This window comes from Amblyomma mixtum, chromosome 10 (assembly GCF_055824585.1).
Source record: "Amblyomma mixtum isolate Tamu chromosome 10, ASM5582458v1, whole genome shotgun sequence".
Classification (NCBI taxonomy): Eukaryota; Metazoa; Arthropoda; class Arachnida; order Ixodida; family Ixodidae; genus Amblyomma; species Amblyomma mixtum.
The window spans coordinates 157,080,120-157,224,298 of record NC_143021.1 but is presented as its reverse complement, the minus strand read 5'-3'; the positions used below and the strand labels follow the sequence as shown (position 1 = coordinate 157,224,298).

The 144,179-nt window shown below is 47.2% G+C and overlaps 1 protein-coding gene, 1 non-coding gene and 1 pseudogene across 3 annotated transcripts; 2 read left to right on the top strand and 1 right to left on the bottom strand.

Moving 5' to 3' along the window:
* Positions 1 to 15,141: 15,141 nt before the first annotated feature.
* Positions 15,142 to 15,906, bottom strand: LOC149327458 (uncharacterized; annotated as a pseudogene).
* A 15,166-nt stretch (positions 15,907 to 31,072) lies between these two features.
* On the top strand, positions 31,073 to 135,723 carry LOC149327457 (uncharacterized). 2 transcript variants are annotated; one of them, XM_089565078.1, is made up of 14 exons: positions 31,073 to 32,006; positions 37,505 to 37,762; positions 88,151 to 88,249; positions 91,406 to 91,510; positions 94,441 to 94,494; positions 96,065 to 96,168; positions 102,970 to 103,134; positions 106,575 to 106,637; positions 106,737 to 106,831; positions 109,981 to 110,054; positions 114,061 to 114,289; positions 117,845 to 117,932; positions 127,569 to 127,774; positions 135,136 to 135,723. In XM_089565078.1, exons 1-14 carry the CDS (start codon positions 31,938 to 31,940, stop codon positions 135,336 to 135,338), a joined length of 1,812 nt encoding a protein of 603 aa, XP_089421204.1. In that variant the 5' UTR covers positions 31,073 to 31,937; the 3' UTR covers positions 135,339 to 135,723. The 2 variants fall into 2 exon arrangements, with proteins under 2 accessions (XP_089421204.1, XP_089421205.1); XM_089565079.1 differs by lacking the exon at positions 88,151 to 88,249 and having other exon boundaries at positions 31,075 to 32,006.
* A 5,860-nt stretch (positions 135,724 to 141,583) lies between these two features.
* Positions 141,584 to 141,657, top strand: TRNAH-GUG (transfer RNA histidin (anticodon GUG)). The gene has a single exon. It is a non-coding gene; the product is annotated as a tRNA-His (tRNA).
* Positions 141,658 to 144,179: the final 2,522 nt, after the last annotated feature.

Sequence of the window (144,179 nt, the reverse complement as noted above, 5' to 3'; positions counted from 1 at the left end):
CGGCATCAGGAAGTTTAAGATGGAAAAAATCGAGCATGCTCTAAAGAGCAGAGGTAGCCTAAAAACAGTGAAGAGAAAACTAGGCACAGGTAAAAACTAGATATATGCGTTAAGAGACAAAGAGGGCAATGTCAATAACAATATGGATAAGATAGCTAAAGTAGCCGAAGAGTTCTACACAAATCTATATAGTAGCGAAAGTAATCATCAAGTTACTGAGGGAGGCAGTCGAGCACAGCAATGGGACATCCCGCCAGTAACGAAGGAGGAAGTAAAGAAAGCCTTAGGAGCAATGCAAAGAGGGAAAACAGCTGGTGAGGATCAGGTAACAGCAGATTTGTTGAAGGACGGAGGAGAGATTGTGCTACAAAAACTAGCCACACTGTATGCAATGCCTTGTGACCTCAAGAGTACCAGAAGCTTGGAAGAACGCTAATATTATTTTAATTCATAAGAAAGGAGACGTCAGGGACTTGAAGAATTACAGACCGATCAGCTTATTGTCCGCTGCCTACCAGGTATTTACTAAGGTAATCGCTAATAGAGTCAGGACAACTTTGGACTTTAGTCAACCAAATGATCAGGCAGGCTTTCGTAAAGGATACTCGACAATAGACCACATTCACACTACCAATCAGGTGATAGAGAAATGCGCAGAATATAACCAACCCCTATATATAGCATTCATTGATTACGAGAAAGCATTTGACTCAGTGGAAACCTCAGCTGTCATGCAGGCATTGCGGAAGAGTGTGTGGAATCAGGGTGTGGAAGAGTGTTATGTGAAAATATTGGAAGATATTTATAACGATTGCACAGCTACTATAGTTCTCCATAAAGTCAGCAATAAAATTCCAATACGGAAAGGTGCCAGGCAGGGAGACACGATCTCGCCAATGCTATTCACCGCCTATCTACAGGAGGTATTCCAGGGCCTGAAATGAGAACAGTTGCGGATAAGAGTTAATGGAGAATACCTAAGTAATCTGCGATTCGCTAATGACATTGCCTTGCTAAGTCGGTCAGGATATGAATTGCAAAGCATATTCAATGAGTTAGACAGGCAGAGGAGAACGGTGGGGCTAAAAATTAACATGCATAAAATCAAAGCAATGTTTAAAGAGTCTAGCGAAGTAACAGCAGTTCGCAATTGGCGGCGAGGTGCTGGAAGTAGTAAGAGAATATGTCTACTTGGGGCGGGTAGTGACCGCTGATCCGGAACATGAGAGGGAAATAACTAGAAGAATATGAATGGGGCAGATTCTCCCAGGTCATGAATGACAGTTTGCCAATATCCCTCAAGAGAAAAGAATGCAACAGGTGTATCTTACCGGTACTGACCTATGGGGCAGAAACGTGGAGGGTAACAAAGAGGTTTCAGCGTAGGTTAAGGACAACGAATGCAACAGGTGTATCTTACCGGTACTGACCTATGGGGCAGAAACGTGGAGGGTAACAAAGAGGTTTCAGCGTAGGTTAAGGACAACGAATGCAACAGGTGTATCTTACCGGTACTGACCTATGGAGCAGAAACGTGGAGGGTAACAAAGAGGTTTCAGCGTAGGTTAAGGACAACGCAGCGAGGTATGGAAAGAGAAATGATAGGTGTAACGTTAAGAGATCGGAAGCGGGCGCGTGGGTGAGAGAACAAACGTGGTTTAATGACATCCTGGTTGAAATTAAGAGGAAGAAATTGGCTTGGGCAGGGCATGTAATGTGAAGGCAAGATAATCGCTGCCCTTAAGGGTAACGGAGTGGATTCCAAAAGAAGGCAAGCGTAGCAGGGGGTGGCAGAAAGTTAGGGTGGCGGGTGAGATTATTAAGAAGTTTGCGGGGAAACGGTGGTCTTAACTGGCAAAGGACAGGGATAATTGGAGAGGCATGGAAAAGGCCTTTGCCCTGCAGTGGGCGTAGTCAGGCTGAGGTTGATGATGATGATGATGACTGCTTCTGACTCGTGCAGTCTCTACATTCTAGCTCGGGGGGTATAAGTTCATTGTCAAAACTGGCTTGGGGTGTGAGACCTGCTGAGACCCCCCTGACTCTGTCAGTTGGGTCTCCGTCAGGCGCTTTGTCAAGTTTTCCCTTAGGCTCGATTTGCTCCTTACTTTAGCTTCTTTCAAAGCAAGGGAAATGGTATGTTGTTTCAGGCTGATGAAGCACTGTGGACCCTTGGTATCTGTATCGAAACCGACTTATGGTCGGCGCTCACATAACTGAAGTTGGTCGAATTCAGACCGTTCGGTTGCTCAAAGAAGAGCCATTCTGAAATGTTTCTTCTGGCAAAAGAGCGTTCTGACTGCTTCAATACGGCCTAATGTTTGGAGCTGGATAAGAAAGGATAATAGCAAAAATATGAAAATAAAGATCCTGGTGCAATATTTAAATTCTTGTGAGATGCGTGGTGAACTGCTTTTTTGCCCCTTTTAATTTTATCTATTAGGAAATATTTAACTATTAGTTATCTATTAGTTGTCAATTTGATGAATTCATGAAAAAGTAACGGTTTGTTCGTTACCTATTTTTAGTATTTGTAGCCGTGTCAAAATGTACTAATAAATAGGAGGAAATAATTACTAGCGTGAAAGAACATCCACAGAGACCCCGGCAATGACAGGACGAACGCTCGTTCATCCTGTGGTTTTCTCGGTCTGTTCTTTAGTGCCAGCAATTAATTTCTCATATTATATTTACCCATGAGCCCAGCTCGTGTTTTAAGTAGTACTAAATATAAGCCTGCCGAGCTGAAATAAGCGCTGTTCCTCAAGCTTGTTTGACAGTTTTACACTCAGGTGGATAAAATAAAAGTACAACCTGTCGGGGTATTGGTACCTGATTTATGAAAAAATAAATCTTCTTAACGTCAACTTATTGGCCTTTTGTTCTAAAACGGCAACTGCCACAAAATCACTGAGAAATAAATGAGCGTGCTTTCCTCTTCGTAAAAATTCAAAATGGAAATTCAAGTAATTACTTCGCAGCCGCGTTCTGTATCTACATGAACAAAATTAGAGAAAATGAGCACAACCCCCCTCACTTACACCGTCTTCTAAACCGCATAGGAGCAAGAACATGTTGTGATAATTAGTAATTGTTTCGGAACTTTCATACCTTAGCGAGAGAATATAGCGCAGAGTAGGACAGGACACAAGAAGACACGAAAAACACGAGCGCTAACTTCCAACAAATTTTATTTCACACATGCAACATATTTATACACCAAAGACACGTCATCACTTGTGCTAACAGTTACGTTGCCTCTGAAACGAGAGTTGCGCAAGATTTCTCATTATCTGAAAAGAATTGGACAGCGGGCGAATGCAACGGTCGTATTTTCGGCACCAAAGAAACTTGCCTCTTTGTGCATGATTGGGAAAACCAGCAGTAACAGAACACGTGGATGCACGACTCGTCATCAGAAGCCATACATGCCATGCATTGAAGTTGTCGTGTATAAAATACCGTTATCCTGAGGGAGCCAGTACATCGGCCAGACGGGGAGATGCCTCAGTCAGCGATTGATGGAACACGCACGCGACGTCAAGAACAGGAAAGAGAAATCACTTGTTAACCACATTCGTTCATGCAAATCTAAAACATGCAAACCATTTTTTTTTAAACTGCGGTGCTAGCAAAAAATAGGGACAAGACCACGCGATTAATAATTGTACCTTAAAGGATAAATGCTTCGGGCGAGACATGTGTAAGCCCTCCCTCCATCTTTTTATGCGATAAAGAACTCTCGTTTCCGTGGCAACGTTACTGTTAGCACAAGTGATGACGTCTCTTTGGTGTACAAATATGTTGCATGTGTGAAAAAAAATTTGTTGGAAGTTAGCGCTCGTCTTGTTCGTGTCGTCTTGTGTCCTGTCCTACTCTGCACTATATTCTCTCGCTATGATCACGCACCAAAAAGCACAAAAAGCTACGCTTTTCATACCTACTAGGCCATTTTGCAGTTAGCGGGCAATAACGTCTCCAATGCGTGCTATGAAAGAATCTGCATCTGGCCTGGTCTGTTCATAGCTCAGAGATAGCAGCTGCCAACGGAGGACGACCACACAGAAAGAAGACACGAGATTGCTCCTATCTTGTTCATTGGTTGTTGCTATCTTTGCGTGCATGGAAAGCTTCTCAGAGATGTTTCTAGCAGGCCGGAATTACTGCACGCCCTCGTCACATAAAACTCTTGTATTATGCTCTAAGCTTCCGAATAAACTGCCGGCCTTTATTCGCAATCGTTTTGAGACTTGCAGGGCTCCTTTACTAGAGAGACGGGGAAAAACGCTGGCTCCCCAGATTGCTCGGCACTACTCCTCAACTTTTTGACTTCATTTCACAGCAAGCCTGAGGAGGACGCTCACGTCCGCCTCCCAAAGCACCAGGCCGGCGCGAAGCGGAGGAAAAGTATAGAATTAACTGTTAGCTCGAGAAAAACCCGCAATCGTAATTAAAGCTGGTGGTGGTTTCTGTATAGAGATGAAAGACGAGGCTTCGGCCCGCAAAGAGGCGCTTGGCACTCTTTATTGCGCCTTTTACATACACACGCACAGAAAAAAAAATTCAGGGGGCACTTTGGCTCTCTAAAGTGCTGCAAGGCGAAAGCGTTTCCTGGCCACTGTTTGGTTTTATTTACTTTTTTATTTTTCATATCTTTTTTTATTATTTTTGCTGCTTTTCTTTATTTTACTGTTTTTTATTTTTATTTTCACATGTATTTTTATTTTGTTTTTATTTTTGTTTATTTTCTTATTATTATTTTTAATTTTCCTTTTCTTGACTTTACTCCTTTTATTTTATTTATGAAGCCCATGCATTCACTAGATGCGCCTTTATTCATGCTGGAACCTTGAGCCTTTTAAGCAGTGACGCCGAAAGGCGGACGAATCTGCCGACGCGTATGTCGACACGGCTGCCGACGCGTCTGCTAACGACAGTATGAGGCATTAAAGGCTTTCGCCTTAATACAGAAGAGTAGCGCCCTCTGGTAGTTATAATTGTTTGGTTGGTTTGGTTTATGGGGTTCAACGTCCCAAAGCGACCAAGGCTATGAGAGACGCCGTAGTGGAGGGCTCCGTAAATTTCGACCACCTGGGGTTCTTTAACGTGCACTGACATCGCACAGTACACTGGCCTCTAGAATTTCTCCTCCAAAGAAATTCGACCGCCGCGGCCGGGATCGAACCCGCGTCTTTCGGGTCAGCAGCCGAGCACCATAACCACTGAGCCACCGCGGCGGCGGTAGTTATAATTGTGTTAGCACGGTTATTAGCACCACTACAGTTTCCATTCTGTCTTCGACGTATTACGTACAGCACTATTTCAAAGCCGAATCGAATATGAATAACAAAAACTATGTTGCCTTGGTACAAAACCTCATACTACCTGAATATTCTTTCGAATGTTCGCATAATGGAAAACACGGCAGCGATAGTGGCGGCGCTTTGCTACACTGGTGTAATTCCCGGGCTCATAGCACTAAGTGTAAAAAGACGCAATACTAATCTCCACTAGAGGGGCGTAGCAGTGCCATGTCATACGCACAAAAAATTAGGTGCTCTTGCTTATGATTTCATCAATTTAATTCCCCTCCCCTCATCTCGGTACAGATGAGAGATACCCGTTTCACTTCATTGCAGAAAAGTGCTAACACTCTTTAGAATAATCCACAGGCCAAAAGCTAAAGAAAATAGGTTGAAGATGCCCGTGGCTCATCTAAAAGCCATTAAAAAATTAATAAAATAAACACATACGTACAACGGTGGCAGGTCGCATACGAGCACACTATAGCAAACAAATTTTAATATTTACGGTTGAAGAGATTGTTATACAGAGAAGTACTTTTGAAACTAGCAAAAACATTACAACTAAACAAAATGAATTTGAAAGTGCCACACTGGTGGCTCGATGACAAACGGCGAAAGGACACCGATACATACACAAACTACAATATATAGCAAGAAGTTATGGAATGTTATTCACAAAGTACACTTTTAAATTATGTGGTCGGAGGTTATACATACTAAGCTCGTTAGATTCGTAGCTGTTTATAACATGAGGTATATGGAAATTAAGTGCTTGTTTGCACATAATTTGTTGTAGCGCGTGGAGAGAGAGAGAAAAACTTTATTGTCAGCAATACGTTGGTGAAGTTCTTGGGTACTTCAGGCGCTCCAGGGGGCCGGCAGTTTGAGTCTGTCGGCGACCTCCTGCGCTCTTGCCGTGGCCATGGACGGAACGTTCGGGTCCGACCTAGGGCGTGAAAGTGTCCATTTCTCAGTGGATCGGGTTTACACATACTTTTCTAAGGGCTTTAACATTGCGATATTAAGCAAAAGATTACATATTGATGGTGAAGAAAATTCGAGGTAGCATAATAGGCGGTACTCGAGAAAAACATTTACACAAATTATTACTTCATACTGAGTAAACAATTCGGCCGTATGGGCAGTAAAACTGGCACCTGCGATAATCCTCAGAGCTTTCTTTTGAAGAAATACAATTTTCTGCAGATTCGTTTTGGATGTGGTAGCCCAAACTATGTGGCAATAGGTAATGTGGGATTGCAAGTTCGAGCTGTAAGTCAGGCTACTGAAAGAGGGCATCGCAGCAGATCTCCTAAAAATGGCAAAACCCTCCTTCCTGTGTCGCCCACGGTTGGAGGCCATGTATGAGTCTCATGAGCTCCTCCACACAAATGGACCATGCAGCTGGATAGATCCTTGCTTCCCGCAAACACCCGTCTCGATAGCACGAAGTAAGGTGTCGGAGGGGTCTATATTCGAAACACACGTCGTAGAAAACTGCACCGTTTCTTGATAGTAATTATTCGAAGCTATCAGAAAACTGTACAAACTATTCAAATAGAATCAAGTACGTACATCTGAAATTGTACATGTATTAGTTCAGCGAATCGAATAGCAACATATTCAATTCATATCTGACAATTTAAAACATTCACAAATAGCCAAAGCTATCATCATCTGAGTAGGAGTTACAAGACCGATGACTCATTTGAATTGCTCCTTGCGCTAGAAAGCTTCCACTTTCCTTCCGGGTCTTATCTTGGTACTCTAGACATTGCATTCGAATACAACCAGACTGCGTCACGGACCTTTACAAGCCTAGTGTTATCTTATCTGAGAGCATTACATCCGGCAAGGGCCTAAATCTCTCTCGCGGACAAGGCCTTTTTCACATGCCCGCAACAACACCGAAAGATAACGATGTCATCATTGACATAACCATACAACTTTCGCCGAGTGCTTTGACACAGGGCTGGCAATTTGTAACTTTTCTGGCCCAAGTCGGGTGAGGGTGGTGCTCCAAAATAACATTCGGTTCGGTCGACTTGGTTCAAACAGGTAAATATGGTTAAATCTTTCTAAGTGCAAATCGTTGTCCTTCACTCACAAACACACCTTGACGAATCACACTTACAGCATTTCATCAGTCCCTATAACCGTTGCAAAATCTTTTAAATATCTAGGTGTACATCTCACATCAACACTTTCTTGGGTAACCCACATTAGAACCATTTGCTCCGACACTTCACGCACACTTGGCTACCTGAGAAGGAATCTGAAATCTGCATCCCCTAACATAAAACAACTCGCGTATGAAACATTTGTGCGGCCAAAATTAGAGTATGCATCATCCATCTGGCACCCATGGCAATCGTATCTCACCATCGAATTGGAATCGATCCAAAATCGTGCAGCTTGGTTCATCACTTCATGTTACTCAAGAGAAGCCAGTGTCACCGCCCTCAAGCAGTCCCTCCGTCTCTCAACACTGGAATCACGCCGCGTCGTTTCCCGCCTATGCTTACTTCATACATTTTATCATAACACAAGATCACGGCACGCTCTATTAACCGCCCCACTACGAACGTCCTCCCGGCTTAGTCACGGTAACCCGATAGCACGCATCAGTGGCCACACGTCTGCTTACAACAACTCATTTTTCCCCAACGCAATAGCACTATGGAATTCACTGCCTAACGACATCGCTGCATGCACTGATCACAAAACATTCCGCGAGAAAATAAAAATTCACCCGACATAGATCTTGATCACTTCTGCGCTCTTTGTAGCAAGTATTGCTTCATATATCTTTATTGAATGATGTATAACCTGCTGGGAAACCCTGATGTGACTACAACCCCTTTTATGTTTGTTTGTATGTTTGTTCTTTTTATTGTTATGCCTGTTCCCATCATCGCCATTGTAAACCAATATGTGCCCCCCCTTATGTAATGCCTTCGGGCCTTTAAGGGAACAATAAATAAATGAAAACCAGCTACCACCGCCGCCCCGCCAAGAAAAAGAAATAAAGGAAAGATTTTGCGTGTTCTAGGTCACTTTATATTTGTTCTTAAATTGTTTTTTGCGTGACGTCGGCATGAATACTAAATATGCGAAAATATGTTGGCGCGACATGATGCCACTGGGCCCACCTCGTTGTGCAAACCATGGAGGAAATAGAATGAGCAGGAATTCGCAACGACCGGAGTGATAATTCATATGCGCTTTACAATTGTGATTGGCCTCTAAGGTTTTCAGTGTATTTAAAATTTTGACGGCGTTTTCGATTTTATCTTAAGATCTTATCCTCGTGCAGCGTTTGGTAAGTGAAAACAAAAGGCTCCTCACAACACTTGTGGTGAGGAAAACACGTCCATAAGACAGTAATGGTTAGTTTAACGTGCAAATTAGAAGTCGGCGGAACAGAAGAGTGGTGCGAATGTACGATGGACTCAATGCGCTGCCGTCATGGCCGGTATAAACCTCTTTCGGAGCTTTACTAGGCAACCTTGCTGGCCGATTCCTACAATGACACCCTCCTCGAGTATTTCACACAAGAGAAAGTATAAAAGAACTCTATTGTTTTGGGAAGCCTCCCTCTACAAACCGCTACCCTCCTGAAGAACCACCCACCAGACATCTAGGTCCTCGTCGCAAGCCTCTAGCTCGTGGGCTGCCCGCCCACCTTCGCACCCACGGTCACAGTCGATGCACCTAACCGCCGCTCACCCTCACCCTTCAAAAAAATCATCCCTCACCCACCCACCCACCCACCTACTTCCCCACCTTACAAAAGCCCCCCCCCCCCCCCCGTCTCTCCGCAGCAGCATAACGAAAAAATTAGCAGCGGTTTAGCTCGGGTTAAACCGGGCGAGTTGTGTAAGCAGCGTGGGGCCTGCTGGAACGCGGGTGAAACGGTTGCTATGGCAACGGCACTCCATCTGTTTGACCTCGCTGCGGCTAAAGGTCAACCGTGGCCACCACCGGGAGCTACGCGACGGCTCGAAACCTGGCGCAGTATTGATTATGCAATGAAATTGACAGCGAAATCTTATTCAAAGGCGCAATGGGAAAGCCAGCTCCCCTCAGAAATGCCCTTCATCCTCCAGCAGCCACCTACCCACCCAACCTCACTCCCCAAACCACAAGGATGCGACCCCCCACCGCCACCTTCCTCAGACCTCCATCCACCTTGACGCCCCAGAACATTTTTGTTGCGTGTGTGAAGCCTCTGTCTAGAGGAAAAATCGTTCAATAGAGGAAAACCACGATAGTAATCATACAGGGTAAATCCAGCTGCTTTCGAGTTATTGTCGCAGATGATTTTTACTCGTCCTGTAATTTTTTTCTTAAAATTTTTGTGCAGTATAAAAGCAGCGAACTGTAAGAGGAAGCCACGACCTCTCACGCTATCTGTACAGCTTTTTCTCTGGCTGTCCTCACACCTAGTTGCGGAAATAAACCTTCAACCTTCAACCATCAACAAAGCACTCTCTTGCCTGAGCACGATCAATTGTTATTGGTGAAGTGTATGAACATATCTCGTGGGGCTTTCGGCTAGTTCTGGTCATATGTAATGTGACTTTTGTATTAAAAGTGCCAGTATTGGATGTCGTGAGAAACACGCCAAAAATAGTGCTTATGGCGCAATGCACAATGCTGGCGCATGACATGATTATTCGCTATGATAATTCAAACTCCGGATAATTCGAAAAGCCGCTTATATGAGGAGTAATTACTGAGTCAACTATGTATGCGCACTGCCTGATTGTAATAAGGAGTGGAGCTCGTGCACTGATAAAGTTCAGATTAGGTCCGGAATTATGAGGTCTTGCTGCGTGGGGTAAATATATAACATTGCTAAAAGACCGAGTACGGGCATTACCTTCTGCTGCACAGAGCCAGATATGCATATATTATCAATTGTAATGTGGCCCAGAGTCAAGCAAATTAATGGTGCTGTTTCTGAAAGGTCAAAGGTAGCTTCCTAGCGCCAAATGTTAAAGCATCTGATAACAGAAATATGTTGACGTGGAAACTTACACACAGGTCGGAATCGACTCCAAGACAGAATAAATGATAACGAAGGCCACCCGAAGTCAGGTGAAGTGAGGGAATGTCAGAGTTTACTGCAGTAACGCATCCGTTGCCGGCACGGAGCCGGAATGATTGCAGTGCTTGAGCGGCTTTCGTCCTGCACGGGTCTCAGCTCGGTTGACGGTGGCAGCGATGAGGACGACATCGCTCATATGAGGAGAGAGCGGCCGGTGTCGCTAAGAAAGGCGAGCGTAAGCTTACAGGTTTTTCCGCAAACTGTCCGTAATTGACGCTTTTAGGGCTTGCAAGGAAGGAAGATTTTTTATGACCATTATTGTTTAGACTTAGAGACGACAAGGAATAAGCCCACTGGGGCTTCCACAGCACTGGGTTAGTTTCATTCGTGCCAAACGCTTCACCATTTCATTAACGAAATGCCTTCGCTTCCAATGTTTTCTTTGCATTAAGATTATTCAATACAATTTTCTGACTTCACTGCAGTAATTCTTCACTCGCAGTAAAACTTCAGTAGATGTGTACTGGTTTGGGTTTCCAGCACAATTTCTAACGCCCGCAGAGAGGTCCGATTTGACAAACTGTTCTCTAAACAACATTTACGAATAGGCTCGTATGCTTTACTTGTATGCAATTTATCTAAACCACCTGAAGTAATTTTTAATACAAGGAGGACAGGGGTATGGTTAGTTGCATTTTCACGTAGGAATCAAGGGCAGACTAGTTCAGGGTATCGTGTACCCCCTCCACTCATGTATTGCAGAATTAAAATTCAGATATTAATACTTTATGAAAGAACAAGTTCAAATTAGCAATAATTTTTAGATATAGCTTTAGAAAGTGTAAAGTTTTCCTATCATGTTAGCGTAGCCCTCTGTGCTGTTTGCATATTTGCAATTTGTGCCAATGATATGCTTGCAGGTTTTTAGCGATTGCAACCTATTTTCAGCAGCGCGTGCTATTGGCCCAGTATTTACTACACAAGTCTGGAAATGGGGTAACCAGTTGCTAACATCTGTATACTGTTGGAGACGTAGGGGCCCTGAAGACGACTGACTCGTTCAGACCCGCAGGTCCCGGCTCCGAAGGATGGTGTCGAACTCCGATATGGAGGAAACTATACTAAAGGTTTATTTTACATATTTACAGTCGAGGTGGGAGTGCTTCGGTCACAAAATAACATCCCATTGAATACGCTTCGGATTCCCCAGATCCCTGACTGGGGAATAAAATTCGGAGAACGATGACCAATCAGATAAAAGCATTTGTTGGGCGAGTTGGTGTTTTTGATGATCCATAACTACAGCGCAAACGACAGGACAGAGATGAAGAAGGGACACCACACAGCGCTGTGTGGTGTCCCTTCTTCATCTCTGTCCTGTCGTTTGCGCTGTAGTTATGGATCACCAATCAGATGGGCACATGTGGAAACTGGTGGTACCACCCACGGCAGGGGGCGGTGCTGGGCTCTTTCGCAGCTCGTAAGATGGGAGGGGTAAGAGGCTGAGTCATCAAACACTGATGTGCCCCTTTGATCACTGCAGCCAGTCTTCTGTGCGCTGCCTCCACGGGAAAGCAGTCTCCTACAGTCTCCCCGCAGGGAAATGAACGTCCTCGTACTCCCACGCCGGATGACCGTAGCACGAAACCTCAGTCGAGGACACAGACGCCTTTCAATCAACCGCAACCGCTTTATCTTACGCAGCACCACTCCGTCCTGCGACCCGAGTGCAGACTCGGCCACTTGTCGGCGCCGCCTCTGCTTCCGCCGCTGCTGCCGCCGTCGCCAGCCCTCGCCGCATCTTTTCTTTTCAATCAATCAATCAATCAATCAAGAAGTCTTTGTTGAGTAACACAAACAAAATGTATACACAGATATTTGGACCAATAGCCAATGAGGCTAGTCAGCGGTCCAATACAAAATAACATATAGGACAGCAATCACAAACACATTGAAGAAAACTAACTTTGTAGCCTTGCTTCCATTCCCAAAAAATGTTTCTTGCATGTCAGTTTGAAATTCCTAGCTTGCTTTATTTCAATTAGCAACGAGTTCCAAATTTTCGCTCCTGTAAATTCTATTCGTCTTTCTCTGTACGCATTATGGCAAGTAGGAAGATCAAAAATTGCCATTGCTGGCTTGTCTAGTGTTGCGGACGGGAATACTGAATGCACCAAGAGGTAAGGGGTAGTTGGTATTTATAATATTATTAACCACAAGAGCTATTTTGTAGTCGGGTAAGGTTATGAATGACATGATTTGCATTGCGTCAAAAATGTTATTGTTAGAACTATTCGAAGAAGGTAATCCCATGGTTTTCAAGGCACGTTTTTGTAGTCAGCAATGGTGATAAATACGTTTTGTATGTGATTCCCCATGATTCACTGCAATAACTGAGATGACTGTGACATAATGAAAAATACAGTGATCTATGAATAGCAGGTGGAAAGTGCCGCCGTGCCTTTGCCAACGTAAAACAACCGTACGCAACCTTTTTACACACACTGTGCACCTGTTCCTTCCAAGACAAGTGGCAGTCAAACATGACCCCTAAATATTTAAAAGAAGACACACTGTCAATGACGTTGTTGTCAACACATAGAGAAAAATCACTTGATTCAATACACTTTTGTTTTGAACGAAAAATAACATATTTAGCTTTTTCAGTGTTTAAAGTTAGATGATTATTACGGAACCAAGTCGAGATACGTTGGAGTTCATTGTTAATAGGATTTTCTATTAACTCAAGTGAGTTACCAGTAAAGATAAGTGCAGTGTCATCCGCATACATCAAAACTTGAGAACACTGTATTGCATTGGGGAGGTCATTAATAAAGAGTGAAAATAAAAGCGGTCCCAGAACTGAGCCCTGGGGTACACCACACGTAACAGTTTGGTATGCAGACTTGAATTGTTTGAGGACAACTTGCTGCTGTCGTGAAGATAACGTTTAAAGAATTCAAGTGCCCCTCTACGCACACCACATGCTTCCAGTTTCATTAAAATAATGGAGTGTGCGACTGTGTCGAAAGCTTTTTTCATGTCTATAAATACGCTTACAGCAATATTATGGTTATGAAGAGCAGATAGGATAAGCTGTGATAGAGTAACTACAGCCGTGGACGTGGACCTGCTAGAAACAAACCCGTGTTGCTGAGGACAAATAATATGATTAGCATCAAGAAAGGTTTTCAGTTGGAAAGCAATTAATTTTTCAAAAATGGTATTGACAACACTCAGTACAGATATTGGCCTGTAACTAGACGGGTTGTTAGGGTCACCAGTTTTAAATATCGGAACAACTTTTGCAACTTTTAAAGTATCGGGGTATAAGCTATAGAGTGTATCGCGTGATTGAATATTCTGCACAAAGGAACACAAAACAAATCAATGTTGTCCTTGATTACCTTAGCCATTATGCCATCTGGGCCGGCCGCTTTATTCGTGGGCATGTTCGCCACAACACTTGCAACTTCATCGCTAGTAATGTTCGAGAAAGTGAATTCATTATCAATACATCGAGGTATGCCGGATGTCACTGGAGCTAAGGAAGTAGGTTGCGCACTGTTCTGACCGTAGGTTGTGAAGAACTGATTAAACTGGTCTGCAGTCTCTATCGAAAAGTTGTCAGGAACGATCTGTTTTCTTTTAACTGTTCCCGTAACTTCTCCTACAATCTTCCATACTTGCTTAGTGTCATTTCCTTGATGATTAACCAAATTAGTATAATACAATTTCTTTGATTTTCTCATCAGCGCCACGGATTTGATTCTGTAATACTTAAACTGTTTCAAGTAATAAGCATTTGTTCTGCTGTTTTTGAGCTTATTGTAGTATGAATCCTTTCTTTTAATACTGTGAGTATTTCCTCAGTAATCCAAGGACATATCGCATGTTTATAGTTGCGCCGAGAAAACTTCAGCGTTGACTTAGTAATTGCATCGGAAACAGCAGATACGAAGTTAGCTAATTCTGTGTGAACGTCACTGTGACACAGATTTTCGAAATGAATAGATTCGAGCAAACGCCTGACATGCGCGTAGTCCACCCGTGAAAATACATTGGTATGGGTAGGGCAAGTACAATCGATACCCGACCGTGGCAGGAACAGAAAAGTTGAACAGTGATCAGCAATGTTTTGGTTACAAACACCAGCACAGGCATCCATATCACGGTTACATAAGATGTGATCAATAATTGTTGCAGACTGATGTGTAATTCTAGTGGGCACATTGATAACGTTCTCGAGGTTGAACGATTCCAGTAAGAAAATATAATCTGGACAGTCATCCTTTGATAAGTCAATATTGAAATCACCAACTATTGCTAACTGATTATTAAAAGACATCAGAGGAACCAGAATGGACTCCATATCAGATATGAACTGACTTGTGCACGTGTTTGGCAGACGATATACCACGCCTATTACGACGTCTGTCTTAAGGCGAATAAAAAGTGCTTCCGTGGTTTTAGAGCTCAGAGAGGAATCCGAGAACTGTTGATAATCTATGCCGTTTTTAATAAAAAGAGCAACGCCACCCCCTCGTGTGGTGCTACTCTTGGTAAAGATAGTGTTGTGTAACCTGGTATGTACGGTATTTCTCCTTTCTTAAGCCAGGTTTCAGTTACAGCGATAAGATCATACTGGAAAGAATGTTGCGATAAATGTACAGTGAGTTGGTCTAGATTTTTATTTATGCTGCGGACATTGCAATGAAAAATGGAAAGGTTTTCGCTCTCGTGCCACTTAGCACTGATTTCCTCAACGGAAAAGGCCATGTTTCAGACTACCTGAGCAAGATCATCGTCACAGGTTATATGTAGAACATGCGAGGTATCTGTCTTGCGCATCAGGATCTTGCCATCTGATACCCATGTGTGTTTTCACTGTTTTTCCTTTTTGGCTTTCCGTGCTTTACCTAGCAAAATTTTGTTTCCCGGGCACAAATGTTCGTTGATGAACACGGGATTCTCGTGATCGTCAAAGCTCAGAAGTGTAGTGTTCAACCGTTGCTTTTTCGCTGTTTTCAGAATGCTGTCCCTCACTTTCCCGGAAGCAAACTTAACAATGATGTTGGGTTCATCCTTGTTTTTTGAGGGCACACGATGGATAGCTTCAACATCGGATTCATCGAACTTGGTGCTCAAGAGATGACAGATCGATGTCATCACTGAAATCAGATTTTCACTGGGTGCTGGGGGGATGCGTTTGAATTCAAGGTTATTTCTTCTACTGTACTACTGCAGTTCAGTTAATTCGTGCCTGAGAGTTTTCACTTCATTTGTGAGTCGGTTGCTTTCTTTTTTCATTTCCTGGTTTACGTTTCTCACGTCAGACAGGGTCTTTTTGAGCTCAGAGATCTCAGTTCTAAATTCTTCAAACTTTTCATTAATAAAGCCCATTGAAGTTTTGACAGATTCCATTTCAGATTCAATCACATGCTTTAAATCTTGCTTCAGTTCACTTTGTTTCGAGTCAAACTGTGCACTCAAGTCAGTCATAGCCTTTACAAGTTCTTTTATGGTTGAAGGAGGCTTATCACCCATGCTGGACACAAACACGAACGGAGCAATCCAGTAGCCTAAGATCGAAGTTTGTAATTAAAGATACAGGATACACACCTGCAATGAACGAAGAAGGCGGTTAGCCTCTGCCTGGTTGCGAAGGCTGCCTGGATTGCTCCGTGAATGATGTGGGGACCGTCGTGCTGCGGTTATATAGGGGACGCCGTTGATATCGGACAGTAGTGCGCAGGTGCGGCTTGCCAGTAGAGAACGGAGGGAGGGGGACGATCCGTGGACACGTGTTGGTTCCACCAGCGGTGACGGTAGCAGCTTCGGATTCCGCTCCTCAAACGCGCATTTCTGCAGTCGATGAGTCACGTCCGGTACTAATTCTTCCCAGGCCCGTGTTCTTCGATCTTAACAATACCTACAAGTGTCGTCTTCGACGGGTTGGTCGGACGACGTGGTTTGTTTCTTGGCCGTGCGGTGAGGCCTATGGCACTCCTTGTGCGCGGAGTCTGCGTGGGGTGGAGGGAGCCTTTGACCTCACGTTTCGTGACTTCTGGCGGTGCCGTGGTGGCGCACCTATACAGCTACGGTGGGCAGGACCCCGTGCTCTGGTTGTTTTGTGGAGGGATGGTGTGTTTGGTTTTCACGTTTTTGAAAGTGTATGTCATGAGTGAATGACGGAAGCCAACAGTCCCCGAAACCGAGGAGCATAGGGGATGTCTTTTTTTATTATTATTTCTGTATTTTTTCCGCAGTGGGAGAATAATAAAACCAGAAGAAAGAACAACGACATGCCGCCGGTCGGATCCGAACCTACGACCGGTTCGGATCCTACCGGTGGCATGTGGTTGTTTTTCTTCTGCTTTTATTATTCTCCCATTGCCGAAAAACCATAAAATTAATGATAAAAAAGACATCCCATATGCTCATTGGTTTTGGTGACTGTTGGCTTCCATCATTTATGCCATAATGTCATCACGCAGCTGCGGTGGCTCAGTGGTTATGGCACCTGGCTGCTGACCCCAAAACCACGGGTTCGATGCCGGCCGCAACGGTCGAATTTCAAGGGAGGCGAAATTCTAGAGACCAGTAAACTCCGCGATGTCAGTGCACGTTAAAGAGCCCAGGTGGTCGAAATTTCCAGAGCCCATCACTACGGTTTCCTTCATAGCCTGAGTTGCTTTGGGACATTAAACCCCCTTAACCATTAACCATAAACCATTTATGTCATAACGGGCACCTCTTTACATTCCCTTGTCTGCTGAATATGTCATCAGTGGTTACTGTCAGCCACTGGTCTTTTATTGTCTTGAATTCATATCTGTTAATTCTGCTTAATCTGTGTAAGCACGACTTTCCAGTCCATGGCGCTTTCTGTTGTATGACACTATTCTTGCTGTATATTCTTCGGTCTATATAAGAATTGTAATTACAGCTGTGTTCTCCCTGTAGGCGTGAGCTAACCGTTGTCAGGCACCTGGGTCCAGGTCCTGTGTCCAGCTGCTTCTACAGCACCTTTTTGTTCTTCGGCATTTGTTTCTCTAATTAGAAAAGCGAAATAAATTGAATTGAATATTTTTTGTGAGCTAGGGCGGCATAGTGTTTTCTTGTTTCTACGTTCTCCTCAGATCAGATCAAGGTAGTGATTCACATAAGCGACTAGCATGCACGTAATGTGACATAGTGATTACTTTCAAACCTTTTTAATGCCGTGCAAAAAAAAAGAAAAACTGATAATTTATGGGTCTATCCCCTTTGGATGGCCAGAGAAACCGCATTTGAGCCGTGAACATGATCTCTCCCCGCTTACTTTGCAGGCGGGTCCCGCATCATCGAACTTCATCACGAAGCATCATCGTGGCAAGCTGTGGCAAAGTTCCGTTTCTCCCAAGTTTTCAAGACATCTGAGGTTGCACTGAAACTGGGCACCTTTTCGAAAGAACTAAGGTGAACATGTGACTTTCGGCTTTGAGTGAACGGTTACTTGTTGCATGGTGGGCACTACCCTACCCCCCCCCCCCCCTTTTTTTTTCATCAGGAACGCCTCGAGCTCGACTCCGCCTGCGGTTGACCCTCATCGTTTCTTACGGTCTAGAAATGTTCCCGGACGGGTTCTGAGGTAAACTGTTTAATAGAGCGAGAGCGTAGAAGACAGGCTACGCAGTCACGTGATAGTAGCGTAGGAACCGTAGTTCGATGCCCTTAAGTAGTATTCGTGCACGCTAATGACGAGGACTTTGGAGCAGCGGGGATACCCGGCAGTAGGTGTGGGGAAGAAAACGGGGCGCGGGCCAGAGAGACGGCACTACGGCGATTTAGAAACTGCGTACGCTCTCCTGTCGTCATCGCCTAGGGCCGCGTCCTCCCTTGCACCGTGTAGAAGAAAGAAAACAATTTTTGTTTTTCTCTCATCAGATGCGAGCGTAAGTTCCTCTTCAAAATAAACTGTTCCGGCTAAACACATTTACAACTCTAAATACAGCGAAAACTGTCACGATTCCAAAAGGAATCATTAGGTCCTGGACGCCATACTGTATAATAAACAGTGCTGTTGTATTAGAGATAGATACCTGTGACCGCTTTTGTCGTGTAAATGTCTCTTTCGCAGTCAATATACATAGCAATGAACATCTTTTTCTGTAGAAGATGCATACATTGATCGCAAGAAATTTTCATACGGAAGGGAAGATGTTTCCAGGCGGGCCCACCAGAGGTGTTGAGGTATCGATTCATCCGATCCCCAGTTACACAAATGGGGCTTTGAGGTGCACCTTGTGGGCCTGCAACGGGCTGCACATGGGGGCCCGATGTGGGATATGTGCGAGATTTGCAACTCGTCATTGCGCAGGACCCACAAAGAAGGCCAATGGGCTTGCTACATAGGACGAGTAGGGGGCCGCAATGGTCTGCATGCATAAAAAAGATATAGGGGGCTTTGCCCCGTCCCTTGTGGGACCCAGATGGGCAGTGTTGGGCACAGGGGACCCGCAGAGGGGCTGAGGTGGCACAATCCTTTTTGTGGATGGAGCATGATATTGCTGAGCAATGCCGAAATCATGAATAGGTCTACCGAGCCGGAGCACCCGGGTTGGAACCCGACCGCTGCGGCCGCGTTTCGATGGAGGCGAAACCCAAGAGGCACCCGTGTGCTGTGCGATGTCAGTGCACGCTAAAGATCCCCTGGTGGTCGAAATTATTCTGGAGACCTCCACTACGGCACCTCTTTCTCTCTTCCTTCTTTCACTACAATCTTCCTCCCTTCCCTTATGGCGCGGTTCAGGTGTCCGCCGATATATGTGAGACAGATACTGCGCCATTTTATTTCCTCAAAAACCAATTTTATTGTTTACGCTCACTGAACGAGCACCTTAGTCAAAAGAATATTTCCAATGTTTCTACGTCGACTCAATCTTTGTTATTTTCGCATTAAAAATATTTAGTTTTTGCAGTAAGTAGACGTTGTGGCCTCGATGCTGAAAATCTAGATACTGGCAGTGTGGTTCCCATGCCTCTTAAACGGCATATCTCGAAAGAAGCAGCGCTTTTCTTGCATCAAATCAAGAATTCAGCTTAAATAGGACCGCACATCGGTTCGCACACAACGAGACAAATTAACAACAGAGGTACAAATTATTGTCGCGTATTCTTGGCAAGAACTGTGAGTTTCTCTACTCCAACACAGACTAGTGTAGTTTCAAAGCAGATGATATTTACTTCAATTTTCAAAGAAGTCCCAAAAACAAAGCATTTCGCACCCCGTAAGTCCCAATGATTCCATTTGGAGTCGTGCGAAAAAAAAACTCAAAGAGCCGACGAAACATTTATTTTTTGAAGTTTTAACATTAACCTCCTGCACATGCGAGTTTCTGGATATCGATTTTTCCTATTGAACAGTTTTAATTTGGGCCCGAATGGGCTAAGCTGCGACCGTCGGCGAGGTTCGAGGCGATGCTCCGGCTGCTGGCGAGTCGAACATTGGCCGTAAGACGACCCCCGTCCGCATAGGCCCCACCCTGTCGGCCCTGTTTTGAAATAATAAACGCTGTTTGTACACGGAAGCCGTGCGTGTAGGCTGTTCTTACTGCAGGCGCTTTATTCCTATACTGCCATGGTAAGAAGAAAGCACAGGGAAGAGCCAGCAAGCACGTTATGTACGATGTGCTCAGTTAGGAACGGTAACCGAGGTCCCATGAGTTTTTTGTTTTCAATGACATTTGTATATGCGATGGGCGAATATATCGCAACGAAGTAATTGTACTTAGTTTTGGAAGAAACGCTCTGGTTTCTTTTGAAAAAAATATTCGCATATCAGAGTAGATGCAAAACGTCGATATTGCGTTTTCGCAGAATCGCTAGTTTGGATCCCTGCAGAAAGTAAAATAAAATTTTGTGGAACCTATTTTCTGCGTAATTGTATTCGAAAATATTTGTTTGAAGCAAGGCAACATTATTCATGGCTCCTATAATTTTGCAACAAAAAATCGCGAACATTGCTGAAAAAGTAAGGAATTCCAATAAGGGCAGTTTTTAGCACACTATTAGGGCAACAAGGGTTAAGAACCTGAGGCTGAAATTTTTACCCGGTATTAATCCGTTATCTTTACTACAGCCAGAGATTATTTTCGCTTCTAGAACTGGCAGATTATTTTTAATTAGGCGTTGAAATCATCTACAATTGCAAAACTCCAAAAAAAGGCAAACTTTTGGCGGAGAGTAACAAAAAAACCACCTCTCAGATTTTCTATAAAGTTTCCCCGGAAGACCTTCAGTAGCTGGTAATAGTAGATGAAGAAAAAAGTGCTGTCTTATAGTGTTTTAACCTGCGAAATTAGTGGCCTTACACAGACAATATTTCGTTAATTGAGAATCACTGGATATTGTGTGTTAACAATAGCAAGGGTGCCTTATTCTCAAGGGATTAAAGAATGAAGTTGGGCTAGCTGGTGCTTTTGATCCACAGACAGCGACGTATTACTACCGGTAAAATACACACAAAGTAAAGCGAGCAGAAACACACCGGATAGACGTTAGACAAACTGCCGTTTATTGCACACGCATGGGAAGAAATCACTATGCGCATCGGCGCTTGCTCGATACACAATACTTATATTTGATTAACACGACCGCTGGTTATCGCCGAAACACAGAGTTCAAAAAGAAACGTAGATTCACAATAGGTTGAAGCCCGTGCTTTTTGCCAGGTATGCAATTTCTTTACTTGTAAGCGCTATTGAAGGGGTGCTCACGCAGTTCTCACCGGCTTTATTGATACAAAAAGCCTCAAATATTTCCTTATCGACCTAATTGTCGAACCGCTTCAGCACGCGAGTGCTGCGAAAAAGAGGGGTGCACTCTTCCTCCTCTCCCGCCGCGGTGGCTAGTGGTTACGGCGCTCGGCTGCTGACTCGAAAGACGCGGGTTCGATCCCGGCCACGGCGGTTGAATTTCGATGAAGGCGAAATTCCAGAGGCCCGTGTGCTGTGCGATGTTAGCGCACGTTAAAGAACCCCAGGTGGTCGAAATTTCCGGGGGCCTTCACTACGGCGTCCCTCAAAGCCTGAGTTGCTTCGGGACGTTAAACTCCAATAAACCTAAACCTAAACTCTTCCTCCTCTATTTCGCCATCTTTCTTTGTTCTGCACTTGCGGCAATGGGTCGCCAAGTGGCCACCTCCCATCAGAGCTGCGACTGTTGTTCGATGCTTCCGCAATTTTTCATTCAGGCACTGGCCCGTCTGGAATCTGTAGCACTTGCCACAAGACAGTGGTATAAGGTAGACCACTCCAATGATGCAGCTAACAAACCGCGTGCCGTGCTTGGTTTCAAGGCTTGTTTTGCGCTGTTCCCCACGCGGTACACCCCGGACATTTTGAGCGGCGCCGAAAAAAACGACGCGTACGCCGCATTTTCCCGCCACCTTTCTGAGGCGATGGGACAGGCCGTGCATGTAGGGAAACCACAAAGGACGTCCTTGGTGACTATCTCTGCTGAGGTGTGCTGTCTTACGTCCATGCCTTACCTCTTTGACAAGGCTCTGGGCGACGCACGTGAGAGTGCTGTCTGGGAAGCCAGCGCTGATCAGGCGGAGAGCCTGTTGATGAACACTCAAGTTCACCGTGTGTTCGCATGCTTTCTGAACGGCGGCTCTTAAGCAGTTCAAAGCTATGCCTCTCGTAACATTTATTGAATGGGCCGAATTATAGCTTAGGATTATTTTTTTTTTGACCGAAGTAAATGTGTTCAACTGCACGATAGATCATTAAAACTGATATTTAGATCAAGGTACTGCAGTCAACCATCAACCGGCACCTCGCTAGTTAATTTCAGTCCCTTCGCACACTCTTTAAATACGAAGAAAACGCCTTCCGCAATTCCATCGCTTTCATCAGGCACCACTCCTTTCTACAGAACAAGATAATCATCAACATGTCCAAAAATGTTTGCGACAAAGGTCTTGTCAGTGCGCGAAAAAAATTCTTTGTCAATACAGGCTAAAAGCAGGTCACTTAAAACAGGAGCAATGCACGAACCAATGCATATACCTTGCTTCTTTACGAAGGAGTCAACATTAAAATCAACAAGAGTAGACGAAAGATAAAAACCCAGCAATTCCATGAAGTTTTCAACTGACCAACCAGAAGAATTCGGCAAGGCGACTCAGCCATGACCCTCGATGCTCTCCCTAACAGCGATACAGAGCTCTCTAGCTGAGTTATCGAGTAGAACAGTTCATCCACGTCAATAGAAAACCCATAACACATACGTGTGATGCCCTGGTGTGTCGAAAAAAAATCAATAACCTCATTCGAGTTTTGTGCAAGAAATTTATCATTGCGGAGCCTTGGTTTTAGCGTAGCGAGTGAGATAATCAGTGCCGACGATGATACACATGTTTCCCGAAGATAAAGTTCGGAAAGTGCCGAGAAGGTCCGTGCCAACTTGCTCGAAAGGAGCTCTGGGCACATGTACAGGATGTAAAAGTCCAGCTGGCTTGACAGGGGGTGTTTTCCGTCTTTGAAAATTGCGCACGTGAGCACGTAGTTTCGCACTGTCGCCGTACGCGTAGGCCAGTAATATTTTTTTGTTGGATCATAGCAAGTGTGCGGGCGTAGCCGCGGTGACCGGCGGTGGGCTCATCATGACACGCCTGCAATATTTTTTAATGGAGAGAAACAGGTAAGTCAAGCAGGCAGTCGCTTCCGTCTGGAGAAAATTGGGCTTGTACAGCACGTTGTTGCGCTTACAATAGTAGGAGTGCGTTCTTGCGAAGGACTGGGGAACCTCCGTGGCACGTGCTTCCAGCAGGTCGATGAGATATTTCAGCGATTGGTCCTCACGTTGCTCGTTGGAAATAGTTGCTGCACCTACGGCTGCGATGAGAGGAAAGTCGGCTCGTCGTCTTCGCGCGCAACCTCGGCTGGATACATCGACGAGTAATTTGCATCTTTGTACTGGCGGCTTGATTTGTATACGATGGTCATGTCGAACTCCTGAATACGTAAGCTGCAATGTGCAAGGCGGCCAGAGGGATCCTGTAAGTTCGTCACCCAGCAGAGAGAGTGGTGATCATTTATGACTTGAAAATGCCGGCCGTACAGGTAAGGTGGAAATTTCATTACTGCCCATACAACGGCGAGACATTCGCTTTCGGTGCGCGAGACAGAGTGCGGCTAGCGTCGGTAACTCGCGCCTAGACGGTACAGAAACGCCACTACCCAGAAGCTCTAAGAAGTTGCAACAGCACTATAAGGTGGCCGGAGCGGAACGTGATTTTTTTTCACGGAAGCCACCAGCGTGTGCACACGAGCTGCGTGCCAAGCAGCTAATGCTGCAGACGCGACTTCATGGTTTACGAGGTTTAACGTCCCAAATGGGCTTGGGCAGGGCACGTGATGCCAAGGCAAGATAACCGCTGGTCCTTAAAGGTAACAGACTGGACTGCAAGGGAAGTGAAGCGGCAGAAAGTTAGGTGGGCGGAGGAGATTAAGAATTTTGCGGATATACGGAGGCCGCAGCTGGAAAAGGACAGCGTTACTTGGAGATACATGGGAGAGGCCTTTGCCCTGGAATGCGTGGAGTCAGGCGGATGATGATTATGATATTAGTCGAGCTGCAGGACCAGATCTGCCGCTTGAGAGAGCCAACAGCGTCAAACGGCACTGCATTCGCTACAAGAGCTAGAACAGAACATTAAAGTGCCCACTTAATATGGAGATCGTACAGTTACTTTGGAACTAATAGCAAATTCAAATTCCTGAATTTGCTATTCGTTAGCAATCAGGGGCCTTTTTTCTTCCAAGATTTTTGCGCTAATTATTGCGTTTACTGTTTCCGGAGCGAATTATTTGCTTCAAAGCTGTGAATGCAGACAAGAATGCAACAAGTCAAGGTGTTTGGTTTATTGGGGTTTAACGTCCCGAAGCGACTCAGGCTATGAGGGACGTCGTAGTGGAGGACTCCGGAAATTTCGACCACCTGGGGTTCTTCAACGTGCACTGACATCGCACAGTACACGGGACTCTAGAATTTCGCCTCCATCGAAATTCGGCCGCCGCGGCCGGGATCGAACCCCCGTCTTTCGGACCGGCAGCCGAGTGCCACAACCACAAAGGCACCGCGGCAGCCAAAATCATTTTTTAAAAGATAATTAATTAGAAAACAGAAGAAAAAAACAACTACATGCCGCCGGTGAAATCCAACCCCAACACCTCCGAATTTCGCGTCCAGTGCTCTGCCAACTAAGTTACGGCTGTCCAATCTTCTGCTTTCTGGGATATTTATGTGTAGTGTAACTGAACGTTGAGAGTGTTCACCAGCACCCCTTTCACCGATAGCGGTGGACATAGTGTGTCCTGTACTACCACGAGTACCATGTAAAAACGTGATTGAAAGGTGAGGGCAGAAGCTGTGTGCGAATCCTCCTATGCTACCTACGGCACCAAGAGCGCCAGAGTCGATGCCTTCGTTAGCTATTGAGCAGACAAGGAAATGGAAAAGAGGCGCTAGTTATGACATACTGACATATATGTATATATATATATATATATGTATACTGACATATATGACGTACTGATATATGTGTAGTATACTGAAATATAGGACATACTGACATATATGTATGTCATGACGTATGTCATCTATGTCATGATGAGCGCCTCATTTCCTTGTCTGCTCAATAGCTAATAAGGGCATCGATTCTGGCGCTCTTGATGCCGTAGGTAGCATAGGAGGATTCTCACACAGCTTCTGCCCTAACCTTTCGATCACGTTTTTACGTGGTACTCGTGGTAGTACAAGACATACTATGTCCACCGCTATCGGTGAGAGGGGCGCTGGTGAGCGCACATGCCGTTCGGTGGAGCGCACATGCCAGGTTCACTCCGATCATGCATGGCCGTTTACCAATATCCCTCAAGAGAAAAGTATACATGAGCTGTATCTTGCCGGTACTCACCTATGAGGCAGAAACGTGGAGGCTAACAAAGAGGGTTCAGCTTAAGTTAAGGACATATACTTAACGCAGCTAAGGACATATACTTATACGCAGCGAGCTATGGAAAGATAAATGATAGGTGTAACGTTAAGAGATCAGAAGCGGGCGGAGTGGGTGAGGGAACAAACGCCCGTTAATGACATCCCAGTCAAAATCAAGAGGAAGGAATGGGCTTGGGCATGACATGTAATGCGAAGGCAAGGCAACCACTGGTCCTTAAGGGCAACGGAGTGGATTCCAAGAGAAGGCAAGCGTAGCAGGGGGCGGCAGAAAGTTAGGTGGGTGGATGAGATTAAGAATTTTGCGGATATACGGAGGCCGCAGCTGGAAAAGGACAGCGTTAGTTAGAGATACATGGGAGAAGCCTTTGGCCTGGAATGGGTGCAGTCAGGCGGATGATGATTATGATATCAGTCGAGCTGCAGGACCAGATCTATTGCTTGAGAGAGCCAACAGCGTCAAACGACCGTGCATTCGCTACAATAGCGAGAAGAGGACATTACAGTGCACACTTAATGTGGAGATCGTACAGTTACTTTAGAACTAATAGCAAATTCCAATTCCTGAATTTGGTATTAGTTAGCGATCCGGGGCCTTTTTTCTTCCAAGATTTTCGCGCTAATTATTGCGTTTACTGTTTCCGGAGCGAATTATTTGCTTCAAAGCTGTGAATGCAGACAAGAATGCAACAAGTCAAGGTGTTTGGTTTATTGGGGTTTAACGTCCCGAAGCGACTCATGCTATGAGGGACGTCGTAGTGGAGGACTCCGGAAATTTCGACCACCTGGGGTTCTTCAACGTGCACTGACGTCGCACAGTACACGGGACTTCGGTTTCCGGAGCCAATTATTTGATTTCAAAGCTGTGAATGCAGATAGGAATGCAACAAGTCAAGGGTTCATATTAGACTTGTTATTAGTGGCCGCACAGAAACCTGACAGAAACCAGCGCGTAAAAATGGAAATTATGCCACCTCAAATAATAAGGCGCTAGTTGCAATTAGCCCCGGTGCATCGTACTAATGGAAAAACTAAAAGCATCCCCGCTGAAACGATATGGTCGCAGTGGGCAGAATGTTAGGCGCAATTTTTTTCTTTCTTTAAACAATCCCTCAATTTTAACCTTTTTAGCTATAAATTCGCCATTTTTCTGTAAATACAGTTTTTGATCCTGACCTTATAATCTTACGGCACTGTCTCAATTTTGAGACATTAATGTTCAAATCTGTTTTCAGAACTTTTACCGCCGATCCATTCACTCATACATAATCACCGCTTTTGCGCCATCTCCTAGCGGAACACGCAGTTGCATTGTAAGTAATTACTCCCTATTGCCAATGAGTAGTTACTTCATTATTATTATAGCCTTATATTTATGCGCATGCGTCGTTCAGACAAATAACGCTGTCCATCATTCCGGCCGGAAGGGCTATGTTTGAAACAGAAAGGCGCAAATGGTACGAGGACAAAACAGGAACGTGAAGCAACAGGACAAGCGCCAACTGAGGTTTATTGCACCACACCCCGCATTTATACGCAACACCCAGCCGTGTCACATAAGCCAAACACCAGGAAATAACTAAGGAACCAAAATTAATAACCACAATCAGCACACAGATTACAGGCGAACGAGGTGACTGGCAGTAAAACACCTCGGAACAATAGACACCCCTACTGAAAAATCCGGTATGAATTTTAAACCGGAACCGCATACCGGGTTATTGTACAGGATTTGCGATACCGGATTACCGGAATATCCTGTATAAAACAGGACAGTCCTGTATAATACAGGACTCTCCTGTTTTGTACAGGATACTCAGGTAATCCGGTATCGCAAATCCTGTACAATAACCCGGTATGCGGTTCCGGTTTAAAATTCATACCGGCATACAGGACAGTCCTGTATTCTACAGGCTAGGCCCGTATTATACAGGAGGGCCCTGTATCACAGGAGGGCCCTGTATCACAGGAGAAAGGCAGGAATAAAATGCTTCAAATATATTCCACTTGGACTAAATCTGCCCAAAAACTGGGGCCATAAGTGTACATGCCAAATGCTGCAATATACAGAGCCTCAGAAACTGGTAATCTGCGATTATCAGCGACTCGTATTGCAGTCGATGTGCAATTGTGTTATTTGCTCCCAGCTTTTACCAAGTATTGGTAGCTTGGTGAGTATTATAATGCATCAAAAACTCCAAAAGATGTTTATTTTTTTCGCATGTCTTGAACCAGCTCACTGAGGTAATAATTTAACTCTTTGCGACGATCTACCGGCGCTGGGGTCTCTACAGGGTGCTGGCCAATGAAGTAGTCAAAAGCACCTGCTGAAAAGTAAATATGATTGGTAGTACATAATGCCCCCAGCTTATCATTTAATTGGGCACTGACACACAACATAATGCATTGAGAACTGTGACATGCAACTTACAGCCATTATTACTTTATTCATTGCGCAAATGCATAAAATCGCTTCAATTACTTAAATATACTGAGCATTCTTTAGCCAAAACACTACGCACACTAAATATAGTCGAAACGTTGAATCAAGATGCAAGAATATATCTCGTTAGTGTATGTATGCTCTCTGCAAAATTCGATGATATTCATAGGCATATTTATTTAACTATGACATGAACGCCCGCCCTGAACTTGAAAATTTGTATCTTTCAACCACACAAGAACACTGCCTGGTACATAAGAGAAAAATATATATTTACAGATACCAGCAGTCTAGGGCAAACATCGCGTCCCATGAATTTTAGAACCGCACCTTGTCCATATTTTAGCACCGTGATAAATTATTAGACTTCAACGATTGCTTCGATGCGCAGACACAACGTACAGTACCTTAGAATCTCGCACAGTCCGTATGTCGACGTCGTTGCGGCGAACAGCACGCTCCCACGTAATCCTACGTGAGTCTTTTGGGAACGAAAACACAAGCACTTTTGGCCCGTTGTCATAGTTTCCTCTACAGTTGGGCACGCAGCAGCGACCCATTGCTTCAACAGCAGGTCACGACACGCAAAGATTTAGGTATCACGATGACAAGCAATTTCCTAGCCAGCACTCACGAACGCAACAGCAATAAAACGCAGCAGCGCACGCTGACATGTCCGGCTGCACGACTACGGAAGGGTGCAGAAGTGGTTGAGGGAAGAAAGGAGACGTCTCAGTGTCGGAGGAATGCGGAGGGGTCAGCGGTCAAAGTGGCTGACGTCAGAGCGGGGGGAAAGGAAAGCGCGCAGGCCTTGAGAATTCTCAGACCCAGGAAAAGCACAGAAGGCAGTGATGAGAGAAAAAAAAAGCTTTAAAAAAAAATTGCGAAGAGACGGGTTACTCGTGTAAGGTTTCTACCGGTGGTTTTTGTTTTTATTTTGTTTTCTCGAGCGCTGTATCTTCTAGCTAGCACGAAGCGTCGCCCTTAAGGGAACACCCAAGCTGCCAGCTCCGTTGAATTAACCTTTTCTTCGTCGATAGAAATGTTCTGGGCGATTTGTGATTAGTATGTCTTCCTGATGGAGTGAAGGGTGGGGCCGCCCGCGATGGCGCTTGGACAAGTTGCGTTATCAATGGACTATCACTTGATGAAGAAGAATTGCAAAGAATTCCTGCACGAAAACCAAGAATTTTATTTCTTCACCGATGCGTCGCTACGGACTGCCGCTAGCGAACATTAAGAAAGCTGCTGCAATCAACGCGACAGTAACAAACCTTTTGGAGCCTCTGGCGCAGTCACCGGAGGCTCGCCATGTTTATCAGCCAGTCGTGAAGTTCTGCACTGTGAAACCCAGAGTAATCTGCGCAGGACTTACGAAGACTGCTGGCGGATGTATACTAGCCGTTTGCCCGCACACAGCAGCCCTGGCTTTGTCAGGGTGCTGCACGGGAAGCCAATATGGCGGTTGCGCTCCATTCACCTTCATGCAGCCCCCGCCTTTCATACACAAACTGCATGTTTTGCCACGCTTAGCCCTTTTCTTTTCCTAACCCTTTCAACAAAACCGTGTATGTGTTGATTATCGCACTTATGCGCACGCTTATCCCCCCCCCCTTCCCCTTAAAAATATCTGCTGGCGTACAACAGTCAATCTGCAGACCAAGCACCAAAACCGCAGCACATATCGCTCTGAATACAGGCTGGTATGTCCGGTTTGAGCTGCGTACCGGACTAGTCTGTCCGGTTTGAGCTCCGTGCCGGACTGGTCTGTCCGGTTTGAGCTTCGAACCGGGAATGGACTGTCCGGTATGAGCTCCGTACCGGAGCGGTCTGTCCGGTTTGGGATCAATACCGGACCGGTATGAACCGGTATAGCGATCAAACCGGACGGGTCTCGCCGGTATGAGAGTGATACCGGACCGGTATGAAACCGATATGTTCCGGTAAAATCCGGTTTGCCGCGATACCGGATTTTTCAATAGGGACATCACCTAAGAAAACAAAAACAACCTAACGTGAAAGTTACCTCACAAAGTAGAAGCGCACGCGTCAAAAGAAAACACGCCACAAACTTTTGCGTTTAAATTTCTGAACTTCGTGCCTAAACAAAGCAAGACAAGTGACAATGGAAAACTAAAACTAACATGGCCAACAAGAACGTGGAAAAAACGGCGCACATGAAACAGTACTTGAAATAGTACTTGAAACAGTACTCTCTCATGTGCATCGTTTTTTCCACGTTCTTGTTGGCCATGTTAGTTTTAGTTTTCCATTGTCACTTGTCTTGCTTTGTTTAGGCACGAAGTTCAGAAATTTAAACGCAAAAGTTTGTGGCGTGTTTTCTTTTGACGCGTGCGCTTCTACTTTTTGAGGTCACTTTCACGTTAGGTGCTTTTTGTTTTCTTAGGTGATGTGTCTATTGTTCCGAGGTGTTTTACTGCCAGTCACCTCGTCCGCCTGTAATCAGTGTGCTGACAGTGGTTGTTAATTTTGGTTCTTTAGTTCTTTCCTGGTGATTGGTTTATGTGATACAGCTGGGTGTTGCGTATAAATGCGGGGTGTGGTGCAATAAACCTCAGTTGGCGCTTGTCCTGTTGCTTCAGGTTCCTGTTTTGTCCTCGTCCAATTTGCGCCTTTCTGTTTCAAACATGGCTACGAACCAAATAGCCCATACCAAAGTACTTCTTGGAAAGACTATATTGGTTTCACATTGTTCATCCAAGACTGGCGCTACAATACAGGGCTTAATATGCACCTACCTAACTTACGCTACAATACTTTTTGGACGCAACCCATGGAACACCCCACCAACGCAATCAACTATGATATCTACTTTGCGCCATCCACCGCGAAACTGGATTAAATTTCCTTTTGAGAAAAAGAAATGGCGCAGTATCTTTCTCACACATCTTTGTGGACACCTGAACCACGCCTTAAGGGTAGGGAGAAAGGTGGGAGTGAAAGACAAGCAAAATTGAAGCATACCCGCGCTGGAGCATTTCAGCTCCAAAACTGTCAAGGATGCGAGAAAAAGCGACCCAGAGAAATTTAATTCCCAGCATAGCTGGGTGCATGCCCAGTTCGCTGCATCGGCAATGCGTCATCGTCCCCAGCGCGGAAGATCGAGGGAAACAACCACGGCAAATGAGCAGCAACAGTCGTTCACGGCCCCGTCACGCCTGGGGCACGTGCCATGTGCCACGGAAACGCGTCCTTCCTGGCCCGGCCTGCGACGCGGCATCGGGCCGGGGCGGTGCGTCGCTTCCTGCCAGCGCGCCCGCGCCGACAGGTGCGTCCACAGTCGCTCGAACGCGGGCTCTCCGGCGCCGCGTGTGTCGAGCGTGCTGCAGCTTCACTCCCTGCTTACTTCTTTTATTCCGGGCCAGACAGAGTTCCAGCTGCGAATGGCTTCGAAGCGGGAGAGTGGTGGCTGCCCTTTCCTCCGACGCCGCTTTGTTATCGGCCCTAATGATCCCCGCAATCGAGGAGAGCTTGCCGAAGGCAGTCGGCTGAACTACGGACCTGCTTGTGGCCATTCGCCTGACGTCATTGTGACTCTGCGTGTGCTCGCATGTTTCCATCGGCGGTATGCCATCCAGCTCGGAAGAAGCGCCTAGATGAAAATACCAGCCTCGAAAGCAAGCTCGGCTGCCGCGTCTCAGACGCACGTGTCAGTTTGAAACGAGTGCTTCCGAAAGAAGAGAGTGGTCTAGCATTCCACGTGTGATCGTTGTCGCCCATTCCGTCCCGATCAACAACGAAAACCAGGTATCCGACAGAAGACCCTGAGTCGACAGCACAGCAACAGGCGCTCTGCAAAAGCATTCACCCCTGCCTCGCGCTTGTGTGCCGGAAATACCTAGCGTTCTGTTGTTTAGACCTGTTGCGCTAGTGCGCATCGGCTGCTTCGCTTTCGCATCGGTGTACGTCGTTCAGTCCGTCGACCGGGATCTCGTCACCGAGCGTTTGCGTCTCACGCCGCGCAAACAAACGCGTCCGACTGCGCCGAGTGTTGCCGGGCTGCCTGCCCGATGGAGGCCGTTTCTGTTCTGTGGCCTTGACCGTCCGTGCGGACTGATTGGTGCTCTTGTTGAAGGCTTGCCACCTGCACCGGGACGTCCTTCCCACCATGGCATCGCCACAGCAGTGCACAATGGCGTGCGAGCAGCTGCACTGCTTCAGAAGGAACCGTGAACCTGTAAGAAATGTTGTTTTTATTCCGGCGCTTCAGAATCTCGAGTTTCATAATGTGCAGCCGCCGTGGTGCCTCAGTGGTGACGGTGCTCGGCTACCGGCCCGAAAGCCGCAGGTTTGACTCCGGCCGCGGAGGTCGCATTCCGATGGAAGCGAAATGCTTGACGCCCGTGTACTGTGCGATGCCAGTGCAGGTTAAAGAACCGCAGCTGGTCGAAATTACCCTTTTCCTTCCACAAGGGTGCTCCTGATAGCCTGAGTTGCTTTAGGAAGTTAAACCCTATAAACCAAACTTAACCAGTTTCAAAATTCGCATATTATAATGAACAACGGCAACAAAATGTGTGTGCCAGCTCAGGAAATGTATGCGTAGTAACGCAGTGCTGAAGTGGTTGAAGCATTGTCTGGTACTTTCGTAAAGTGCAGCTCACATGGGGTGGTTACGGTCTCGGATGGAAATAGCAAATACCGGAAAAGCGGGGCTGCTTAGAAAAGGCTGCATTCCAAGAAGAGAAGTTGCATTCCGCCCGACAGATGACGCGCACTTTGCTGGAAGCGGATTGCGATCCGTCTACCGACCTGACCGCATTTATTCCCAGCTGGTCGTGCATCTTTAATAAATTAGTAGCAGTATTAGTGCAAGGCAGTATTCAGGCCACACTTTTCAATGGCTACGCTTTCCGATCCTCAACCTGAAACACTTAAAACCACCTTCCTCTCCGCTTACCCCGATTTCCCGACGTGGAAAAATTCTCGGGATTTGCGGGCAAAAATTTATGGGTCCTAATAAGACTAACAGAGGGGCTAGTTCGTTTACTATGTTTGAAATGTGCGCACTACTTAGGGTTTCAATACACAAAGATACAGAAGGACGGACACCACAAGCTCTAACTTACAACTATTTGTTTATCTTTGATGACACAAACGTGCAGGATGTCATAACCACAAGTAATGTCTTGCATTCGAGCGACTTGTCCATTTACTCACCTTTTTAGTGCCGTAATTTCAATTTAAATTTCGGTGAGTGCGATGTGCAGATCGCTTGCACACGTTCCTTCATCTGCAGTCAGAAACGATAGTCAGTAAGTGTTTACCACCACCACCACAAGTTGTTTCTAACCTCTCCCCTCTCGAAAAAATGCGACCAAGGTGGGCGAAAGAGAGAAGGATTAGACAGAGAAATTGTAGAAGCGTTTCTGACGGCAGATGAAGGAGCGCGTGCAAGCAATCCATAAATCGCACTTAAAACCTCCAATGAAATTATCGTACTGTAGAGAGCCGAGGGAGCGGGGAAAGTGAAACTGCTCTCTTCCATATATCACATCATTTGGTATCATGTATAAAATTTGTCATCGAAGAGGGATAAACACTTGTAAGTTGGCGCTTGTGGTGTGCGCCCTTCGGTCCATTCGTGTAATGTATCGTAAGTGGCGCGTTCATTTCAAGCATTACAGGATATGTGGGTCCTTGGCACTACCTTATGAAAAATCCAGGCGCTAACAAACAACGACACAGAGGGGACACAGCGCTTACTCGCAACCACACGAATTTTTATTGAGAAGCTCCTATATATACAGCAAAAACCAAAACATACCCAGAGTAACCGCACGCCACATGGCGACCGATGTGCAGGAAAAGGTAACACACGGTTTTCAACCGCTCTTTCAAAAAATTTGTCTCTCCACTAGACAAGCCACCCGAAGGGTCTCTAACACATGTATGCCACATGTATGTATGTATGCCACATGTATGCATGTATAACACATGTATGTTTCTGCGATATGATAGGCTTCCCGCGTTACACGTTCTCGGTGACGAAAAAGAACACACGTTTTGGAAAATATGGGAGAACATTTCTTCTTGCGCTTGCTGCAGGCACAACAATGAAGAACCATATTGTTGAGGCCCATACCGCTATCCTTAAATAATTTCACTGTGTATATTACCCTGCGTACGAAACTGTTCCAGTTGTCGACGATGATTAAGTAGTCAACGTAACGAAAGGCCTTCCGAAACAGGTCAGCTGAATTCAGATCTACGTTCTTGTTAACAAAGCCTAACTTCTATTTTCTTTGGGATCAAATGTGAGGATAGAAGGAACGATACATGGAGGCTGCTTTACTTCCTTTGCTAGAATCCCGCTGCTTTGAAGATGGGATGTCCTGCAACAGCGCAATCTAGAAACGGCGCAGCAATGGTCAGGCAAAATACGACACGAGGCGCGGTTTGTCGTGTCATTGCTTCCGCTTTGAGACCTGAACAGCGTAGCGGGGAGCACTTTGAAAGCTGTTGTTGAGCGCTGATTGGCATGCAGTCGGAATTTTGCAATTTGCTTGCATTGGCTTGTCAAGCGTTCTACCGTCGCACCTTAACGAAATGAGTTTCGCAGCAGGTAGAATCGTTTGGTTCATCGTACCGACTGGCTGTGCTCGTACTAATACGTTGTAATTCTTGGCACGCTCGCTCCTGAACTTGCATTTGCCTTTGTTGTACAGGTGCCGTGATAAGTAAATGGAAGGCAATATTCAAGAACAAATTTGATCCTTGGCCCCCAATTCATTCATCCTTGAATACATATGTGCAGCCTAATTGTGAGTGTGCGAACTGCACTGTGCACCAACAAGCATGGACCATTATGCATTAGATTTAAATATATTAAATTTTTTTTGACAAAGTCACCTTCCGTTTACTTTTGACGGCGAGTGTATTTTCGATTTGTACTAGAGAAAAATAATATTTAGACAAACGTACCCGTCCCAGAATTATAACCTGTAAATGTAAATAGTACGGAATCTAGCAATACTTAGCACTACCGATAGCACTAGGGGGAACTTTGTTGTAGTTGACGTGACATAGCGAAGGATATAGCACAGAAGAGACAGGACACAGGGAGGCAAACGGACTTTGCCTTGTTTCTCACGCGCTGTATATATGTACGCTATAAATAGCACCCTGGAAATGTGTCGACCTTACCAGCGGAAGTATAGGAAGGCACAATAGCACTACCATCCTTATCACATTGTCTAATATTAATAATACTGGATTCTGAGAACAACAGAATCTCTTACTTCCGAAAGTCAAAACTAATTATGGCAAAGAGCCCACATTATTCTCAGCAATCACTGTCTGGATTGCGCTACCCATGATCATCAAATCATGCCGTACCGAAATGAATTTTTAATTATCCTCTGTTACCAGGCCAATAAACTCTATTTTGTACTGATTTTATTGGTTGAGTTATTTTATATAGTATTGTGTTCTCTTTCTCATTGTGTTTCTAAATATCTGTAAAATTCAACATGCTTAACGAAATTTTTGATGTGATTATTAATTCCCAGTATACCTGTTTTCTGCCTATGTAGTTGTTATCTGCCATATTTTTATCTGCTGCCTATATACAATTAGGTTGGTTTGGTTTATGGGGTTTAACGTCCCAAAGCGACTAAGGCTATGAGAGACGCCGTAGTGGAGGGCTCCGGATATTTCGACCACCTGGAGTTCTTTAACGTGCACTGATATCGCACAGCACACGGGCCTCTAGAATTTCTCCTCCAAAGAAATTCAACCGCCGCGCCCGGGATTGAACCCGCGTCTTTCGGGTCAGCAGCCGAGCACCATAACCACTGAGCCACCGCGGCGGCGCGCATATATACAATTAATAAGAGCAGATCCCCTTTAGAGTTCTAATTGGAACTTCCTTCTGTACTAATTAATTGATGCAACCCATACCTGGACTTTTCCTTTATTGAACCTGAACCTGCACTAGAGCACTACGCTATCGCCACACCCGATCAAGCCTCGGTTTAAAGGGCAACATACTACCGCGCTGTGCATTTACGTTGTCTTCTTCAACTTCCATCTGCGGCGTGAGCATATCAGGTCAGGCTAACCTCGATCAGAGTTTAATCTCAGTCCAATATCGTCACCAGACGTGCCGAAGACCCTGGAAAACAAAACCATGAAGAGCCAGGAAAAACACTTGCTTTCACACGTCTACCCGTTTTCAGTTCAATTCAATTTATTTTTCATGTAAACATGAAGAGGGTCGAGGGAAAAAAGCCAGTAAATTGTGGCTTGGCACGCCCCTCGGCCACTACACTGCAGGGCAGCCGGTAACATGCAAATTTTCTACAGCAGTAACATCGCAAAATGCAAATTATGGTTGTCAAAAACGGTTCGCGTATGATTAGAAAAAACAATAAGAAGCAATAAGGAAAAACTTCATAGAAAAACAGGAATTTGGTTATTTAAATCAGGTGAACACTTTATGGAACGAAAGCGATAAAGGGGCAGTGAAAGCATGGTGAAATCTCAAAAGTGGCCCATACATCCTGTATATCTTTGCAGCATGCTCTTGATAGATCAACGTTTGCAGCATGAAACTTATTTAAAAGACGGGGCAGCGTGTTTGCTAGTCTATATGTACCATATATTGTGCGGCATGTTGGAGTATGCCATAGTTCGCTGTGTCTGCTAGGGTAAACTTGTACGTTTAGCGAAAGGTGTGCTGTGTCACGCAAGTAATTCATTCTGTTTCATGTCCTTCTTGTATTCTAATCGTGAGTTTCCAGACCACGCAATATACGTTTCCTCGACACGTGCTCTGCTATGTTAAAACCCTACCACTTTTTTTTTCACGTTCTCTGACCTTTGAACGTCAAAGAGCGGGTTTTCGTGAACTGAAGCCGTACTGCGAGCACAAAATTCTATACATAGATATCACGAGTTGGAAATTGTATAAGGTGGACGGGGGGGCCGGCCTGTTTCTGCAACGATGATTTCAGGTCGATGATTATTTCTTGAGAGTAACTGAGGCAAGCCAAGAAGGGCGTAACCGCTAAAGTAAATATCAGTCGTTTTTTGTGAAGAATAGCCGGGTTCTACCGAATTCAGGTTCGATTCTTCACGTGCAGGTGCAGACTTTGGCCAGCAGGACACGTGTCAAGAAAACACGTTTGCGTGGTCCGGAAACACACGATGAGAAAAGGCGCGTGCGTCAGTGTAAAAGTAGCTTTGATCGGCACGCGCGATATCTTTCTTTTACTTTCGGTGAGAATCACCCTCGCGCCACTTCTGCGAATGAGCTCGAAGTAATTTCAGTTATGAAGTTACCTGCAATCCCTACTTGCGTCTGCCGCCGCGGTGGCTTAGCGGTTATGGTGCTCGGCTGCTGACCCGAAAGACGCGGGTTCGATCCCGGCCGCGGCGGCTGGAATTTCTTTGGAGGAGAAATTCTAGAGGCCCGTGTACTGTGCGATGTCAGTGCACGTTAAAGAACCCCAGGTGGTCGAAATTTCCGGAGCCCTCCACTACGGCGTCTCTCATAGCCTCAGTCGCTTTGGGACGTTAAACCCCATAAACTAAACCAAACCTACTTGCGTCTATGCTACAATTTATGTTTCTCTGGTTCAGTGACATTTTTGTTTACTCACATTAGTAGCAAGTTACGTTTGGTTGTTCAACATATGTAGATATGATATGAAGGTAATTTTGTGCTTTCAGCAAAGCGAGCGAGCCAGCATGGAACTGTTGTTCGTTGATGACGACCTCGAGGACTGCGACCTCAGCTGCTCGCTGTACGAGAGTCCCCTACGGAGCCCGCTGGACGCCTGCGAGACACCAGAAAGTGTGATCAGGTCGCTGCCTCGCTATTCCTCGCCACTGGAGTCACCGTCCTTGAAGACTTCGGCGTCGCTGCCTACATTTCTTCTAACTTCCTACTCTACTGAGCCTCTGGACGTCCCAAACAAAGTTGTGTTCGTAAGTAAGCCTTTACTTCTATATTAAAAAAAAAACAGCTGTGCTTTGCGGTGGCAGTACCGTATACTACTTGCTGGGAAAGGGGTACAAATGCACATACTTATAGGACATCTGAGGATGCAGTTAACAGTGCACATAAATTATTTTAAACCAACTCATTTCATAACCCGGTGTTATGCAACCTCTACTTCCCGGGTGAGTACTTTAGCCAGTGTAAGATGTGAAAAGCCAGAGCGTCTGGGAATGCCCTCAGGCTCCCTCTTTGGGAAGAAGCATAAAGACTTTAGACCAATGGGAAACTTAACCCCTCAGCTCCGATTCGGAGATTCAACTGAGCATCGGCCGAAGCCGCCGCTGGGGGGCAAGGACTCCTGGCTGTCGTCTAGGTGGGAAGGCTACAACCTTCCCGACATCTATCTTGTGGCTGGCGGCTTGTGCCTGCGCAGGTGTATATGAGCTCCCGGTGGGTTATATCAATCAATCACAGCAACTTTATTTCGTAACTCTACAAGGCGAAAAAGCTACTACACTGCAGCTTGACTAAGCTCGATCCACCCATCAGCAGTGGACGCGGCGAAAATACATTCAACAGTAATAAAGCACTACAATAAATAAATCATAAATACATTAGAAATCAAACGCGCATCAAAAAGGACAAAAATAATGTACGCTAATGAAGAATTACTAAAGAGAATGAATGTGATAATAGAAGGGGACGCAGCTATGATTTACACAAGTTCTACGTGAACAGCAACTAAAAAAAATGCAACAAATGGTGTGAAAGGCGACAGCCAATCTCGTACACAGCACGTAGCATATATTGAAAAATACTGAAGCAGTACTAAAGCATACTGAAACACATATAAAAGAAGTAAAACCACATACCTTAGATCTTATATGGGCCAAACCAGCCGATGCATTTAAATTCGTCTGCGTGAAGACTTTAGTTCATTCTCGAATTCAAGCTTTTCCCGTTTGAAAGATCGCTGCTGCGGTTGCGAGAAAGGAGAAGAAAAAGTGCCGCAATTGCATTACAAACACTAAGTTTTTTGTTTCGCCTCTGGAATACAAGAGAAATAATGAAAGCATATTTCCTCCAAAAGAAACCGCTACAAAGTTTAAGCCAGTCTTCTTTATTCCTCGTTGATAAAGATGTTTCGTTTCTTGATAATTAATGACGGTGATTTGGGCTAGAAAGAGGAGAGGTGGTGGTTGGTGGTTTTGACGGGGGTTCACCGTGGGGTCGATCAGTGTATAATGCCAAACATTGAAAGTTGTATGCAAGTGTGCAAGTTTGTAGTTAGGATGTCGTGTGAGTCACCTGAGGTGGGCTTGATGGAAGTCGTGTGCACAATGTACGCCCGCAGGCTCGCAGGGAAGGAACTTTGTAGCGACGCAAAGGGCGTGTACTTAACCAGATGTGGTGCAACCTTGATACCGGTTTCTGTTTCCGGGTGTGTCTTGTATGTGCGAGGGCCCTAGAGACGCTAATTGATACAGTGATCAAAATTCTCAGAATGCTCCGGGATGGAACTGCCATCTAAGTAAAAGTTTGCGACGCCGGTTCTGTGCTGGTGACGCCTCTGTGACTACATTTTTTTGGGGCCATATAGCTGGCGGAACAGTGAGCTCAACGGGTTTTATAGACTACAATGGGTGGTCGCCCCTGTGATATTTGGCCTTTCGTCTGTGGTGAGAAGCGCGCGGGGGTTACCCACGGTTTATGACATACCTACCTTATCAACTTTCGAAACCGGCGTGCAAGCGTTTCACTGACGCCTTTGACTTCAAGGATGGGGATGCGGATTGCTGTGTTGACCTGGTATACTCGTGTCCTTTGGGCTTGCTGTTAAGCCTTCGGACTCTACATCAGACAAAAGTATTTTAGTGTAGCGGATGGGAAAGAATTTTTGGCGATGTAAACCTGTGCGAGTTGACAAGGTAAATTCAACCTTGCACTATGCGCTACCAAAGAAGAGTTTTTCTTCGAAATTAGGCAAATCGAGAAACCGAAACTAAGCCAAATTATACTGTAATGACAAGTACATAAGTATATGTGTCGTTTGAAAAAACATGAAGAACAAAGTTGACCCATGAAGCCTAGAAAATCGGCACGCAAATCCTATTTAAAACAAAAAAGGGGGCCGCACTTTTAAAGAAAAGTCCGTAATACTTACAAATAAAAGTGTAGTAACTCCTTGTGACAATACTTACTAGGTTCTTAGTAACCGCAGATAGCGAACGTTTTGTTAGTAACAGTTCCTAGTTTAGGAAGGTAGCATCCTCAACTAACCGGATCAGAGAAGCTTCTAGTGACCAGCACTAGCCTTCAATTAGAAACAGATACTAACTACCGTCAAAAGATCCTAGTGGCTAGAACGAGGTTAACATAGCTTCAGTTACTAGCCATTTCTACTGCATCCTGTTCCCTGAAAATTTCACCATGTGCTAATAATGTTTTAGGCCTATAAAATTTACAGGACACATTTATTCCTTCTCATTCAAAAAACTTTCACTGCAAGAGCGATGTACTACACAAGCATTAAACGTAAGTTTAGCAGTCACAGTGCATTGCATACATTGTATCACGATGGATAAAGAAGCAGACACCGGAGTTAGGAAGTCACGTTCCGGGCATTTACTGCTCGAAAATGGCCGGATTATTTGACGCCTTCGCACGCTCTCCCATTAGCCGAAATCACGTACATAACCACTGTCGAGGGCGCTGCACTTTTCAGTCCAGAGAAATTATCCAGCAAGAAGAACGTGTTCTTCTTTTGCGGAAAGTATTTTACGATGGGTGTCCATTAAATTTCATCCATAGCAGTAACGCCAGCTATGACATCGGCATCATAAAATTGCAGATACTCGATGTAATAAGGGAGTAATTACTCATTCACATCCACCCGAGCGCCGCCATACGGCTACAAATCTTCACCTTGGGGGATTCCCCTAAACTTTTGACCAGATACTCGATGGTGGCGTACATTTTTTAGCACTCATATGTGTTAGTTGTGGAGACTAACAAAGAGGGTGGGTTAAGCTTAAGGTAAGGACAACGCAGCGAGCTGTGGAAAGAAAAATGATAGGTGTAACGTTAAGAGATCGGAAGAGGGCGGAGTGGGTGAGAGAACAAACGCGGATTAATGGCATCCTAATTGAAATCAAGAGGAAGAAGTGGGTTTGGGCAGGGCATGTAATGCGAAGGCAAGATAACCGCTGGTCCTTAATGGTAACGGAGTGAATTCCAAGAGAATGCAAGCGTAGCAGGGGGCAGCAGAAAGTTAGGTGGGCGGATGAGATTAAGGAGTATGCGGCAATACTGTGGCCGCAACTGGTCAAGGACACGGTTAATTGGAGAGACTTGGAGAGGCCTTTGCCCTGGAGTGGGCGTAGTCAGGTTGATGATGATGGTGATGTGTTAGCATCTGCGAATTAAAAGCAGGGTAGCTCTCCTCAAATACGTTATTCGGGAAAATGTCGTTAGTTGAGACCAGCAGACAAGAAAATAAACCCATAGCGAATTCCTTACCTGCCCATCTAGAAAGGCGGATTGCTGTTTTACCAGGAATGATAGTATTTGCAGAATGCCATGAGCAAGAGTGCCTGTTGAAGTACAGAGCAAAAAAACGCAATGAGCACGACATTTCGCGTCATTGCAGCCCCACGTAACAAATCAAAACTCGATACAAACAAATAAAGAGCCCACAATCACATACATTTTTCTGCATCCCTTTGCATTTCTGCGAGGGTCTCTTCCAGCTCTCCTAGAATTCCTTTTCCAGACCGGTGACGGTAATAAACGTAAAGGTGCCTCTCGCTGTGCGCATTCACAAACTAGAGAAGCTTTGTTTCTAGACGCACAGTCATTACCGTAGCAAGGTTCTGCTGGGGCTAAAAATCGGCAAAATGTTTTAATGAGACTTCAAAGCGCAACCGCTGTTCGAAAAGCAAAGTAGTATCGCTCTTATAGGAATTGGCTCAGTGGTTATTGCGCTCGGCTGCTGACCCGAAAGACGCGGGTTCGATCCCGGCCGCGGCGGTTGAATTTCTATCGAGGCAAAATTTTAGAGGCCCGTGTACTGTGCGATGTCAGTGCACGTTAAAGAACCCCAGGTGGTCGAAATTTTCGGAGCCCTCCACTACGGCGTCTCTCATAGCCTTAGTCGCTTTGGGACGATTAAACCCATAAACCAAAGCAAACCAAACCAGTCTAATAGCACATTCAGAATTCATTGTTAATAACAGTTAACAACTTTTGCTGCATTTCATACTAACTGTTTATATATATCAGTGCTGTTTACATACCAAGGACCTCGGCTGCTGACGGATTAGCGCTGTTAGTCTACATTCTTCGGGAAAAGAGAGTCTTCTTTATTGAGTCTACAACCTTTCAGAAGTTGGAGGAACGACCCTTTAGTTCCCGTCTCATGAGATCGGGATAAGCAGAGATGGCAGATTCATCTCTAACGTCTTCATGGTTAAGCTGAACCCTCGCGGTGTCATAAAAATAAAACTGACTCATCATTATGACTTGGTAAAAATTCGTTCAATGAAGGGCAAAACTTGAGGTGGCCTGTAGTTGTTTGTAGTGGGACAATGGCTTGCTGAACAATTACTGCAAACTGAACGCAACTGGTGCGGAGGCACTGAGTTGTCTAGTCAAGCTTTTATTTAGCTATGATATGCAAGCTCCAAAGTCGCTTTCGAAAAACAAACATGCCGTTGCTTACAGAAGCCTTTTGATTAAACGTGCTCTGCTGCTAACAAGGTTGCGACGGATCTATGTAGATGTAAACTGTCTATATATTATACTTATTTCAGGCACTTACTCACAACGTGGTATTCTCTTTTTGCAGGAAGATTATCCTGAATGTCCTTTCTTGTGCAAACGTATTCCTAGCTTCCTGCACAGCAGGAATTGTGCCAAGCGTCTTTCTCATGTTTCTTATCTCACACTGAAAGCATACCCTCCACACGCCAGAAAAAAAAATCACCCCACAAAGCCTAAAGCTATGAATAATCTACATCGGAGGTCGTTATGAGCTCTCAGCGCACTGAAACCAGGCTAAGTGAACTGAGAGGCTCGTTATGTCATGTATATGAGGAAGCCAACAGACACTGAAACAAACGGCAGTAGGTGATTGTTTTTTTAATGTGTATTGTAGATCGGTGAGAAACCGATAGTTTATTTTACAGCTGAACAGTCATTGATACGAAAGTAAACGAAAAAACAACCATGCGCCTCCGATTGGATCGATACATACATACATACATACATACACACACACACATACATACATACATACATACATACATACATACATACATACATACATACATACATACATACATACATACATACACACACACACATACATACATACATACATACATACATACATACATACATACATACATACATACATACATACATACATACATACATACATACATACATACATACATACATACATACATACATACATACATACATACATAGCCGCCGCGGTGGCTCAGTGGTTATGTCGCTCGGCTGCTGACCCGAAAGACGCGGGTTCGATCCCGGCCGCGGCGGTTGAATTTCTTTGGAGGAGAAATTCTAGAGGCCGGTGTACTGTGCGATGTCAGTGCACGAGCCCTTCACTACGGCGTCTCTCATAACCTTAGTCGCTTTGGGACGTTAAACCCCATAAACCAAACCAAACCATACATACATACATACATACATACATACATACATACATACATACATACATACATACATACCATGGCCTCCTGTATTTTTTCTGTGCCTGCCGAATGCGCCCTCCGCGGCCGTCGGCGCACCTCAGTTGGTTACGCTACTGAATGCCGAGTGGTGGCGCTAGTCACGTTGGGGTCGACTGCATTTGTCGTCTGCTGCTGCACCACGCTGACCACGCTGTCGGTCAGTCGCATGCGCGTATTTGGATCCTTGTCACTGGCAATTCAGTCTCTTTGGCCCGCACGTGCAAAAAAAAAAAAACAAAGCTTGCTGGCGTTCGATGTGACAGTACTGCTCAGACGCTGACTTCGTGCTGCGCCGAGAATCGGCAACGCTCAACGCATGCTGAACCACACATCACATCACATGAACGGTGAGCCAAGATTTTTTTATTGATAGCAATAATGTTATTTGTAGCGTGCATAAAACACTATATCTGTCTGTGGCGTACTGTGTGTATAATTCGAATATTTGTGGACGCATTTTCTGACTGACAGCTCTTAATTATTTTTGTTTTTGCACTCGCGCTCGACAAATTTGTGTGGTTGCACTGAACTTTTTAAGCATACGACTGTAATATCGAAGCGCATTGTTAAACCGCTCACCATTGCCTTGCAGGACCTAATGGCATACTGCTGTGTGCCGCGTTTCCGCTCAGATGGGAAAAGCAAGATTCCAGGCATCTCTTTCCGCGAGATTCCGGCGGACATGGCGCTACGGGAGCAATGGTTGTTTGCTGCAATGCTGTCATAATGTTTCAGAAACTTTCAGGCAGCATTCTAAATTACTGAAATATTTCAGCTATCAATGGCTGCTGCTCAATAAAATGATCTCCTGAAAGGCTAAACAGTGTACAGTGGCATCGTCATACCACAATGGTTACAGCAGCTTAACGTCACAAGAATGAGCAATTGAGCATTACTCCTTGCTACACTGTAATGCGGTAGAATACAAATACTTACAAGACTTTCCTGCACAACACATTGTTTTTCCATACATTCCAGACCGCTTACTCTAAATAAATCCTTAAATGTAACATCAGCTCTCTACCAGTGCTCCTATCGTTTAGATGCAACAAGCTTCCATGACATGGTTATTCTGACAATTAGACTGATTTATTTAAATAGACAGAAATATAATTTGGTAAAAAGGAAGCAGACTTATAATACACTCTACATTTACACAAACACATTGGCATAACTTGAAAAATGCACCACGTGGGCTTACATTTTCACAGATATGATTTATTTAATTACTTTATAAAAAAAACTTGTAACAAATCTAAAAAAAAACAGCACACATGTACCCCGCCGTCGGCACCATCAGCTGTGCGCCAGCTTCGGGCGTGAACCGGACCATTGATGCCATCCGCGCCCGTTGCGCCCGTGGGCGAAACCGACGTCATTGTGTTTCCTTTCCATGCTGGGAATAATTTTTTTTCTTTTTGTGCTTAGACGTAAAAAGAAGTTTGGTTTTTCTGCCCGACGTGCACGCAGTGCTTAGGTACCTAAAATGCTTTTTATATTTGCGAAGTGCAAGTAGATTGCTTAAGCATGTGCTATACATTGTGAACATTCATGCATGCGCCCTTCAGCACACGTTCCTGACAAGAAGCAGCCAGTTTGAAACATGAATTATTCGTGGACGCTGATAAATTGCACAGGAAATGCACAGAAAAATGCGCAATCTGTCTCACGAGCGGCACTCGACCACCAATTCACCGCTGAAACTGCATGCGCAGCACCCCAACGTGAGTGGCGCCCCCACCACGATGAGTGGCGGCGCCGCGCAACTGCAGTGACGGCGCGTCCCCTTTGTTTGTTCCGTGATCCGGCAGGCACAGAATATATAGGAGGCTATGTACATACATACATACATACATACATACATACATACATACATACATACATACATACATACATACATTCATACATTCATACATACATACATACATACATACATACATACATACATACATACATACATACATACATACATACATGCATGCATACATGCATGCATACATGCATGCATACATGCATACATGCATACATACAGAGATACATACATACGCACATACATACATACGCACATACATACGCACATACATACAGTCCTTGTCAAAAGTAACCAGGCTGCATGGTTTTGCTTGTCAGTTGTATATTTAAACTATTATGTCAGCCCTCAAGCTCTAAATCTCTATATGGTAAGAAGAGCCCCAGTTCTCACCTGCCAAGAACTTTTCGACCTTAGGGAAAGTTGTAAAGGCTCTGCTATACAAATGAGAAGCAAACCATGCAGCCTGGTTACTTTTGAAAAAGCTGTACATACATACATACATACATACATACATACATACATACATACATGCATACATACATACATACATACATACATACATACATACATACATACATACATACATACATACATACATACATACATACATACATACATACATACATACATACATACATACATACATACATACATACATACATACATACATACATACATACATACATACATACACACATACATACACACATACATACATACACACACATGCATACATACACATATACATACACACATACACATACATACACACATACATACACATACATACATACACACACACGCGCACACGCACGCACGCACACACACACGCACGCACACGCGCACACACACACACGCACGCACGCACACGCACGCGCACGCACGCGCACGCACGCGCACGCACGCGCACGCACACACGCACACACGCACGCACGCACGCACGTACATACGCACGCACGCATACACACATACGTACATACGTACATACATACGTACATACATGCACGTATATGTATGCATACATGTTACATAGTGTAGTGATATAGCCCTTCCCGAAGAGCCTTGCGGTGGGTCTCCAGCAGCCGTGCTGTCGCAGGCTGCAACGGCGTCATCCTGAAGGCGTATGCTTATAGGTCTGGTTTCCTTATATTAGGCCTTTATGGTTTTCTGTGCCGTTACACGCCGTTTGACTGATCCACTGGCAACAGGCCCATCCCCGCCAGTCGCGTCAGCGCCATTTGCACTCGTGCTGAGGCGGCGGCACGTTGGCTGCTGGTATATCCATGAAAAGGAAGGGTATTGGCGCCTAGGTTATGGCGCATCGTCAATGATGTATACCCTTTTGCTGAACCCCTTAGTATTTGCAAGAAATGGCTGCGGGACTGCAGGATCGGTGCGGTCTTCTTTTTTTCTTTAATTTTCTGGGGACGGGAGCGCGGAGCCTGTAAGACGATATGCCGGGCCTCCAAGGGCTACTGTCAGCCGATTCCACACGCGGGTGTCCTGTGCGTCTCGATACATGCAGGCGAAGAAGAAACTCCGTTTATTTCTATTATCGTCTTGCACCAGGGACTGTACGGCGGTAGCCAATGACGACAACCGCACTGGCACTATGCATTCTCGCCCGCGTTGTCCGTTTGTGTCCGTTTGTGCAAGATTTTCCACGGTAATTTGGCACATCAGAGACGGATAGATACGACAGCAATTTTTCCGTTATGTATGGTATACAGGACTGTGCAAGACGTATACCTCGTGTTTGGATCGTACCGGAGGCATCAATTTGTACACGACCGACCGAAGCTACATGGATATCCATATATCCTAGGGAGTCGGCGGCAGCGGACACGGCAGTTTTGGCAGGTTGCGATCAGCCGTTACAGGTTCTGAGTCGATGTGAGTGTAGGTGCGCATGCTACGCATAATGTCAGCTATACTCTACAGCTCATAACTAAAAATAGAATAAATAATTAAGAACAGAAACAGAGTAGTTATGATTCCTTCGATTACGATGCATAGCTCTATTTAGTTTGTCCGCTAAGCTACATCTCAAAAGTAATTTTTTTTTATGCGGGAAACATTCGCGACATTCAAGTGCTGTTCTGCGCATAAAGTTTTCAATATGCAAATCACATTTATGCAATAATCATAGGACAGTATTCAAAACTGAGCCGACCCCATAAAAGTGCTATCATTTTTTAACGGTTACAATGCGACCACCTTGCCTGGTAGTTACCGCATGGCCATACATGAGGTAGTAAGCAGTTAGTACGCAGTATAAGTGATGGTAAAATAGAGGTACGTCACTGTTGAGGTTGCTAACTCCTCACTAGATTTTTTAAAATGTTCTGATCCTGCCAGTGAGACAACGAACTCATGTGAGCTTACTTTGCCTGCTTGAAAATCATAGCTTAGACTCTTTCGAGCGTCGTTTTATTTGCTCCTTCTTCGGAGCTACTTTAGGATATGAAGTTCGGCGGAAGATCTGTACCTAAAGGCGACGGTAATGAAGGGAACGTTTACCCTGTCACCAATTAAGGAAGGATGCGCCTCCGCTGCAATGAATATTAAAGTGTTTAGTGAAGCTAGTCGTTATTGGTTTTCTAAAGTCACTAATACGTGAGAAATGCAGATACAAACAGGAAGCAACAGGACTAATGGCAGTCTTGTTTTCGGTACTGTCTGCGCCTATTTCTCTACCAATAATGAATTTAAGATATAACGGTGAAAGCAGTTCAAAAGCGTAGCTTTTTGGGCTTGTTGGTGCATGATCATAGCGATATAATAGCGCAGAGTAGGAGAGGACACACGAAGAAGACAGCGCTCGTGTTGTTCGTGTCTTCTTCGTGTGTCCTGTCCTACTCTGCGCTATTATATCGCTATGATAACGATGAAGTAGAATAAATAAAAATGTCATACATTCTAGCTACTTTACTTTTCCGCTGCCGATGTGCGAACACAAGGAGAGAAGGCTGTCAGGACAGCGCTTGCGGTTGAAGCCTGCTATTTGCATTTAATTGCTTGGGTTTCTCTAGTACCGCAGTATACCTGATTGCAGGAAATGAATGTTCTAATTGTCTTCTGTTGAATTCACACCATAATCAATTTTAGCGATTATTTCATGAACAGAGCTTGATTACTACAGTAGAAATGTTGTTTTCGGAAGAAAACTGGGTCAGATCTGCAGTTTCACACGAAAAATAGCCAAATAGAAAGTTTAGATGCTGATACTCACCAAATTATTTAGGTAAAATTTCACTACATGCTGGTGTAGAGCTGCCCTAACTTGCATATAAAGGATATCATATAAAAGCTGGAATAGCACTATGGGGTTCATGCAGATAAAAATTTCCGGTCTGTTTCTTTATTTCCAAGCAGTAAAAAAAAAGGGGGTCATGCCATGCAGGTGTTGCATTGCGCACGAAAAAGAAATGCAGGCAATGCATAGAATTTTTGCAGGCAATGCATAGAACAAGGTCTGCAGAACTTGTTTGTTCAGCACCTAGTTTTAAGGTTTTTGTTTCTTTACAACAGCAAACCATACGTTCCTCCTAGCTGTGTTTAACAGACGATTAAGTGCTGATTTGCATATTCTGATTGTTCCCACTGGTCATAGGGGTGGGGGGCCTTTGTAGGTTTTTTTTAAACAAGTCGCCGACAGATTCCATTTCCTCACTGTACGGTTTTCCCCAGAATCTCTATACAGTCTATCCAGAAGACAGATGACAAATATTCTGACTGAGACGTTTTTGTACCGATGTATTGGCAGCCTTAACTCTCTTTTCTAGACAACAGCGTATTAAAGCGGGTGCAACGGATGTGTGTTCAAGCCGCCGTAGACTTCCTTTTTTAAATTTTAGATGTAAGCCTTACCTGTCAAAGCCCAAATTCATGAAAAAAGAACTTTTGTGCCACGGCCTGTGAATTTCCGCTTAAATTAGCAGCCAGAAACTACTATCATTGCTTTGTGTTCTGTCGTGACGCTGTGTAATTTTGGGGGACATTCTTCAATGGTCTGTCAAAACGGACATTGAATTACGCCCTGTACTATAAGACATTTGCCATCAATGGAAGGGTCTAAGGTTCCATGTGATCTTTTAGCACTCTTTGGACTGTTCAGCTTGTGGAAGAGCCGCATGACAGATCGCCACGCAGAGCCGCCACGTCCATCGAAGCCTCTGTTCAGAGGGCAGTGTGCTATGGTGCGGGCGGTATATGCTGCACAGGATCGACCGCCTGCCTGGCTGCCTTTCTTCGGTGCATGCGTGTCTCCTGGAATTTTGATGGGGTGACAAAGTGAGAGCTGGATGCTGGTGTGATTGTGTAAGACGGGTTGAGTGATGCGACCTGGTTAAGTCGTATATTATACCTGTCAGGGTAAGTGTATTTTCATGCAATAATGAAAAAAAGGGGATCATGGTGGAGTGGCAGCGTCCCCCCAAGCAGCACAGGTAATCGGCCCAATATTGGTAATGGATGGTAATGGACGCCGGCTGCCCGAATTCGATTCCCACTTAGGGCCCATTTTGCTTTTGTTGCGAAAGCAACACGACGCTAGAGGCTGAGTCGTTTCGCGGAGCCGAGGAAAGGCCATACTGCGCATGCGCGAGGAGAAGTGAAGTCACACGGCGCACAGCTGGCGCGCCGTCGCTGCGCGGGTGACTCAGAGGTGCCGCCGCCGCGCTCGCCAGTTGCGCATGCGCAGTAGCGGCGCACAGGTAGCGTGTCGGGGCCGCCGTAACGCCAGCTGTGCGTAGTGACGTCACTTGCTCCTCGCGCATGTGCAGTATGGTCGTGCAAGAGCACGCAGAACGTCGAGACTGTGGGAAATAGAGAACCTGCGCTGCCCAGGTGGCACTGCAGTTATTCCACTACGTGCCCAAAAACTGCTGCCGCCAGTCGCTTGGGCCGCTACAGATGCGAGAGCACATTCTGAACGATTAGAAGCCCACGTTTTTTTTGATAGCACTGTTTGCCTCGCTTCTGTAGACATAACCCAGGTGGCTGACAGGCACCACGTGTGGCTTCGACAGAGCGCAGAAGCTCATGCCACTTCAGCTTGGGTTCCCTATGTGCATATATATATATATTGTAATGACTGACACTGAGACGCGCTGAGCTGAGCGTCCGCTCGAATGCCTGGCCTTTCTTTAATCCCACTTCCTCGTCTTCCTCCGCCCGCTTCTCTCTTCTCTTCGTCTTTATTGTCTCGGCATCACACTCGGCCACGACTGCGGACCTGAAAAGAAGACATAGCACAGTCCTAATCAGTCTTGCAGGCGAACGACCCTTTTCTTCAACCGCGACACGTGCACTGCGAAATTGTTTCTCCTGCGCCCGTCCGAGCCTGCTTGAAACGCCGCAGTACACACACGCCACGTATTGTCACCTAAGCGCTCGGTGATCACGTAGGGCCCATCATATTTCGCGGTTAGCTTACACCCTGAAGATTGTAGACCGCGTCGAACCCAGACCTCGTCTCCCACTCTATAGCGAGGAGCTGGTCGATGTCGGCGGTCATAGTTGCGTTTTTGCGCCTGTTGCGCACGAGACGCTCTTTTCCGTGCTTCCGACCTGATGCGCCGACAAGCTGCCTGTCGCGGTATAGGGGTCCCGATGTTGATCGGTGTTTCTAAGTTCCACGTTCCTGCAAGTTGAGGCTGTTTCCCGTACACAATCTTGTAAGGCATTGTTCCTGCAGAACTTTGTACAGAAGTGTTGAGAGCGTAGGCCGCCGCTCGGAGGTGCTGGTCCCAGTCTGCCTCGCCTTTTTTGTTATTCATGCAGAAGGGAGCGAGTCGCGATTGTATGGTCTGATTCGTCCGCTCGGTGAGACCATTCGCTTGAGGGTGGTACGCCGATGCGAAGTGGTGTTCAACTCCCGCCCGGCGCAAGTAGTCACGGAGTTCGCGACTCCGGAAGGTGGTTGAGCGGTCCGATATTAGTTTTCGTGGAAGCCCGTGCCGCCATTCGAACCGGTCTTGTAAAAATTCAACGACATAGCGTGCAGCGAGGGAGGGTACAGCAGCAACCTCTACAAATTTTGACAGATAATCTACAGCCACTAATATGTACCGGTTGCCCACTGCTGATGTCGGCAGAGGTCCAATGTGGTCGATCCCTACAGTGTCAAATACAGTCTCAGGCAAAGGGATTGGCGTTAGAAGCCCGGGTTGACAGCCTGGAAGACGCTTGTACTGCTGGCAGACCTCGCAGCTGGCAACGTACGCGCGGATGTTGCTGCTCATCTTGGGCCACCAGAAGCGTTCCTGCGCCTTTCGCAACGTGGCTCGCTGACCAATGTGCCCCCCTGTGGGGGAGTCGTGAATAGCGTGGAGCACCTGCCCGCGGAGAGCAGCAGGAAGTACGAGGAGATGCTGTTCTTCCTTGCGGTTGTTGAGCCAATGACGGCGGTATAACGTAGCATCCCGCAGGACAAACTTGGAGTTGCTCCCGGTGTCCCCAAGGGAAGCCATGATAGCCGCCAAGACTTTGTCCTCACTTTGGGCCTTCTTTACATCCTGCTGACAAAACAAGAGCCAACTTTCGCTGTGCCGAGCTCGAGAGTAGCCGTCACCACTGGGGTGTCACGACAAGGCATCTGCAATAAGGTTAAGAGCCCCGGCCCGATGCCGCACATCATATGTGTATTCTTGGAGCGTGATAATCCAGCGAGCGAACTTGTGCTTGAGGTGCTGCTTCGTGAACATCCAGGCGATTGCAGAATTATCCGTTACGATTGTGAATTTCCGCCCGAAAAAGTAGTGGCGAAACTTATCGTCGACACTCCAGACCACCGCCAAACATTCTAACTCGTTGGAGTGGTAATGGCTTTCGGCAGCGGACAGTTTGCGACTAGCGTATGCCACGACGTGCTGAGCACCCTGTGAGTCGCGCTGAAGAAGAACCGCTCCCAGGCCTACCTGGCTGGCATCAGTGTGCACTTCAGTGTGCCAATCTTCACGAAAGTGGCTGAGTACTGGGCACTGAGTCAGTTGAGCTTTGAGCGCTTGAAAGGCTCGTTGCTGCCGTTCACCCCATATAAAGTTCTCGCCCTTCTTTAACAAATTTGTGAGGGGAGCAGCTGTGGTGGCAAAATTATAGCTACGAATTTCCGTAAATAGGAAGCCATGCCAAGGAACGTCTGCAGCTGCTTCACACTGTTAGGCGTGGGGTAATTCGTGACGGCCGTTATTCGCTCTGGGAGCGGGTGAATGCCCTGCGCAGAAATCTTGTAGCCGAGGTAGGAGATCTCCGACAGGCCAAAGTTACATTTCTCGCGGTTTAGCCGGAAGCCGGCTTGGTACAACAGGACAAGAACATTATCCAGATTCCGGAGATGCTCATCCTCGCTGCCGCCGATGACCAAAATGTCGTCGAGGTAGACGACACAGGCGTGGTCTTTGAGAGAACCGAGCACCATGTTCATAGCGCGCTGGAAAGTGCTTGGAGCTGTACGTAGCCCGAAAGGCATGCGATTGAACTCGTACAGTCCGGTAGGGGTGCGAAAAGCAGTCTTGTGTTTATCCTCTTCGGCTACGTTGATCTGCCAGTACCCGGAGCGCAGGTCGAGAGATGAAAAGTATTTCGCGTGTCGGACGGCGTCAATCGTGTCGTCGATACGGGGAAGCGGATAAGAGTCTGGGATCGTGTGCTTGTTGAGCTCTCTGTAGTCGACGCAAGACCTTAGAGTGCCGTTTTTCTTGCGTGCGAGAACAACAGGGGCTGCCCAAGGGCTCGAGGAGGGCCTTACGACCCCAGCAGCCAGCATGTCGCGTACCTGGTCAGCGATGACCGTTCGCTCACGCTCTGCGTAGCGCCGCAGCGGAATAGTTATGGGCGGGTGATTGTCGGTTGGTATACGGTGTACAATCAAATCAGTGCCAGGAAGCTGTGCACTAGTCTCCGCGAAAATGGCCTTGTGTCGGTGCAGCAGGGCACTCAAGGTTTGAGGACCGGAAGGCTCACCTTTAGCATGCTCGTCCGCGGGCGGGCTGGGGACGGCACAGCATGAGCGGAGTTGCACTTCGCCGTTTTCGATTGACAGAGCCACGTCCCCGGACATGAGGTAGTCTGCGCCCAAGATGAGGTCAGCAGGCAAGTCCGCAAACACCGGGACGCCCACCAGAACCTTGCTGCCAGCCTCAGTCCGGATGCAGATATCGACTGCACCAACGGGAACAGCGCTTTCCCCCAAGCCTTGCAGAGGAGACGAGGTCCATTGACTCATCGGGCCCGGTGCATGACGTTGAAGCAATGCCGTTCGTTGAGCGCCGGTGTCAACCAGTGCGGTCAACTCCCCGATGCCGTCAACATGCACCGGCAGGAAGGGAAGAGGGTGATTCTGGAATTGTATGCGTCGGCGGGCAGCATGAGGACAATCCTTGCACATGTGGCCATGTTGTCCGCAAGAAAAGCAACCGCGGCGTTGCTGTGGTGCTGTGGCAGACGTTCCGGCGGCAGCATGGGTCCCACGACGACGGACTGTGTCATGCAAGGAGGCCGCTCGGTAGACAAAGATTGAGTGGCTGTCAGTGTCTAGTGTGGATATAATCGATGCGTGGGTGGCATCATGAAGCCCGTCGACAATGTACTGTTTGGCTGCGGACGCGGGCCACTCGATGTTGCAGGCCTGAAGAAGACGGACCTTATCATAAATGTAAAGGGCAACGTCTTCATCTGGAGCCTGGCGCCGCGCTCTCATCGTCGTGAGTTTGGCGTCGTGCGCACTGGCCAGGGGTGGAAACGCGGCAAGAAGGGCGGAGGTCCAGGCCGACCAAGTGTTGTAGCGGCGGCCATCGTACTGGTGCCAGGCGCGGGCGGCACCACGGAGATGGTCTTCCGCGACGGCGAGCGTGGTGGCTGGAGACCAGGCGAAACGCCGGGCAGCAGCGTCGACCTCTTGAATCCACGCTTCGGCGTCGTCAGAAAATCCACTGAACTCCGGAATTTGTACCGGCGATACTGGATATCCAGAGGACAGCGAAGCACGGCCAAGCGCTGCAGTGAAAGAAGCAGATAACTCCCGGAGGGTGGAGAGGGCTTCGGGAAGAAGGGCCAAGGCCGAATCCGCCGAGGAGGCATGGACGCCGTTCTCGGGCGGAATAGGGGTCCCAGGCGCCGAGGGAGCTGACCGTGTGACTGCCCGGCCGCTTCGAAGGAGGAGCGGCGGGTCGGAGAGGTCCGGGTCAGGCTCGACGTTGATCGACTGCGCCATTGTAATGACTGACACTGAGACGCGCTGAGCTGAGCGTCCGCTCGAATGCCTAGCCTTTCTTTCTTCTTCTTCTTCTTCTTCACCATAAGAAAATGGCACATACCCACGCGGGGGGATTGGCCAAGGTGCGGTGGTGAATGCCAAGGAGGTATGAGTGCGGGAAAAAAGCTAAGTAAAATAGTAGAATGTTTGAAATCAGAAAATATGTATGAATTGTTAGAAATGTTAATAATAAGCAAATTAGATACATCAGGAAACAAACTAAAATACGCTTTTGGACATTCAGTGGAATTTTATATGGATTTAACAGGGTAAGCGCCCAGTTGCAATGATGTAATCATGAAGGTAGCCGCAAATAGTGCTTAACGAAAATCCCGTGGCGCTCGCACCAAACGAGAGCAGAACTGGTAAAGACAAAGGGAGTCCTAACCTCGAAAGAGGGTCTTCCAAATACTGTTTTCTCTGAAAAGCGAACCGCCGGCAAGAGAGGAGATAATGGTCAATTGATTCAACTTCTCCGCATGTGTTACAAAGGTTACTCGTAGCGAACCCGCATCTGCATAAGTACAAGTTGAGGTGGGGGATTCTGCATCGCAGAAGCGTCATGGACACCTCACACCGCCTTGTCTTACATGATCGAACATTCCATGGGAACTTTAAATGTTGAAAGTCCACGGTATTCAGCAACGGATCACCCAAGCTGGCTGAGATATGTTGGAACCGCTGGAAACGGGAGGTCTCCAACATAATAAGGTGCGGTACGGGATATATTACAGGGGCAGTTAGAGCTGACCTTGCCAAAAAATCGGCCACCTCGTTGAAATAGATTCCCGAATGACCAGGTACCCAGACAAAGCGGACCTCCCTTACTGTGCGCGGAACAAAAAAACCTAAGGGAACGCATCAATAGAGAGGAGCCGGAAGTTTGGAGAGCGACTAAAACTGAAAGGCAGTCTGCAAGGATAAGTACCTGTGCTACATGCGTCGGAATTTTAAGAAGAGCCAAACCGAGTGCCAAAAACTCTGCAAAGAATACAGAAGTGTAATCCGGGATACGAACGGAATAGCTGAAAGCCAGATCCTGTGAATATATCCCAATTGCCGCCTTCTCACAGCACCCGGAAGCATCGGTGGAGAGAACAACATGCTCAGGAAAATGCTGTAAGTGCTCAGCCAGAAGACCATTTAGGATATTTGCGGGCATGTGTTTTGCATGGGATGGAAAGATATGGTCGTAACAGAAGACGGGATCAGCCAGCGTGTCAGCAACTCGTTGCAAGGAGGTCAGATCGACCTGAAGCGTGGCCAACAGGTTCTGCGTAAACCGAACTTGCGGGAGCTGATAACGTGGCCAATGAGCAGAGAAAAACAGGTGAAGGTGGGATAGAAAAATGGGAGCATTGACACCGGGGGCCGGGTCAAAGGACCTGAGGAAAGTGCGCACCGTGAGTAGTTGGAAGCGGGAATATAGATCGGGAATACGGGCTTCCAGATAAAGGAGAGCATTGGAAGCCGATCTTGGGAGCCCTAGGCATAGCCGTAGGGCACGCCTTTCCAGTAAGGCTAAAGGCTGCAGCTTATAGTTTGCGCTGCCAGAGAATAAGACGCAGCCGAATTCCAGAATTGGTCTCATATAAGCCTTATAGAGTAACAGTAAGGTGTCGCGACGCATGCCAAAATTTTTATTGCCTATCCGTGTCAGCCGGCCTAGAGCACGTTCGCCTTTAATAACATTATTCTTAATATGCTGGCGCCAGTCCAATCTTGGGTCGTAAATAATACCTAGGTATTTAACCGACTCCACCTGCGGAATTGGGGTGTTACGGTAGACTAGCGAGATGTACAAAGGGGTGTCTGGAGGAAATACCAGCACGCCGCACTTGCTCACATTAAGTGATAAACTAATTTGGTCCAACCAATCTTCAAGAGCAGTCAGGTATGCCTGCAAAGACTGGTAAAGCGCATGAATATCCTTTTCTGAGGCGAAAAAAGCTATATCGTCTGCGTATACAAATACTGTAATGTTGGGATGAATGGGGATGTCTCGAACCAATATGTTAAATAGCAGCGGTGACAGAACAGATCCTTGCGGCACGCCTCTGGATTGGACATAAGTATTAGAACAGAAAGATCCGTCTGTACAGAAGAACATTCTGTCTTTTAGAAATTCACAAATCCAGGCATAAATGTAGTGCGGTGGATGTAGCTGTGCAAGTTTGTTAAGAAGGACCGTGTGTTCCACGCTGTCATAAGCCTTAGCAACATCAAGTGTCACCAAGGCCGAAACTTCCCTCTTGCGCATCGAAAGTCTGATTCGGCTTTCTAGATCCACATGCGCGGTCCAAATGGAACATCCCCGACGAAAGCCAATCTGCGCAGAGCTAAGGCCATTTACGGCTTTAACGTGCTTTGATAGACGACTATGCACTACTCTTTCGATCAACTTGACTAAATTTGAGGTTAAAGCAATTGGCCGTATATTGTCTAATTGGAATCCATTCTCTGCATTCTTCAAATGCAAAATTATTTTCGCAATCTTCCATCTCTGAGGAATCCACGTGTTCTCTAATGACGCGTTGACGATATCTAGAAGATGAGTGGTGAAGTCTTCCGCTAAAATCTTCAACATACCCACAGTAACCCCATCAGATCCAGGGGCAGCAGAATGCATCGAAGAAACAATTGGTAGGAGCTCCGACAGAGCAACCTCAGTATAGTCCGAGCTTAGGGCGAGTGTGAGTAATGGTTCTGTTTTCTGCATCTGAAAACGCAAAGCCAGCCCCTGAGCGATTTGTTCAAGGTTTTTCTTAGCCTCCTGAGGAGACAACACAATTGACTTAGTGCAGTTGGCGGCCAGAGAGTTCTTATTGCGCGCCATAAACCTATACAGAGCCTTCCTATTTTGGGGACTTGAGAGATACGTGTTTAAATTTTGATTATATTCCTCTATGGCTTTTTTGACAGTTCGTTTGAAAGATGCAGAGAAGAACTTATAATTTATCCAATTAGCTGGGCTCTGATTATAGGAAAGGCTTTTCCAGGCAGCTTTGCGACGACGATATGCCTTCTCACACTCCTCCGTCCGCCATGGAGACGGCTGTCTGTCAGGAGCTGAAGTGCACACAGAAAATATAGAATGCTCGGCAGCATCTTGCAGAAAGGAAAAGGACTGCTGAGCTCTTTCTGCTCGACTCGAGCTAACTATAGATGGAAGTGAGGCAGACATTAATTTTTTGTATGAAATGTGATTTGCAAATTTCATTGTCGCCCCACTTTTTCTGAGGGGAGATGTTAGAATGTTAAAAGTTATTGGAAAGTGGCCACTAGATGAACCCGAGTCCTCTGTGGACCATGCAGATACCCCAACCCCACGAGTAACTAATGTTAAATCTATGACTGAACGGTAAGCTCCTCGCATAAAGGTTACAGCTCCGGAATTGCAGCAGCGCACTGCATGCGTGGCCATCCATGACCACAGAAGCTGGCCGCAGGAGTCTGAACTACTACCCCAGGTACTGTGGTGCGAATTAAAATCTCCTGCGATGACTATACTGTTTGCGTTGCTAAGTAAGCTATCCAAACTGTCAGTCCTGTGTACGCCTACAGGGAAGTAGACGTTTGCAATAGTAACTTTTGCGCACTGTGGAAGTGAGATGTCGACTGCCAACAGTTCACAGTCAGGAAGCATAATTTTGTTCGAAATAGAGGCCCGGTGACACATTTTCGTAGAGACCATAGTTACTAACCCGCCGCCCCTGCCGGTAACGCGATCAACTCGGAAAACACGGAAGTTTTTCATTGAAAATGATTTAAGTGGAGAGAGCCACGTTTCTTGCAAAATAACTATATCTGGAGTATGTTTACGAAGAAGTAGATCAAGATCAGGAAGGGAAGAAAGTAGAGAGCGGCAATTCCACTGAATAACTTTGAGACCCGCCATGATTACTGACTGAGGAAAGAGGCAGCAACAGCCTCTTTCAGCACATCAGACTTGGGAATTACTTTTGAAGGTCCTTTCTTTGCTTTGGGATGCGGAGCAACTGTCTTCGAGGGTGAGGAAGGAGCTCGACGCTTTTGGGTAGGGCATAGCATTTCAACATCCGTGGTGCAAATATCGGCGCTAGACACACTGCCTGGGGCGGTGGTGGGAGGCGGGACTTGGGATGCGTCCGGAGGCGACATGGAGTGACTAATACTAGCAGCACAAGTTGGGAGAGATGCAGGCGTCACCGCCTGAACAGATGATTGAGTAAGCGCAGATTGACCTGTAACTAGCTGTGATAAAGCCTCAGCAAAAGTGCTCAGCATTCGCTCTACGACCTCAGAAAGAGCCTTTTCTACTGTGGACACTATAGAAGCAGTCACACCAGACTCGAGTTCTCCAACAGAAGATCGCGCACGGCTAGCGTATGAGTTATTCTTGCGGTCAAGGTGTGCATAAGCATCAGCTCTCGAGCATCTCTTCACCTGGATTATATCTAACAGGCTTTGCTCATCAGCGCGTTTCAAACAGTAGGCATCATCAGCTGGGTGGTTGGAGTTGCAGAGGCAACACAGGGGCTGATCAGAGGCGCAGTTGTCAGCTGAATGACCTTGACCACAAAGGCGGCAGCGCGTCGCTGATTTGCACGCTTTTCCACTGTGACCGAATCGCCAGCAGTTAGAACATTGGAGAGGACGGGGCTGCAGAGGGTCCACACGGTACACAATCGGCCAGACCTTGAGCTCAGAAGGACAGGAGGAGCCAGCAAAAGTTGTTATGACTGATTCTGTCGGTACGCGCGAACCATTTACTTCTCTACTGCACCTGTAGACAGCCAAAACCCCCACACCGGCATCTTGAAACTCTTCAAGTATTTCCTGCGGGGAAGATGCTGGGTCGACGCCACGAACAATGCCTTTGGAGCAAGCGAGCTGTTCCGGGATGAAGGCTTTCACCGGCAAAGAGTCAAAAATTTTGCACTGTAGCAGGTCTGTGGCGCAAGCAATGTCAGAGGACTTGCAGACAATGCCTCTACGACCGAACGGTCGCACCTCAGAGATCTGTAAATAGTGCTTGGTTAGAGACTTGAGCTCCTGTTGAAGAATTTTAGAGCTTTTCATCTTGATCACGCCCTCACCGATCGGTACGAGAGCCACAGGGATGACGTCAATTCCATTTTTCTTAAAAGATTCCAGCGGCAAGCTTTGGGTGGGCAAGCTGGCAAACCAGGCTGCCGACCCTCCGCCCGGGGAGGTCAGCGACATACCTGAGCCAAACGCGCCCTCAAATGCGCATTTACCACGCCTACAGACCTAACCTTAGACCTGGCCAAATCCCCCACGTAGAAAGGCCTCACCAGTGACGAGCACGCAGGCACCACCAAGAAACCACAGTTGATTTCACAGCTCCCTTGCGTTCCTTCTTCTTCCTCCGCCCGCTTCTCTCTTCTCTTCGTCTTTATTGTCTCGGCATCACAATATATATATATATATATATATATATATATATATATATATATATATATATATATATATATATTGTTGCCTTCACAATTCTCCAGGTTTAACCAGAGCTAAACCACAGCCAATTTTTCTTACTCTTTTCTCTTCTAATGGTTGACAGTTCGAGCGGACGCTTTTGCAGACAGCCTGTGTCTACAACTTCCGTTCACGCCACTCATGAGCCAAGAAAGGCTTTCGCCTTCATTAGAGCGATTACATATTATGGCTGCTGGCTTTATGACCGGACATTACGAACGCTAGTTCAGTTCTGCTAGAAGAAAACAAGAATTGACTATGACCCGCTGGACAACAGACGACAAAAATTACGGCTGAAATTACTTCATAGCATATACCATTCATTCGTTCATATATTACAGATAAATACATCATGCAGCCTCTTAACGTGTGGGCCGCCGCGGTGGCTTAGTGGCTATGGTGCTCGGCTGCTGACCCGAAAGACGCGGGTTCGATCCCGGCCGCGGCGGCTGGAATTTCTTTGGAGGAGAAATTCTAGAGGCCGTGCACTGTGCGATGTCAGTGCACGTTAAAGAACCCCAGGTGGTCGAAATTTCCGGAGCCCTTCACTACGGCGTCTCTCATAGCCTCAGTCGCTTTGGGACGTTAAACCCCATAAACCAAACCAACCAAACCATCTTAACGTGTGGATCATCATTTAAAAGTGCGCGAAACTTCTTTGCGCACAAAGTTATTTACACGCCGTGGTGGCTCAGTGGTTAAGACGCTCGTCTACTGAGCCGGTGTACCCGGGTTCGAACAACTCGACCGCGGCGGCCCCATTTCGATGGAGAAAAAACGCAAAAGGCGACCATGCTCTGTGGGATCTCAGGGCACGTTAAAGATCGTCAAATTATTCCCGAGACCTCCACTATGGCACCTCTTACTTCTAGAGACCCGTGTACTGTGTACTGTCAGTGCCCGTAAGAGAACCACACGTGGTCTAAATTATCGGAGCCCTTCACTACGGCGTGCCTCATAGCCTGAGTCACGTTGGGACCCCCGTAAACCACAAACCTTTCGTCTTTCACTCCTTCATTTATCCCTTCCCGTACGGCACGGGTCGGGTGTTCTCCGAGATATGTAGACAGTTGCTGCGCCATTTCCTTTCCTCAAAAACTGAACACCAATTTATTTACAAATTTATTTTGGATGTCACTTTTTTCCCAAAACAGTATTAGAGTGGAGCCATTTTCCTCGCAATGCTGTCAGTGTTGTACCTATTGATGACTTCTTTTCAGTGTTGACTCTGTGGCTCTTGGCATTTGTTGTCTTTTTTATTTCTTTTTGGGACGTTCACTGCTCTAAAATAAAAAATAAAATTGGTTTTGTGGAAACGAAATGGCACACTAACTAAATAAATAAATAATTATATAAAAACTGGCTGGGGTTTAGCTCTGCTTAATCTTGGAGGATTGCGAAAGCAACATCTGCGCGTAGCCATATATTATTGCGTAAGATACACTGCCCAGAGTCTCGCTGTTTCGCGTGCTCTTGCACGACCGTACTGCGCATGCGCGAGGAGCAAGTGACGTCACTATGCACAGCTGACGTGCCTCGCCACGCGCGCTTGCCTTCCTTTCCTTAAAATGATCGGAGTGTAAAACATGGTCAACGCCAACGTCAATGAATGGATGGATGGGAAAACTATTTTCGTCAGAGAGCATGTGTGGACGATACCGTGTTAAATGGCCATCAACCCATGGCTGACGGCGACGTGGGTGGCCCACTCCACGGCCCTGGTCTGGACGACGGGGTCTGAGCTGGCCAACACGGCCTCCCACTGCTCGAGGGAAGGATCACGCATAATGTCCGCCGGTGACGGTGCTATGCTGCAGCTCCATAATATTTGGTCATAGGTTACCAATACCTGACACCATTTGCACTCCGGCTGAATGTCCGGGTAGATATTGCTGAACACGTATGGGTTGAAGAAACATCTATACACTCTAAGAACTAAAGGAGTGCGGGGAACTCCTTTCGATGGAGTATACGCTTGTCCCATATTTCACTCCTTTTTCCAGAGTCGCCGCACTCCTGCTAGGCACACTCCCTCTGCAGGAGTAGAAACACTCCTTTATTACGAATGGCTGGGGAAAAAAAAAGCTGCGCCGGAGGGAGGATTCGAACCGGGCAACTCTACAATGCGAGCCGAGTGCGCTACCTCTCGCCTATACTTTTTTTTTCTTTATTGCCTGGGCTTTGGCTCATGACATTGCACAACAAAAATACACATAACGCTATATACATACGACACTGTCGTGGTCAGCCAGCACGAGACTGGCTTCGTCAGCTTAAAATTCCCGCAACATACACAACGGCTCTAGTCTTGAGAGCCACTCGGGAGGCTCCGCAGCTGCTTTTTGGATTGCAAGAAACCAGTCCATGCTTTCCCGAAAATAAATTCGGGCCGGTCGTGCGTCTTTGTCACAATGGTAGCCTGCCATTCTGGAGCGCCATATACAGTGGAGGCCCAAGAGCATTATGAGATCAAAAGGTGCCCCATCCTCATTATCAGTGCTTAAATAGCGAATTCCGTGCGCGTCAAGTGGTAGCTCTTTCTTTATGGTCCTTTGTAACACGTCCCAAAAATAAACCCCTTCCCAGCAGTGCAAAAAAACATGGTCTATTGTTTCAGGCTGTTTACAAATTAAGCAGTTCGATCCCCACGGTAATAAGAAATCCTTTCCCTCTAGAAACTTTTTAACTGGTAACGTCCCGGTGTGTAACTTAAAAAAGAAAGTCTTTACTCCTGGTGGCACCTGCATTTTCTTCACCCTTTTTAAAACATCCCCTCCCGGGCCTCCACTGTACAAGGCCCTGTACATGGGCTCTGGGAAAACAATATCACAAAGATCATTGTACAACTTTTTCCTTTTGCTTTTCCACAAATAATCGGTGGAAAAAAGTGCCGAAAGAAACCGAACGCTTCCTACAATCTCTATGTAGTAACCAAAAGTTCCACCAGGGAGCTCTTCTATGGATACCACAAACTCCGGCAGCAATCGCCGCAGCTTCACTTGGCACACGGTGCGCAAGAACGGGTCTGTGACGTCGCGAAAAAACAAAAAACGGTTCACCAGCTGCCTTAAAAAGAGGTGCCCTAGCCCTAGCCCCCCGTCTTTTACCCGCCGGAACAGGTTCGTTCTGCTACAACGTTCCCATTCGGACGCCCATATGAAAACTGCAAAAATCCTGTGTAGCTTCTAAACGTTCACACGCGAGCAATGCAAAACCTGCATCACATACCAGAGTTTGCTAATAAAAAAAAGATTGCAGACTGTAGCTCTGGCGAAAATTGAAAGGTTGGTGCCTTTCCATTTCCCAGCTCGGTCACGTGCGTCTTTAGTTTGCTCTTTCCAATAGTCCTCGCTATCGCGATAAGCATCGAGCGGAACGCCCAAATACTTGCCCGGGGTCGTCGCCCACGGTACGTTGGCGAAATGGTCCGGGTGGGATGGCCACCATCCATGCCAGAGCCCAAGGCACTTGGACCAGTTAACCCCGCTACCTGTGACTTCGCTGAACGCGCGTACACACCCGGCAGCTTCACTTATGCTCCCCTGATCAACCGTAAATACTGCAACGTCATCTGCATAGGCCAGCAGCTTAACTTCAGCTGCTTGTAACCTAAAGCCATTAATACTATTGTTTTCTATGATTTTCATGCACAGCGTTTCGATGTAAATACAAAACAAGAGAGGGCTGAGGGGGCAGCCCTGACTCACCGAACGCTGCACGCTAATGGGGGCCCCCAGACTCTTGTTAACAATCAGCCTCGTCGTGCAGTTTCGATACGCCAGGGCTACACCCTACGCCTATACTTTTTTTTTCTTCAACATGGTATTTATTACAGTGATGTTATGTTCTATGTACATGAACTATATACAAGCCATTATGAAAACAGTGGTAATCAATACATATTCAAAAGACATACACTAGAAAAGGGGCAATGCAGAGCACATCACTAATAGTGAGTGCCACTCCGGTTCGTACTCAGTCTGGGCATACACGTCTCTTAAATTAACAACCATTCGACTGAAGTGATCCTTTGTAGACACAACAGGTTCACAGTGTCTGTTCATCATGCGGGTTTTCCAGAGGCTGTGCAGTCCAATCAGAAAGAACTTGCCCAGGGGTTCATCAACAAATGGCAGCGCAGTGAGAGAGCGAACAGAATGTGGAGTCAGATGAATTCTTTTTTTAAATGTGCGTTGCAGGATATCCCAGAAGAGTACTGCATCTTTGCAACTGATGAAACAATGCTCAATTGTTTCTGGTTCATCACAAAGGCGGCAATTAACGGTAGACACAAAAATGCCCTTTTTATCTAACCATGTTCTAACGGGCAACGTACCGGTGTGTAACTTAAACAAAAAGGTCTTTGTACGCGGCGAGACTGGCATCTTACGTACTCTTTTGAGTACGTCATGCCCCGGTAAACTAACATACAGAGAGCGGTACATGGGCGGAGGGAAGAGCATACTAATCAAATCCTTATACAACTTTTTCCTCGACACTAAAAAAAGGAACTCAGGAGAAAAACGAACAAGTAGGAAACGGACAGCCAAATACACCTCTTGCATTATGCCCCACAAACACGGACGGTCACAAACATTGGAAGACACAGTGAGGTTGGGTAAAACATGAACTAAATTTGTTTGCAGGAATGAACGTACTATTGGGTGTGTAGTGTCACGGAAAAACATGAAATGTGACACTATCTGTCGGACATACAGGTGAACTAGGCCAACGCCGCCAGCGCTTACAGGCCGAAAAAGGTTATCACTCCTCATGAATTCAAAAGACAAATCCCACACAAAAGTAGCGAAAACCCTGTGAAAACGCTGGATAGGAAGTCTTGCGCAATGAATAATTTGCAGTACATAATATATTTTAGTGGCGAGAAACAGATTACAGGCGGTCGCCCTGCCAAAAATTGAGAGGCCATGGGGGACAAACGTTTGAGCATAGCGCTGAAGAGTTGACACGCGGTCTTTCCAATAATGTGCGCTATGCTTATAGGCACTCAGAGGGACGCCAAGGTACTTTGGTGGCCTGCATGTCCATGTTATACCAGCATATTCAGCAGGTGTCGAACCCCAGCTACCAAACCAAAGACCGCAACTCCTAGAGCGATTAATCCGACTTCCTGACACCGAACCAAAGTCCTCCGTTAAACGAATAACCTCATCGATGCTTGGCTTATCAGTACAAAAAAACGCAAGGTCATCTGCATAAGCCAATACCTTGAGTTCGTGGCCCATTATTGGGAAACCATTGACAGCTCTACTGTTTATAACACTTATGCAAAGTGGCTCCAAGTATAATCCGAACAGGAGCGGAGAGAGTGGGCACCCTTGTTTCACGGAAGACTGAATTGGGACTGGTTGCGAGAGACAGCCATTAACAATCAAGCGCGTGGTAAAGGATTTGTAACAAAGGCGTATGCCAGTAGAAAGTATTGAACCGAGATTGACGTGATTTAAAAGTGCAAAAAGAAATGAATGGCACACTCGATCAAATGCCTTTGCCAGGTCAATTTGCAGCATTGCTACTTGTTCTTGAGCGTCACTGCAATACTGCAACACCGTAAGCGCTACATGTAGGTTAGATTGTATTGATCGTCCCCGCAAGCCACATGTTTGATGAGGCCCGATCAAAGTAGACATTGCAAGCTGCAGCCGATTTGACAGTACTTTAGCAAAAATCTTATAATCTACATTAGAAAGCGTGATTGGTCTGTAGCCATCTACAAATCGAAGTTTTTCCTTATCCTCGGTTTTTGGTATAAAGACAATATGACTTTTCATAAATGACTGAGGCAGAAATTCAACATCAATACTTGTCTCAAAAATTTGGAGCAGGACAGGGCTAGAACGGATTTAAATGCCTTGTAAAATTCTCCTGAGAGGGCGTCAGGCCCCGGAGTTTTCGAGAGTGGCATTGATCAATTGCATCTTGCAATTCACCCAAGCTTAAAGAGCCACTTATTGCCTTGCACTCATCCTCATTGAGTGGGTTAATCATGGACACCAATCGCGCTATATGATCATCATCAGCAGTGCTAGACGTGGCAGCAAACAGAGAGCTATAGTGGTTTTCAAACTCGGTAACTATGACATCTGTACTTGTGACCAGGGCACCACCACAGTGGAGCTCAGAAATTCGCTTGGCAGCCACGTGACGACGCTCATCTAGCAAGGCCTGTCTAGTAGGCTCCTCAGAGTGCAGAGCACGGTTGCTGCGGGATCGTACACGGGCCGCACGATAGCGTTCTGCATCAAACTTCTGAAGGTTGCACTTAACAGCACAAATTTCCTCTGTGTACAAGCCAGGAGCCTCACATTCAAGCGCATGCAGATTGTAAAGACTCTGAAGTAACCGTTTCTCCTCACCATGCTTAAGATAAGACTTCACGGAGCCGATCTCAATAGCTATGCTACGAACTTCTAGCTTAAACATCTCCCAAGCTGCAAATAATGGGACATCCATGACCAAGGAAGATTCCAAAGCTGTCATCACCCGCTGCTGAAAATGTTCATCATTTAGAAGCTCGGAATTAAGCTTCCACAGTTCCCACTGCGGCTTAAATTTGGGACGGGCGCATTCTCCAATCCGCGCAATGACCATAGCATGATCTGAGAAAGAAACAGGCTTGACATCACATGAAATGTGCTGTTTAAGGAGATTACGGAAACGTAAATGCGATCAAGGCGTGAATGTGAGGCTCCTCTGATGTATGTGAAGGCGGATGGCAACCCGGCATCAATTAAACCTGCGTTTTCGGTAATAGACAATAATATACCAGAGCTCTTATCGGCGTTTTGGTTAGGACCTGTGCGATCGCGTGGGTCGCACACACAGTTGAAGTCACCCATGAAAACGACATAACGATCACATCCTAGGAGAGCTGCAATGGCATGAAAAAAAACTGCTCGTTGCACCGGATTATTTGAAGCATACACATTGATAACCCTCCACGACTCGCCATGCAGTCGAAAGTCACAACATATCAGACGCCCTTCTATGTCAACCTGGTACTTAGTCAGAAATAGGTAGACTCTTCTTTAAGAAAAGAAAGCAACCTGCCGAAAGACCCACTGAGTGCGACACACAGACGTTGTAATCTGTTAGGAAAGGTCGCAGGGCTATCTCTGTATCCACTTCACTTTCTATCTTCGTTTCTTGAATAGCGACAATGTCTAGCCGATTGCCCCAAAGCAATCGGCGTAACTGTACCTGTTTCTGCCTTGAACGGAGTCCACATATGTTGAGTGTTGCGACAGTCAACTGCTGGTTAGACGCCATGGTGGCTAACTGGAGCTTCAATCAGGCATCCACGGTGTCTGGGGGCATCACTCCGGAAGGTGAGACCTCCCTAGAGTTGACGCCCTTTCTCCTTGATCTGGAGCGCCGAGGAGATTTCTTATTCTATGACTTTCGACGGCGGGACTTGTGCTTGGCGGGGACACTGTCCTCCTCAGTGGAGGCAGAACTCGGAGACACACCGCGCTTCGAGGCCGCACTTAAAATTTGCTCATCGGCATCACAGTTGCCGTCGGGGAGTGAAGTGCCAGGTTGGCACTCTGTCACCTGTGTGGCACATCCGGCAGGAGCCTCAGAAGATGTAGCAGTGCAGACACTCGGCACCGGAGCCACACCGTCGTCCTTGTCTTCCTCTGGCCCACGCACAGCACAGGCACGTGCGCCAAGAGCGCCATCACTGACACTACATATAGCTGGAGCCTGCTCCGCCAGGCATCGACGCTCATCATCTGCATACAGCTGCTCCATCTGTGAAGGCTGGGTAGGGTCATGCTACACAGCAGGAACGGGGCCAGACAGCGGGTCAGTTGTCGCTGAGTCAATGGGCGCAACGGCTGGCGTGCCACCAGCAGCATCCAAAACTTCTGTTGCGTCCATCAAGTGCTTCTGCAATGCGTCGTCCATGGCACCGGTGCCACCGCGTAGCTTATCAGCATACGACACTACGCACTCCTCTGTAGTATGGCCGAAACGCCGACAATCATCACACCGAGGAGTGCGGCAATGACGGCGTATATGGCCAACCTTGTGGCAACGGAGACACAGTGGTGGCCTTCTTAGCACTAAAACCAGACATTGTACACCGCAAATTGTCAAAATGTGAGGCACGTCATTGACAGTGACGCCATCAGCAAGAGTCAAGGCAACGTCTCGATTCAAGGTGCGCATGCCCTCCATGTCTGGAACCCTCCAGTGCTCCACTGTGATGGACGTAATCGTTCCGCAAGCGCGAAGGGCGTCCCGAATGTAAAAATCTTCAAGATGTTCAGGGAGCCAAATTATCTTGAGCTTTACTGTCTTCGGTTCCGGGTCAATCACTAGACAACGGCGGTTTTTCACTTGTAACTCCTGAGTGCTCACGAGCTTAGCTTTCGCTAACGCTGTCTTGCATGTTATCATCCATACGTGAGACATCTGAAACTGTCCGATAGAGCGGATGTCACAGAGGTCAACGACACCCCGTAAGGCATCTCTGAAGTCCTGGGCACGATATGGACGGCCAGCAAGGTCCGCATGCAGAAATACGGAGTTAAAAACCAGCTTACCAGCAGGCAGACGGGGAAGAACAGTACGGTAAGTATTACTGGCAGCAGAAGCCGCAACAGTACCTCGGCCTAGGGCCGATTTATCCATTTCTGCGGAGAGCATCAAAAAACGCGACCGTTCGGAACGCCGTCTTCGTCTTTCTCCCTCTCGCCTATACTTGAGGCGGGTTGTAATGCTTTTCAGTAGTTATATATGCTAACATTTTGAGTTCAGCGGAAGTTTCGTGCGTATATGTCGCGAGTTCTGTTCTCTAAATTGGTAGATCGCTGGCTGGTTAGAGTTGGCACAGCTCAGTAAATGATGAAACAGTAAAGGCAACATCTGAACGCCACAACGCCACGGTAAATCTTTACTCGAAAGCAATTTCATGGTGCACGGTACGTTGACTCGCCCTTCGCGAACGAGTTAACTGGTGTCCTGATGCACTATTATTCGTATTAAAATGATGTGCAGCTTCTCTAGAGCACTCGTCGATCATTCATACCGTTGTAGGAATGCCGTATAAAGTGTTTAGACTAATGTTTCGCCGTCGACTGCGAAGGTTTACGGGATCTGACAGAAGTGTTTTCCTTTAACAGAAGCATCGCTCGTTTCTGCGAACCGCTTTTCCTTGGAGGTTGTTGGGCTGAAATAGATGTTGCAAAATGTGAATAGCGGTTCCGAAGGGCATGAAATATATTCACACAGCAATAAACTAATGTTTAGGATAAATTGCGACAGTTACCATGACAGTGTCTTCTTAAACGCATTCTACGGAAATGCATGACTTCGCTGAATGGTATAGACTATTCAGAACCCCGCGGCGGTCGCATTTCGATGAAAGCGAAACGCCAAAGCCTCATGCACGGCGCGATGTTAGTGCACTTCGCTTTGGGATGTCGCGATGTCAGTGCAGTCGCTTTGGGACGTAAAATCCATTGAAATCAAATCAAATATGTTGTATGAATGCAACGCAATAATCTCCAAAGTGTACACTGCACCTATCGGTTATGTACAAGGTCTGGCTCTGTGGGCGGAGCACAGCGCACTTTCTTGTTTGGTTGTTTTTGCTTATCACTAGTTTGCATGAGATGCGAGTCACAGGTCGCTATATATATGGCTCCGCTGCAGTACAAAAGCTAAGAAAATAAACAACCTCCAACTCCCTCAGGCCCTAGAGGGAGTGCGCTCGCAGTTTTACTCTTTACCGAAAGAGGCGTTTCACACCTTAGGGAATTTAGGCGGAGTAAACTGCTGCTAAATAGAGTGCAGTAGCCAGTATACTCTGTCATAGAGAGTATCAGTTCTTAGAGTGTAGTCTGCGATCGTCGCCAGACGCATTCCTGCGCCTTCACCAATTGCTTGTCCGGGGGTGGGTAAATCCACCGCTCAAGTCTGAAATGGTTAGTAATGTCATGAAAGGATTCCAGCCCATCTCTCGTGGACCTTCCCGCGACGTCCGGCTCACCTACTCGGCTGACGAAACCTCAAGCATTCATGTGAGCCGTCTCGTTCCCAGGGTTCCCAGAGTGTGCAGGTACCCAGGCAATTTCCGCCTCCGTAGTCCCTCGCCCCGTGGCCCGATTCAGCAATCGCGCCGCTGTGACAGATATTCTGCCCCTCGCCAAATTTCGGATGGCTGTTTTTGAATCGCTGAAGATCATGTCAGCATTACTACTAGTTATAGCTAGTGCTATCGCCGCTTCCTTTGCAGTTTCTGGGGTGGTGGTGGTGTAAAACATTTATTTATACTATATACAGAGGCATTGCTTGGACCGTGCCTGAAGGGCCCGGCCCTCACAATCACTAGGAGGGATCCCTAGTCCGGGACCCCTGTGGCCTCCGCGGCGGCCCGGGCTCTTGTCACCAGGGCTCGTTGGTCCTGGAGAGTTGAGCAGCCGAGCAGGGCAGCCTCCCAGTCCTCTCTGGTGGGGGGGGGGGGGGAGGGGGTGAGAAAGCAGGACTGGCAGGGCATGCCCACACCATGTTATACGTGTCCGCAAACACTTCCCCACAGCGTGGACACTCGCCCGAAAAAGCCGAATTGAAATGTTTGAGCACTGCCGGGCACAGTACCGTGTTGGTGTAGAGGCGAAGTAGCCAACACTCCTCTGCCTTATTGAGGCCTTTACAGGGGGTAGGGTATCGGCCGTGAGCGTTTTGATACAGGAGAGAGATCTCCCGAAAAGTAATAGCCGGATTAAAATCAGTAGCCAGATCAGGCGGCAAAAGAGGCGATGCCCGGTGGTTAGGCGCGGGCGGTAGTGTCCGCTACCTTATTTCCCTCTATCCCCGCATGTGCTGGGGCCCAGATGATGGTGCGCCGGGTTGGTAAATCCCGGTACTCACATCTGTGTAAAATTTGGAAAGCACGATCTGGAATTTGGCCCTGTTCAAAATTGCGGCAAGCTTCTTTTGAGTCGGTGATAATGACTCGGGACGCTGGATCCGCAGCTGCAAGTGTGATAGCAACTTCCTCCGCGAATGTAATGTTGGGGCACGGAAGGTGAGGCCCTGAACTGGGTTGTTTTGGTGGACAACGGCAGCCGTGTATCAACCCCCATGGTGTGGACCTGCCGCGTCCGTGTAAAACACCCCTGGTCGAGCACCATACTGCTTGGAAATGGCCTCCGCTCGCGCGAGGCGGCGGCCATCATGGGCATCTTTTGTCATGTTATTGGGGAGGGGGCGAACCTTTAGTGCGAAGCGCCAGGCCTCGGGCATGGATACCCGCTTCTCCCCTTGGGTTGTGTAATTGATGTGGAGGTGGGTCAATAGGCGGCTACCCGCACGTGTTTTGCTTAACCGCAAGTATTGATTGCTGAGATGAGCCTCGCGCAGCTCCCCAAAGGTGTTCGTCATCCCCAGGCCGAGGAGACGTTGGTTGGATGTTGCAATTGGGAGGTCGAGAGCTCTCTTATAGATTTTTCGGAGAATCACTTCGAAAGCGTTTTCATCGCATTTGCGCAGGTGGAGGTACGGTGCCGAATAGAGGATTCGACTGGTTACAAATGCATTGGCCAGCCGCAGGGCGTCTTTGCATCGCAACGCCCCTCGTTTGTTTGATACCCGGCGGACCATACGGCCCACCTGATCCCCCACCTTGCGGAGTTTCTTCAGCGTGGTGTCAATCTTGCGGTTATTTTGTATGTAGAGTCCCAATACTCTTATTTCATCGTGTTCAGGTATCGGGCCACTAAGCAGGGAGAGGGCAATTTTGGTTGTGCACCTTGGATTGGGACGTATGTGCACGAATTCCGATTTGCTCGGGGAGCACTCAAGGCCGCAGCGGTGTGCATAATCGTCCACAATAGCCGCCGCTTGCTGCAGGTTGGCCTCGATTTCTCCAACCGAACCGTGTGTTGCCCAGAGGGTGATGTCGTCCGCGTACAGGGCATGCTGCACACCTGGGACCTCACCCAGCAGGGTAGGGAGCTTCATCATGGCCAGATTGAAGAGAAGAGGCGAGAGGACTGATCCCTGTGGAGTCCCTCGCGTACCAAGTTGGTACGGGCCATGTTCACCGTCTTGGAGTCGGATATATGACTGCCGATCTGTGAGGAATTGCTTGATGTATTGGAATGTGTTGTACCCACAGTTCACTTGGGTCAGGTGGGAGAGGATGATATCATGAGTAACATTGTCGAAAGCCCCCCGCAAGTTCAATGCGAGGACCACCTTGTCATCGCTAGGGTGCTCGACAGGATCAAGAATCTCTCTATGAAGTTACAGCAGCACATCTTGTGCGGACCGGTGTGGGCGGAACCCGTACATGGTGTCTGCAAAGGCGTTGTGCGTTTCTAGGTAGGTGGATAGTCTGTCACGGACCATGGTCTCCATCAACTTCCCCACACAAGAAGGGAGAGATATGGGCCGGAGGTTGTCAGTGTTGAGAGGTTTGCCTGGTTTGGGTATGAATGAGACGAGAGCCGTCTTCCAATCCACTGGGAGAGGCGTACCTCCCGTCCAGATGGCATTGAAGTATTCGAGCAGCCGCTCGTAGGCCGGTTCGGGTAGGTTAGTGAGAAGTTTCACAGTTACCTTGTCCCTGCCCGGTGCTGTCCCTCGTTTCATTTTGGCCAGGGCCGCTTTGAGGTCGTGAAGCTGGAACGTTCGATCCAGCTCTGCGTTCTCAGAACCTGCATACGAGTACGCCGGACCACGCGAATCCTGGTCTGTGTACAGATATTTGTCTCGGAGCGCGTCAGCCAGTTTGACTGTGTCTCCGTTGAAGGTGTGAATTGCTCGTTGAAGATGTTTTTGTGTTTCGGTGCGGGTTTGGGTCGGATCAATGAGGGCGCGGAAAAGGCGCCCCGTGCTCCGGCTCGACATTTGCCGAGCAGCGGTGTTGCATCGGTCTACCCAGTTCGAGTCGGCGAGTTGGGCCGCATACTCCGCCGCTTGTTGGGTGAGTTCCGCGATGCGGATTTTGAGTTGCCGATTGTACTTCTGCCGGCGCCATCGGCGGACGAGGCTGTGCCGGGCCTCCCAGAGGTGAAGGAGGTGGTTGTCCACCGCCGGGTCCGCCTCTGAGAGCCGAACGTGGCGTTCGGTATCTTTGAGTTGGCAGATGAGGTGTTGTGACCAGGTAGTGTAACCTTGATCTGCTATAGGGGTAGGGTTAGTGTAGTTGGATCTGAATTTGGTCCAGTCTGGAAGGGTTGCTTTAGTGCGAGGTCTTGTAAGGGGTTTGGTGCGGATTGTGGTCGCAAGAATGCAGTGGTCGCTACCCAGGGTTTTCTCAGTGTTGTTCCGTTCTGCATATCTAATATTTTTGGTAAAGGTGAGATCTGGGCACGTGTCGCGTGCGGGTTTTGACTGATCCAGAGGCGATCAAGCGTTCCCGCCCGTCCACCACTGCAATTACAAATGCATCCTTGTCCTTATACTCTGCGACATCTACATAGACTGCCCCGTTGTACTTCCCGTACTTAGCATGTAAAGCTTTGGCTCTTGCCTTCCTGCGGTCCTCGTGATGTATTGGATGCATGTTCTTGGGCAAAGGTTTTATGTACAAGCCCTTGTGCAATTCCCGGCTCATCTGAATTTTCGTGTCCCCGGCTGGAACGTAAACTCCAATGCCGATCCTATCCGATATGTCCCTTGCTCCTTTTGTTTTTGAAAGCCTACCGAGCTGCATCACCAAGTGCACCTCCCGTAGTTCTAGGGTGTTGTGCATCCCTAATCCCAGCAACCTTTCGGTAGACGCATTGTGAGGCAACCCAAGGGCCGCTTTATACGCCTGCCTAATCACAGACTCCACCTTGCCTTTTTCCGCCGCGTCCAACTTCAAATAAGGCGTCGCATACACTATTCTACTCAGCACAAACGCCTGCACTAGCTTACACAAGTCCTTTTCCTTAACACCTCTCTTACGATTGGCGATTCTCCTGATTAGCCGCACGGTAGCATTGACCGTATTTTTAAGCCTTTGCAAGGACTCGCTATTCTTCCTATTAGTCTGCAGATACATACCCAGGATCCTGATCGTTTGGACCCCAGCGACCGGTACTCCCCCCACTTTCACCTCTAAAGGTGGTGGCGGCATATAGTGCCTCGCATGTATCCCTCTTGGTTTATCCCTCAGCACAAAAAGCTCGGACTTGGGCTGAGAGCACGAGAGTCCTGCTTCCCCTGCTAGCTCCTCCACAATATCCACCGCCTGCTGTAGAGTTTCTTCCAGTTGTGCGTCACTGCCTTTTGTTACCCATAGAGTAATGTCATCCGCATAAAATGCATGTTTAAGTCCCGATATACCTTGCAGCCTGGGTGGTATCTTGGTCAAGGCGAGATTAAATAGAAACGGCGATAATACCGACCCTTGCGGTGTCCCCCTGCCCCCCAATGGGAAGGGATCGGATTTCATTTCTCCGACTACAATATCCGCAGTCCTACCCTCCAGAAACGATCTGATGTACCGGAAGGTTCTACCCCCCGGTCCTATGTCCGATAGGTTCCTCAGTATTGCCTCATGGGTAATATTGTCAACGGCCTTAGTTAGGTCCAGCCCCAAGATAGCCTTGGTGCCCGTGCCGTACCCAGGATCAACCACGTCTTTTTTGAGCTGCATCATGACGTCCTGCGTTGATAAATTAGCCCTGAAGCCAATCATTGTTTCAGGTATCAACTCATTGTCCTCTACAAAACCCTGAAGCCTGTTCAGGACCACATGCTCCATCACTTTGGCCAAGCACGACGTTAGTGAGATGGGACGCAGATTCTCAATGCAGAGCTTCTTCCCTGCTTTAGGAATAAATGTAATCCTAGCATGCTTCCACTGTGCCGGAATCTTCCCGGCCGCCCAATATTTATTCATGAAATTCATGAGTGCCCTCACTGACTTGAAATACAGGTTCCTGAGCATTTTATTAGTAACCCCATCCGGACCCGCTGCTGACGTGGTACGAAGCTGGCCCATTGCAAACTCCACCTCCGCCACCATAAAGTCTGCGTCTAATTCAAGGTTTTCCTCTCCCGAGTAACCCGGCAAGCAACCACCCGCCTCTCTGTTTATGTAACGACTTCGGAGTTCATGTACAAATTCCCCAATCTTGCCTTGATACCGATGCACTAACCTAGCCATTTGCCCCTTCTGCGCAGATTTGGTTGCCGCCGGGTCTAAAAGGTGCCTCAACAACTGCCATGTTTTTTTGCTTCCGAATTGCCCATACATCCGGTCACAAATCTGCCCCCACTGTTTGCACTGCAACTCCAATGTGTAGGTTTCGATTTCTCGTTCTAGCTTGGCCATCTTCCTACGGAGGACACCATTATGCCTTTGTTTCCTCGACCTCCGAAGGAGACTCGCATGTGCTTCCCACATGTGTAACAATCTAGAGTCAGCCGTAAAGCCCTCCTCCTCCGTCGGTACCTCTTCTTTGGTACACTTCAAGGCCTGCTTGAGTGTGTCAACCCAGGCTCCTAAGTACTCGATTTCCCCGTTCACTGTGTCATTCCTGTATTTCCGAAATCGGTCCCAGTCCGTCACTCGAGTTCCTTTCACCGTGTCTTTGTGCTTAGCAGCACTAAATATCGTGGAAAGGATATAGGGATCACTTCCCAGTGGCTCTCCCGTGTTTACCCACTTTGCATCCCTGATGCCATTCACAAATGTGAGGTCTGGAGAGGTGTCTATGCTCACGTTGTTGCCTATCCTCGTATGATCTAGCGGGTTGTTCAAGATCGTCCATCGCTGGTCCTGGGCAACCTGCCAAAGCTTATTTCCCTTCGGGCCGGCTCGGATGTCGCCCCACTTCGGATGAGGCGCATTGAAATCTCCCACCACGATGAGTTGAGACCTAGCCGCTAGCCGTTGCGTCTTTATCAGGAGGTCTGGCACGCCCACCCCCTTATCTTTTGGAGAAGAGTATACGTTAAGAACAAAGAGACTCTTATCGTCCTTTCTTTTGGGCAAAATCTGAAATTAACTGCATGCATCTGTTCATTTGATGCATACCGCGTTAATGTGAGCTTGCACCGGCTATTGGTCACCAGCAGCGGTTTTCTTCCCGATTCTGCAGCATTGTGACTATACTTTTTAGATGCAAGCGAGAGGTTTCTGCGAAAGATGACGTTCATTCGTCGGGCTTAATTAATTAGCACAGCGGTGAGTGCTCCGCCGTGGCCCGATTAACAAGTGGCCTTCTGCAACTTTCGGGTCAAATTATTCTTACACACACCACGTGGATATGGCCTGTTTTCCCGTGTTAAGTGTTAAATTTAGAACATAGTGTTGATTCACACAGTGAGAGAAAATAATACTGCCTCAAGATTTAGGTTTATTGTCGTGCACAAATGTATATGAAGGCAATACAGAGGCAAGCCAGCTTGGCTCGATTTCCCTGCTCTTCTAGAAGAGCAGAAGCTGCTCAGGAAGGATTTTCATGCAGCCAGGTAAAAAGAGTTCCAAGCTGTGGGAGCGTCAAGTAAGAATGCAGAAAAAGTTGTACAACGCTAGGTAAAAACATTTCGAAAGAGCAAGAAATAAATGAGACAGGATAATAAAGAATGCTGACCCCGCAGTGTTTGCGAGAAATGGTTTATTCTTTAAACAGCCAGTGGTGCTTTTCCAAGAGCCACGCTATGATATGGAACATTTTCCAGGACGACAATGCTATTGGCCGGAATGTTTGGAAAAAACTTGTCGGTGAACCACTTCTCAAAGTAGTTGCCATCCATCTCAAAGTGGTAGTCAGCGTGGTTTCCCTTTTTTGCTCTGAAGAAGTCAGCAGTGTCTTCCACGAACCCTGTTGCACTGCTCCGACCATGTAAAAGGATCAAACGGGCCCATTTGCCCGAAGGCGCTGCCAATCCCGTTGTTAAACCTTTCGGGAAGGCATCCTGAGATGACTTCACAGTCTTGTCCTGCCAGACGTATTCTTTTGTGTGCCCTGCGTTGACCCAGGTTTTATCCAGGTAGACGATGCACCTGTAAATGCAAAACAACCGGGTACACGAGTCAATGCTTCTAAGTAAACAAACACGCTGCAGCATGTAAGTAGGCAGTGCACTGCAACAAACGCACTGCTGACCCCTGTCTCACAAACAGCCGCTCAAAGACACTCGAGAAAAAGAATTATCTCAGCTTAATTTCTCCCTTGTTCGGGCTTATATTTCACGCCCAGGCGGCATTTGGTAGCCAGTTTATATTCACTGTATGTTTGCATGGGGTACTTGACTAATTCGGCAACGTTTGAAATCTCTTCACTCGCGGCGACTACGAACAAAAATTGCCAACGTTCGCAGCAGTAGCGCCAGTAACTCGCACCACCGGAGCAACTGGCAGTGTACAGTGGGTGTCCATTCGTTCCTACGGTGACGACGAGATGGCACTACCCATTACAGTGCTACATTTTTGACAGTTTTGCTGTTTTTGCTTGCCGCACCAATTGGGATTTAGCGATTTAATCTGACCCATGCAGACACGTGCCCCACCGAAACGTAGCGCAAAACTGGTCGTGAAACATCACCACTACGCAAAAGGTCGGCAACAGCAACGTGGTTAAGACGATTGTTTCTAAATGTGTTATCCTGAAGCAACACTCACTGTTCCGACTACGAGGTTGCAAAGCTAACATCAAGATCTATGCGAAGCCAGTCTACACGTGCTGCGTAAGAAAATAAGCAAGGAACGACCCGTACCTGCCCTGTCCTCGGAATTCCTTGATCGCCCGCAGGTACCTGCGACGCCAGGCAATGATGTCACTTCGCTCGATCAGTGCAAGATTCCGTTTTCTTTTATGAAATATGAATCCGATGTCCTTCATCAACCTCCACAATGTGGTTTTCTTGAAGTTCGGCAGGTCGTCGTCCTCATTGCCAGCCTTTAGCACACTGCCCAGTGTTGGGACTTCCCTCTTCGCGTACATACTGTGCACTTTCAGATGGATGGCATGGACTGTGAAGCTGTCATTCTTGACTATTCGCGAGCTTGAAATCTTCACGTCGCGAGGTCTTTTCTTCGGAGACGCCACAGGCCCGTACAGACGCTCCGCCTTGATTTTGGCAACGCTACGGGGAGGTACTCCGGTGTCCTCGCTCACAGCACTCAGTACTTCCTGAACAGACCTCTCCGGAAAACGGATCCTGGTGCGGCAGAACACATTATCAATTACTTGCTTGGCGTGCACGAACCTTCGGGAAAATGCGTACAGAAGAGCTGGCCGCGGCCACTGAGCTGGACGCCATTTTCTCAAAAGTGAAAGGGAGGCGGACGGAAAGAGTGAACACGGCGGCCAGCGGGGACCGCGAAAACGTGTAATCGAAAAAGACGACAAACGCAAAATACAAAATCACAGATCTCGACCGATTCGCTCGCAATAACTGTTTTTTGTCACGCTGATGACAAATGTATTATCTACGAAGCCTGTCGGCAAAGCATTTGTTATTTTTCGCTCGCCACAAGCAACGCACTATTTTCTGTCACGGATGCAGACTGCGCAAAAAAGAGCGCTAGCTTTGACAGCGTTGCACCTGATGTATGAAACGGAGTACAGGTTCACTAACATCGGCTCTTGGCCGATTACGGGAGGCAATCTAACCTCTAGCATAGCATTTAGCTGTTTAAACATGCCCATTACCTGGGTCTGGAAACACCGAAAGTCACTGGTGAAGGCGTCAAGACGCTCCTCAATGTTGCCTAGTCTTGCTTCGATCCGGTCGACCCGACCTTCCAGCCTATCCTGTCTTTCTTCCAGTTTTCCTACTCTCTCCGCAAGGGTAAGCATGTCCCTCCTAAGACTAGTGAATTTAACTACTGGCTGCGGCGTGTCCGCCGCCGAAGTTTCTGCTACTCTCTTTGCATGAGCTCCCTCATCTGCCAGCGGTGGCCTTTTGACCGTCCCCCGATTCTCCACTTTCTCCACTTCCATAGCTGTGTTATCGTCCACGCGAGAAGCGTTCGCCTGCGCCGCTTGCTGTGGGGCCTGGGCCAACGGCGTCTGTATCCTTTCTACTCTGCCGGTTTTAAGCGCGCGTTCCATCTCTGCCATACTAGCTTCCATCTTTTTGATAGTTTCGGCTTGCTGCAGCGCCTGCCTTTGTAGCTCCTTCTCTCGAGGAGTCTCATTTTGGGAGCCCGCGTTGGGCCAGCTCACCTTTTTCCTCGTCGCTCTTGGACTTTTTCCATGACCGGAACCTTGCCCTCCTCCTTTGCCAGGCTCGGGTCCGGGCAGTGGCGGGAAGGAAGCTGACCGGTCCCTGCTCTTGCTATCGCCTCTTGCACCACTAGATGACCGCTTCCTGGACCTCGAACGCCGCTCCTCCTGGCCAGTTTGGCTCTTGTCCTCGTTGCTCTGCTGCAGACCCGTCGGCTGCTGACGAGCTATATCGGCCTCCTTCATACCTCTCTTCTTAGCAGTGATTCTTCGATGAGCCTGACTATCTGGTTGACGAATGATCCTGACTATCTGGTTGACCGTTGTTTCCAGACGGGTGATTGTAATGTTGCTCTTACGATTATTTTGAATGAACAGACCTAGTACTCGAATGGTTTCGACCTCCTTTATGGGGAGACCTTGAAAGTTGACCTCTATGGTGTTTTCTCTCTGTTTCTTATGTCTGATTAGAAGGAGTTCAGACTTGGGTTGAGAACATTTGAGTACTATGCTACTCGCGTGCTCCTGGACTACTTGTACTGCTTTCTGAAGAGTTTCTTCTATGTGAGCATCGGAGCCATTCGCCACCCATAGGGTAACGTCGTCCGCATAGAGTGTATGACGTAAGTCCTCTATGGCGTTTAGCTTGCTAGGCAGCGATATGAGTGATAGGTTGAAGAGAAAGGGTGACAGGACGGAGCCTTGCGGCGTGCCTCTATCTCCCAGTTCTATCCTATCCGACCTGATTCCCCCGATTAAGAGTTCTGCCGTTCTTCCCGATAGAAAAGAACTGACATACTTGTAGGTTCTGGCACCTACATTTATGCTCGAGAGGCCTCTTAGAATTGCTCCATGCGACACGTAGTCGAAGGCCTTTTCTAAGTCAAGTCCAAGAACGGCTTTGGCGCCGGTTTTATCCGGAGGATCTATGACGTCGTTATACAACTGGAGCATGACGTCTTGGGTTGATAGGTGGCTCCTGAAACCTACCATAGTACTGGGTAATAAGTCATTATCCTCAGCATAGCCTTGCAATCGGCTCGAGATCACATGCTCCATGAGTTTGGCTAAGCACGAGGTAAGGGATATGGGTCTGAGGTTGTCAATGCTGAGCTTCTTGTTGGGTTTAGGAATGAACGTTACTATCGCGTGTTTCCACGACTGAGGAAGTTCACCTTTGCGCCAATATCCATTCATTAAATCGGTGACTGCCGAGAGAGATATACGATCTAGATTTCGCAGCATCTTATTCGTGACTCCGTCCGGTCCCGCGGCTGATGTTGTGCGAAGGTCACCGATTGCAGCCCATGTCTCCGCGTCCGTTATGTCTCTGTCCAGCTCCTCGTTGGGAGCACCCGTGTAGCGGTTAAGGGCGTCGCTTTTAGACGTGTTCAGGTATCTCTTTCGAAGTTCGTCTAGGAGCTCCGCATCTGTTCCGGGGAATCCGTGTATGATTTCGCTCATGTGAGATCTGGTAGTAGATTTTGTTTGAGCGGGATCTAAGAGGTGCCTTAAGAGGAGCCAGGCCCTTTTGTTGCCTAACTGACCATTTAGTCTGTCGCATATCTGGCCCCATTGTTGCCTAGATACGTCGGATGTATGTGCTTCGATCTGCCTCTGTAGTTTGGCTGCCTTTAGCTTAAGTGCCCTGTTGTGTTTTTGTTTTTGCCATCTGTTGAGGATGCTTTTGTGCGCTTCCCAGAGATGTAGAAGCTTTGAGTCAGCCGTCGGCTGATCTTCCGTCGCTTCCACCTCCTTGGTCGTCTTGCGCACGCCATTTTTAAGCTGCTCTACCCAACTATCTAAGTTTTCGATATTGGTGGGAGCGGTATCTTCTCTAAGTTTTCTAAAGTTATCCCAATCCGTGAGCGTAGTGCTTGTTGGAATTGACTTGTGTGCGGACGTATGAAACGAGATTGTTATGATGCAGTGATCGCTGCCTGCCGTATTTCTGGTGTTATGCCATTTGGCTTCAGTTATATTTTTGGTGAAGGTCAGGTCGGGTGTGCTATCCCTGCTGACGCTGTTGCCTAGCCGCGTGCAGGAGTGGGGATCATTAAGTAAAGTGAGGCCGAGATCGCGTGAAGTTTCCCATAGCTTCGTGCCTTTCTTGGTGGATTTAACGTATCCCCATTCAGCATGGGGTGCGTTACAGTCTCCGACTACGAGGAGTTGCGCTCCTTTAGTGAAGTGCATAGTCTTACGCAATAAATTTGGAACGGCTAGCCCTTTATCTTGGAGAGAGCTGTACACTTTTAGTATGAAAAGATTTCTCTCTCTTCTATTGCGAGGAACAACCTCTATCAGAGTGTAATTAGCGGTTATGCCATCGAATTCGTGCTGGATAGCCGTGATGTTTCTTTGTACTAGAATAGCGGTTAATTGTTCTTTTTTGGTTTCCGCGCCTTTCTGCATGAAGCTTTTGAATCCCGCTAATTTAGTTTTTCCTCTATTCTCCTGGAGCGCTATTACGTCCGGATTTTCTTCAGTATTCTGGATTAGAAGCTGCAGGTGATCCTTCTTGGGAAGGAAGTGCCTGCAGTTCCACTGCCATAGAGAGAGGGAAACTATCGGCGAGGCGATGGAGAGCGCGCGGCTGCGGCTCCGGCGGCGGCCCCGGCGCGCCACCTATGCGACTTGTGACGTCACCCGCTCCTCGCGCATGCGCTGTTTGGCCTTTCCAGAGCTCCGCAAAATGGCTCGGCGACAAGCGTAGTGTTTCTTTAGCAACAATAAATACAGGTTCGGGACGTGTGTAATGAGATCCGTCTCCGAGCCAGGGAATCGTTAGGTGAGGAGGGGCTGCTCTGCCTTCCCTGAACTATTGCCGAGGAGGTGACGGTGGAGGTTTCCTGTCTTTTACATACCCAGGCTGCCCTCCATCTGGTCGCATATACGTATAACCCCATTGCTTGTGGATGACTTTGAGAGCATAGGCTGAGTGCTGTCACATTTTTGGAGCACCACCGAGGAAGGGTGCTACGGTAGCTTGCCAAAGAGGTTGGCTAGGCGGCTGTCTACGATGCAGGAGAGGGGAGTTCATCCGTGCTGTGTAATATGTCCAATAAAAGGTGTTGAGTCCGGGCTTCGATGTTATGTACAGTGTGCGTCCCCGCCATGATGCGTATACGGCCCGGAAGTCATCCCATTTAGTGATTGTCGGGTATGTGTTCTGGGTGATAACTTTAAGAGGTCCGAAGGTGGGCTCAAGGATAAAGTAATCGATGCCCAATGCAGGGCTATTCTGCTGCCTTTATGTCACGTACTCGAAGGTGTTTCTGTAACGGAATGTCATAAAGGGAAAAGAAAGAAAAAGGTGATTTTGTGTGACCCAGGATGCGCTGTTACAGCCCCTGGCGGGGTGTATGGGGTCTGTGAGGAGAAAAACGTAGTGGATCTAATTTACGCCCAGAGGTCGCTGCCTTTTGGGTTACCCGCTGGGTAGCCGCCGGCCGTGTGTAGGGCCTTTAAAGTCCCCCCTGTGAGGAGGACGTGCGCTCCCACCTCTTCATGCACCAGACAAAAATCCAAATCCGAGACCAGCTGGTATAATGAACTTGACGGCGTCAGTGGCGCCATGCGGACCGAAAGTCCTAACGAGGACGCATCGGCTAAAACCCACATCAAGGTTAGGCCGGACATGAACACACTATTGAAGCGGGTTGACGCTCAAGACGCTAGAATTGATGCCCTTACCGCTAGGGTAGACAAAATAGCCGAACGTGCTGACAATCTGACGGCGGAATTCGTCACGTTCAGGGAACGAACCATGGGTTGCTTCCAGCAAATTCTGGAACAACTAGCAAACATAGAAGCCAGGCTTCCCCCTGTTGCCGGCAACACCCTCCCCTCGCTGCAACCGCAGCAGCAGCCTCTATAGGACATCATGGCCCCTCGCCAACAAATTAGAATCTGGCAGTAGAACTGCAGAGGCTTCCAGTCCAAAAGATGGAACCTGCAGGCATACATTCAAAAAAACATAACCACACCGGACGTAATCACGCTGCAGGAGGCAATCGGCATGGTCAAATTAAATGGCTACGCCGCGTACACCCCGCTAGAAGTGCGAAAAGAGCTCAAACCCAAGTCGTTCACGGCCACGCTAGTGCATAGAAATCTAACGGCAACACAACACGCACTCGAAAACACAAGCGAGGACTACGTGATGTTAGAAATAATCCCAAACAGAAAGGGGGACAACAGTCTCTTTATTCTGAATATATACAACTCACCGAAAAACCGGGGCACAGGGCTGGCGGACCTATTACGTAAAGCCATTAGACTATCTTATAAGAAGGGGTTAGTAATCACGGGGGACTTCAACGCCCCGCATCCGGCGTGGGGATACCGAACGGCCTCCCCTAAGGGAAACAAACTATGGACAGAAATCCAAAACTTAAGGCTCACGCTACTAAACAACCCGCAAGACCCCACGAGGATAGGCAATAGCGTCAGCGTAGACACGTCCCCAGACTTGACGCTAGGGAAAGACCTCGAGGGTGAACGATGGTCAAACACAGGACACACCTTGGGTAGCGATCACTACATCATAGAGATTGAAACACAAACCAGGCCGATGAAGGGGAAGCTGCGCGAAACGAAGCTGACAGACTGGGACACCCTCCGAAAAGTCCGGGACAGAACCGCTCCGAGGGAGATATCGGATCTAAATCAATGGGTTGAGACACTCAAAAAAGACGTAAACAGTCACACTAGACAGACCCCAACCACCGAACATGACATCACAGACTCGAGGCTGGCCCACATGTGGGAAGCCCACGAGAGCCTCTTGAAGAGGTGGAAAAAACAAACACAATAGAAGGCTAAAGAAGAGAATATCGACACTCGAAAAACAGATAGAAGACTACACAAACGAGCTTCAGCGTCAACACTGGGGACAAATTTGCGATGAAATGAATCGAAAGCTAGGGTGCAAGAACACGTGGCATCTTCTTCGCCACTTACTAGACCCAGGACAAACAAAGTCGGCGGCACAAGGGCAGCTTAAACGATTGATTCACAAATACCAGGGAACAGCCGCGGACCTAATAGAGGAACTGAAGAGCAGGTACCTTAACACAGACATAGGGGGTTCATCTCCAGCTTACCAAGGAGCAGGGAACACACAGCTAAATGAGTACATCTCGATAGCGGAGGTATGGAGAGCAATGAGTCAACTAAGAACCACGTCGGCAGCGGGGGCAGATGGGGTAACCAACAAAATGCTAAGGAACCTAGATCTAGTCTCGGTCACGGCAGTCACAGATTACCTAAATGAGATATGGAAACGAGGTAGTCTACCTTCACAATGGAAACATGCCAAAGTAATCTTTATTCCAAAACCCGGGAAGAAACTGTGGGCAACCTCAGGCCGATATCGCTAACGTCCTGCCTGGGGAAGCTGATGGAACATGTCATATTAAACTGACTCCAGGAATACGCAGAGGAAAGGGACGTATTTCCTGAAACGATGCTAGGCTTCAGGAGCAAGTTGTCCACGCAGGACGTCATGCTCCAGCTCAAAGCAGACATCATAGACCCGCCCAACAAAGGGGGCGCCAAAACTATACTGGGCCTAGACCTACATAAAGCCTTCGATAACGTCAAACATGAGGTCATACTAACTAATCTGGCGGAGATTGCCCCTGGAAAGCGGACCTACGATTACGTAAGGGACTTTCTAACCGGCAGAACCACAGAAATAAATCTAGGAGACATCCAGTCAGAAACTATTAAGCTGGGAGATAAGGGAACTCCGCAGGGCTCAGTGCTCTCTCCTTTCTTATTCAACCTGGCGTTGAAGAACCTACCGCCGCTATTGAAGACTGTCGAAGGTATAAATCATACGCTATATGCGGATGACATAACAATATGGACGCATACAGGAAACGATGGGGAAATAGAACAAAATCTCCAACACGCGATCGATATTGTCCAGGAATACGTGGAATGGGCAGGACTAAAATGCTCGCCAAGCAAATCCGAACTTCTGGTGATCCGGGGGGCTAGCAAACGCGATACCAACGCAGGAGACATTCACGTACTGGTAAATGAGACTCCGGTAGCCAGAGTTGACAAAATCAGGGTCCTAGGACTTATAATACAGGACAATAGAAAGAACACAGTGACAATAAACAGGCTTAAGTCCACAATTAACATGACAACCAGGCTCATAAGGCGAATAGCTAACAAAAGACGGGGAGTCAAAGAGAAAGATCTCTGCCGAATGGTTCAGGCTTTCGTGATAAGCAGAATAGTTTACGCCGTTCCGTACCTCAAGCTAGGGCTGGCGGAACAGAGCAAAATAGATGGGATCATAAGGCAGGCATATAAAGCAGCATTGGGGCTGCCCCACTGCACTCCTACGGAAAGACTTCTTAAACTGGGGATCTACAACACCACCACGGAACTATGCGAGGCACATATATTTGCGCAATTAAGGAGGCTTGCGACCTCACCCCCGGGGAGAAAGATCCTGAGCAACCTAGGATTACATGATAAAATTCCGGAAAGAAACGCGCAGGCAAAATTACAGACCAAAGTTAGAAAATTACTCACTATTAAACCACTTCCAAAAAACATGCACCCTGCTTTTCACGAAGGCAGGAGGAGAGCCAGAGCAAAGGCCCTTGAAGCCAAGCTCGAAGGCTCGGAACACACAACCTATGTAGACGCGGCGGAATACGAAGGAGGCGACTCCTTTGTGGTCGTGGCCGTGAACGACTCAGGTGAAACATTAACGGCCGGTTCGGTCAAAACAAAAAACTCAGGGACAGCGGAGGAGGCGGCTATCGTCATGGCAATGGCCAGCACCAAAGCAGTCACCATAATTAGCGACTCCAAGGTGGCTATCAACAATTTTGCGCGGGGTATGTTCTCCCAGGAGGCAGAACGAATATTAAGACATAAAGACTGGGACCAAAGAGAGGTGGAACTAGTATGGGTGCCGGCACACTCGGGGAACAGGGGAAACGAGTTGGCTCACAGTATAGCTCGAGGTTATGTCAGCCGAGCAGTGAGCCGGGTCGAGTCCCCAAATTTCACGAGAGATGCATTCATATCATTTCATGAATACACCAATCAGTTTAAACTGGAAAGGAGGATCTATCCGCCACCAGACAAAAAGCTCGACAAAAGCCAGGAGGTAACGTGGCGTCGGCTCCAGACGCGAGCCTTCTTTAGCCCGTCGAGACTAGTACACATGTATCCAACACAATACAACGCTACTTGCAAACAATGCGGCGAGATAGCCGGATATGACCACATTTTATGGAGCTGCAAAAAGGCGCCGCCACCGGCGGACCTACTACCAGTCCCTTCTCTAGAGCGGTGGGAGGCTATACTGGCCAGCTCAGACCCGTTGACGCAAGTCCGGGCCACTGAGTGGGCTCACAAGGTCGCCAAGAGCCATGGGCTCGAAGCCACCTAGTATAATGCCCACTAGGGCTCAGTGCTGACAATAAACGTTTTCCAATCCAATCCAATGCGGACCGAAAAGAAGACGAAGAACTGTGGGCCACGTTGCATCATTGACACGCGCATTCATTTGGAACGCATGGCCGTCGCTTCAGCGGCAACAACAACAACAAAATCAAGAGAACGTCGAGCCGTCGCCTTCGTTCGACACCCGGATGAAGATCGGCGTCCTCTGAGCAGAAAGCAGGCCTGGTAGCGGCAACTCTTTCGGTGCACAGGGACGAGATGGGAGAGCGCCACCGTTCCCCGAAAAAGGATGCCTCGTCTCACCGGAGCCTACCGTGCGATGCCAAGACTGAGACCGAGGTGCGCCATGCTCGCCGCTTGTTTTAATCGCCTCTTCTGAACGATCTAAGGCTTGGTTTGAGTAACTAACAGTGCTGCCGCTGTTCTGCAGTCTTTTACGCCGCACAACGCTCACCCTAGTTAAAAACAGTACGCAGTGGACATCATTGTGCAGAAGTTCTTAATTGCAGATAATTGGCCCAGTGAAAGATCAGCCGCTGAATGTTTTTGACATTGTTTCCACGTGGTCTGTTGTGCTCCATTCTGCGCATTTCACAACCCTTGCATCGTGAACCAGATATTTTTTTCCTCAGCAGAGCACTCCCTAGGCTCCATTTTTGTTTAGTTCAATCGTATCGATTGTCTTACCGGCGAATACTTTTTATCTTTGCTAAAAGAACTCGTACGGTAGGCAGGTGGCTCCGCATTCATCTTGCCATCATAAAAACTTTATGACAGCTTTTGTTTAGGCAATTAAATCTACCAACGTATGGCACGCAGGTGCCGCTTTTATGGCTTTATGAGCTCGATAAAAGACCCTTGTAATGATGCAATACAGCCTTTTTTGGAAGGCTTACTGATAGCAGTAAATATTGGAAAGCCCATTACTGTACCACTCTCAATTTACGCCTGAACCGCGCCTTGACAGAAGGAATGAACGTCATGATGAGATCAGGGAGGCAAAGGTCCTTGTAGAAAACGGCACTGAATTTCGACCGCCTTGGGTTGTTTAACGTACGCAACGCACGCCATTATTTTTATTCAACCTCCCTCAAAATGCGGCCGCTGCAGCTCGGATTCCATCCCTCGACGTCATGCTCAGCACTCAGACGGCTAATTAGTGGGTCTCCGCGTCCTTAGGTATACCTTGGTTTGTTTGGTTTATTGGTTTATCGGGGTTTAACGTCCTAAAGCGACTGAGGCTATGAGAGACGCCGTAGTGAAGGGCTCCGGAAATTTCGATCACCTGGGGTTCTTTAACGTGGGTAGAAATCGTAACAGGCTTCTTCAACTTGTAAATCCATTGTAGAAATCCACCCTTTACTTGGACCGTCATTGCCAAACGGGACATGTGTTTGTCATTGTACTGCATGAGATTTTGTTAAGGGCGAATGTGATTGTATTTAAGGGTAATGCTCCGAGATCTCTTCTGCACGCAGCCCTTGGAAGAATCGAACACGGGGGCGCCAGACCACGCGCTCGCCGACGCGCTGCCGAAAAGCCCGAAGCCGGTGGAAAAACAACGCACAAAGGGCAAGGTCGGTGGCTGAGACGAAACGATCCGGCGCCCACCAACCGTTGGTGTTTGCAGCGGTGGATCATGTTTCGCTGTTAGGATGCGTGTGAAATGAGTGTCGGCCGCCAAAGTCGCATCCGCCTAAATGTGATCCGCAGGCACGTCCTGCTTCGTCAGCTTTCATTTAAGAAGTCACATTGTTTTACCTCTTTAACTGTCTTAGCTTCGTTCCCTGGTTTCGCATAGTCTTCGCCGTTGCTCTGGTCGGTGTCCTCCCTCCCGCCTCATGCTGAGTGTCGTACCGAGCGCTATTTTCGTTGTGGTCGACTGGACCGAGCTCGCCCCCGACCACATGGCCACCTCGTACAAGCAGCCAGTGCTTCGCGCTTCGTGCTAACTTCGCTGTCACCAGACCAGGCACATGGACGCAACAACATGACGCTAAAGACCATTCAAGAAAACATTCTGAACTGACCACATGGTGTACGTGGTATCCTCAGCGCTTGCGCAGTAGCAGCCGCTGCGCTTAGGGTGAAACCGCCAGCGGTGACGTGGCGCATCAGTCGCTTTGCTGGAAGATCATGGACGCAGACGAGACGAAACGTCGTTCTTCGGGATGCTGCCCGTATGCGCGATGACAAAGCCACAAACACCGCCAAGGATCAACGCTTAACAGTGATCTCAAATGTGTTGCGCGACGACATTACCCAGTGCATGCCCAAACATTTCTCACACGACAAAGCATTTCCTGTGACTCCCTGCCCCTCGCTCCCCTTCAGCCCCACCCCCCCCCCCCCCAAAAAAAAAATGGTTCCGTAAGCAAGAATTATTAGGGCCATTTCTTTAACCTACACTAGCTACACCAGTGTAGCAAAGCTTCATTGGAGGTATTGGACGTTTGCTACACTGGTGTAGCTGGTGTAGGTTAAAGAAATGGCCCTACTATTGCGCGAAAGCACGGTTCCTTTGCATGTGGACACCACCGCCGCGTTCCTCAAAGCGCGATTGAGGTGTCCACGGGCCCAGGAGCAGTTATGCGCCTTTCCTAAAAAACTTGGATGTGGTTGGTGGACACCTGAACCAAAGGTAAGGCGCATAACTGCCCTCTTGGAACCGTGGACACCTCAACCGTGCTTTAAGCTGAGTGGCGGTAGTGACAGGTGTGCGCTGCATATGTTGTGCCTGAAACGCGGCACTGAAGCCATAGGCCTTCGGCGTTCATTGTGTTCGTTGGCGCTGTCAACGTTTTACACTCCGATCATTTTAAGAAAAGGAAGGCAAGCGCGCGCGGCGAGGCACGCCAGCTGTGCGTAGTGACGTCACTTGCTCCTCGCGCATGCGCAGCACGGCTCTCCGGGAGCCACGCGAAATAGCTAAACCTCGTCCCACTGAGTGCAGCTCACGCTACATTGACAAAGGAAAGGTGCATAACTGCCTCAGCTTGTAGGCGGAAGCCTCCAGCTACTGGCAGAGCTATTGAGGTGTCCACTGAACCACTCACCCAGTTACACTTGCTACTCAGAGACTTCACAGAAATGGTCTGCTGAAACCTGAGGAGTGCGGCTAGACGTGCTTGCGCATTAGAAACGAACAAAACACGGTCGTCGTATCCTAATGCCTGTCGACATCATTCATTGAGAGACAACTAGCGTATACCATTCGGGCAAGAAACTGTAATTTTCTAATAAAGACATGCTTGACCAGAGGCGAACTCAGGGAAAACGAAAATTCCTTGAAGGGCCCTGTTAAGAAACTCTGAAATTGCTTCCGCGCTCTTATTGTGGAGTCATAATGCCTAAGGAATTTAGTTCATCGTTTGTATTCTAGTTGCCCGCATCGAGAAATGTCATCATTTCAGCAGATGCACACGAGAGCTCGTGGATGGCTGGTTGTAGTTAGTTGGGCGCAAGAGTTATTACACGATATCTTATTGGCGTACGCATGTACTTACATTCGCATGCTTCTAATGTCAACTGTGTGCACCTGCTTGAGGCAACAAGTGATCCTCACAATCCACTGCACAGATGAACTCGAATGACTTTAGGCTTTATAGCATCAGGGAGGCCAAAAAGAGTGCCACTTCGTATACGGCGGATGTGTTGCCTCAGCTTGGTGTGTTGTCCCGTGTCTACAACTAAGATCAAAATAATAGGTTGTGCTAGGTCAGACAACTAACTGCGAAATAGGCTCCTCGTCAGCTGCAAGCTAAATTAAGTACCTGCTCGCTGTAATATGTTAGCTTTGTCGGCTCTCAGAAAATATTTTAGGTATTATAGTGTCGCGTGCAGAAACACTCGACGCGATGTTCATTCAAGCCGATCTCTCCATGATAACATATCCGGAAAATTTGATAACTACTTGTATGCTTTCTTTTGGAAGCACCAATGTCTAAATTATGTCCCGCCCACTCATGAGTCAGGCGCTAGTCTGCCTGGTGTATATATTGTCACTCGTTTGTAAAGCGCCCCAGTTTGTCTTGGGAGTAGAGGAATTTCCTTCATTATTTTTGGACATCATATAGCATATAACTGCAGGCCAACTCCTCAGTGGTAGGGAATGATACCACGTTGAAGTTTCCTGATAAGGACCCCTCCCCCCTCCTGACAGTAACAAGACACTTCCTGGAAAACTCGGAGCTTCTAGAAGTACAAGGGAGAAACCATTAATTGGCAGTACTACTCAGCGTCGCAAGACTCTTTTGCTGTAACGCTATTTCGTCATCACTTTATTCTCGACGGGGCTACAAGACAGAACATGTAGCAGGAGATGACACTGAGCACTGTGTAACCGCCCACTCTCTTCTTAAAAGAGGAAGTTTTGAAACGCCAATCTGCACATTGTATCGCACCTTGTTGGTGCTGAAGTTTACCCTAAAGCTGTAGTCAGCAGATCATGCGTAGCTTTGCCAAGCCTGCTAGAGTGTGAGAATGCTTCTGGACGGTTTATGCTTGTGGCGCCGGGCACGTTAATAGCCAGGCGCTGATGGCCTGATGAGGTGGCTTGCCTTAGGCGGTTCTGAGGCGCTACCGGCTTACGAAATTCGGCCTCTCACTCGCTGATGCCCACTATGGATTCCAGTTCACTGCTTACAAATAATGAATGCTGTTACAGCGTGAGGAAAAGGGAATCCTGCTTCTCCGGCTTGTGCATGCCAATTCTAATTCTACCATCTTTTCAGAGTAAGAGACATCATTCGTCGGGGACGAAGTCACCGCGCGAGACCAGGAGCACAGTCGTCAGCGGCGAGGCTAGCGTCCAGCCGGGGAGCGCCGCCATGCTATCGGTCAGTACTTTTCTGGCGCCAAAGATTTACACCAGCGCCAAAAGGATTGCAAGGCGTAATGTCAAGTGCCCTCTTGGTCGAAAGTCGCCAATTGGTTGGATTTTCAGACATGCAGTAGAACACTTATCATGGCCCACCTCTTCAAAATGTTTAAGGTGATAGAGGCTCTCGTCCCCAGCTTTTAAGTCCTTTTGCTCTTTCGAGGTAGTGTCAGTGCCCCATTTAACTTAGCTGTGTGCCCCGAAGACTTGTGACTGATTTTGTACTCTTTCTCGTTAACTTGAAACAAAATAGGCTCTGTAGGCAGTGCGTTTTCAGCTGTCGTCGCTGTTCATAGTTACGTGGTGTGCAGTTAAGCTGTTTTTTGCTGGCAGACTACAACATAAAGTTAATTTTCTTTTTATACATGCTAAAGGTGCTGAAGCGCGCAAGTGATTGTACCGGCATACGATACACTATTTCTCTGGATACTTCAGGGGCGTGCGCCCGGGAACGTCCGTCTTCTCAGTGGAATAATCCTAAATATAGCTAACAAGGGAGCTGCTTTGAAGAATGCGGGTTTCAGGACACGCAAAACTTAGTTCGACGTGGTCGGAGAAGGGATCACTCAGAAGCATTGCAGGGCCATGGTCGTTCTTAGCAAAGGATAACTTTTTTGGCGCTTAGACGGTAAAACACTTGCAGGCGGTTCACTTCTGGAGTGCCATTAGTTCGTTATGATTTGTGATTTGCTTGATTTAACGTACATGATTAACACATGAGGCTCGTATTGGAGGTCTCCGAATTAATTCATGCCGCCCGGTGTTCTTCAACGATCACTGACATCGGGCAGCACAGGGGTGCCTTTTGTCCTTCGCCTCGATCCAAATGAGGCCGCCGCAGCTTGGACTAAATCTGGGTCCTCTGGTTTAGCAACCGAGTTCTTTAACCACTCACCGGCGCCTCGACTTTTTTGAATGCCAGCCGCATCGCTCGCTGCGCAATGGGAGCTCGTTGGACGCCGTAATTCAGTGAGGTGCCGCGGCGCTACACGTAAAACAACTCTAGGCATGTAGTACAACTCTAGCAGCTATTGCTCTCGTTGATCTCAGAGGCTGCTTCAGTTCATTCGTGTTCCGTCGTAAGGCGCCACCAAGACAGTTCTTTTAAGATTCCTTTATTAAGGCGAAAGCATTTAATGCCTAATCGTTGTCGACAAAAGGCTGTCAGCAGAGGTGTCACGCTTTTCGGTTGGTCGAAATGATTATGACGTCAGAGTGCACGGATTCGAAGTAATTCTCCACGGATACCTGACGCCCCCTTTTGGAACACACAACAACTAATAAAATAGTTATCGTCCGCTCCGACAGGTGGCGTAAGGCGTCCGTGGGCCACCACATTACATACCTCATTACTGCGAACCTAGCCATGGATAGAACCGAACTCATCGAAGCAGAGAGATATTCGTGATCGAAGCAGAGAGAGAATCGTGCTACAGAAGCAGTCAAATTCGGCAGCCAAAGTGTGTAGTTGTAATATGTAGTCAAAGTGTGGAGACAAATAAAGCACTAGTACAGCACAAACAGTCTTGCAGTCAATTCCAAACAGTGCGCAGGAAAAGCTTTCACCTTGGAGCATTTTAGAGAGCCAAAGTGCCCCCTGAATTTTTTTTTTTAATCTAGCGACAACTACACGCGCACTCTGGTCTGACTTTAAGGTTCAGCGCGAAGGCGAAATAGGCACATGTCGCAAATCGGCTATATCGCGCTTTCGCCATTTCGCGTCCGGCCCAGGGGTCCAGGACTCGCGTCTAGTTCTCGCTACCTTAAGTTCTCTCCATCACAACTGGGGAGTAGGCCCGAAGGCTTGCTGACGAAGAAGAGTAATAGAGCAGGTTAGGGCCTTGATCGATCGGATGAGCCGTATCTGGCTGGCATTGAAAAATATAGAGCAAGTTCTGCAATCAGACAGCGCGGCGGGAAAATATGCGTGCTGTGGTGCCGTACCAGCCGAGTCGCCTCATCGCACTTATTTCCTCTCTCAGCGTATTATTTATTATGATAAATTCCTAGATTTCGTCAGTAATAGCCGCAGAGATTACACTGGGCTATGGTGGCGCTGCCGTCGCCGGTGAGAGCTTTCCATCGCCGGTTGGGTGTTACTGTTGTGCTGCCGAGTTTGTTTTTAAGGCGAAAGCCTTTAATGCCATCGTTGTCGACAGAAGGTTGTCAGCAGATATGTCACGCTTTTGGGTTGGTCGAAACGGTTATGACGTCAGAGTGCGCCGATTCGAAGTAATGAGGTCCCCAACGGATGCCTGACACCCCCTTTAAAGAGCGCACGACAACTAATAAAATAGTGGTTGTCCACTCCGACAGGGGGCGTAAGGCGTCCGTGGGTGACCATATTACATACCTCATTACTGCGAACAAAGCCATGGAGACAACCGAACTCATCGAAGCAGAGAGAGAGTCGTGCTAAAGAAGCAGTCAAAGTTGGCAGTCAAAGTTCGTAGTTATATTTGTAGTCAAATAAAGCACTAGTACAGCACGAACAGTCTCGCAGTCAATGCCAAACAGTGCGCCAGGAAAGGCTTTTTCGCCTTGCAGCACTTTAGAGAGCCAAAGTGCCACCTGAATTTTTTATATTAAAATTGCTTGCGTTCGTCCCGCTGTTTGATGATGCCTCATTTAAAGCGTTCGGGGTGCGTTGAAAACTTGGCGGCGGAGCCACAATACCACTAGCAGCATGCGATGTCGTCTCGCATTTCCTGTGCCTGTATTTATTTTGCTTTATTTTTTTACTCTACTTGGACTGGCTTGTCTCGGATATTGTATTTATTCGCGGCGGTTCCGTGTGCTTTTCTTGAATTTGCTGAGCGGCATTGCGCCATAGTTCTTAAGTAGGACGTATGTTGCTGAGAGCTCATTGTGGTATCTTTATACTTTCAGGCGACAAGCGCCCAAGACGACCCTGGGTCTGTGCCGTCAAGCGGAAATCTGCTTGTAATGATCCAAGCTTCCTTATTTTACTTTAGTGCTCCGCATAGCGTCATTAATTGACACTGATCTCGGCTTATCTCCTTGTGCTCCTTTCTGTGCAACGCTATTTTAAGGCGCCTGTTACGGCTAGCGTGACGACATTTGCGTGCTCAGCCACGCGTTTCAGTCGTCCACTTGTACAGGCTGCTTTAACCCACTACTTTGTGGCCCTCCGTTATGGCAGAACGCCGCACTCAGTGAGACTCAGCTTATGAACATCAATGCAGGACACCTTCAAAATGTGCACCGGAGTCAAAAGTACATGGTACAGAATATTTATTTGAGCGGCAGTTCTCTTTTATTTTATTGCCGTTTTTGCATGCAGCAGGAAATGGATGTATTCGGCATAATTTTGAGCCTGAATACAGCAGTGCACCATTAAATCTAAAGCAACCTGTCCGGGATTGAAAGAAATTACTGTTCTTAAAGTCGAGTTCACGACGGTTGTAGATACATCGCGGTGTATTTTTAGAGGGCTGTAACTGATGGGTGTAGCCAGAAATATACGCCGCCAGTAAAACAACAAAGATAGCCTGCGCTCCAACAAAATCTAACAATTTTGCTGCTTAATAATACCTAAGGGTCAGTTGTTTCGTTCACTGCAATATCTACATAAAAACATCAGTTGCACTCAGGACTGCGAGGACTTGATTCGCAAAGAAAATTTTTGTCACAAAAAAAAACTCGCACCAAAAATCGTGGCTATTTACAACATTTTCACATAACACACGAAAACACAAAGGCTTCTGCTTTTGCTTCTGCACAACAAAGTCAGCAAACGGAAACGAATGGCATCTGGTGAAAATTTCTACCCCATGCATGTGAACCTGTGCCCGGCCGCAGAAGTGCTTTGAGAAAAAAAAGCACGTTTTATTTTCGCGATAGTTTATGATCATTTGAGCACAATCAAAGACACAAAAAAGTACGCTGACGTGAAAAAGTACGTTACAATGGCTGCAGGAAATTAAAATTAAAATTATAATTGATTTGATTGTAATTGCACTATTTGTATTTGCAATTAATTACAGTTTTGACATTATAATTACAGTTAATTGCAAACTGCAATTAATTTCTATGCCCTAAAATTATCAGGAATGCCCTATGTGCCACATAAAACTCGGGGGGTCTTCTGACACCAAAACACAACACCCTTCCCCCTCATCCCCGGCTACGCCCCTGGCTGTAAGTACTCTGAAGGGCGTGGAGAGAGCAGTTTGTGAAATTTTATTTAAGCACAAATATTTTACTAACTGTAATGATATCGCCAGTCCTGTGGTTTTTTTTGTTTGTTTAGATTGGTCCCGTAACTTTAGTTCACAACCAAAAATTTTAGCAAGGTAGCGTCACAAAGAAGAAATTCTGCATTTTCTCGTTGAATGTAGCACCATTGTAGCACCATTGCATGCACCCAGTGGGCAATTCCGAGGTAACATAACTCGAAGAACTTCTCTTTGGCAACTGCGTCAAAAAGAAAGAAAAAGCCTTTCCTCCTGTGCCTGGCGTTGACACCTTTTGTTTTTTACCTACCTTTCAGTATCCGCACAGCTGTCGCACCTGTTACGGGGACTGTCTCAAGAAGCTGATGACCCTGTGTGAGAGCCAGGATATCAAGAAGTTCGACGAAACCTTGAGACCATTGTGAGCGATTTTATCTCACCTCACCACGTAATCCTCACCATGCCTGCTGTGCCTGCATTAGACATATTGCAGCCTGGCTGAGTCAATGCACAGCTGAAGCAGTGCCTGATTCCTACCAGACAGACCTGTTTAAGGATCTCGAATAATGCCGCCGAGCTATCCTATAGCATGTATCCAAGACATTGGATACAGTGTTCTTTTCTGTAAGCTTTAGTAGAGATGATTGCGCGGATGTGTACACACCTCTTAGTGAGATCTGTAGTGAAATTCTTCTTCGGCTTGGTGTGTGCACTGCGATTTATCTGGCTTGTTAAGCTTTCGCAGCCAGGTTGCGCAGGAAACACTGTGCTAAAGAACGTTTCCTTCGAACCACCAGGTGTATCTCTTGCTACTGCATTCTTTCTTTCTTTCTTTCTTCCTTTCTTTCTTTTCTTTCTTTCCTTGTTTCTTTCTTTCTGTCTTTCTTTCCATCTTCCTTTCTCTCTCTCTTTCTTTCTTTCTTTCTCTCTTCCTTTCTTTCTTTCTTCCTCTCTTTCTTTCTCTCTTTCTTCCTTTCTTTCTTTCTTTCATTTTGCATTTTCTCACATCAGAGAAAAAATGGAGCAGAAGCTGAAAGCTCATAGCCTGACAGAGGCTCCTGCTCCAGCAAGCACAATTCGGCATTTCAGTGCATACTTATTAAAAATCAAAGATAAATAGGGAACAGCTATCAATTACATAAACGCATTTGAACATATAAATATAAATATTGAACATATAAAACTGATTCATAATATTATGAATTGAAGATTCATATTAGCTCTACTTTCTCTCCACCACTGCGTTGGCTTTCTGGTTATGGCGCTCGGATGATGGCCCAAAAGACGCGGGTTCGATCCCGGCCGTTGCGGTCGAATTTCAATGCAGAAATTCTCGAGGCCCGTGTGCTGTGCGATGTCAGTGCACGTGAAAGAACCCCAGGTGGTCGAAATATTCGGAGTTTCTCAACGGCGTCCCTCATAGCCTGAGTCTCCTTGGGGCGCTAAACCCTGATAAACCATAAGCCAAATTACTTTCATCATCATCATCATCATTTATTTTACCCTTAAACACCTCTGTTGAGGCATTACATAAGGGGCGGGGGGGGGGGGGGTACAAAGCAAATACAACTGCAATCTTTGCAGTCTTTCTTTGCAATCTCAGGGCTCTCAAGAGAGGCATTATTAGCGGGAGGTGTGGCTTTCCGCACAACTCTGCTCTTTTTTACAGCTAGGACTGTTAAGTACCCATTCCTGGGTGTCGCGTCAGTCTTGTAATAGTAGTAGAAGTAGTAGTCGGCGTAACCAGTGAGCGGTTGCCGTGGAAATCGCTGGTAGGGTTGTTGCAGTGGAAAGAGAGTATAGCGAGAGTGGAGTAATGCGTAACCAGAGAGTGTTCACCGCCGGAACCATCCTGTCGGGGTTACCATGATGATGATGATGATGAAAACTTTATGATGATGATGAAAGCTTTATTTGTAACAAGGGAGTTTTGGACACGTCGGTCCTTGGGCCCCCGCACGGCCCCACTGCACTCAAACGTTCATGTCCCGGAGGCTCATGACGCTGGCAGCCCGGCCGGTGGCGATGGCTTGCTTGGCCGGGTCCTCGGAGCGCAGTAGGGTCTCCCAAGCCTCCCATGAGGTAAGGTGCTCCAGGCCCCACGGGGGAGGATCCGCCGGGCAGAGGAAAAGAATATGGTCGAGGGTGGCTTTGGGGTGGTGGCAGAGGGTACAGGAAGGGTTCGTGTGGACTGGGTGATATCGCGAGCGTATATAAGGGGAGGGCAAAGTGCGTGTTTGGAGCCGCCTCCAAAGTGTCTGATGGTAATTGTCGAGGGAAGGATGAGGTGGGGGGTAGAGCCGACGCTCGGCTTTGTAGGCCTGCGTCATTTCACTGAATGAGTGCATGCGCTCCCGCGAGAACCCCAGGTCGGAGGCCGCCGGTGCCCGGTTGAGAGAAGCTCGGGCTAAAGCGTTGGCGGCCTCGTTTCCGGGATTCCCGGAGTGGGCAGGCACCCATATCAGCTCCACATGGCGGGGCGGGTGCGCGGCGAGGGAGTCCAGTATGCGAAATGCAGGGACATGAACTCTCCCGCGAGCAAAATTTAGTATGGCAGTTTTGGAATCTGACAGTATATATCGCGCCTCCGTGCGGGTGATGGCCAGGGCAATGGCGGCCTCTTCGGCCTCCTCCGAAGTGGCAGTAGGGGTTATGTGAAGTGTGGCAATGGGTTGGAGGGAGGGGTTCGTGATGGCGACAACCGCGTCCTCGCCCGTGCATGCGGCATCCACCCAAACGGCATACGGTTCCGTGCCATAGTATTTGTGGAGTGCCCGTGCGCGAGCTCTGCGGCGGGGTTCGTGGTAGGTGGGATGCATGTTTTTGGGGGGGAGGTTTAATAAATAAATCGCGGTGAATGAGGCGGGGGACTTGGAGCTGTGTGGGATCGGTAACTGGTAGGCGTATACCGAGGGTGTGTAGGATGTGTCTCCCGGTGGTGGTTCTCGCGAGACGTATGTATTGTGTCTGTCGGTGGGCCTCAATAAGCTCCCCTATCGTATTGTGCAGGCCTAGTTGAAAGAGTGAAAGGATGTGGTTATGGGGAAAGCGGAGAAATCCCCAACGGGAGGATCCTACGGAGCAGGGTGTGGCGAGGGCGTGGTAGTTTGTAACTGGTAAATTGGTTTTTTAGGAAAGGAAATGGCGCAGTATCTGTCTCACATATCTCGGCGGACGCCTGAACCACGCCGGAAGGGAAAGGAGGAAGGTAGGAGTGTAAGAAGGAAGAGAGAAAGAGGTGCCTTAGTGGAGGTCTCCGGAATAATTTCGACCACCCGGGGATTATTAACGTGCACTGACATCGCACAGCACACGGGAGCCTCTTGCGAGAGAGAGAAACAACTTTATTGCCATAGATTGGCGGGATTTAGGGCAGGTGTGCTTGGTGTGGCCCCCAGGTGGGGGCGACTTCCTGGGCCCACGAAATGAGTGCCAGTTGGATGCTCTTGTCTGGCCTTTTGAGGAGTTGGTTCCATCCGTCTTCGGAGGGAGCTGGCAGTAAGGTTCGAGGGGGCGGATTTCCCGCGCAACCTCAGAAAATGTGAGCCTGGGTGGCGATTTCTCCCTGGTAACAATTTTGGCAGACGGGGTCGTATTCCCCGTCTGTGATGAGTGAAAGTCTAGAATGGCTAAGGATAGAGTGTGTTTGCAACCTGCGGAGCAAGGTGGCTTGCGCTCGATTCAAGTCGGGGTGTGGAGGCGGGAACTGGCGTCTCATCTCTCTGTAGAGGTTGGTAATTTCGGCAAAGGTCTGGGGAGCCTCGGCAAGAGCGTCTGGGTCCGTGGGGCCGGCCGCCCGGTTGGTTAGTCCGGCCGCCCGGTTGGTTAGTCCTCGGGCTAGTCGGTCGACCCCTTCGTTTCCAGAGTTTCCCGCGTGGGCGGGTACCCAGACCAGGTTGATCTTATGGTCGGGAGTGCAGCCGCGAAGGATGCGTGCAGCGGGGTGGCAGATAAAACCTGCCGAGTAATTTTGTATTGCTCTTTTGGAGTCGCTGAGGAATGTGCGCGTACGTGGGTCAGCGATGGCCAGCGGGATGGCGGTTTCTTCTGCCGCTGTCGGAGAGTGAGCTAGTACTGTGGCGGCGGTGACGAGAGTAGACTGTGGCGTGGTTGCGCAAGCCACGTATGTGTTTGCACTTTGCCGTGCAGCATCTACGTATATTGCGTGTTCGTCGGCAAGGTATGTGGCATCTAGTGCTTGGGCTTTCAGCTGACGGCGCGTATCATGGCTGCCAGGTAGCATGTTTTTGGGGATTGGTTTTATAACTAGGCGGCTATAGACACTATCGGATTGGGCGTCGTGGGGTGGACGTCGCCTATGGGGTTGATGTTGAGACGGTCAAGTATGAGCCGCCCGTGTTTAGTGCGGGAGAGGCGGTGGATTTGGGCGGTCTTATGTGCCTCTATGAGTTCTGTGAGCGTGTTGTAGATGCCGAGTTGGAGGAGGTGCTGTGTGCTGGCGTACTGAGGTAGCCCCAGTGCCGCTTTGTACGCTGAACGTATAATGCTGTTAATAGCTTCCTCGTCCTTCCGGCGGAGGTGATAGTAGGGGTAGGAGTAGACTATCCTGCTAATGAGGAAAGCTTGCGTGAGCCGACAGAGGTCATCCTCCTTCATATCTCTGCGGCGGGTGCTGATGCGGCGGATAAGGCCGTTGATCTGATTGGCTGTGGTGCGGCGGCGCTGAATGGTTTCCGAGTTTTGCGTGTTGTTCTGTATCAACATACCCAGAACGCGGATGGTGCGGACCGGAGGTATGGGATGTGTGTCGACTTGAAGCACAATAGGTTCTTGCGGGTCGGGGACGAGCATGCGAGCTCGTCTGTCCCTGATGACTAGTAATTCGGACTTCGTCGAGGAGCATGTGAGCCCGTTCGCCTGTACAAAGGAGTGCACTTTATCGATTGCTGTTTGGAGGGAGTTTTGGATTTCTCCGTCAGAGCCACAGTTGGTCCACAGGGTAATGTCATCGGCATATATTGAGTGTTTAATGTGAGGTATCTCTTCCAGGAGCGGAGGGAGGCCTCTCATTGTAGTGTTGAAAAGGAACGGAGATAGGACTGCTCCTTGTGGTGTTCCTCGGGTGCCTAGTGTGATTTTCTCGCTGTGGAGGTTTGCAATGTGAAGTTCTGCTGTACGGTTATGAAGAAATTCGGCGATGTAGTTGTAAGTGCGAGTGCCTACATTCATTTGTGAGAGGTCTGCCAGGATGGAAGCATGTGACCCGTTGTCGAAACCCTTGCTGACATCTAGGCTTAGGATGGTTCGTGTAGCTCGGATGGGTCTCGAATCGAGGATGTCGTGTTGGATTTTAAGCCGATCATAGTGGGGGGAAAAAGGTCCTCTTGGTCTACGTGAGTGTGAAGTCTATTGAGTATGACGTGTTCCATGACCTTTCCCAGGCAGGACGTGAGCAAGATGGGCCGAAGGTTGCCCAGCTCGAGTCGTTTGCCTGGCTTAGGTATGAAAATCACTTTGGCATGCTTCCAAGTGTCTGGAAGGCGACCCTCATGCCAGTGTTGGTTGAAGAGGTCCGTGAGTACCTCGACGGACTGATCTTCGAGGTTACGAAGCAACTTGTTGGTTATGTGGTCGTCGCCAGCGGCCGCGGTGGTTTCAATCTGGTTGAGGGCGGCGCGGACTTCTCCTGCCGTGATGTCGGCGTCCATGTTGGTGTTCTGAGCACCCGTGTATCCTGAAGGGATGGGAATTTCAGTGGAAGTATTGATGTATTTGTCTTTCAGGGTAGCGAGGAGTTCCTCATTTGTTCCCTGAAAAGCGTGTATGACACGGGTGAGGTTCTTGTGAGATGTGGATTTGGTGTGAGTTGGGTCGCAATTTTGATGCCATTGCTCCTGACAGTTTCACGGAGTAAGCTTCGATCTCTCGCTCGAGGCGAACGAGACGGAGCTTGAGGGGTCGATTGTGTTTTTGGCGGAGCCAGCGAGCCCTAAGACTGCGCTGGGCCTCCCGAATGTGTATGAGTTCTCCATCGAAACGCGGCCGCCGCGGTCAGGCTCAAACACGGGTACTCCAGCTCGGTAGACGGGCGCCTTAACACTGAGCCACCGAGGCGGGTAAATGGTGAAGAATATTTCGGAATGTGCAACGCATCTGCTATTACAAATGAAATTAGAGCACTTAGGATGAGGGCGCCGTGTTTTCTCAAGAGGGCGGTATGTTGTTAGAATAAAATAAGATTGTATATTTCTCAGTTTGTTAGAGTAAAATATGGGTATATTTTTCTGATGTCCTGTAAAAAAGATTTGTGCTTAGTGGTATTTACGTGGTTGCGCGTTCTTTTCACTGTTTCTACTGCCCTGCTCTAAGCAAGACAGCTCTATTAGTACTTTTTTTTCTCTAATGCACAAGTAGTTCTACCTTGGGGTCACTTTGCGCACCAAGCAGAGTGGCAATGAACGCATCGTGTTGTACTAAATAGAAGAATATTATTGCAGCTGCATTGCTTACTGCGTTGTGCTGTGTACAAGTGAAAGGCGTGCTAAGCGAACCGCATCGCAACCGAACAAAACCCCCAATAGAATCGAGCTGACAACATGCCAGAATTTTGTCTTTCTTTCGTAACGACTGATTTATTTGTAGCGAGGTAGCGCTTCTGCGTAGTACTGTAGTATTTTTCTGTACTTGGGTGGTTATGGCCGTCTGACAGCAGAATGCTACAAGAAATCCTATGGTTACTTCAAAAATATTTGTCGTTACGGAAAGTTATTTGAGTAGGCCTTTTTGCAGTGCTAGTGGGTCCATTCTGACATAGGTAAACCAGTGCAAATGAAGGGGCCCGAAGGTTAAACGAAAAACTAAGAACCAGCTTTCGGCACCTTCATTCGCAGAAAATTCGCAATTGTATTTTAAAGCGCAGCTGTTAGGCACCCATACCTGCATTCCGCTTCGGCGTTTTCGGCGTAACTGATTGTCCTAGTAGAATGCGAAACGCCACCTTGAAGGTGGCTGCTACGGGATGATCCTGGATGGTGGCTAGCATCGTAAAACGGTACCTGCCAGTGGTGACAGATGTCATATGAAGAGCTGCGCTCAAATCTCGCATTACCGACTGCCGTAATCGTCTGTGAAATTTTTCGATATTTGAGGTACTTGTACCGAAGCCAATTCAGACCTTAAGTTCGACAGCCTGTGGTATTGTATAAGTGCACTGTGCTATGGGTGCTCCGCTACCAAGCTGACATCCTTTGGTGACACTCAGGTTCCAAGGCAGCAAGTTGAACAAGATAGAGGAGACGGTCGACTCGGAGACGTACATCGTGGACACAGGCAACAAGGCAGCGGGGCCCGGTGACACGGTGGTGCAGCTGTTTGTCATCGACACTCACTCGGCCTCCAGAGTGTACTCCAGCGTCTTCAGCTGCAAGTACGAAGCACCCACTCGCTGAAATAGTGGTAGAACCACGGCAGCCACTCATCGGTGTTTCGAAATAACGGATAATGCAGTGGTTCGCTTCGGTGCTCATTATGGCAGCGTCCTGATAACATCTTGTAGCTAACCGCCGAGGTGGCTCAGAGACTTTGACCTTCTGTTGCTGATTTCAACGTCGCGGGATTAAACCCCGGTCGCAGGGGCCGCATGTAAATTGAGGGGAAATGCAACAAGGCCCATGTAGTGAACGATGTTAAAGCTCCAGACGTACCCAGCGCAAAAAGATACGCGAGTGTAGAGCATGTAAAAATACTTGAAGATATCTATAACGGATTCATAGCTACCATTGTTGTTCATAAAGCCAGCAATAAAATTTGAATAATGAAGGGTGTCAGACAGGCAGACACGATATCTCGCCAATGTTATTCACCGCTTGCTTACAGGAGCTGTTCCGAGGCTTGGATTGGGAACAGTTGAGGATAACAGTTAATGAAGAATACCTTAATAAAAAGCGATTCGCTGATCACAAAATGCCTTGATAAGTCACGCAGGAGATGAAATGCAAAAGATGATCAATGAGTTGCAGGCAGAGTAATACTGTTGGTCTAAAAAATAATATGCGAAAATTAAAAGTAATATTAACAGACTCGCAAGAGAAAAGTAGTGCACAATTGATAGCGAGTTGCAGGAAGTGGTTAGGAAATGCCTCTACTTGGACAGGTAGCGATCGCAGATGCCGTTCACGAGAGCGAAATAACTAGAAGAGTAAGAATTGGGTGAAGGGCTTTCGGCAGCTTCTCTGAGATCACAAATGGCAGTTTACCAATATCCCTCAAGAGAAAAGCATACAACATCCGTATCTTACCGGTACTCACCTGCGAGGAAGAAATGTGTAGGCTAACAAAGAGGGTTCAACTTAAGGACAGCGCACCCAGCAGTGGAAGGGGAAATAATAGATGTAGCTTTAAGAGACTGGAAGAGGGCAGAGTTGGTCAGGGGTCAAACAACGGTTAATGACATCCTAGTTGAAATCAAGAGGAAAAAATGGGCTTGGGCAGGGCTCGTTATGGGAAGGCAAGGTAATCGATGGTCCTCAAGGGTAACACACTAGATTCTAATGGAAGGGAAGCGAAGCAGTGGAGGGCAGAAAATTAGGTGGGCGGATGACATTAAGTTTACGGGGATAAGGTGGCCGCAGCTGGCACAGGAGAAGGTTACTTGGAGAGGTATGGGAGACGCCTTTGCCCTGCAGTGGGCATAGTCAGGCTGATGATGATGATAACCATGGCTGCATACAGTACACAGTCTAATTAAGAGAAATAGCCATGTTACGGCATGCTAAAAACCCCAGGGTGTAGAAAATAATCCGGTTCCACCAACTGCGCATTCTTCATAGCAGACATGTCACATTAAAAGGCAACTGCAGCACTTTTTTTTTTTAGAATTTCGCGATCTTCAAGGATTCAAATCTATGTAGGCTGTAGGTAAAGCTTGCGAAGTTTTTTTGCACTAGATTTAAAATAGTGGCGTAACCGACGATGGAATTTTGCGCTCCTCCTCAATGCACCGGCGGACTCCAGAAAAACTCAGCGTGACGTCACGGAAGGTATTATTTCAAATTACCGCTGTCGCCAGCCGCACCTTGCCCTGACGCGTTAGACGCTGCCAAACAACTCTCAGCAGGGTTCGCATTCGGTGGCATTGGTTTTTTTCCTTCAAAGTAGGAATTTGTGCGTTGTAAATGTACCGATACCTTCGATGACGGCATCATGCACCCCCTTCTTGGCGTTGTGCACTGTGGAGAAGCTTGAAGGGCTTCTGTATTTTAATCAGCGATTACTTCACTATTTCAAGTGCTAGTGAAAAAAGGCTTGGTTTGTTTTATTGGGGTTTAATGTCCCAGAGCGACTAAGGCTATGAGAGACGCCGTAGTGGAGGGCTCCGGAAATTTCGACCACCTGGGGATCTTTAACGTGCACTGGCATCGCACAGTATAAGGCTTCGCATGCTTTACCTGCAAGTTTCAAACATTCGACCCTCGTAAGCTTGTTGATTTCTAAAACGTATGCAGTTTCCCTTTAAACCCAACATACCACATGCTACCTCTAGCTAGATCTGCCGAACGCTTCTGCCAGGACTCAATCTTGCAGCAATCCTGGGGTCGTATTCTGTAACTCCGACAGCTGGTTACAAATCGCTGTTCTTCTCTCCGCAAACAACAGCTTTCTTCAATTATTGTTTTACACTGCTTGTAAGCATACGTATTTTATTCCATCTACGCGATGGACGGTGTTGGAATGATGCGATTGCTGAAGGTGGCTTGTTATTCGCGTTGGTTCGAGTGAGTCGCAACGCAGTCTCATAAAATAAATCGCACAACCACGAAAAATATAGCACAACGCAAATTGTGGAAACAGGCACACACGTTCACGGAGGCTTTAGTGTCCATTTCTTGCTGGTACACTTCGAAAGCACCATGCTTGTCATCCACATTGGGCCCGGCTTGCTCACTTCGCCAACGGCCTCATGCTTCTCCATGCTGATCACTTGTAGCGTTTCGGCGTTTCGTCTATTTTCCCATTGTTGCTTTGAACAGAAAATAATGTTCTGGTTTCCTTACTAAAGATGAAAGGAGGAAATGAGCTTGATCTTAAAGGTCCGGTTGCCTGGTGGTATATAAACTGATTATTAATGGTGTTGCTTCTGGTGGTGCGGTTGGGAGCCTCGAGATCCTTGCCCAGCCACGGATGGTCGCTGAGAGTACCTGACCTTCTTTAAAGCTTTTGCCATGAGCCATTTCAAACATGTTTGTCTCTTATCTTCACTAGGTGGTACGAAATAACTTTCTAGGCCCTTTACATCATCGTTGTTTTACACTTCCGTAATGACATCCTGCATAAAACAATTTTCTATAGCTTGCCTTTGACGCATGGTAGCCTTAGATGCTTATGCGCCACTAAACCCAACACAACACAACACTACGCCTCTGATGGAGGGGCCCAAAACAGAGCGTGGACGATCATATTTTTCACTCGGAACTGTTACCGCAGATACAGAACCGGTTTAGTCTTGCAGCAGACTACTGCCGCTTCGATCGGGGAGTGGAATGATCCACCAGAGGGCGCAAGAAGTGTAAGCGGCTTATGTGCTAGCGTCACAGCAAGTCACTGGAATGCAATCGTGAAGGCTGCGTCTCTCGGAGACTTCACTGATTTTCATAGCCATTCAATGCACTTCCGGGACCATGAAACTAAATTACAGATATGTAACTGGAAAGCTACAATCAAACCACAGTTTTTAAACTTTTTGCTGGTGCTGTTCCTAGCAGCACCCATTTAGTGGTTAGAATTTCGCTCTTATGGCTGTAGTTGCATTCTGTCAGCATTGTTTTAAATGTCGATCGTTTATTTGGATCCCTTTTATTCACGTTACAGAAAGCTTAGTGACCTCCACGGTGGCCTCAACAACAAATGTTTTGGATTCCGGTTAATACGCAGGTGAGAACTCTTTGGTGAACAAATTTTTTGGTGGCGCAGCTTCCTAGAGACAGCATGACAGGCCTAATCTTTTTTTTTCGTTTTGTCTTGTCTGTCCAGAATTGTGTTCGTACAAGACATGCTGCCGGAAAACTTTTCCAAAGCATACGATATATTTGCCCGGTCCCATCCGCGCTGCTATCAGCCGCACCCTGGTGAGTCGTCTTGAGACTATCTACGAGGATCTTTTGTTGTAGCTTGTTTTACGGAAGCTAGGGGAGACTTGTATTTTGCAGTCTTTTGGCGATACAGCTGACTTTTGTGGAAGAGGGGGAAACCGTGCTCGGAGGTTTTAAATTGTCTGCCTGGAGCAGTGTTTCTTAAGGAAGCGAAACTCGTCGTAGTCTTAGTTCCGAGGGACGGGGAAAATTATTTTTCGCAGTCTAGGGTGGCTTTTGGGACTTAGGTGTAAAAAAATTCTTCCTATTAGTTCTAATGCCACTATTTGAAGCCACAAAGACATACGTATTCAGTGGTCCATCGGCGCTTGCTTTGCATTTCAGCGAAGAGGGGACAAAACCTGCGTATTAGCGAACACCCGAAGCAGCGTATGGGATGCACGAAAACGTAAATTTTTCATGCCCTGGGTTATCTTCCGGTGCTTGATCGTAGCTACGAAAGCTTTCTTTGAATACTCAGGATTGTAGAGTTGCCGCAGATGGTACCAGGTTCTGTACTCTCCTCACTGTGTGATCTCGGACCGCATTTTGTCACGCTTCGTTCCGTTTTCCTTTCTTGTGGTTGTCCTTCACTTGTAGTTGCAAGCGACACCCATGGCTTCCTGCGCGATATAAATTCGCTTGATGGCTGATGCTGAAATAAAAAATTACCGACGATTACGTTACTTCCTAATGCGAAATTTGAGCGCAGCAAATAAGCTGTTTCACCTTTTCGATAGATTGAGGCAAAGAAATCGAGCAACACATGTATGCGCTATCACAGAATTTTTTTTTTATTTTTCACACGTATTCGGAATTTCGGCTCGGGCGGTGCACATATACAGATCCGCCGCCACCGATCTGGCTCTCTGATTGCCACCGCACAGGGGTTGCATTGGAGGAGGAGCGAAGAAAGGAACTAAGTTCGAGCCGGCGCTTTGACAACCGGAGACTCGCAGGAAGAGGGGGGAGGGGGGCGGCGTGTACACCCAGCGGCAAACGATGGGGGCAGAAGCGCGCGCAGCAAGCGGACAACACGATAAAGGGAGGAGGGAAGAGATAGCAGCGACTGACTGATGCCGCTGACGCCGATAGCGCTGGGGGGATGAAAGGGGGGCGGAGCTGGTTACGAGGCCGACGCCGACGACGACGCGAAACCCAGGAACGGACGCCAAAGAGCTGCGCTCTAAAATGGCGGCTGGCAGAAATAAGTCGTAGAGGACCGCCATTTTGTTAAGGTAGTCCTACAGTCAACTGGAGTATATGGAGACTCGGCCGGCCTCAACAGCCGCATGATGTCGCACAATAGCTAACATGATTCAGTTTTTTTTCTGACGTCCAACAACGGTGATATTAGTGTGCCGCACAAGCGATCTTTATACCTGAAAGAGTCAATTTTTTAAAAATTAGTGGGGGCTCCCCCAAACACCTGTTCAAGCAAGTAGTTTGATTATATTGTAACTGTCAGATCTATTTCAGTTCTGAATCGCGTTGAATTATTTCTATCATACTTTAGCCAAGCGAACGTGCAAAAAACCGGACACATTTAAACAACCAAACCTTCTAGACCCTTCAGTAGCGTTAGCTGTCGGGTTAGTTGGTATTGCAGATTTAAGTTCTTAGTTTTCCAGCTCAACAGCACAAGGCCAAAGAAGGGAAGGAGAAGTACTGTTCATTTAGCGACACAGAAACAGCTTAAATACCCTCAGACCAGTGCAGGCTCACAAAAAAAAAATTAACAACCACCAAAAAAGACCACATCACACCTTTATCGCAAAATCGTAAAAGAAACGTCTTTTCTGCGTTAAGCAGTACCACTGAGGTATGGCTATCGCACTGTCGGCCAGATTATTAATATAACACGACTCTGTCGTTTCACGTGTATTTTTCAATCTGCTTCTGTTAAGAACCCTCACACTTCGAAACCTCGTTGTACAGTCCTTGCAAGTGCGTCACTGCTCGTAAAGTTTGGCACCCTCCCCATTCTACGACTCTCTTGCGTGCTCCCTGAGCCGGTCGTTGACGCAACGCCCGGTATGCCCGATGTGCGACCTGCCACACGTCAAGGAGATTTCGTACACCACCCCAGGGGCTCATTCCACGAAACGGTTCCCATGCCTCTTTCTACAGCCCGGTTTTTTTGTTCTCAACGGTGATGCGTCGGCCTAACTGGCCAAGCTTTCAAGGGGGCGAAAAAACCAACGGCACGTTGTGCCGGTTCGCCGCCTTTTAGAGGCCATGGGAGGTACTCTGTATGTGAGCCATTACTTCAGGCATTGCATCATCCTGCGGAGAGCGTATTGCCTCCTTGTCAGCTCCTGGGTCGGTTGTTATGTCTGTTGCGGAAACGCTCCTGAAAAAGATAAGCCTGGAGCTGACAAGGCGGCAGTATGCCCGCTTCAAGATGAAGTAAGGCCTGAACTGATGCCCTACATTCACAGTATCGCCCATGGCCTCAAAAAGGTTGCAGACCGGCACAACGTGCCGTTAGTTTTTTCGGTCCCTCGGAAGCTTGGCCAGTTAGGCCGATGCATCATCGGTGAGAACAAAAAAGCGGGCTGTAAAAAGAGGCATGGGAACGGTTTTGTGGAGTGCGCCACTGGCGTGGTGCACGAAATGCCCTTGGCGTGTGGCAGGCCGCACATCGGGCAGACCGGGCGTTGCGTGAACGATCGGCTCAAGGAGCACGCAAGAGATTTGATGAGTGGGGAGGGTATCAAACTTGTCGAGCGGTGCAGCACTTGCAGAACAGAGATTTTCTAGTGTGAGGATTTTGATCAGAAGCAGATTGAAAACTGCACGTGAAACGATAGAGGTGTATTATGTTAAAAACGCTGGCCCACACTGCGTTAGCGATACCACAGTTGTATTGATTAACGCAGAAAAGACGTTTTTTTTCGCGGTTTTTGGGATCAAGGTTTGATATGGTCTTTTTTAGTGGGTGGTTGCTTTTTTTTTTCTTCCACGGTGTGCGCCTGCGCTGGTCTTAGGGTATTTAAGCTGTGTCTGTATCATCAACTAAACAATTATCAGTCAGCGCTGTGTTCATCCTTCTTCTTCTCTTCTGTGGCCTTGTGCCGTGGCGCTGGAAAACTACGTACTTAAATCTACATCCTTCTTGTGACAAGTGATGCATCTCCCTGCAGATACGCGGCCGAAAGACCAGCGATATTTGGTGGTGGAGGCCGACTACTGTGGGCCCAGCATACTGCAGTCCAAGGTAATTAGAGCCGAATCATACTGCTACCAAGCAGTGCATTATTTTTCAACGCATAGCTCAACGATCGCCGCGACAGTTGAAGTCTCGATCGCCTGTGACGTGACAGTTAACGAGGCAGTGGGCAGGTTGGCAGGATAGCTATGTGTTACTCGAGGCATTTCGCATAGCTGAGACGTATTAGCATATGCGGATACCGGTCTACCGGAGGTTGCCAGTGCACGCGAAGTGACCCCGCCTGGCCCCACCCATTCTACTGCGCGTGCGCAGGAGACATCCTGTAAAACGGTATACGTCTGTGCCAATACGTCTCAGCTGTGCTAAAAGCGTCTACTGTCACTTCCGCTACGCTAGGTGCAAACAGCGAAGGGTAGCCGCGAAGCGTGTTTTTTACGCGGGTGTTGCCTCTGCTAAGTGCATGATTTAATGTTCCCACTGTTCTGGAGATGGTTTGTCCTCGGCTAGTCACCACAGCACTAGAAAGGACAGTTTTTTATGCAGAAAATTTTAATTTCGAAAATCTTTTCGTAAGACAAAAAAAAAGACGTTAACAAAAAGTGACGCGCTCTCTACAAGAAAGCTGTGTCATTGCTGTACGTGCTCTTTCGTCGTTTAAGCGTGCCGGATTTTTTTTGTAATGCTTGTTTTTGGCGCAACACTCAAAGGTGTATCGTTCACTTCGTCTATTCTCAAGAACGTAGGCGATCTGTTCGCAGGCGATCTGTTCGCAGGCAACCCGTGAACTTGCGGTCTGCAACAGCTACTTTCATCCAAATCTGGTTGTTACACTTTTGAACATAGCAATAGCATGACCGAACAGAATCCAGTCTGCCTGCTAGAGAAATCGAGCATGGACAGGAAGGCATTATGCGAAGTCGTTATCCTCAAGGAGGCCAGCACTTGTTTGTTGGAGAACAACTTCCTACTCATCTTTTCTTCATTTTTTTTTAGTTTGCATTGTGAGTGTAACGTAACTTGTGTAATTCACAACTTACATCTTGGAGACTATTTTGTAATTCCCAGAACAAAGTGTTCGATGCACGCAAGAACAATATTCTTTAGCAAGAGCCGCAGGTCATTCAAATTGCATTTAAATTTCTAAAGGTATTGTAATGACGTTCTAGCATATGAATCGGATTCATCGTGCGCGTGTGAGAAATTAGAAAAGCACAATAACAGTATCTCTGAGGACAAAGTTTGCATGCATTAAGGTCAGTGTGACTGATTGGTGATTAGAAATTCCGAGTGTTACACTGCATTGTACTCTTTCTTACTGTACTATTTAGAAAATATGAATCAACAATTCAACCTGAGCTTTGTGAACTCTAGTAAAGTATTTAACTACCTGTAACAGGTCAACTTGAATGAAAATATCAAGCACAGTTTGTTCAGTAAGGTTGGTAGATCACAAAGAGGTAGTCCAGTCCATGTTGGGTAAATTAAGATCACCTATCAGAATTAGCCTATTATTTGGCTGCGAGAACATAACGAACATTATTCTTGTAAAATTAAAAAAAATGCCTTCCACATTGTCAATATTATCAATTCTGAAGAGTTTTCAGTCTTAACACTGTAATTTTGTAGCAGGAATTCGCTATCAAATATTTTACTGTTTATTCAAGTTTCAGTGGGTACAGTGATTTCTGTCATGTGTAAAAAGCAGACCCTCAAGTTGCGTTACTTTGTCGGCAATGCTTCGACAGTTGGCATTTAACAGTGTGAACATTTTTATTCGTCGCTTCATTTGGACAGTCATTCTTTTTAGCAATACTATAGCGCTTAGAAGAACTTTTTGTTGGGCTAGATGGTGCATGTTGTAAGAAGGAACAGTAGCGCAACCAAGACGAACACAAGAGAGGACCACACAGGACTAGCGCTTTTATCCTTCTCTTCGTCGTTTTCAAACATGGCACCATCAACAACTAGTTTATCAAATATCAGTTTGACTTTAGCGCCCTTTCCCTTCTCCTGCAAACAGCTTCGTCACAGCTTTTTTCTAACTTCACGAATTCAACTGGAAAAGCTTCCTACCTCAGAATATTCAGTCCCTTTCAGCTTATGGCATGCCTTTAATACAGTAATTTTTTTCTTGTTAGTCCTCGAACTTATAATTATAGAGCGTCTCTGTCCTCTTTTGTATTTCTAAATCTGTGGCACCTTTCCACGCTAATAATTTCAAATTCCAGTGTCTCTTGGAAGAGTTCTTCCCTTGTTTCATTTCATTTCATTTATTTTACCCTCAGGGCTTTCGCATTACAGAGGGGGTGGGACAGTGAAGAAAACAATACATAGATCAAAAACAGGGCTATATATACGAACAATATTGAAAGATCCTAGAGACAGAGGACGAAAACATTGAGAACAAAAGTGCAGGAGTAAAAAAAAATAAAAGTATTACAAAAAAGAAACCTTATATAGTCTATATACGAGTAAACAACATATCACAATTGGCCTGATTCTAACAGTGCGAGTAATTTGCTTTTAAAACGCGCAGTGCCGCTAACACAGGTGGCTGTGGGTGAAAGATTATTCCAGTCACGACATGTTTTAGGGAGGAAGGAATTAGAGCAGGTCACTGTGCGGCAGTGTGGAACAGCTACTTTTTGATTGTGGTCTATGCGAGGCGAGATGAAAGATGGTGCCTTTACACAGATGGCTTTCAGGCAAGGATTGTGATAGTAAATTTTATGGAAGAGGCAAATGCGTGAAAGCTCACGGCGAGTGGAGAGTAAGGGAAGTTTAAGATTAGATTTCATTTTTGTTACACTGGCAGTGCGATGATACTTTCCAACGATGAAACGGACGCTTCGATTCTGCACGGCCTCGAGTTCATTTGTTAATGTGATGGTGTCAGGATCCCAAATTGAACATGCGTACTCTAGTTGCGGACGAATGAGTGTAGTATACAGTAGCATTTTCAATGAAGGTGGAGAGGATGAAAAATTCCTGCGGACGTACCCTAGCATGCGGTTAGCCTTTGAAGTAATGAACCTGATATGAGCTTTCCAAGAAAGGTTAGAACAAACATTAACGCCAAGATACTTGTAAGACGAGACTGGATTCAGCTGAGTGTCGTTAATAAAATAATCTGGGCTCGTTTGCTGGTTACGGGTTACGCGCATGCATTTGCATTTATGATTTATATTTGCATTTATTCCATGCATACTATGAAGACTGATTGGAGTCTTTTTGTCGTTACCTTCTGAACCATAAAAATAAAGTTATTTCTCCGGCTTCTCTTTTTCAAATATGAATCTTTTTGAGCTTGTAGGACTTGTCATTTTCAAGCTAAGGTACAGATGCATTTAGATTACTGAATTCTTCTTTTTAATATTGTACGACCTGATAAATTCGCTTCTACACTGGTGTCGCGCTGCGCTAAACCTAATATTTTATCCTCAAGCAACTGTGCTTTCCAAGTAATGTATCCATAGAGGCAGTCATAATGGGTTTGCCAAAAAGAATCTGAAGCAACATTTCCTCGTGTGCTGGACGTCCATTAGATTCAATGCCTCTGCATAATCCAGAACGAACCAACATCAGACATTGCGTACGTAGGCGGCGGAAATTAAGGAGTGCGGTATGTTGAGGGCAGCAGCTATATAAGCGATGTTTAATTTGCATGATTACTTCGTTTTTAGCAGACTGGCAGTCACCCGAAAATCACGTCGCTTTATTTCATACCAGAATGTGTGTTCTTTCCGGAACCAAAACTCTCAGCTCACATAAAATAACCTTGGATCGGTGCATTAAGTGTCGCCGCGGTGGCTCAATGGTTATCGCACTCGGCTACTGACCCGAAATACGCGGGCGGGTTCGACCCTGGCCGCGGCGGTCCCAATTAGATAGATGCGAAGTTCTAGAGGCCCGTCTACTGTGCGATGTCAGTGCACGTTAATAGTACCCCAGGTGGTCGAAATTTCGTGAGCCCTTCACTACGGCGTCTCTCATAGCCTGAGTCGCTTTGGGGCGTTCTACCCCCGTGAACCGAACCGAATGCATGACGCAGCTGAAGCCCGCCCAAGCGATCAGCATCATCGGCCAGGTGGCGTGCTGCCTGGCGGTCGCTGAGCGTGAGCTGGAGTTCGAGCACCGCAACCTGCACGAGGAGAACATCCGGGTGCTCCCGTCGACCAGCAAGAACCACCACTTCCTCATCGACGGCCGCACCTGCTGCGTCAAGGGGGCGGGCATTAAGGTCACCCTCTTCGACGACAACTTCGGCAGGATGATGTGCCGTGAGTTTTCCCACTAACGTCTGCTGCGCGGATTGCTTCCATACACTCTGAACACGAATAACTCCACATGGTTGGAAAAAGGAACTGAGCTCTCCTCTAGACCACTCCCTTTTAGGGACACGGTAGGCAAGCCAAGTTGCGGAGTACATTTCGATCACTAAATATACGTAGTGCTTGCTCTAGGCAACACAGGTATATTCCCACTGCAAAGCACAGTAACCTGATGCAGTTAGTAAGAGGAGAAGGCTTTTAAACGTTGCGCTAGAGGTGTTGCGGTTGGCAAATTAACGAGATTGAAACCTCGGTTCAAATCTCTATAACTGCTAGAACTTCGCAAGTTTTGAAGAGGGCCCCTTGTAACTGTAGGTATTTCGTATTTTTGAAATGGAAATCTACTCGGGGGCTTGGGCACCGTACCATGCCCTTGAAAGACAATGCACTACAGGACAGCATCCTTTTTACTCCTTTCGTATTTAGAGTATTGGTCTGGGCATGCACCAGAATCACGCCGTTCATTATCAGTTGTCATTTTCCTGATGAGGGGGGGGGGGGGGCACAGGCGGAGGTTTTCATCACTGACTTCGGGCATTTTTTCCTAGTTGTTGTTAGGGAATGGAGGCAAACTTAGAAGGGAAACTTTTTACCGTGCTCCTCTGAAGAAACAAGCTGGTGGCTGCAGTAGCAACAAGCAAAGCATCCTTTGAATTTCAATGGAAAAAAATGGAGGTTGATTTGCGCAGTTCGGCCAAATGCGAGATAGGCGCAGTAGTTGTCCGGGTTTCCCTTCTATGTCATTGTTCACATCTAGTGTTCACGGATGGCAGTTGTTCGGATAGCGATAAGGGGTCCATATATGCGAAGTTTGTCATTCTCTCCATTCATATATCACTGTGATTCTTCCTACTACTCCTGACGCAGTGATGCTGCGCTCATTCGATGCGCCACTGCGATTCTATGGCAGGTGCTACCGTCAGTGCAACTTCAGTTTCTTGGGTTGGGTTATGATCCAGGTTGCTCTTCCCGAGCAGCCTCTCACGAATAACTGAGCTGCCGCCTGACACGGTGGGCAGGGGAGCAGCCTGCCCCGAGTGCATAATATACCTGAGTAGGTTGCCCACCACTCGGTGGGCGGGTGCGCGGCCTGCTACAGAACAGGCTTCAGAGAAATACACAACGGCTAAATGCGGGTAAAGGCGACAAGTTCTAGCGCACTAAAATTGTTGCGTCGCAAGCGAGGAGGAAGGCTGCGCCATTGCAAAACCTTTACTGCGTTCCTTGTGGGCGCAGCATCCTACCACGGGGCGCTTGCGTAGCAGCCGCGGACGCCGTAGCGGAGAGCTGCAATCTTCAGATCGGCGCTCATTCGTTGGTTATGCGCCATTAAACCCAACACAACACACAACACAACTCATTCATTGGCAGGTGGTACACTCGACTGCAGACGATCTCCCCTTAGTGTTCTGTTCCGCACAAAGGCTGCAGTGAGGTATTTGGTGGGAGGCTTTATCGGGATGATGCAGCACTTAGCAGCAGTGACCGCGACTTGAGCCACTACACAGTAAGTCTGTTGGTCGCGTTCCTGACAATATTACTGTTTTTAAGCGAAAAACATTGATTTCCGCAAAGATAAAGCTTTTACACTGAGGTACAACGCAAACAGGAAACTGCATTGTAGCGTAGCTACTTCTTGAGCGCCTTAATATGTACTTCTCGTTTTTCGTCCAATGTCTCCGCTCGCGCTGTTTTTTTCCTTCAAAATTAACGTCAACAAACTAGCATAACTTGCCATACTACTGTAGCGTAGCCATATGTAGGACACCGTACAGATCATAATATTATCGTTTCATATCGTTGTGGATTTGCCAAGCGAACTGTCCTGTATGCCTCCAATACCTCCTGGGTTATTTTTGTATGAATCAATTGCACCAGTAGAAATTTGAATACCAGTCTGAGGGGGAATCGTCGCCTTTCTGCCGTAGCCCCTTTGCCGCTGCTACAGAATATTCGACTGTGAATGCATGCACGAGGAGCGGAAAGGAAACGACGCAGACAAGCGCTTGTCTGCGTCGTTTCCTTTCCGTCCCACTACACTCAGGAATTACGAGAATTTCTGAAAACGCGACATAGAACCTGATATAAGGAACTGTTTCGACGAAGAGTGCAGCGATATACTATGCAGCGGCTACAAAAAGTTTCCCTCACCGCTTGGGTACAAAGCACACAACTTTGTGCGCTGAGCTTCGGTGCCGACAGTGTCCGCTCTCTTTAACGTTGATTAATGTTTCATCGTGCATGCGCTGTGTTGCGTACAAGAATTGGAAATGGGGTGCTTTATGGGGTATGAGTGAAAGGATGCTTAGAATGAATTCATCATCATTCACGACGCAGAACATCCGTCTTACTGTGCCCCATCTTACTGTGCCCCGTGACTAAAGATAGCTACTAACAAGTCATTAAAATAGTTACCTTCTGGGCTAGTTGGTTGTCAGACATAATTAAAGCATTCTAACGCCAAGACGTACGATCACAACTGTTTAATTAGCTGAAAGCGATCAACATATATACTCTGCCAGAACCTTTGCGCATGCAAACGCGTACAAGACAATCGGGAAATGCATCCAAAAGGTCTTATCGTCGCAGGCGTGAAAGGAATTTCCTCTCAGCCTCATAGAGACAAACAGATGTGCCTCTGACACAGTTTGAACCCGTATTTTTTATGTAAATGGGTTCCAAAGTTTCACAACCTGTTTTTGTTGGCTGCCTTTCCCCAAAATCCTCACATCGTGGAAATTTGGTGTAAATTTGGTACAAGCCCTGCACTGTGCAACAAGTTGCTCACACTCATTACTTTCTACATTTTTTGCATATTCATTAAGTCGGTCGTTCGCGCAATGACATATGTGGGCACCATTTAATGTGAGCACAATTTAATGTGGGCACCTTTTAATGTGGCAACGGGAAATGTAGCTGCCATTTATATTATTGCCGCGATGACGCTGGAGATGGGCGCGATCCGTTACCTACCCGCGTGCACTGATACAAGCTTTTTTAGTACAAAACTGCGGGGCACCTAAGTAGTTAGTATATAAAATTAGATAGAGAGCAAGGGTATGTATGCTGGTGCGCTACCATGCGGATGGCGCACAAAGAAAAAAATGATCTATTACTAACAATGAGCACTAGTTTCTGTTCTCCAAAATTTCTTGGGGAATTCTAATTGCGTTTCAAATTTTCCTAATTAGCATTTTGCATGTTCTTTTGTCTTATCTCTGTTAAAGGCGAAACTTAAGTCCTGCCAGCTCTATTTAAAGACGAGCATAAGTTCAGTTTTTAGGCCTCTGACCTGCCAGTGTTCCTCGAAAAGCAGATTGTCGAGAACATACTTTGTAAATGTATTGACGGCTACTTGATTGGACTGATGTGTTACAGCGACCTTAAATCTATTCTCTGTCCGTGCTTCCTGTTGAGACATTTGGTCAAAGAGTTCGTGCTTTGGTGCATTTCCTGCATCGTTTTCCCTCAGGGTGTATAGAAGGCGCTTTTTTTCCCCTGCAGACAACGAAATCATCATCCGCATGCGGAACTACAACTGCGTGTACAAAGAGAAAACAGCCATCTACCTCACAATGGAAAGAATAATCAAGTAAGCTTGCGGAGGTTTAAAAGCGCACTGAACATGAATTGTTGATTTGCCTGGATATAGCGTTGTCTCCCGGCTTCGCACCAGGAGCTGTACAGAGCACAGATATTTCTGTATTGATAGTGCGGTGTATAAATAGTGTAGAAAACTGTGATATCGTTAGTATACTGTGTCAATGTATTTTGTATGGTCAAGCTGGTTGCTGAGGGTATTATAATTGAATTCTTCACCATTAAATAGCGGCAATGTGCCCCAGATGATAAGCTACCAGGGTACCTTGAGAGGTGCCCGAGGCCCAGTGAAGCAAGTAAAGAAAATAAAGGCAGAGCAACAAAGCATATCCATGCTCGAAGGCAAACGTCGACACGAAGTTACCAAATAAAAACAGCAAAATTTGCGCTCATGAAACGAGGGAGTAAAAAAGGAGGAAAGCAGGAAAGCAGTAAGAAGTACCAACAGTATGCAAGACTTCATGGCTTAAACCCTAATTAAAAGCAACAACTCAAGCCAATGTTCACCTAGGCAAGAAAAATGAATACTGAGCTGCGTTGATGAAATACAATTTAAAGTCCTTTATGGGCGGCGTAAAAATATTTGTATTGTTAATGCTATGATGATTTACTTACTGTGTATTCTAAGTTAAGCTAAAGCACAGGGGCGAGATGTGGTGGTTCCTTTTGGGAGCCGTTCTGTTGAAAGATGACATCAATTTGACGCCAACGAGGGCAGAGGCGGCACCTCGGGACGAGGATGGGAAAGACACTACCCAGCCTGCGAGGGCACGAAGTCCCAGAAGTGTGTGTCACAAGTGTCTGGATTTTTAGGGGTCATATTGTACCTGATAATAGCTGGTGTTGGGCACGAACTTAAAAAATCAGCGAGCATTTGGAAATGATTGTGTGCTGTGAAGGCGAAAGCATTAGTGTGCCATCATGAGCGTTCGAACCCGACGCAGTTTTCGCATTGAGAAATGAAACTAAGATGCATCTCCGAGCGCTGACTCTACAAACGCTGAATCCACAAAGGTCGGAGTGAAACATGTGAACTCTCGGCTCGAATGTCGGTCGCTAGTTGTTCTCTGACTAAGAGAGGTATGCTATATGCGCGGTGTAAGAATATATTCAGGTGCTGACACTTCGCCCGGCGGCACGACAAGATTGTGTTCGCTCCTCCTTTCGCTTCTCTCGAATGCGGACAGATGGCGCCAGGCGATGGGGTCTTGTCTGGCCGCCGAGTTGCGGCAGCCGTAATGCAGGTGTTGCGCGATCGTTGAGTGCCGCGGCGTGTAAGTGCGCTTTGTTAATTTCGGCAATGTGCAGGTAGATTGAAACTACTGTCGACACGGAATAATTTCAGGCTACTTCGTGTTTTACTTGATGGGACTTCATGGATAGGGGGAAACAGCAGCGAGTACGCTGCCCTGCGATCCTTCTAAGCTAGTTATCCAAATGAGTTCGCTGCAAAGTTTTTTTCGTTCATCCGCAAGAATGCTAAGAGCATAGTTAACTATACTGACTATTAAATATAAGCGGTCGACCGCAGCGCGCATGCTCCCACATTTGGGCCAGAGAGCCTATGCGTACATTCAGGCATTGCTTGAGCAGTGTAATGCGCCGATCCGGAGATGTGACGCCCACCGTGTGGAGAACACTTCGCCCAACCGAGTTTTTTTTAATGTGCAGAGCAACCAGAAAATGGTTGTAGCGCCGAAACAGACAACACGCAGTAAGCTAGACAGGACAGGCGCAACCTGTCTGTCTAGCTGTCCTGTCTAGCTTTATGTGTTTTGTCTGTTTCTGTGCTACGAGCATTTTCTGCAAACATGCACCAACTAGCCCCCCAACAAGTATTACTCAGTTGCAGAGCAACCGCATGGGCGTTTCCGCATTCCGCCCGATAGATTGCCTCCGCAGCCAGGAATAGAACCCGCGCTCTTGTGGTGCGTTGCGGAACGCCGCCAGCGTTACTCGAATGAGCGCAGGGACCGAAAGGTAACAAAGTATGCATTTACGGCGTTTTAATGGCTAGTGCAGTGCACGTTTAGCTACGCGACGCGAAAATAGTTCGTGGAAATTGCCCTGGCGTTACTCCTGCCAAGCTCTTCCCCTAGTAGCACGCTTTGTTGCCTCAGTGTGGCCACAACGTTACCTTCTAACATTGCCTTAACGTGGCTAGCGTCCTCTTTTTGCCACGTTAACGCAACATACATAAGACAACGTTGAGACAATATTGCTCCAATGTTACATCAACTTTCAGTCAATGTTAAAGCAACTTCTGGAGACAATATTAATGCAACATTGCTACAACATTTTCTTAATGTTGATACAACTTTTTATTCGCACACATGCAACATTCCCACGACAATGTTACTACAATATTGCTGCAATGCTGTCATGTTTCAGAAACATTCAGACAGCATTCTAAATTACTGAAATATTTCAGCGACCAATAACGGCTGCTGCTCAATAAAGTGATCTCTTGAAAGACTAAACTGTGTACAGTGGCATCATCATACCAGAATGGTTACAGCAGCTTAAGGTCACAAGAATGAGCAATTGAGCATTACTCCTTGCTACACAGTAATGCGGTGCTTGCTATAGAATACAAATACAAGACTGCAATGCACAACACACTGTTTTTCCATACTTTCCAGACCGCTTACTCTAAATAAATCCTTAAATGTTACATTCATTAGCTCTCTACCAGTGCTCCTATCATTTAGATGCAACAAGATTCCATGACATGGTTATTCTGACAATTAGACTGATTTATTTAAATAGACAGAAATATAATTTCGAAAAGGAAGCAGACTTATAATACACTCAACAATACAGCTTGAAAAATGCAACACGAGGGCTTACATTTTCACGAATATGATTTATTTATTTACTTCATAAAGAAACTTGCAACAAATCTAAAAAAAAACAGTACACATGTGAGCTACTCGGGAACAAGAACCAGAGCTAATGTTTTAAACAGTTACTAGGCACATTACCATAGCATGAAAACGTGCACACACCTCTCAACTGGCATGTTATAAATACAAAACACTTGAGTAAACTATTTACACAACAATAGCACACCTTGAAAACATGCACCACCTAGACTTTGTATTTCCCAAATATAACACATTCATTTTGTGCGCAAAATTGCAACAAATAAACAAAGTATCAGCTCAACCTAGTTGGCCATTCAGAAACAAGGAGCAGAGGTATTATGAACAGCAGAGTTAGTTGTTGGGCTGTTTAACATCATTGATTTAAGTGCATAGTTTTCCAGCCCTACGGAACACACACACAAAGATACATGAGCCGCCGCGGTGGTTCAGTGGTTATGGTGCTCGGCTGCTGGCCTGTTAAGACACGGGTTCTATCCTGGCCGCGGTGGTTGCATTTTGATGGAGGCAAAATGCTAGAGGCCCGTAAATGCAATCTGCATGCAAGAGATCTAAAGAATGAAGACAGGTTCCAAACTTGTCAAGCACTGCAGTGATTGTACAGAGATTTTCAAGTGCGAAGATCCTTAGCAGAAGCAGACCACAAACCACATGTGAAGCGACAGAGACGCATGATATTAAAAAAGCTGGTTCACAATGTGCGAGCAATACTTCTATTGTATCATATAATGCAGATATGATGTTTCTTTCATAGTTTTTATGATAAAGGCTGGTCTGAGGGCATTTAAGCAGTGTCTGTGCCGTTAAATAACCAGTTTTCAGTGAGCGCTGTGTTTTATCCTTCTTCCCAACTTCAGTAAAACGGCAAGTTGGTACATACTTGAAGAAAACAGCGCAGCAACAAGCACAAGAGAGAAGATGGGACAGGTGCTGACCAGCAACTGAAGGTTTATTGAAAAGGAACACTTAAAATATACTCACTTTACAACCAAGAGCGCAGATGAGCTGCGCAAACAACACCGATAAGCTATCAACTTCAGTCATGGTGGTCAAGATTCAACAGTTCACAGTCATGAACGACTGTCCATCCTTGTTCATGATTGTGAACTATTGTATCCTGACCACGATGACTGAAGTTGACAGGTTATCAGTGTTATTCGCGCAGTTTATGCGCACTCTTGGTTGTGAAGAGAGTATATTTTATGCGTTCCTTTTCAATAAGCCTTCAGTTGCTAGTCAGCACCTGTCTCATCTTCTCTCTTGTCCCTGTTGCTGCGCTGTTTTCTTCAAGTATCCTTCTTCCCTTCTTTGGTCATGCACCGTTGCACTGGAAAACTACAAATTTAAAGTACTCTCAACATTTGCCTGAACAATTTAGCACGTCTAAAATATGCTTGTCTTCTGGTAGCCTCCAGCTGCTCACGATGATGGTCTCTTCTAATTCATGATGTCACAAGCGAAGCTGCATCCCTGCAAAAAAAAAAAGAACAAAAAAATTTCCTAATATAAGCATACACGTCTAATAACAAATCTTCTACACTCCTCAAGGAACACAGACATTGGACAGCTCTGTTTAAAGAACTTATGTCCAGTCACTTGGCTCAAACCAAAATAGTGAAAAAAAATGCCCTTCCCTGGCACCGCGAGCATATTTTAACAGCCTGAGCAACAAATTTTTCTGAAAGTGGCTAAAAAATGCATTCATTACATAAAAGACACCGACTATTCATGCCACCTAAAATTCCTCCAAAGCAAGCAAATAATTTACAAACAAAAATTCCCATTCCAGCACCTCACAGCAATGGCCAGTGCTGCTGTCTCGCTTGAATCTTGCCTTACAAGCGGACATACTGATGTCATCCATGGGGACGACCATTCAATTGCTTAAAACCACAAGGGCGTTTGTAGATGAAGGCGTAGCCAGCTGGAGGTGGTTGCACATCACTCCCTTTGTCTTCCCTCAATTGTGCCATGGCAGGTGGCCGACAAAGTAAACCGAAAGAAGAGGGCAGGCCCAGCCTATAGTCTTTTTCAGTCTCACTGCTGTGCACAATTTGAAAGGCAAAGTTGCTAACGGCCGATTCTTCCTGGGCTACATAAGCTAGATCACAAACTGATGATGGGTGCAGGGGTCAAGTGGATGCAGCTAGCACAGGAAAGGGCTAATTTGGGGAACATGGGAGAGGCTGTCGCCCTGCAGTGGGTATAGTCTGGCTGACGATGAAAAAGGATCATTGAACACCAATGAATATTTCACTTTTCTTACACTTGGCGCAAATCGCTGCACAGTCCCATAAATGTTGGTTATAAGGGTATACATCTGATTGGGAATGAGAGGGCAAAGACTAGTATAATGCAGCAGCGTCAGTTTCGAGTGAAAGAATAAATTCTGGTTCCTTGCTTAAAATGCCGCTGGATTTATGCTATCTTCCAGTAGAATGCATGAGAACTGGTGTAATGCCCTCGCACAAAGTGCAGACGTTAAGGAACATGCACATGTTCTTCCAGAGAACGAAACATTCCAAAGTAGTGGTAATGACCATCGGTCATCACTGCTGGATCAGTATGCCTCTGCGTCTTTAGTAATTTTCTAGCATCCGTGGGCAACTCTGGATGGTATGGCTTCAGCACTTTAAGCAGGGAATGCAGGTGAGAAGCAGGCTATTAATTGCCCACACGCGCAAGTCGTGCTCTAGACATTGAGTAGCGGCACCAGACTCAAGTGTCATCCTATCTTCATAAACCACCAACTCCTTATTGTCAGAAATCCGCGACAACTCCTATGTTGCCCTTTCTATGTCAGAGATGCTGCTAGCGGTGCTAAAATCCGACAAGTGAGAACTGCGGCTTTCAACTGCGTCCTCGCCTGGCGCTGATAAAGAGGATAAAATAATAATATGCGATCAAAAGGCATCTTGATACTGTTCTGCTCATGTTGCGTACAATCTGCTGCCATGGCCATTATCAAGCCTAACAACAGAAAAACAGTTTTCTAGTTCGTCGTGAACAAAATCTGCTGTTCTTCGGCGTCGTTACTGAATGGACACTTCGCTTAGCGAACACTTCATTCTCTTCATGATACAACGAATGTAACATTTTATCAAACTATCACGAAGAACCAACACAAGTCACAGCACAACAATGGAAGTCTAGAAATCACTCACCATTGAGGTCATCCTCTGGGCAAGCCTTTGTTGTTTCAGCTGAATTCCAGTGAAACCACAACGAAACACAGCAGCGCGGGCACGGCGACCGCAAGAAAAACTGTACTAGAAGAACAAAAAACGTGAATATCTTGCCACGACTGCCGCTGACACCCAACGCAGGTTCTCCGATGAGCGCGCATCGCAGGATTGGCTCTCGGCGCGGCCGCGGTTTGGATTTGGATTTGTGATAGTGATCTCCATGGCCATTAGACTGCGGGGCGTCAGTGAAACCAGAACTAAATTTCTTCGGCTGTTTTAATTTTGTCTGCATGTTTAATTGAAAAACAAAGTACTTCCAGCTCATTAAAAATATTTTAGATAGAAATATATCTTTCTACATTAGTGTCACAGAGTGCAAGTACACTTGGACTGCTCACCATTTGCATACACACCACATGCAAACTTGCCCTCGAAGTAAAAATTAATAAATAAATAAATTAATACTGTCATGGTGAGTAGAAGTGATCTGGTACCGGCTTTTCTATTTGGGCTTCAGAAATAGCCCGAGAGGGCAGACAATTAACCTATAGCATGAATGTTATATCAACGTCATCGTATGTGATTCAACATTTATTCATCATTTGACAATATTGCTGCAATGTAAAAAGACCACTTTAGGGCAACGTTATCAGCATGTTGCCTGGTAACATTGCAGCAACATTATCTAATGTTGAAGAATGTTGGCGCAACATAGTACAACATTGGCAATGCTGTTGCAACGTTGCAGTAACATACTGTGCTACTAGGGTCTTTTACGCCTATACCGACGTTGCTGAGCTGTCTTGTCTCCCTCAAGGAAAGACCGGCGTGCACACGCAGAGGTACAATATTTACGCGGCCCTAAACAGGGATTGGCACATGTCAGTTGATTAACACTGCAGCGACTTGCTGACCTCAGTAATGCTGGGCCACGAAAATCTCATTCGAGCGTTCTAGGGTCCTGCAAATTGTGCAGCTGCATATTTTACCGGCACACCTTCGTTACGGGAGTGTCTTCTGCCTTTCGTACCATCATGTTTTGTGGCACCAAACTGTAGAGCGGGTGGAAACTGCCCACGAGATCACCGAAGGAAATTAAATGCTCCGCTGCCAAGGCATGTCGCATCTAGTGTGTCTTTCTAGATGCTTCTTCATAAAATGGCTTCCTCCACATAGAAACAGAGAGCCCAAACCACCATTAGTAGCTTCAATTATTTCATTTGCTTACCTCGTGACCTCCAGAATTTTGAGCCCGAATATACCTAATGACCAGGAAGCACGACTACTGAGCCGGAGAACTAGGGTTGAATGCCGGCTGCGGCGGCCTCGAAACAACAAAAAAGGAGTCCGTGTGCTGCGTGAAGTGAAGAATCCGGTGTGGTTTAAATTTGGAGCCCTCCAATGCGGCAATACCATGTGTCGCTTCTGGAAGTTAAACGGCACAATTAGCACTTTTTGTTCAATTGAGGCCTGAGTAGCTATTCTGTGGAAGAAACAAATTTATTACTACAAGCATCCCCTTTCTGAGAGATATGATTGCGTATTTTCACTAGATTAGGCACAAAACACAATTAATCACAGCTTTCTGGGCTGCTTTTATGTAGTCTAGAGGTAAGACCGTAACAGCAATCTTGTTCACTTCTACCGTCTGTTTGGATGATGCAGTAAGTAATGGAACCTCCACCATCTAGGCTGAACACAGCATGGCCTGTTCCTTCTTTTCATTTCTTGAGACCGCTTCGTCATGATTGCATTGGTGTGCTTGCAATGCTGCCTCATGCTGACGCACTAGTGCAGAAGATATGCGATTACTTCTTCCTTGTGATCAGTGCATGGGAAAGTCGTCATGTATGTATCAATCACCACGTCTATGGTGTCCCAGTACACCGTGTGGCAGTCACCATATTCAGCAAAAAGTCGCTCTGTGGTATATGCAACGAGAAATCGTGACACCACCCGCAACGGTGTGCGACTAACGGTTAGGTCGCAAGTTTGATACGAATATTGGTTTTTGTAGCGAGAGCTACATTACGCGCAAGTCTCGCCGTTTCGCATGGCCGCACCATGACCTTGAGGCGTTGCCTAGCAACCGCCGTAGCTGGCGGCCGCCCGCTCTATTTGGCATGACGTCACAGGAGGAGCCGGTGCCGCGGTGTGCCGTCGAAACCGAGTTGCAACAAATGTGCGCATGCGCCGTTGGAGGAGCGGGATTGATGCACCTGTATATATATAGAAGGCGGCTCGGTGGAGCCGTCGGTAAGTATGGATAGTGAGTTGGAGAGTCTGAAAGAAGCCAGGCTTCAACTACAAGACGAAGAACCGGAAATAAAATAAATGCGTCCAACTTTGCTGCATAACAAATGTCCCGTCTTTAATGTCGCCGCAATTAGACGCAACGGAGGAATAACAACCAAAGCTAAACATTGGATGAAACCATTGGAGAGAAACCAAGCTAAACGACAAGGTGTAATTAAGCTAAACCCTACTTTCGCCACGTATATCCTGGCTTAGCTGAGCTAAGCCAATGCCATTTTTTCTGGAAAGGAAATGGCGCATTAACTGTCTCACATCTCGGTGGACATCTCAACAGCGCCATAACGGACGAAGTAAAGAATCTGGGAAGGCATACAAGTCAAGGTGCATATGTCATCGGTTCGAATCCCTGTCGCAAGCTAGCCTCCAACTTGACTAGGACATGTCAGCTATATATGCAATGAGAAATCGTGTGACACGACCCGGAACACTCGTATACGCTACAGTTTTGTTTACACGTAATATGACATTCCGTCTTTCCCACAAGATGATAATTCTTAGAAGGCGGAGGTGTACAACGTTGATAATGACACAGCAGCTGTAGTCTTCTAATTACCTGAGCAGCTGCGATCGACCATTTGCAGCCGGTGCAGCGTGACCGAGCGCTTTGCTCGTACGGGCACTGCGGCGGAGAGGACACCTGTCCAGGTTGCGGGGCCGTATTCTCACCCTCATCGGTAGCTCGTGCGTCGAGGTTGTGTATGAGGTTTTTGTGCGTGACAATAAATATGCCGTGTATGAAGCCGACGACAATAGGGAATCCGGCCGCTCTCCAAAAATCGGCCATCGCCTGCTCCTTGTTCGGCAATGTCAGAGGAAAAGAATCTCAGCCACAAGCTTGCCGACGCGATTGAATGCGAGTTAACGGTATTCGTTAGAATTCCTGTAAAAAGGTGACAAAAGATCTTATTGAGACGTTGTTTCCTGTACCGATGTATCGGAAGACTTACCCCTGCTTCCTAGACAACAGTGCATTAAAGTGGGTGCAACGGATGGGTGTTCAATCAACCGCAAAGACTTTCTTTTTTAAACTTTACACGTCAACCTTACATGTAAAATCGTGGCTTCGTGAAAAAGGGAGTTTTGTGCTATAGTCTGTAAATAGTAGCTGGTGTCAGCAGCCAGAAACTATTGATCAGTGCTTTGCGTTTTCTCGTGATGACGTCTATAGCACACCCCTAGCGGCAAGTAGTGCCCCCGAAGAAAATGCCAAACTGCATTTGTCTCATCTGCTACCGTGCACAGGGACCGCTGGGACCTGTTTCACCCTGAGACGAACGCGCTCTGGCTGGCGTACCTGTGCGGCCACCTCAGCGACTACCTGACCGTGCCCAACCCGACGGGCGACTGGCAGCGCAAGCTGGAGCTCCTGGCCTTCATGCAGCGCGACTTGCACAGAGTCCATTCCGCAGATGAGTTCGTCTGGAATTACATCAACAAGATCGGCCATGGTACGATTTGGTTTTTAAGGCGAAAGCCTTCAATGCCTCATCGTTGTAAGCAGGAGTTGTCGACAGCTTTTCGGTTGGTCGAAATGATCCTGACGTCACAGTGCGCGAATTTGAAACTCAGCCAATTGTACTTTGCCTAGTATCCATGGAACCAATTCAAGGGATGACATAGTGTTGCTCCAGGTAAGTGGGAATGAGTTTAGTTAATTAGTTACTTAACCAATTACCTTAATTAACCTTTCTAGTCTGACCAGACAAATAAACCGAGTAGGAAATTGGTCGAGTTGGCGAATCGAACCTGGGTCTCCGGTGGTGTGACATTTTTTATTCGAACATCCTTTCTGTTAGGCGTTCAGTACATCCTGGGCCAAGGCGACGAGGGCACGTTGCAGTCTCAGTTCCAGGGAGGCGAGCCAGATGGGCCACGGTGGGGGTGGGGGAAAGGATAGGCGGGGGACTGGAAGGCTGCGTGACACTGTGTAAGGCAGTGTTCTATGTCTGCATATGTGTGTGGACAGTTTGGGCACTGAGGTGTGGAAGTGTACCGGTATAGGTAAAGTTTGGCTGGTGTATGTAGGAGATTAAACTGTATTCAGCGAAGAATGCGAGCTTCACGGATCGATAAGGATGGGTGCGGTGGTGGTAAATCAGCTAGATCCAATTTTTGCTGCGCGTAGTATTCGTCGACAGTACGTTTGTAAGCCCTGACCGCCTGCTCCGTCGGTGGGCTCGTCCATGGGATCCCCGGCGCCCGGTGTATAGTTTCGCAGGCAAGCTGGTGAGCCAGCTCATTGCCGGGGATGCCCATGTGACCAGGGATCCACCGAAGGGTCACCGGTCGTGGGCTTAATGCTAAGAGGGCGGCATCTAAGGCCGATCGAGTAGAGAAAGGGAGGGCTCTTTCGTGGAAAGCACGCAGAGCTGCCTGCGAGTCTGTATAGACAACGTATTGGGGTGCGGGGGGTAGGGTGGCAAAGTGTGTGATGGCATCGGCGATCCCGTGTATTTCTAGGGCGAGCGTGGAGGGTGGGGAGGTGTATGGACCGGTTGTGTGAGTGCTGGTTGTAGAAAGGGAAGGGTAGAGGAAGAAGGCTGCTGTGGAGCCCGCGGTTTCCGTGAGACAGGCGTCTGTGTAGGCCACAGCCGCAGCGTCCCTAAGTGGCTTGTGGTTGTATGCGTATGCCTGCGACGGCCTGCGTGTGTGTGTGCGGACATGTTGCGTGGGATGGGTGCGAGGCGGAGGTTAGGGGGATAGATCGGAGACTGCGGTCGGTCTGGGAAAGAGATGGGTGCGTAGGGAGTCTGGGAAAGTATCCACTGTCCAGCTGGTGTACTGGACAGGCGGATGATTTGTCTCTCCCGGTGCAGGTTAAGGAGGGCTTGAAGAGGGTGGAAGAGGCCTGTTCTGTACAGGGTGTCTGTAGAAGCCTGAGGGGGGAGTCCTAGTGTTGCTTTATATAGTGTATTGAGGGCCCGGGTTAGTTTGTCTTGTTGTGTACTTGTAAGTGGGCAGTAAGGTATGTAGCACAGGAATTTGCTCAGAGCCAGCGCTTGAGCAAGGCGGCTGGCGTGTGTCTCGGAGAGGCCGGCATGTTTTAAAACTACGCGGCGCAGTAAGTGTGTTACTGAGTGGCATGTGCGTATGGACTGATTGACGGCAGAGGTGAAAGTGTTGGAGTTTAGTGGCATACCCAGGATGCGACAAGATTCGACGCGGGGGATGCGCTGTCCGGCAAGTGTAAGGGAGATGGAGGGGTTCATCGTCCGTTGATATTTACTGCGTGTTATGAGTAAAAGTTCTGATTTCTCCGGAGCGGGTTGCAGGCCCGCTTGGGAGAGGTGTGAGGAAATGGTGTTAAGTGCATGTTGGAGTGTGGTTTGGACCTCTCCCGGTGAGCCAGTGATGACCCACAAGGTGAGATCGTCTGCATAGAAGACGAAATGAAGGTTGGGAATATCGGCTAAGGCCCGGGCGAGCGGGACCATGCCTAGGTTAAAGAGGATTGGAGAGAGGACGGCACCTTGTGGAGTGCCACGAGTGAGTGGGATTGGGTTAGACAGTTTGTCGAGGTAGCGGATACGGGCAGAGCGGTGGGAGAGGAAAGCTCTTATGTAATTGTGCATGCTGTGTCCGCACTGCGTATCAGCTAGTATGGTGAGGATGTGGTCGTGTGATATGTAGTCGAAAGCCTTGCGTATGTCAACGGTTACTAAGGCTTTGACCTGCGCAGCGTCTGAGGCATTTGAGTTAAAGAAAGTGTGTTGAAGGAGAAGGAAAAGGTCTTGAGTGGATAGTGCTCTGCGAAATCCAATAAGGGTGTGGGGGAGATAGTCGGTGGCTTGAAGATGGGAAGTGAGGCGGGCAAGCACCATGTGTTCCATGAGCTTGCCCGCGCAGGAGGTAAGGGAAATAAGACGGACGTTACTGATGCTGGAGGGTTTATTGGGTTTCGGAATGAATGAGACCAGGGACGATGTCCAGTCCACTGGCAGGGTGCCAGAGGTCCAGGCGTCGTTGATGACATTAAGAAGAAATGTGTTGGCTTCGGGGGGAAGGTTCTTGAGAGTTTTGTATGTGATTTTGTCTGCACCGGGGGCAGTGTGTGTGTTACAACGCGCGAGTGCTGTGTCAAGTTCTGTGTGCGTGAAGGGGATGTCTAGTGCGGGAAGGGCTGGACCATGATATGTTGAGTTTAAAGAGGATTGTGAGGGTGTAAAATAAAGTTGTTGGAGGTCAGTGAAAACCTCTGTTGGAGTATGGGAGGCGAAGAGGCGTTCAAGAGTGGGTGTGGGATGAGGTTGAGGTCCGAGAAGGGAGCGGAGTGCGAGACAAGCACGCTAACCACTTCGCCATGCCAGCTCGATGGTTTGGAATCAACAAAGGCACGTCTAGTGAATGCGGTGTCTTCGTTCTCTCCTATCTTCCTCCCTTCCCTTGCGACGAGTATCAGGTTTCCACCGAGATATGCGAGACAGATACATAGATACATAGATACATAGATACATTTCCTTTCCTCAAAAACCAATTTACCGACGAGCAAGGCGTAGAGCCGAACGGGCGATGGCGTTCTGTGGACTCCCTGGCAGCGTTGCAGAACACTGTCCCGTTCCACTCTTAGACGCGAAGCTTAACATCTTAACCACACATCACTGGCTTAAGCAGCAACGCCGGGCTTAAGGCTTTCGCCTCACCGGCCGCACTTTAGGTCAACAAAGCGTTCCCCTGAATTTTTATTTTCATGTCGGCGATGCGCTGTCATGAGATCGCCTAGCATTGAGCCGACTATGCGATGCCGCTCTCATGACTACTTTTTGCGGTTACCAGATAGTCACATGCCTCCCATTTCTTACAGTAGCGCACCCTTGGACGCACCCGGAGAATTATGCGCACTCAAAAAAAAGCTGCATTTGTAGCGAAACGAGTCTCCGTGCAAGTAAAACATCAAATTTTTTTATTTTTTTTTATTTATCAAATACTGCCGGCTGCCCTTCGGCGGCCAAGGCAGGAGGAGGTACAAACAAAATATAATAAAAATACACTCTTGGCGTTCACATGAAGTTACAAAATGAACACTTCATAATAAAAAGAACAACATCAAAAGAACTTAAGCAGTACATGGTAGATATGCTGTGAGGAGAGCAGATATGAGCATCAAGAATTGTGATGACGCACGAAGGAAACACATGCACAAAAAAAAGACAAAAGGTACAGTAGAGTGCTAGGCATCCCTTTGCCAGCTACCGGAAGGAGCACTTTCTGCAATGCTTATGTGCGCGAAAAATGAAGCAACGATATGGCGCGTTATGTGACGTGATTTTTTAGAGCAGTTAAAAATGAGTCGATTGATGGCATGTTCACTATTTCAGATGGCAGTGCATTCCATTCTTCTATGGTTCGCGGAAAGAAGGAGAAGCGGTGCGCGTTAGTTCTAGTTAGTGGCATAACAATTGTTTTATCATGTTTCCATCTAGTTAGTCTGGTTCTATTAAATTGTATGTAGGTGTTAACATCCATTTTTGTTCCATTGTTGATTATGGTATGAAGCATCTGCAGCCAAAGGATCCTGCGTCTTGTTTCGAGTGTTGGAATGCCGTTTCTGTCCCTAAGATTACTAACAGATATATGCCTGCCATACGCGTTGTAGATGAATCTTATCGCTCTTCTCTGGACACTTTCAATGGAATTGATATCTTATTTAGTGTGTGGGTCCCAAATAATGCCGCCATATTCCAATAAAGGTCTTATTCGTGATGTGTAGGCCACTAACTTGGTTTCAGATGTGCAATGTTTCAGGCGACGTTTCAACAGCCGGAGCTTCTTAGTCGCCGCCGATACAATATGCTTAGTGTGGCTACTCCAGTTTAGAGTTGACGTAATATGGATTCCCAGAATTGTATAGGTATACACCCTTTTGCTCATAACTGCTTGAATTAAAGGGATGCAGATACTTCACGTACATGACTGACTGTCGACCTTTCACAAAGCGAATTAATTTGCTTGGTCAACTCTGCTCCGTTGCTCAGTATTCCAACTATCCAAAATAATAGTTATTAAAGCAAAATACGCACCATACACTGATCTTGTACCAGCAAGGTTGTTCAGGCCTCCACTTCAGTTTCGGCACTACTAGGAAAGGTTGAATTGGCGCCCATTAACTTATTAAATGCACCCGATTGCAGGAGTAGGTATGACCGCATAAATAGAGAGTTTTAGTATGTAGCGGAAGGTTACCGCAGAAGTCGCAAGAGCACTTGTAGTTTACCGTACAACCGCCTGAACTAAACGATAGCTAAGGCCGCAGTGGCGCCATCTGGTGTTATAATGGGAAAACATTTTGTGTCGTATTTTTCGCGCTTAGCCAAGGCATAGGCCAAGCCGATCCAAGTCGTATCATGTAGATAGCCGGTTGCATGGCGTCCCCAATGAGTCGCGCGCTGCGCAGTCGAGGCAGGGCTAGCAGGGCCTAGCTTTTAATTTTTTTTTGTAACCGAACCGAGCAAGGTTTTTTAAGAAAGTCATGGTACGTACTAGCATTCGTTCGGACCCCCTACTGCCCTAGAGCCGAAACGGCTACTTTTGGGTTAGGCTATGACAACCTTGGAATAAAAATCCAAATGAAGCCAATCCACAGTCGGCGGTGTTTTGTGAGGGTTCGGAACGGCGGAATCGTTACACAGAATCCAAAATAGGGCAAGTTTGTCACCCTTTCGTTCTGCTGTCGGCGAGAGGAGGCAAAGCGAATATCATACGTTCCATTTAAGGGCAATGAATGTGCCTAAAAACCCAATAACATGACATTTTCTCTCCGAAGCGGGCGACGTGGGCGCCGCCATGTTGACAACGCTATTTTTCCTGGCGTACGCAAGAGCACGCACGCTAAATTCGAAAAATAGCGTACGTAACGCGAACGTACGTAAGACTTCGGTTTGAAATAGCGTTTGGCGCATGCGCAGTACGACTGACGCTATTTTACAGCGTACGCTATGCCTTTGCGTATGCCTACGTACACTATACTAAAACTCTCTAAAACTGTGCGGATTTATTCTCTCATAACTAGTGTTAGGCCACTGTTTTCGGCGCATATCGTATCGTTCTCCTGTAATTTCACCTTGTAGAGTAATCGCAGTTTGACTCAGAAGTGGGTTCTGCTAATGATGTAAGTCGTCTGTGTGTATTGTCGGTGCTGTCCCATCCTTCAGAAACACTCCACCACTGCAGGCTCATTCGGCGGCTCGTCGCTGCACCACAGGGATTGAATAAAGGCCGAAGCCACAGTTTGTGAGTTCGACAAACCGTGAACGGAAACCATTCATGGAATCTGCTTGCGATGAACTGCTTCAAGTATTAGAGAATGTGTATGTGTCTGAAAGCAAACAAAGGCAAAGGGTATTCCTGCGAATGGAGCTGCGCCTAAAGATTTTTGTAAATGAGCATTTCAATCTTGAAAGCCCCCATGCTTTGTAAGGGTTAGTGCAGGGAGGGCTCCTAATTATTAATGATGGTCGCTCGTTCTTGCACTCCCCGAGATAACTGTAGAGAGAAATCTGATTAGGCTGGCTTCACTACGGCGTCCCTCATAGCCTGAGTGGCTTTGGGACGTTAAACGTCCGTAGACTATCTTCCTCTCTACGTGATTCAATGGATAGATGCATATTTGGAAAACAGGAGTCAGTTTGTTGATGTAAATGGTGCAGTTTCCGGTTCCCTAGGCGTCTCTTCTGGTGTACCGCAGGGAAGTGTATTGGGTCCTTTATGGGAAGTGTATTGGGTCCTTTATTGTTTCTGCTATATATAAATGATTTGCCAGGTGTTGTTCCAAATTCAGTATCCATACGATTATTTGCTGATGATTGCGTATTGTTCAAAGAGATAAGAGAATCCTCAGACCATGACGTTCTCCAAGATTCCCTGGCAGCTATTGATCGATGGTGTGTGGATTGTAGCATGGCTCTTAACATCAAGAAAACTGTACTGCTACGTGTAACAAGGAAAAAACATATTAGCACTTTCACTTATTCTCTTCAAGGCGCCAACATTCAAGAAGCCGCCAGCCATAGGTATTTAGGACTAATACTTACCAATCAATTAAACTGGTCAGCGCACATATCCCAAATTTGCTCTTCAGCATTCTCAACATTGTGTTTCCTAAAACGAAAACTCAGTTCCGCTCCCTCTAATATTAGGCTTTTGGCATATAACACTTTTCTTCGGACGAAGCTCGAATACGCATCTATTATTTGGGATCCGCATACAAAAAAACATTAACTCCCTTGAAATCATTCAAAGGAAAGCAGTCAGGTTTATTTTCCACAAATACAGCAGATTTGATTCTCCCACAAAGCTAATGGCAGAAAATAATATCCCACTTCTTTCAGGCCGCCGAAAAATAAACCGAATTTTGTTCCTCCGTAAGATTCTTTCACGCGAGGTAAACATTCCAATACCTAACTATGTTCAACCTTCTACCACCAGACGTACACGACACACTAAGGAACACACACTGCAGCCTATCTTCGCACGAACAAATTCATTTAAGTATAGCTTCTTCCCCCGAACCATCTCCGATTGGAACATGCTCCCAGAATCCCTTTTTCAAAATAGCAATTTTAGCAACGCATTGGAAGAACATTTCCTTGGTTAAGTTGTCTCATTTTGTATTTTTTAATGCTGTTTTTATCTTCCCTTTGTTATCGCCGAATGATGCTGTGTTGTTTTTCGTTTCTTTTGTGTATTGTTTGGTTGTTTGCCCCTCCTGCCTGGGCCACATAGGCCTGCAGTATTTTGAAATAAATAAATAAACCAAGCCAGACCTTTTTTTTATCACATTGCACTAATGCATGCTCTACGTGACCGTTTCCAGTGCATTCGGAGTTTGGCTACCAGCCGCACACCTGCGGCAACCGTCCCTCTGCCGGTCCGCCCATCTACGCGGGCTTCCTGAGCTTCCTGAGGTGGAAGGACAGGAAGAGGAAAGACGGCGACTCCGGGGCCTCCCCTGGCAGCACCAGCGGCAGAGCAGCGTCCAGCGCGCCCGCAGTTCTGGACGACCGACGGCAGCCCTAGCACGCGGCTCTGCTGCGAGCGGGCCGTGGACCGAACCCTTGTTGCGTGAAAGTGCGGGACGCCATAACATGAGCCAAAGGAACAATACCATTGTAATTTCTGATTAGTACGATTTTATTAGCGAAGATTCCAACTGCTGCAGCCATGGAGGACCTATTCGAGTTTCCTTTGAATGTGGAAAAATTAAACGTACGATGGGCGTTATCTTCTGTCAGCCAACGCCCCGTTAAGAGAGGAGTCACGTTTGCAAGGAGGAAGCTTTCGTCTCGTCACCTACTCACCGATGTTCTGCAGCAAACCTGTGTAAGAGGGCAACAGTCAAGAGATTTCGCTCTTTGTTACGCGCGCTCTCCACCTTGATTCAAGAATAAATTCCGCAAAGCTATTTCGTTCGACAAAATACCACCTTTTCTGCTTTCGGGAAAAGAAAAAACGAAGACATTCGACCTATTACTATATATCTGCCGACCAAGTGTTGGAAAAAACGTTGTTATTTTTCCCACAGCCCCATCGAGCAACCTTGTTTCCAGGAAACAAATTTCGGAGGAAACGAAACAGAAACAAGCGCATGTAACCTTTTGTCAAAGGTTTAGAACCAAAGGGATTCGCTCCTCAGCCGGGTAGTGGGGTTCCTGCAATGTTCGTGGCGTCCTTTTGGAGGAGGAAGTACCAAAAATCATCTTACCTTCAGGAGATTGTGATCACTAGGGATCCATTACAAAACGGTGCCAAACGGTGCGGCATAGAAACAAGCCTCTTGGGCTCTAAACTTTTGATAAAGAAGGTACAGAATGTGCCGGTAATCACCGAGGCTCTTATGCGAGCTTGCCTTAAGGACGACGTTCATATTGCACCTACTACACATGTGCAGTGTGATGTAATTTGGAGGCGACCGCTTCAGGTTTAACCTACTGGGAATAAAGTGCTTCCAGAGATTTATTTCTGTGAAAAGGCTGAAAGTAACACATTAGCTTAGCTTGTACTCCATGTCGTCAGGCAACCGTCAGACAACGGAAAATTCCTTAGAGGACAAAAGCGGATGCGATAGCCCATAAACCACGCGAGACGGTACCAACGATGCAGTGGGAGTATTCGTTGCTTAAAGGGACGCTGAAATAACTTCTGAGGACAGTGCGTAAGCTCGCTCAATCACTACAATCTCTCGTCATCAACACTTGTGCCAAATGGTCACGAGCACAACACCCAAGTTATTACGGCATCACGACAAAACACAAAACAATGATCAATAGTTCCTGGCTGCTGACACAGGTCGCAGTTGACTATGACACAAACGTGCCCTTAGCACGATTGCACTTTTTGACAGGTAAGTTGGACGTGTGAAGTTGAAAACAGTTTTTTATTGCCGATTGAACACTCATCCGTTGCACCCGCTTCTCTATATACTATTGTCTACAAAGGCGACGTAAGGTTGAGAACAGATCTGTAGAGGAAATAACGCCACAATCAGAACTCTTGAATTGGTCTTTTGGATTGACAATACGGACACAGTACGGAAAAACTACAATGAAGAAATGAAATGTGTTGCCAACTTCACCAAAAAGACCCCTCACGTCTATGACCAGTGAGCGCAAATAGATATGCAAATAGGCACTTATTCATCTATAAGCGCAACTACGAGAAAGATGTGGTTTGCTGGTTTAAAAAAGAAAAACCTGGTTAAACCTGGCTCTACACGCAGCAGAGAATCCACGATTGCGGGCAAAAGTTGGCGAGTCCTTTCCGGCGACTTTTTCATGGTCGCAAGGTCCTGCGTAGTTTTGTTCAGAGATGTCTATTGGTTCGATTCTTTCAGGCATCACGCAGCTACCATGGCCGCGGCCCGTCAACAGCCCCGCACCGGGGGATCGGGAAGCTCCGCCCGCCGGGGAATTCCCTCGCTAGTCGGCGGTCGGGCGGGCGAAGGAGAGCCGTCCATTCAGCGCGCAAAAAGTGACGACCGGAGTGGGAAGGCGTGAAGGCGCTGAAATTGAAATTCTGACTACAGGTAGCTGAACCTGTACACAACACACAAAAAACTTCTTGCTGGAGGATATTCGTAAAGCAGCGTCCTTTAACATCATAGGAATACCGCACCTTTATTGCCTCTGTACCGCTTGGACTCGCGTCCTCTAACGGAGTCCAACGTTCTGGGGCCTTGGACACAACCTTCCTCACAAAGGAAAGCGGTGAAAACGCTCCTGAGATTCTTAAGGGACTCGGGGTTGTATTCCCGTCTATAATCTAAGTTTTCAGTGCGCGCCCTCTGTCCCCGCGACATCGCGGTGGCTGGACGCTTGGAAAACTCATTTCGTTGCAGCTCTTTTTCCTTTTTTCCCCTTTGTTCCCCTCCCCAAGTGTAGGGTAGCCAACTGGGCATCGCCTGGTTAACCTCCCTGCCTTTCCGTCCATTTCCCTCTCTCTATTTCTCCATTGCAATCTTCTTTCAAAGCACCTTTAAGGAGTTACCGTCGTCTCTTCTGCAGACACGGTTGCTGAAAAGCGAGTATTTTATTTCGAGTTTCAACTTCTGTCTCCACGTGGCAGTGATAGTGACCCACTTGGAGCCTGTCCACCGGCCCGTGTGCTTTCTGCTTCCTTCATGCGGGAACAGTTGCAGCCGCATGTACCAACCAACAAGCAGCTTGTTAGTGTCAAAGAATGCCTCCCATGTTCGAAGTTCCTCGCAACGGTTGCCAGATTCCTGGCGCCGATTGTATATCAGCTCGCCTGCGCCTCCAGAAAACTGGAGGCAACCCATATTTGAACTTCTTGCGTTCATGAATTGAGATACTTCCGAGCACCAAAAGCAGGTAAATTTTTTGCGATAGCATAGAAGCTTCGTTGGAGGAAAAAACGTGACTTCTGGCGCCGGGATGTGAAATAAAAACTCACCGCGAGCGTGATTCCATCGCATGGCAGCGTGAACAGATCAGCTTCCGCTGCATTAAACCACTATGTCATCACCTCTTTTTTCTTAACCAGGCCGAATTCTGCGCACCTGTCATACATATTCACACCAGCATCCTGCTGTCACTTTGCCAGCACATTATAACCCCTGAATACACACACATGCATCGATTAAAGGCAGCCAGACAGGAGGTCGATCCCGCGCAGCATAAGCCACCTGCACCAAAAACACTGCTCTCTGTATCGAGCCTTCGGTGAACGTGACGGTAAGATTGCATGGGAACTTAGAATCTTTCATTCTAGGCAAAAATCTTATAGGGCGTAATCTCAATGTCCTTTTTGACAGTCCGTTGAACAATGTCCCAAAAAAACACGGCATCACGACAAAACACAAAGCAATGATCAATAGTTTCCGGCTGCTGGCACAGGTCGCAGTTAACTGACTATGGCACAAACGTGCCCTTAGCTCGAAGCCACGTTCTGACAGGCAAGTTTTACGTGTGAAGTTTATAACAATTTTTTATGGCCGATTGAACACATATCCTTTGCACCCGCTTCTTTATGCTATAGTCTACAAAGGCGACGTAAGGTTGAGAATAGATCTTAAGATGAAATGACTCCTGAATCAGAACTTTTGCAATTCGTCTTGTGGATAAACACTATGGACACAGTACGGAGAAAAGCAAAATGAGGAAATTAAATGTGTTGCTAACTTCAACGAAAAGATTCCTCACGTCTGTGACTAGTGAGCGCAAACAGATATGCAAAGAGGCCCTTGATCATCTGTTAAACACAGCTACGAGAATGGGATGGTTTGCTGGTTTAAAAAAAAAAATCCTGGGAAAAAGCTGATGGACATATATGCTGAAGACCAGCTCCACCAGACTCCAGAGGGAGAAACAGATCGTCTCGACACATAGGCTCTCACGGAGAGCGCCACATAAAAGTTGCAGCAATTTTGTGCATCGTCTGGGTTTTTTTCTTGAGTGGTGCTATACATGCAGTATATAAATGAGCTTTTAAATGAAGAAGATATCGCATACTTTTGTTCGTGCAAACACAGACAGCTCTCTACCAATCCAAGCGTTTGTTTGCCGCCTAAGGGACGAGACTGGAGTATCCCAGTAACGCCCACTATTGCGATACTGGTACAAGAGAACGCTCAAAAACTTTAACTCTTTGGAGTCCCACCTGATGCCTTAAAAAAGGCCTTGTTTTGTGCCCCAGTCTCCTAGACAAAACCCGCGACTAATCAAGGTTGAGAGCCGCATACGAACTCTCAGAAACGTGCTTAGTTACATGCAAAACCTCGAGCACACTTTTTATCAGAACAGAAAAAAGCAACGTGATCGGTATAAATGAAATTTTTTTATTTCACATTGGGATAGCGAGTTGCTACGAACGAATTGCTGTTTGTGATACTAGGCTTAGGCCTCAATATACTACAAAATGAATAACAAAGGCGATAGCGGGTAGCCCTGTCAAACCCATGATTGAAGTGGCAAGGTGTGGTAAGCTTTTGATTAACGATCACTCTTTTTAATGGACGCTTTACATCATAATACTACACGTTCAAGCAAGTCATCACCTATGTTTACGTCTCCGAGACTGCAAACAAAAACTCAAGACGCACCTTATCGAAAGGTTTGGCAAGATCAGTCTTAATAAGAGCCCTTTGGCCAAACTCATCTGACGTTCTTTAAAACACAAATTGCCATATAGATATGGCTCTGAATACTGCGACCTCTGAATCCGCAGATTTGGTGCGGCCCTAATAAATCTAATACCACAAGCCACAGACGAAAGCAAAAAACTTTCGCAAAAACCTTGTAAACCACGTCGCATAGGGATATCGGACGATATCCTTCAACAGCTTTCAAGCGATCTGCATTTGTACCTTTCGGGATTAGTATGGTGTGGCCAGTATAGAAGGTGGGAGGTAAAAACGACAAGTCATAAGAAACACTGAAAACTTCCAACAACGCAGGTGCTATGCAAGGCATAAACGCTTTATAGAACTTACTACTTACACCATCCAGGCCAGAAGACTTGTGAGCCTGCAGGGAACGAGAGGCTCATTTGACCTCGATTAAAGTAATAGGCCTCTCAATGACTGCACGCTGCGCATTTTCAAGTCGAGGAAACGCTTTTTTGGAGTGGCGCAAATCTGATACCCTAATCTGGCGATTACTACCTTCAAAGAGCCGTATATAAAAGCCTAAAAAAAACCTGGCGTGCCGCTGTATGTACCGCCTTTGTATTGAATTCTAAAACCTCCTTAGAAAGGGAAGCCTGCCTTTCGTGACTAAACGCGCGGCTAGATCATTGTTCATTAACGAACCTCCGTGTCCTCTACGTAATCGAGGTACCCTAATGTATTTACCGGCTAAAATGTTATAACTCTGCTTTAATGTTGTTCAAATCGCGATGCCGGGGCAATTCTTTCAAATTTATGCAGTTTATTTAGGATGCGCCCCAATTCACGATGGTGAAGACACTTGAGGAATGATTTCCGCGATGATGCTTCAATAGCGAAATTCCTAACCTCCTGCTGGAGCAACTCCAACTTGTGAAAGACAGAGGTCTGCACGTGTCCAAATACCTTTAAAGCAAGCAGCTGCTACAGCGCTCTGCAATTTTTTTTTTTCGGAGGAAAGATTTATTTGACTTTCATAGCTCTAACCGCATTCCATAGCTCCCACTTTCTTGTCTGAGCCGACACCATGAGTGGCCGGTGGAAAATGTTGGCCTTACCCAATAGCCAGCCGCACTAGATGAGCCAGTAGAAACGCAGATGGTGTCAAATTAAGCACTCGAAAAGTCTTGGAAATGCGTGAAATGTATGCTGCCGCTTTTTAGACGGGTAATGTTAACAAGGCTGTGTTCACAAACTAAGTCAGCCAGAACAGCAGAACTGAGGTCATAACGTCTGTGATGCACTGATCGATCCACATTGTTACAAACACATTCGAAATCTCCCATCAGTGAAATTTCCCGTTCCGTGCACAGGAGGTTTGCCAATGTCTGGAAAAACATTTTTATACCTCGCTGTTTTAGTTGCGCATACACACAAACGATTCGTCACTGCTTGCCCGAAATGGCGAGGTCAGAATATATGAAAGACGACTGGTCAGTCACAGCCAGCCTATTACTCAAAAACAGCATGCCCCTTCCAGACAAGCCTTACGAACGGCTGAAGATGATAAATCAGATACAGACAGATTATGAGCAGTTTCCGTCCCATTACTAGCTATATCAGTTTCTTGATATTCGGCTACATCAACGCTACGTCTTCCAAACGGCTACAAAGGAAAGCTATACAGCTATACAGCTTGCCGTCCCGGTTAGCTCAATTGGTAGAGCGACTGCGCCGGTGAAGCGGTGGTCCCGGGTTCGAACCCCGGACCAGGACGAATTTTTCTCTAACTGCGAAATCTCTGTAAAAGCTGTATAGCTTTCCTTTGTAGCCGTATGGCTGCGCTTGGGTGGATGTCAATCAGTAATCTACTCCACCTTGGGGGATTCCCCTAAACATCTGACCAACACTGTTCCCACTTCGAGTTATTGATCAATTCGCTCTCGCCTTACCGTAACCTTGCCGTTCCGGTTAGCTCGATTGGTAGAGCGACTGCTCCGGTGAAGCGGTGGTCCCGGGCTCGAACCCCGTACCAGGACAAATTTTTCTTTAACTGTGAAGTTTCTGACAAAGCTGTATAGCTTTCCTTTGTAGCCGTATGGCTGCGCTTGGGTGGATTTCAATGAGTAATCACTCCCCTATTACAAATCTACTCCACCTTGGGGGCTTACCCTAAACATTTGACCGACCTACATCTTCCAAACATGTGCTTTAACTGGCACCGCCGCCGACGGTTCCATAAGGTTAGAACTTTAAGAGCGACTTCTAAAGTTGTAAGCCCCGCCATTTTGTTAGTACCTTAACTCCAACCTTCGAGGTAGGGAGACCATCCTGCGAATTGGCGGCATTTAGCGCTGTCATTGCCTTGATTTTGGAACCTATCCCTCATTTCCTTTCCACATCGGATGCCTTGTACGGATCTCCCCTGATACCTGGCTCCTCATTCGCGGGATGATTCAGAGGCGCTCTGCTGTCCATGGACATCTTCGAGGTGCCTAAGGCTTCCGACCATGACGTTTAGAGCACCACACCACTTGCAGCTCGATATTCGGCCGACACTTCTTTGCAGACGCCAGTGGCTTACACCAGACGTGGTGCAATGCACTGCAGCGACTGACTACCAAGAGAGCAGCGTGGATGAAAATCCAGCGACTCCTCGGCAGCCTTTGGTAGCAGTTGTTGCGCTCTCTCCACGACAAAACGCGGCTGCCCAGCCAGCTCAAGATCAGGTGCGCCATGCTCGAGCGGGCCACAGTCTGCAGAGGCTTGGGCTCGAGAGGATGATAAGATGGCGGCTCGAATCATCATCATCATCAGCCTGACTATATAGACACTGCAGGGCAAAGGCCTCTGCCATGTCTCTCCAATTAATCCTGTCATTTGCCAGTTGCCGACACCGTATCCTCGCAAACTTCTTTATCTTATTTGCCCACCTAGCTTTCTGCCGCTCCCTGCTACGCTTGCCTACTCTTGGAATCCACTCTGTCACCCATAAGGACCAGCGGTTATCTTGCCTTCGCATTACATGCCCTGCCCAAGCCCATTTCTTCCTCCTGATTTCGACTTGGATGTCATTAACCCGCATTTGTTCCCTCACCCACTCCACCCTCTTCCGATGCCTCCACGTCCTCCTCACGCCCTCGTCACCTACTCGTAACCCTCCAATTAAACGCTCGGAACGTGTAGATCGAGTTTCCGCGGCAAAAATACGAGTTAGAGTTTTAGATTCCTCTTCAGTGCACCTTTAAGCGCAAGGCGCAAGCTGGAAATGAAGCTCACAACTCGGTAGGCACAGCTGTGCTCACCCAGCTAACTTCACCTCCAAAACCTCTCAGCAGACCGTCATTGTGTTGTAAGAAACTCGCTAAAGCTTCGACACTGCACAGTTCATGAGTAAACCAGTGTGCTGTCACGAACGTGAGTAGCGACGCTAGTTGACTGTATCTTTACCTCAATTGAGCACGCTTTTGAATTTTATGACACAGGCGGCCTAATATTAGAACTCTTGCCCTGAGAGCGCACTGACAGCAGCCTCTTCATATTAAAGATATATAGCCCCTCCAAAACGCCCTCCGTCACCTCTCATTGCAGCAATGCTCCAGGCACTCACCATCAGTACGAACAGCTTCATTCTGATAATTTCAGACTTAAACGCCAACCACACCAATTGGGCTACCGTAAAAACTATCGCAAATGACTCAGTTCGAACTTTCTCCCAGAACGAAGGCTTATCCAATTGGAACAAGCATTCGACGCAACACCAGCCCGGACCCAATCCTCTCAAAACATTTCCCCAAAAGTCATTGGACAAACATGCAGCACTCGTTCAATAGTGATCACTATCTACTCCGCACCAAACTCGACCTCACAACCTTAGTCCAGGTTAGAAAACCACGCCTGGGGGTGATGGACTAGTGCAAATTCTGTCAAATCAGACAGGACGTCCAAGACACCATCACAGATCTGGTCGCCTCAGAACAAACCATCACGAAGGACATGGCTGGGGTCACGTCCACGATCCCTGACACCAGAAATGCAGAGACGGCAGATAGTCGCCTACTACATCTTTGGGAAGCGAACGTCAGCCTGCAAAAAAAAGGTAGCTCGCTAATAAACACAATCGGCCACTGAGGCGACTCATAGCCCCGCTAGTAAAGGAGATTGAAGCGCATGCAATCCAACTGGCACGCCAGCAATGGGCCCAGCTGTGCGATCGCATGAGCGGCAACCTCGGCCTCAATGACACGCGAACATTTCTTCGATGCTCACTCGAGCCAGAAGACAATAAGCAACGCAAA

Bases quoted from the DNA above. Each gene is read 5' to 3' on its own strand.
- LOC149327457 (XM_089565078.1), top strand. From the start codon at position 31,938: ATGGCATCGCCACAGCAGTGCACAATGGCGTGCGAGCAGCTGCACTGC. The intron at 32,007-37,504 runs GTAAGAAATGTT...TTGTGCTTTCAG, and splicing joins TCAGAAGGAACCGTGAACCT to CAAAGCGAGCGAGCCAGCAT. The intron at 106,832-109,980 runs GTGAGTCGTCTT...ATCTCCCTGCAG, and splicing joins CTGCTATCAGCCGCACCCTG to ATACGCGGCCGAAAGACCAG.